This window comes from Cryptomeria japonica, chromosome 3, assembly GCF_030272615.1.
Source record: "Cryptomeria japonica chromosome 3, Sugi_1.0, whole genome shotgun sequence".
Lineage (NCBI taxonomy): Eukaryota > Viridiplantae > Streptophyta > Pinopsida > Cupressales > Cupressaceae > Cryptomeria > Cryptomeria japonica.
The window spans coordinates 222,941,803-223,085,981 of NC_081407.1; the positions used below are offsets into that span (position 1 = coordinate 222,941,803).

General features: G+C 36.5%; 1 protein-coding gene across 1 annotated transcript; it reads left to right on the forward strand.

Annotated features, from left to right (window-relative positions):
* Positions 1 to 8,793: 8,793 nt before the first annotated feature.
* Positions 8,794 to 115,956, forward strand: LOC131075439 (DUF21 domain-containing protein At2g14520). The gene is made up of 11 exons (XM_058012278.2): positions 8,794 to 9,015; positions 34,908 to 34,984; positions 35,135 to 35,218; positions 35,401 to 35,514; positions 35,878 to 35,964; positions 36,611 to 36,750; positions 36,844 to 36,931; positions 64,895 to 64,968; positions 82,597 to 82,772; positions 83,113 to 83,387; positions 115,780 to 115,956. Exons 2-11 carry the CDS (start codon positions 34,979 to 34,981, stop codon positions 115,828 to 115,830), a joined length of 1,095 nt encoding a protein of 364 aa, XP_057868261.1. The 5' UTR covers positions 8,794 to 9,015; positions 34,908 to 34,978; the 3' UTR covers positions 115,831 to 115,956.
* The last annotated feature ends 28,223 nt before the right edge of the window (positions 115,957 to 144,179 follow it).

Consider the following 144,179-nt stretch of genomic DNA (forward strand, 5'->3'; position numbering starts at 1 on the left):
TGTTGCGAAGGGGTTTTCTCAAGTTGAGGGTATTGATTACTCTGAGACATTCGCCCCTGTCACCAAGATGAACTCCATTCGCTTTGTACGATCTCTTGCAGCTTCTTGGAGTTGGCCTGTTTTTCATATGGATGTGAAAAGTGCCTTCTTGCATGGGGATCTACATGAAAAAATCTACATGGAATAGCCTCAGGGATTTGTGCAAGACAGTTCTTTGGTTTGCAGACTTCGACATTCACTATATGGTCTCAAACAAGCCCCTTGGGCTTGGTATGAGAAGATGGACTCTTTCTTGCTCTCCACTAGGTTCTCTCGTAGTCATTCTAATCACATAGTGTACATTCAACTTCTTGAGGATGACATCATGATTCTTGTGCTATATGTTGATGATCTCCTCATCACAGGTAGCTCATCCTCTATGATTTAGCATACCTAGCGTGCCTTGATGGATCAGTTTGAGATGACAGATCTCGGTCTTTTGCACTATTTCCTTGGTCTTCTGGTGATTCAGTCTTTTGATGGGATCTACCTTTACCAGCAGAAGTATGCTCTTGACATGCTTCAACATGCTTGATTGCAAGCCTGCTCCCACTCCATTTCAGTCAGAGGTTGTTTTGATCACCACTTGCCAGACTCCTTCAGTAGATTCTACACTTTACATGCACTTGGTTGGCAGTTTGTTGTACCTAGCTCACACTCGTCCTGATATTTCCTTTGCGGTTGGCCTTGTCTCTCGATTCTCCCATGATCCTCATGAGAGTCATTGGCAAGCTGCCAAACATATTTTGAGGTACATTCAGGGCACTAGTTCTCATGGCATTCACTACACATCAGGGGAACCTCACATTGTTGGCTACAATGACTCAGATTGGGCTGGTGATGTTACTGATTGGAAGTCTACTTCTAGCTTTGTTTTCTGTCTTCGCTTTGGTCCTATCACATGGTCTTGCAAGTGCTCATGCATTATCATCTACAGGGGCTGAGTACCGAGTTGTTGTGCTCGCTAGTTAGGAGATCTTATGGCTTCGACAGTTGATGACTGAGTTTGGTTTTCCTCCTGATAGTCCCACTGTTCTTTGGTGTGACAATCAAAGTGCTATTCATATTTCCTGCAACCCGATAGAGCATCAGCAGATGAAGCATGTTGAGCTTCACATGCATTTCATCCACCAGTTGATTCAGGATGGTGTTCTCATTCCGGAGTACATTCCCACTTCCGAGCAGGTTGTAGACATCTTCACAAAACCTTTTGCATCATCGCGCTATCTTCAGTTGCGCTCTATGCTTGGGGTGAAGGTAGTGGTCCTTGGGGGGTCTTTATGAGGCCTTCCTTCCTTCTTCTTCTTTCAACATGTTCTTTTATCTCTTTTTGGAGAAGAGTTTTTTCCCACTGGGTTTTCTCCTTTGTCTCCGTTTCATAGAGATTTCATTGTATTTGGGTACCTGATCAGGCCTTGCTGCCGGGACCCATCTTTCATGCTTTCAGTAGTTGTTCTAGGTTTAGCTTCTCCCTAAGTCTAGCTTAAGGGGGGGTGTTAGAGTAATTGATCTTTACTTGATTAATTAAACAATATTTGTTTAATTCTTTAGGTTCCCAATTATCTTTTTACACTTAAGCTAACATTAGGTGCATATTAATTAATTATTTTATTAATTATTATGTGCAAGCCTAGGGTTTTCCCTTTTTAGGGTTTATTGACCTATTAGAGGTAATTTTTCTTTTCATTGTATGATTATTCACAATACATTTTTGGTGAATTGGAGCTCTCATCTTTTGAGAATATTTTTCCTGTGTTTTGTGTGTTTTTCAGATTATTGCTTCTTTGCTTCTCCTTGTAACAGGTTTTTCAGCTTGCAAAAGATCTTCAGGCTCTTGTGGTGTTGTATTTCTCAACTCCAATAGTTACTTCCCTCTGGCCGACTTTTGTATATGTATATATCGACTTTGACAGGCATGGCACATGCCACATTTTTGTAACTATTATTGATTTGGTATCTATGCCATTTTTTTATATGTAAATGATTATGGTTCATTTTGATATATATGAAACTTGATATTCAATCCAGTTTGTTCATTGATATATATGAAACTTGATATTCTTGAAACTTAGTTATTTTCTATTGAAATGTGATCAAACTTGTTCATTGTGTATATGTCTTGAAATGCGATCCAATTTGTTCATTACTTTTAACTCATATGGTATATACTTTTAAACTATCTATTGCTCACATTATGTATACCCACATACCCAAGTACTGACACCAGTAATGTTGATATTGTGTATTTTGATTGAGTGAATTTGCTTTGAGTCCTTCGTGCATGAAGAGACTGGAGTGAAGTTGTTATTTCATAAACTCATGCTTATAGAGCGAAGTTCATCATTTCAAGAATTAATTAAGACAATATTTGAGTGTACAAAGCAGATTTGAAATTTATCTAAGGATGAGTCGGCTTAGGTAAGGTTTTCATTTAAATTTTATTCTATAACAAGTCGGCCTTAGTGTAAGAGACACACCAATTCATCCAAATCACCTATAGAAGAAGAGTTGAAGCAATCATTTTAACATCAAATCAAACCAATTATCTCTTCTTTCATCAAAAACCATCAAAAACTGTAAGTGAGAGGTGGCAAAATAGTGCATCTTTCATTTTTCTCATTGTGGGAACAAACCATCAGCGTGAGCATGTCCGGGTGGCCGAGTTTATGCTAGGTGTGCAATTGTCTCACTCCCCAAGACGTCTAATCATTCTGAGCCACCTCGTAGTGACATTTTCCCTTGAGCGCTCAAAGTGGAAAAAATGGTCAAATTTGATGTCGCATAACTCAGAGACCGCGACACTTATGGATGATCCATTTGAACCTATGGGGTCATGTTGTAACTTCCTAAAAAAGCCTCTCTCGGTTTTAGACAACTTGATTCCATTTTCTTGTGGTGAGATTTTTTCTATCGCATCAAAAATCGTCAGTGAGAGGTGGCAAAATAGTGCATCTTTCATTCTGCTCATCGTGGGAACAAACTGTCAGCGCGAGTGTGTCCGGGTTTATGCTAGGTGTTCCCTTGTCTCACTCCCCAAGACTTTGGATCATTACAAGATACCTCGTAGCAACGTTTTCCCTTGAGCGCTCAAAGTGGAAAAAAAATCAAACTTTGACGTCACGTAACTCGGAGACCGTGGCACTTATGGATGATTTGTTTGAACCTATGCATCATTTTGTCTCTGCCTAAAAAATCCTCTCTCGGTTTTGGACAGCTCGATTCGATTTTCTTGTGGTGATATTTTTTTCGTTACATAAAAAACTGTCAAAAACTATCAGTGAGAGGTGGCAAAAGAGTGCATCTTTCGTTCTGATTGTCATGGAAATGAACCATCAGGGCGAGCACGTTCGGGTGGCCGGGTTTACATTAGGTGTGCCCTTGTCTCTCTCCCTTAGACAATATTTTATCATGCATTGGCTTCACAATATTTTCATTAATATCTATTAGGAACTTTGGTTTTCTACGAATTATTCTAAGAGGTGTTAAGATTGGTGCATGCTCTTTATTTTTATTAGGTGCATTATGTGCATTGATCACATCAAATTCAAATGGTATATCTTCTTCCATTTACTTAACATGTTCATTCACCGAATCATTTTCAAATGGTGTATGTTCATTGCATTCATTAGGTGCAATCATCATATGCATTTGAATGGGTGTATGTTGATCTTTTTGATTTGGTGCATTCATCATATCAATTTCAATTGTTGAATGTTCATCACATTCATTAGGTACATTATATGGCGTACCTTCACGTAATCTCCTCATATGCTCCCTTTGTCTTTCCTTTGCTGCCTCTCTTTGTTCATTCGTTCCTCTCTTGTTCTTTCCCATTGTCCTACACATAACATCATGATGACAATCCACAATCAAATAGCAAAAAAACAACAAATGATCATCATTTTGTTATAATCTAAAGTAACAATAATAAAATAACTTCAAAAAAACCAAAATACAAGACAAATCAATCATGATCAAAGCAAAAAAACAACAAATTATCATCATTTTGTTATAATCTAAAGTAACAATGATAAAATAACTTAAAAAACAATCTAATATATGAGAGAAATCAATCATTTCAAAGCAAAAGTGACAAAAAAAAAATGAAAACCTGACTGTTACTATCCCAGAAAATCATGTGCAAAAGCAGAGTGGGGCCTTCAAACAACTTGTAATACTGGTTTTTAGGCCGTTGGGACTAAAATATATTAAGATTTTCCCATAACTCATACGGGTTATGGAAACCTTTAATATGAACGTTCATAATTTCTCATAACCCGTACGGGTTATGTAGAACTAGAAGTTTTGGCCTTAGTTCTACATAACCCGTACGAGTTATGTAGAACTAGGAACCAAATAGGAAGTGGGGAGAGAGATATAGGGAGAGAGAGTGAGAATAGGATTAAGAGAAGGGGAGAGAGAGAGAGAGAGAGAGAGAGAGAGAGAGAGAGAGAGAGAGAGAGAGAGAGAGAGAGAGAGAGAGAGAGAGAGAGAGAGAGAGAGAGAGAGAGAGATTGGGAAAAGGAGAGAGGGAGATTGGGAAAAGGAGAGGGAGAGAGGGAGAGAGAGTAGGGGGGAGGGGGTAAGAGAGAGAATAGAGGATATGGAGAGAGAGAGAGAGAGAGAGAGAGAGAGAGAGAGAGAGAGAGAGAGAGAGAGAGAGGAGAGAGAGAGAGAGAGAGAGAGAGAGAGAGAGAGAGAGAGAGAGATTGGGAAAAGGAGAGGGGGAGAGGGAGAGAGAGGGAGATTGGGAAAAGGAGAGGGATAGAGGGAGAGAGAGTAGGGGGAGGGGGTAAGAGAGAGAATAGGGGATATGGATGGAGAGAGAGAGAGAGAGAGAGAGAGAGAGAGAGAGAGAGAGAGAGAGAGAGAGAGAGAGAGAGAGAGAGGTGGAGAGAGAGAGGAGATTGGGAGAGAGGGGAAGGGAGGGCGGAGATGGGGAGAATATGTGAGAGAGAGAGAGAGAGAGAGAGAGAGAGAGAGAGAGAGAGAGAGAGAGAGAGAGAGAGAGAATGAGAGAGAGAGAGAGAGAGAGAGAGAGAGATAATAGGATAAGGAGAGGGGGAGGGAAGGAGATTGGGAAAAGGAAGAGAGAGAGAGAGAGAGAGAGAGAGAGGAGAGAGAGAGAGAGAGAGAGAGAGAGAGATGAGAGGAGAGAGAGAGAGAGAGAAGGAGAAAAGGGTGTGAGAATCAACAAAGAGAGAAGTGTAAGGGAGAGAGAGATGAGATAGAACTCAAGGAGGATAATTAGGGCTTAGAATAGACATAAATTGTGATGGGGGAAGGAAGACGAGAGAGAGGAAAAGAAGAGATACATGCATGTATACAAACATATATACATATATCTATATAGATATATGTATATATAAATATAGATATACATATATACATACATAAACACATATTATATATGTATGTCTATACATATGTGTAGTAAATGCTAAGTTTACAAGCATACATTATTATGTCTTCATAACCCGTACGGGTTTTGTGAAATACAAAATAATGGTTTTAGTTCTACATAACCCATACAGGTTATGTAGAACTGCGAATAGTACTTTTTGTTTTTTAAAACTCGTGCGGGTTTTGACTTGGTAAGAGGGTTGGAAAACGACCCTAAGGCTTGCAAGCCCATTTCCCCCCCATTTTTGTCCCTTTACACGTTTTTTCATCGTCCAACATGATTTCTCAACTTCGTCATCATCAAGTTTACAAATGATCAAGTGGGCATCTCTAAAATTACCACCATAATCTCACACATCTTCTCAGTTTTCTAACCATATAATTTTTTCTATTTTTGGACAACATTAGCATAGTAACCTTTAATTTTCTTTATTAGTGCCTTGACAATCCTCACAGACATATGTCTACCATTTTTTTAATAACTTTTGATATACTTGACCAAATTCAAAATAAATTACATATTATTGTTCTACACTAGATTATATACACTTTAAAAAAAAAAGTTTGCATTTTTTATTATTTTGATGCAAGTTATGCCTAGCGCACGAACATGTACCAAATTTTTAGGATGTGGTCACTTCAAAAAATCATTAAAAAAATTTACTCAATGGAAAATTACAAAAAAATACACAACTTCTAGATCTCACTCTTACCTATCATCCTACCAAAGGGTTTTGCAAAATACTAAATCTAACTATATATTTTGTGTAGCGCATGAAAACATCTATGTTATGTTTTTTCTGAAAAAATCAGGAACATTTTTTCGTGCGTGAAAGGTTTGACCCTCTTTATCTTATCCAATTTAAATTTTTTTTAGTAGTTTAGAAACTAGATTCAGAGTACTACAATTCTTATTCTTTTCTCAACTCCTAGTTTTGAGTGTATGACCTTCAAATATCTCTTTGAAGTTCAGGTTTACCCCGTTTTCAGAAAAAAAAAAGTGGCCACTTATACCCCTTTTTGTTCACCATCTTGGTGCACTTACCCTTATATCACAAAATTAAATCAACAATGATAATATTAACTTCTCAACATTTATAAAGAGTTAATAACTTTTCGACTTTTGATGAATTTTATTACATGTCAATTTTATGCTTATATTTTTATTTGTTTTCGTATGAATTTAATAAATTCTTAACATTGTAGATGAATTTTGATTAATTATTAAATTCCAATTAAAAATTAAATATAAAAATATATATTCACAAAATTTATCTAAAAAATTAAACATAACATTTCAAATATCCAAACTATAACAACTTACCACTACACCAACAATTACTATATAATATACTAGTCCTTGGACAATCAAGGTAAACCTAAAAAAATTCATGTGTTCATAAATTTTTTAAAATATTTTCTACATTTACTCATATTTTATATAAAAAAATGAATATGAATCTCTAATAAATCAAAATGAAAAACACTTGCATTGTAATGTTTCATTTTCTTTTGAAATTCTTTTAATTATTGAATTTAATGCTCTCTATGCATTTTTTTAACATGGTTGGATTTTATACATGGATAATATGTGTGGATTTATGTATTGGACTTAGATGTGTTTCAACTCCACTATTCTCATGTGATATATGCTTTTCCCATGTTTTTTTTTAACAATAAAGATATAGAAGGTAAAACAACTCATGTAATATGTGCTTTTCTGTATGTTTTTTTTTTTTAACAATAAAGATATAGAAGGTAAAAAAGGGATCAAAGAATGCATTCAAAATCATATTTTACATTTAATGACATTTCTAATTGGAAATGAATTAATTAAAAAAACAAAAAAACAAAACAAAAAAACATTCTTTCACCCATAATTCTTTGTTGCACACACAAGATGTGTGTGGTTACGATTCAATAGATTCATCTTCAAGAGATGATGTGTGAATGTTCACATTGACAATATGATTTTATTTCTTAAACCTTCTACAAAAAATGGCTTCCAAAGGAGTCTATTTATAGATTGGATAGATGATTGATCAAGGGTTAGGGATGTTTGAGAGGATTGAGAGAAAGAAAAGCTTTGGAGTGCCACCATGTGATTTGTGCATTTAAAGAGGGTAAAGATTAAAAGGATTTGAATGGTCATTTTTTTTGAGGTCAATGACCCTTTGGGCTATTAGTAAAGTTGAATGGTTCTTGATAAGCCCAAGCAGGGGTTTGAACCTTGGTGCTCGCTTCACCAACAAAGTGTTTTAACCACGACACTACATGTCCAAAGACAATTTAACTTATATTTATTAGTAGATATCAATTTTAGTTGATTTTATGTGATTTGGCACATTTTAAAGACAAATTTTTAATTATTTATTAGATTCTAACTTGATATTATACATAGATATCTAGAACAATATTAGCCACTCAACATAGAATAGAAAATAATTTTTTAACTTATATTTTATTAGATGTCAATTTTATGTATATACTTTTACTTGATTTCCTATGAATTTGATGAACTCGATTAACAAATATTATGCTGCTTCCAACAAATCTATGTTGCATCCGAGAAAAATCTATTATGTTGCATCGGAGAAACCGTGTATAACATGGAAAAAAGTATTAGCCAATCGTTTACAAGAGAAATATACTTTAAAATAAATTAAAAAATTTAAAACAAAGAAAAATATTTGTTTATGACTGGTCAAAATAATTTTTTTTAATAACTATTTAAGCATAACAAAAAAAAATTTCATCACAAGAGTATTGCCTAACGACAAGTACTAATAAGACAAAACTCTAAAATTTCATAAAAATAGTTTCCACATTTATCATATGTATACAAATCTCCAACAAAATATAAATAAAATAAAATATTATATTAAAATTTAATATTACAATCATCACAAAATGAAATCAAAACCAATATCATCATATCAACATAAGAAAATTATTTTTTGATTTATATATTGAATTACATGCCAATTTAATTCTTATATTTTTACTTAAATTTGATAAATTTTAACATTTATAAATTCAATATAAAAAGTAGTTTTTTAAAAACTTCTTATATATTTATTATTACATGTCTATTTTAGACTTGATTTTACTTAAATTTGATAAATTATTAATACTCATAAATAAAATTTTAATTTATTATTAAATTCTAACTTGAAATTAAATATAAAAATCTATATCCTATATCCTTAAAATTTGTCTTAATCCTAAAAATTTTAAATACGACATTTCAAATATTCTCAGTTCAAAACTTTTAAAATTTAATATATTCACAATTTTTTTTAAAACAGTTTCCACATTTATCGGAAAATATGTATCTGAAATTCCAAGCAACTAAAACGGCACTTACAATTGAAAGCGATCGTTCTCACATTTGATTTCCTTTCGGAATTCTTTCAATTATCGAGTTAAATTTCTGCTGTGTTCTCTGTAACAGGGTTCGCTCGTTTCCCAAATGTGCTTTTCCTGCATTTGAATCTCATTGATTTCTATACAGTTAACAAAATTACAGAGTATGGCTTTGGAAGATCCATTGCTTTCTTTCTCTATCCCAAGGTGTGCATCTTAACTGATTAACTTTTATGTTATTTAAAAAAATTTCTTCTGATTTTCCTAAACCAATTTAAAAACGCGTTGCAAATCATGGAGGAGTTCGCATATGCGAAGTATATGGTTTTCTGATTTATATTTCTTGTGGCAATGCCGGTTGGACTTTATGATAATGTTAAGCGTCAAGCGTTTAATAATTCGCTTCTGAGTTGAGAGCTTAAATACCGACATTGGAATATGAGTGGAATTTGGCTGTCTACGGCAAATTCTGTTTTGTCATTTTTCTCTTCTCCGCCCCTGTGCGGCGTATCCAACATAAGTAAACGTCATACCTTTTCTACTTCCCATTATAAAGGCAGCGGCAGCCGATTTTTAATCCAAGTCTCTGGGAAATGTAGTTCTTTAGACACATTTTAAATTTGTTTGTTAAGAATTGCTGTAAATCTTACACTTTGTTTATAGTGAGGAGTTCAAAGCTAAAATGGTGTCCGAGAAGAAGTGCTGTGAAGTGGAATTCTGGCTTTATTTGGTAGTTATAGTGCTGCTCGTTCTTTTCGCTGGTATGATGTCAGGACTGACGTTGGGCCTCATGTCTCTAGGTTTAGTCGATTTGGAAGTTATTTCCAAATCAGGAAAGCCAAAAGACAGGGAGTATGCAGGTTTCAATCTCCTACCAGAATTTTTAGATTGCTGTTTTTAAAAAAAAATTACCCCTTCCTCTGGTAAATATTGGGCGGGGTTAATATGGGTTACATTTGAAAATGCCTCGTCAATGGATTTATAGATTGATATCAAATTATATAAGTTGAGTTTGCTTTTAACTTCAATTAGGCCGCATTACTGGGTGGGTCCTCTAAAAGTGTATCTGCTAGTTTACATTATTGTTGCAATTTGTGTTTTGATGCCCAATTCTTTCAGCTGTAAAGAAATACAATTTCTTTTTCTTGAAAATCTTGATTAGGGTGAGATGATGTCTTTGATGCAGTAATGTGGGGTGAGCTTGGAACACATTTCAATCAAATGCATCTTATAATAGTTACAACCTCGCCACATGCTCTGCTGGTGTAATGGGCTGCCTCATTGTGATGCAGGGATTTAAACCTAGGTTGTGTTCTTAGGAGTGTTTCGCATTACCGTTAACACCCCTCAGACTTGGATCATTATTGGCTAATGTATCGATATCAAATTATATGAGATAAGATGGCATTTGATGGTTTTTGTTGGGGAAAAATTCAGCATTGGTGTCTGGACTCTAATAGTTTGTCTACTAGATTCAATGATTGTTGCTATTGGTTTGTTAGTGTCGGGCTTTAAAATAAATTCTCTAAGTTTTGTTTGATTGTCTTCAGTTGGGAATTTATGTACAAGGTTTGTAAATATGTGTGTAATTGTGTATTCACTGTATTGTATGATTATAGGTTGTAATATTAAATATTTTGTGGCTGTTCGTTATATTGTGGGCAAATAAAAGGGAAGAGTTTCATCCATTCATTAGCTACATCTGTTACAACTTCTCTATTTCTAAGGCGGGTGCTCTTGGGTGGCTTATCAATTATATGGTTTTGCTCTGCAGTTAGTGTGAATTGGTTGTTAATTTTACAATCACAATTCTCGTAAAGGAGAAGAGTGAATATTGACGGATATAAGTTGATAACTTGATACAAAGCAATTAGGTTGCATGGAAATACCCATAGGCTAAGAGTCAATATCCAGACATTTAAATTGGTACCAAGAAACTATGTCATGTGGAAGTCTTAACATCTTCTGACTGGATGCTGTACATTGGAATGCCATCTGTAGAATTGCTCACGATTGAAGTTCCATTCATTCTTATTATTACAAATAAAAAGATGTTTTATTTTTAGTAATTAAATAAATATTTTCATATTCATAGAGGCTCAGAATTGAGGTTTATTTTACTTTTCCTTAAAATGGATTGATTTGACATGAGTGTATTAATATTACTGATATTAGTTCCTTTTTTCTTACTATGAGGTTGGATAAATCAACATCCCTTCTTTTTGCCAATGCCCAGCCCTTCCATTGTTAATTTTTTTTTTAAAGTACGTTAAGGTTTGAGAAATAAGGAGAAGCTAGAAATTCCGGTTGAGTGGAGATAACTGTCTTTTGCATTATACTAAAATTTCTTGGTAGAAGTGGCTAATACTCATGAAAAGATAAAATAAGGAAACGAAGGTGAATTAAAACTAACAGCAATAGGAGATCTAGAGAAAATTTATCCCATTTCACCAACTTCATTTGGTATATTTCTTGATCGGTTGGAAAAATGGATTAAAAAGGAAGGTGGAGTAGTCCTTAGATATGCATTGCTTGGAGCAGTCAATTGAGATGATTTAGTTTTGTCAGCAGGTTGAGGTGATATAGTTTTGTCTGCAAAGACAATTTCAAGTCCAAAGCAAATTCTGCAGCAACTTAGGAATAGAGATGAATATTAGCGAGATGTAGGTAGTGGTCATTAGCCATTGTGGGATAAGGGTATAAACATCAAGTTCAATGATTAAAAAGAATATAAGAAAAAGTTGATAGAGGACAAAAATGACTCTTATTAGAAGAATAATACATAATTTAATAAAGGTAAAATTGGAACTTAGAAGAATGCAAACAAATTTGGAAGCTCTTGATTTCTAGTTATCAGCTGAAAGGACTATGTTATAATTGGAAGGAGAAATGTTTAAACTTTAATTAGTTTGGTCCACATTGGGTGCAACAGGTTTTGTTAGGTCCTATATTTTTACATTAGATTTTTGTGGTTTTGATCATTTGGCTTATGTGAATGTTTCTCTAACTCATACATCTAGTAGTTTCTACATGTGAGCATACATCAAAGTGGTACGACATTTTTTGACACGTCCATGACATGTCAAAACATTAATTAGCTACTCCATCAATTTTTCATGCCATTTTTTTGGCATATTTGATCATAAAGATAGACGAACATGAATAAATTACCACATCAAATAATGCTTAGTGGATTGAAGACGTTGATCTACCAAAAGAACCAATATCCATATTTTATCACGAGATAAATCTAGTGGTCACATACATAGAGCAATTGTTCCTTTTAAGTGAAAATTTGAAATCTTCTCAATAGAAGCAGCATTTAATATGTTATATTTGTTCAAAATCACATCTATTAATACTTGACACTAGATGGAAGAATATACTAAGAATCATGCTTGTTATGAAATTAGGATGAACTTGAGGATTAGAAACTCATAATGACTGTTTTCTTATGTATGGGTTTGTAATTTTTGTTGGAAATGTTGTCATTGATGTCAAAGGTTGTTGATATCAAAGGTTGTTGATGTATTGATATATTAATGTCAAAGGTTGTTTTGTTCAAGCAAGAGTAGGATTGGTTGTTGATGCCAAAGTATGCTTTGATCAAGCAAAGGGGAGATTGTTGCAAGAGAGAGATTATTGGAAACATTGTCAGAAGTTGTTTAGTAATAGTGAGATTGTTGGAATTTTTGTCTTTGATGCCAAATTTGGTTTTGTCAAAGGTTGAGAGATTGTTTATTTCATCAACTTCATATTCTAAGTCTATTGGGCTTTGGTTTGTTGTATCCATCTATCGGCTTCAAAGTTTCTAAGTTAATTGGGCTTCGGCCCTCAGAATTTATTTACTTCGTATGCATTATTGATAAGCATTTGGTATGAGGGAGGCCTGACCCTCAACCCTCAAAATGCCCTTCATGTTCATCATTGATGATTGGACATTGTGTTTAACGGTTGTTGAATTCCTATTTGGTATGTGGTAGAGTTAATACCCCCTGACCATTGATAAGTCATTGGGCTTTGCAGTTTGCATGTGCCTTAATGTGTTCGAATTGTGTTGGCATGCAGTATGGTGAACTACTGAGTCTCAACCACTGACAAAGTTGTTCTTAATCTGCTTCGGCTCTTCGGTCATAGCAATTGAGCTTTCTACTTAACATGGTCGAGCTCTTTTGGCATGAAGTATAGGTGAACCTCGACCCTCGATAGGCCAAATTGGGAAATCTAAGTGTTTCAAATGCTCTTTGGTCTTCAATGTTGGATAGTTGTGTCTAAGGCATGACATGCATTTTGGTAAGCAATAAGAGCAACCTTCAACCCTCGATTGGTTGACCTTGTATGGTTAAGTTCAATTTTTTTAAGGTGAAAAAAGGATGAAGTGTTTGGCTGACATCACAACAGTCATAAGTTTGAATGAGTTTATTTTATAAATTGTATGATGTGATGATATATATATATACACACACACAAACACACACACACACACACACATACATACATACACATACATACACATACATACATACACATATATACATATATACATACATATGTATATATAATTTCCTGACACCAAAGTCACTTTATTAGCATCCCAACATTTAAAACTTTCCATTCTCAATCCAATGGGCCTACACCCGTTTGTATTCAAATAAAAAGATTTTACATCATGGCTGAAAGCCACCAGAACCCATAAACAGTCTTCAGGAAAAACCCACCTTGGAAAATACCCTACTTGTCTCACAAAGCAAAAAACCTCTCTTGACTCTTCCTATCTACAAATCTATGAAACATAAATCTGTAAAAGAGACCCCATAAACAGGTCTCAGAGCTGCATTACAAACAACAGCTAAGATTTTGCTCCGCATTTAGCATGAGAATGGAGAAGCGTGTTGAATGGGGTCACTTTTTTCTCTTTTTTGTTGCACCACCGTCCAATTTTCCTCAGCACCATCTACATCATTCAATTCTTTTGTAGAATCCTGTAATGTCCCCTTATGGAAATTCTTAGGAAATAGGGAACTATTACTTAAGAATCAATTGCAAGAGAATTCTTTCCAATCAAGACTCTAAACAGATAATTGATACCACTGAGTATAAAATAATATATAAGGATCTGCCTACAATGTTTATCCTTAAGATTTACAATTGATACCGCTTATAATATGATGTTATATGATATATAGAGTATCACTGCTATCTCTGATATATTGATGGGATTTATGCAAGATGATCTCGATTATATATCTGATCTGTACTTATGGTATAACAATAGGAAGTGTGCAATTAATGTTGCTGATAGTGGTCTCTGATACAAAACTAAGGAATAGGCTAAAGTCTGCTTCTATCACTTACAGTGATGACATATGTTGCTGTTCCTTATCTATCTTTATGAATATGCAAATGTCTTCCATTATCACTTATAGCGATGATATAGTTGTGTCTGATCTGAACTTTATAAAAGTGCAATGAATGGGCTTTTCTTGATAGCAATCTTGGATTCTATGCCACTGATTTATGCCAAAAGGCAATTGCTCTAATAGAGAGATCCAAACTGGATATAAGAAACAAATGTGTAAGATTCGATGATGATTCTTTTGGGATGAGATCTATCCTCATTAAATATCTCATGGTATTGAATAGTTGCATCCATTGATGGGGAATAGACACACTCATTCCTTAATCGCAGCCCTTCACAAATCGGCTTATGGCTCTAATCGCACCTCTCCATGATTAATTGTTATGTATACAATTCTTGATTGCTGTTCATTGTTAAGGATCAATTCCACCTCTTAATTAATCACTTGCTGATCGGATTTGCTTAATGATTAATATAACCACTGATCTGCTGATCCTTCTTCCATCGTGAGGACAATTGATATATGTTATTATCATGATCGCTACAATATTTTGTTTCTACATAATTGGGTATGCTGATATCAATAGGGATTAGCTTCATATATGTTCGGTGCATATAAGAATTCTCTATGCTAAGAGGAATCATGAATATCGGCTGTGATATTTATATCTCTGCATGGCATCAATATTATGATCTATGTCACGTCTTCAGTTGCATCATACTTCCTTCTACATCATATTGTCTTGATGATGATCGATCTATCCTTATGATGATATATGGAATGCCATCTTATGAACATGCCGAATTGTGGGTTTATTGTTTATTATGTTGGCCACATGGGTTACATGTAATCAATGATAAAATCATGATCTACATGTTGATAAGGTTGGTGTTCAATATCTGGTTCATATTTTGGTGTCATGTTGGATAAAGATATTGTATGCTTGATATTGATAAAACCAAATACTCTTAAAGTCTTCATTCCTTGATCATGTGATTGAATGGATAGTATAGGAGTTGAGGAAAAATCAACTCTATAGCTCCCAAGGATCACCTGCATGCAAACCTGTCATAGAAGGAGAGAAGCAAAAAAGCTATGGAGGCCAAAATTCAAAGATCCAGAAAAGAGGAGTCATATTGATTGTGCAACAAGAATACAATTCAATAATTACATTTGTTATGAAATTACAAAGAGAGAATCCTTATAAAAGGATACTCGAAACCCTAAAGAATTATAAGATTCCTAAGTTTAGCTTAAGTATAGAGTATAATAGACTAATAATTAAATAAATAATTATTAGCTAATAAAAGATAATTCTAACACCCCCCCCTTAGGATGAACCTAGGGATTAGCTAAAAACAACTAAGGACTAAAAATGCATGTAAACAAAAATGCATGAAAGTAATAATGGGTCCCGACAACTAAGCTTGATGAGGTACCCAAGTACAAAAGAGTCTCTGTAAGGTGGAGAAATAGAGAAAACCACATGGGAAAAAAAATCTACTCCAAAAAGAGATGAAGACTAGTGAAGGTTTGAAGAAGCCTCCAAACAAGAGAATGTCCCAGAAAACAGGAACAAAGGATGATCATGAAGAACACCACTGAAGCATGAAGAAGCTGCAAACACCGTCGAAGAGTAACTGCTGATCTAAAGAATCTCCACTGAAATAGAACATGACCAGGTAGAGAAGACTTTAATCTGCATGAGTGCCCTCAAATGATACTACTAGAATCAGATGGCAAACAAAGGCAAACAACTGAACTCAAAGATACAAATGGCATAAAACACCAAAGCTTGAAGAGTTGATCAATCGAACCAAGGAAGCATTAGAACAACAGGACAAACCCCCCCCATAATGCTGACAAGGGAGAGATGACAGGTACACTGAAACTGAATGCCAACAAGAACTGCATGACGAAGAACCAGGAACATCGAAGGTGCAGAGAAAGTACATAGTGTCGTGGAAGGAACACTCACTTGACACACATCATGAGGCGAATGTCGTGGAAGGAACACTCACGTGACAAAGGTAGATGGCAAACAAAGGCAAACATCAACCCCCTCATGGCACTTTATAATGTAGTGCATGTACAATAAGACACAAGATGTGCAAGATCCCAAGTATACAATGTATAGTGGCACTTTATCTCAGTGCGTTTGCATAAATAAAATGCTTACAAAAAAATGTCTACAATGATCAGAAGAGACAGAATGCTGGAAATATAGAAAGAACAACCAAAGACGAGACATCCTACTAAAAAAAAGAGATCCCAAGACCTGAAACATCCAAGATATTCACCAGAGTGCTGAAAAGCAAAAAACTGAATAAAATGTACCTGGAGCAGAATCTGGAAATAAAACTCATATGACTGGAAAGTGCATAGAACAAGATTTCCAAAAATATAAAGTTTTCAAAAAACGGAGTTCGGATGCTCAACTTATTTGCCTCGGAGTGTAAAAATAAACCTCTGGTTTTGACAGCAAAAAACACCATCAAAAAAGAAAAATAAAAAAATTCAAACCTCCAGATCTAGATAGAGCTCGGAAAGAGCTTTTCGACGATATAAGGTTTGTCAAAAAACGCCTTTGTGTGCCCAAGATATGGCCAAAAAATTGAAGTTGCTTCGGATGGGCCTAGAAGGGGCCTGAAGACTGCCTACCTAGGGCTGACGTCAGTAGACTGTGAGCATAAATTTGACGGTCGTATGGCCGTCACAGGCAAAAAAATAGTATGCCTGTAAAAACTCGCTGGAAAAAGAAATGGTGCCTGGAAAAAAAATCTGATCGCCGAAAAAGATAAGGGAGGAATGGAAACAAGCCGGCGGCTCTTGGGCGACGCGAGAGTGGTGCAGGGGTGGTGGAGGCGGAGGGCGGAGCAGTGACCTGGGGGTGGGAGCCGATGGTTTAAAAACCGTCGGGCGGTGATCGCCTGGGAGACTGACAGTAACCGCCAAAGTGGCCCCGACGGTTAAGTGACCGCCGACGGTCTGCATTAACCCCGTTGGCCTGGGCAAGCCGTTAAACTGCCCAAAAATATTTAAAAATAAAAATAGCGCCCTGCGTCCGTACAAAAGGCCGTATGGCCCAGAAACCAAATTGTTTTTGCCTCTGAGTACACCTTCACCAAAATATATCGAATTTTATATCAGAATTCATGGAATCGGCCTTCTGCCGTGAGGTCCTTTTGGCACCAAAATGTACCAAAAAATCAGCTACCCCCCAAAATGGAAAAAAACAACTGAACAAACCCTCGAATACACAAATTTGAAGAACAAGGCCCAAAATCTCTCATGAAGAGAACAGGGGCATGCAGATCTGGAGCTCTGATACCATATAGGAGTTGAGGAAAAATCAACTCTACAGCTCGCAAGGATCACTTGCATGCAAACCTATCACAGAAGGAGAGAAGCAACAAAGCTATGGAGGCCAGAATTCAAAGATCCAAAAAAGAGGAGTCATATTGATTGTGCAATAAGAATGCAATTCAATAATTACAATTGTTATGAAATTACAAAGAGAGAATCCTTATAAAAGGATACTCGAAACCCTAAAGAATTATAGGATTCCTAAGTTTAGCTCAAGTATAGAGTATAATAGACTAATAATTAAATAAATAATTATTAGCTAATAAAAGATAACTCTAACAGATAGCAATTGAGCGTATCAAATCTTTTTTCCTTACTACTGCATTCTATTCTCTACACTTTACTTTTTTGCTTGATAGGAAAATCGTGAAGTCTTATCAATAAGATGATTTTCCTTGATAAGATTTTGGTGCCACTGGCTTTATTGAGAGGATATGTAAAACTACAACTACAAATTGTCAATCTCTATTTACTAGCTACTTGAAGGTGTTCAAGGTCTGCCACCCTTGATCATATAATATGTTTTATTGATTCCTTGTTATTAGGTAAAGGATGGGGACATCACAAATTCCCACCCCCAAGAGGCATAAGAGAACACATTGAGTACCCTCCCAACTCCATAACTGGGGGAGTAGCATCAATAGCATTGTCGCCATCCTTTCCAACAGACGGTGGCCCAGCATTAGCCCTCGGTGTGGTAACCTTTGGTGGGGTTACTAGACCAACCCTACACTTGGAAGGATCCATCCGAGAATCAACCCCGCTAGCCATACTAGTAGTAACAACATCCATCTCCTGACATGAATTCTCCTCCACGGTATCGTGATGGGGAGAGACATCCCTCCACCAAGTAGCCTAGTTATCCTTCTTTCGTTTGGAACATTGGGCAGCCAAATGACCAACATTTTAACATCTGCAGCAACAAAAAGGAATACCTTCAAAATCTACAATCTGGTTCTAGCATCTACCATTAGTGTTAATGGAGAGATCTGCAAGCAGATATTTGGTGATGTCTATTTCAACCACGATGTGAGTGTAGGTTGTGTGTAGATAATTGGAGGACCCCTCATCAACACCCAAAAATTTCCCCAAAGAATTGCCAATTGCATCAAAATAGGAATCAAACCAAAATTGCAAAGGTAAATTCGGGAGTCTTACCCAGTTTGGAATTGCGGAGAAAGAGTGAGAATTTGGGTTATAGGGGTCCCGAGGTTTTAGCATCAGAAGGTGTTCCTCAAAGTCCCATTAATAGTCATAGAGAATCGTTCACCAATCTTGAGTGTCGTCAAGGACCACCACAAAATCCCTTGTACATAGGGATACATTTGAATTTCTTCCTTTAGAATGGGCCTTTGTGTATTCGAAATCCATTAATGAAGCTCAAATAGAATTGCTCAAAACCCTTTGAACCTACTAATCAGACCATGCTTAGCAAAGAAAGCTTCATTTTCTGAAACTTCCATCAAAATTTCCTCTCCCAATACCACTTTCAGAGGGGACTAGGTAGTATGCAATGGCAAGGACGGCAGAGGAGGCTCTGCAACCTTTTTAGGGAGATCATTGTTCAAATTCACCTTCGCCTTTGAAGACTCTCTAACTGGCACTGACAAAGGCTCCATACGCCCGGAGCCAAGTTCTGTCCTGGAAGGAAAACACTCAGCACTATGATCATATTTCCTCCTTCCTTCAAATCCGTTGTGAACCCTAGCAAACTTGGTTGCAGAGGTGGCACGAAAGGAGCCCATGAAGCATCTGCAAATGACTTGTAGTCTCAAACAAAGGGAGGGCGACCACCAGTAGTAGCTAACAGCCTAACACCATCTCTTTCCCACGCTGCTAGGGACCAATTGTAGGCTTCTCTTCTAGACCATCGTAGAAAGCCCTAGTTTCCACACCCTCTTGCAATGACAACAATGCGCAGTAGTAGCTTATAATTATTATTTTGGTTGAGATTTGAATTGTTAAATCAATCTAATGAGCTATTATATTAAGGTGCCCATTAAATTATTCTAATTAAAATAGCAACCTTAGTAAAATTAATTAAAATATAGCTCAATATTACACCTGAGTTGCATAAATGGTTGAAAGGTATCAGAATCAAAATCTGACTACATTGGAGTGATTCCAATGATGAATAATGCGAATCGGACCTGACCGGGTGACTTAATATAAATAAATTCTCTCTCCGAGTATCTTGGAGAAGACACTAGAAGCTGGAAATAACTTTGGAAAGTGTCATCTGAGTCCTCTAGACCATCTTAGCTCACTTGTAACATAAAAGAGCCTCTTTGATAAGGCTAACACACACCCAAAAGGTCATTGCCAACTACAATGCAAGAGAATCCAAAAATGAGGACATTACACCAACCAAAAGGTGCGAATTAAAACACTAACATTATGAATGGGTACATCTCAGATGTCTTATGATTGCAATAGAAATCTATTTTTAGCTCCCAACATAGAGTTTTTTATATCTATCAAACCAAGGCAACTGATGATTACAAAGAGATATATAGGGATATTAAATTTCAGAATTCCCAAAACAATTAAAACCATGTAACTAAAGGGTATAGTCCTAGAAAAAATTAAAACAATTACAATTGACATAAGAAGAGACATTGATATGAAAAAGGGAATTACAAAATTATTGAAATGCTTAAACTAGAGTCTAAAATCCATGGAACGAGACAAAGAGACCCTTGAGGAGTCATTAATTGAGTTTCAGATCTCTAGTCTTCATCGAATCCATGATGTTTTGTTGTGCATTGCACACACTCCCTGTCACCAACAGGGTCTCCCTCTTTAGTTTTCAGCCTTCGTCTTGCTGAGTTTCGAATTTTGATTTTTGTCTGCCGTCCCTTTTTGTTGGGATCTAGGAAGTGGTGAAGCAATAGGCTTTGCGGTCATTAAAAGAGAAAGTGCGTGTTTGGATTTTAAGTCGCATGGCCTGGGAGTTTTGCACGGAGAGTTTCGCATTTTGAATACCCAAAATCAATCCAAGGGAAGCCTAATTTTAAAGCCTGAGAGTCTGCTAGGTAGGCAAGAGTGTCAATTCTAGAACCTTGCAAAATTCTTCAGGAGCCCGATTTTCGTCAAATGGAAGCAAAGCGTCAAAACTTAAGAGTTTTCAAAAGTGCCCTTTAGGCCGATTTTTGGGTGCCTAAGAAAAGCGTTAAAATTTAAAACCTTGCAAAAGTCGCCTTTAGGCCAAAAGATGGGAAGGATGAAGTAAAATGCCTAAGTTTTATAAGTTTGCGAAATTCCTCAGGAGGCCAAATTTCGCCAAATGGAGTTAAGGCGTCAGACTTTAAAAGAACCTTTTCAAAATTCCCTTTTAGGCCAAATTTCGCCTAACCTAGTAAAAGCGTGAAAAGTAATAAAAGGCTTGCAAAAGGGCCAATTAGGCCGAACTTCGGGGCATAAGGTTAAAACGCTAAAGTAATAAAACTTTTCAAAACTCCCCTTTAGGCCGATTTTCGCTAAAAGAGAGTAAAGTGAAAACTATAAAACCTTTTCAAAATCGCCTTGTGAGCTGAATTTCGGGAGCCAAATAAAAGCGTTGAGTTTCATAAACCTTTCAAAATCGCCTTGTGGGCCGAAAAGGTGAAACGCTTAAGTAAAAAGTTTACAAAATCCCCTATTTGGCCGAATTTCGCCTGAAGGTAAAGCATTAAGTAAAAGGAAAACTTTTCGAAAGTCCCTTATCGGTCGAAAACGCAAATTGCGTGAGAGGCGTTTTCATCAAAGCTGTCTCCTACACCGGAAAACGCAAGTAATGTGATGAGCGTTGAAAATTGTTGAGTTTGCAAAAGGTTGTGTGAACCCGAAATTGGGCAAACAGAGAATCGCCCAACATCCAAAATCACCGAACTAGGTTAAATCGAAAAGCAAAGAAGAGGGCATTTTTTAAGAGTTTGCAAACTTTCTTTTGTTTCGAAAATCGCAAGCAAGGAAAGGCGTTTGGTTTTATTTAATCCACATCTTTTTCTCTTTTATCCCGAAAATCGCCAAAAAGGAGGTGGAAATCGCGAAGTAAAAGGGGGCGTTAAACTTGAAGGTATTTGCATTCTAGCCCTTTCATCTCAAAATTAGGAGAATGACGGGTTTTCCCTAGGGCGTCTTTCTTTATGAGCTTGCAAAGAGTGCTCCCAGGCCGAAAATTGGCAAGTATAGTCCAGTATCACGAAAGCACAAGTTAGGAAGAGCGGAAAGGAAAGGCATTTTTTAAAGTTTTCAAAAGGACCTTGTAGGCCGAATTTGCACAAAGCTTTTCGAAACCCGAAGTTTGGAGAGATTGCAGGAAAACACCTAGTTCGCCAGGTAAGTTCGTTTTTGCCTCCTTTTGAATCATTATTTATGCATAATTGGTCGTCTATTTGAAACATTAAACATGGCGCAGAGGCGAACCTACCAAAATTAACCTTGCAAGGCGAAAATTCAGACTTCGAGCAATTTTGAACATTTTGAAAAAACTGAACTTAAGACTTCGAGTGCGAAAATTGGCAATCGTTGGACACTCGAGCCCTGAACCGCAGCCAAGTAGCAAATTTTAAACAAAGAACTTAATAGCATTTCACTTCCAAATTAATCAGGCTCTTTTGTTGAAGCATCGTACTTTCTTCAAATTTCAGTTTTCCCGTTGATCCTTATGTCTTAGCATCATCCTCTATTTTGACTAACCTGTTTGTTTCCTTCATCTCGTCTCATAATCCGCGTCTGGTTGTGTAGGATAAATACCTAAATCTGCGGTAGAATCCTCAAAGACACCTGGTGCAACCGGAACATCTCGGGTCTCTAAATCTGACATTCCCCGTAAAGGCGAGAAGATGAAGTACCAGTACTAGAGAGGAGGACTGATGGATTCAAAAGTCTAGAGCATATGGGAAAACATAGGTAATACTGATTTGGGCAACATAGACATTCAGGACTTCAGAGACCGGGTATATTCTCCTAACGCCTATGGCAAGCCTAGACGGATGATGGAAAGTGGTATCGCTCAGGCAGCACGATTTCCCCCATCCGTGCAAAATTATGAGCTAGTAGTTGAGGCTGCCCGACATTATCAGCCAGAGACCAGATTAGTGGTTCTAGAAAATACGGTGCTAGCTGATTTCACACCTGAGGCCATTGGCGAAGCATTTGACATCCCATTTCCTGATAATCCCATTGCTACAACTGTAGATGAAGCACAAGTTGCTTACGACATGAATCTTGCTAAATGCAGGACATTGATAAATGAGGAATGGCATAAGGAAAGGAGGCCTCCCGAGTATTAGAATCAGTTAAAAGACCCCCAAAAGCGACTTTCATAACGAGCATGGTGATATGGTCACCTTACTCAGCTGGGTTATGGGACTCCCTCAATCTAACTTTTTTGAAGAGTGGATGTTCTACTTTACGGAACAGGTCTTTGCCGAAAAATCCAAGTTCGACTGGTCCTAGATCATCAGTGATAATATCCATACCCAGTTGGGCGAACTTGAAGAAAAGTACTTCACCATGACCTCCTACCTGGTTTATATGTTCGCCCGACACCAACCGCTGACAGGATTAATCAAGAAGGGTGAAATCGGGAATGGCCCAAATCAAGTCAGGGTGTACGACTGCTATCCTCAACTACATTACTATGACATAGCTCAGAGGGAAAAGAACAACGCTGCTTATGCAATTGGTCAATATGAGCGTGTCAATGACGCCTTTACAATGCGCCTAGTCAGGTTGATGCAAGGGGGATTGCACATAAGGCTCTCAGAGCAGGCTACCATTTTGGTACAAAAATATGGTGCCTGGTTTATTCAATTCCCTAGGTTCACCTATATCAGAATAGCCGGCTTTGAGGGAGCTCCGTTCCGAATTCCACGCTATCCCACAGATAAAATAGTCCTTATGGAAGTTGCAAGGCAAGCACATCCAGCGGGCAGCTTACTCAAAGATAAGAAGCAGTCCGGATTCACCTTCCCTATGGTTTTGGGTGCCCTCGATGTCCATTTTAAGAATTCAGTACAGGCTGATGAGTCACTTGCTGAGTTAGCATCTTATGGCCTACAGGAACATTTCCCAAGGAGATGTTTTGATCATGACAATTTGGCAAAAAGAGCCTATGGCAGGCGCTATAGAGCAAAGGCATCAATTGAGGACTATTGGAAAAATTGTTCCGATGACTATGAGGTCCGAAGGCGTGAGTATTCCCGGCTAAGTGTCCAGCAGATGCGGCTTTATGAATACCGTCGGGTCCCAGATCAAGTGATAGATTTTGGCAATTGCTTGCAGGTCCTAGAGTTTGGGGTAGTAAAATACCTCTTGCCGGGCATTGATTGGTCTCAAGATCCGATTACTGATTTTGAGGCAGTTATGGCAGCTCCAGGAAGGTATACCGATCACTGGTTATCCCAGCAGATTGAGAGACTAACTCATGAAGGAATCCAATTTACATACCATATGATGGGGAGTCTCGATTCCTAGTCTTTGGAAGATGAGGGAACCTCAAGTGCATCGAAGGAAGAGGTTGAGAAACCCGGAAAGAAGAGGAAGAAAGCCAGAGCTAATAGAGGGACTCGGGCATCAAAATGAACTAGAAGGGAAAAGATCCCTATTAGAAGGCCTGAGGTCAGTTCGTCATCCAAGGACCCCAGTTCGGAGGATGACGTAGTTGAGCTTGACTATATACTTGCTCCGCCCTCCCAGAGCGATGTTGATGCATTCGAGGCTAATAATCCTCCGACACAAGATGAGCTAGATGTAGAGGTCAGGATCATTGGTTCTAGTGAACTTGGAAATCAAGTTGGGGAAGGAGAAATTCCGCCTAATCGAGAGGCTGATATGCATGAACTCAACCAGGGGAGTCGACATGAATTACAATTGAATAATGCCGGCAAGGATGACACCACCGTCGAAGGAGAATGCAAGGCGAATGAGACCCACGAGCCCGACAGAACTGAAGAGCAACCATCACATGGGGATACCTGACAGTTGTTCAGTGAGGTAGGAGAGAACTCGGCTATAAGTAAAGAGCTGGATACTGCATCTATTCCTTCTATGATAGATCAATTGTAGATAGGCAGTGGGCCAGCTGAAACCTCTAGGGAGCAAAGTGGGAATTTGGCCATAACATCTGGGCAAACCATTCCTAAAGACTGGTTAGTTGCTCGTGCACAGCGGAAGGCAGCCACCAAGCCACCTATCAACTTGGAGGATATCTTCTCTCGCATAGGGGAAACAAAATCCAAAGGCAAGAAGAAGCCCAAGACCTACTCCCGAATCACCAAGGATGAGCAGTGGAACCGCACCATCCATATCGCTAGCCCACCTGTCAATAAGCCAGCAGGTCAAATTGCATCGGCCGATTATAGCATTGCAACCATCCCGATAGGGCGAGCCACCAAAGAGCAAGAAAGGGAAGAGTTCAAGGACTCCGTGCAAAATATGCTCAGGCAACTTGACAAAATGATTGCTGAGAGAAACATGTACCGAGTTCGTGCTGAGTAGGCTGAGGAATATATTGATCACTTGCTAAAACCATTGCAACATGCCCCTGAATCCCCATTGGCATTGGCACAAAGGACTACTACAGAGTTTGAAGGAGTATGTGATACTGCCAAAGCTGTCAAGCAATGGATTCGAGACATTAAGGAAAAGGGAGAGCGGATCATTGAAGATGTAAAGGAAATGGATCACCACCGAGAGACCATTCTGGTCAAATTGTTTGAGATAAAGAGGGAATGTCTCAGGGTTCATGAGGTGGTTGGTACAATTCTCCCCCTCATGAGGGCTCTTTTCTGGACCCACACGCAGATTCCCACATTGTCCGCCATCCTGGATCCTTATGACATCAACATTTTTAAAGAATGGTACTGGACTGCCAACATGAAGAATGACACAAAAGACACCATTAATAAAGAGCAGGAGACATGCGAGGAAATTTTGAGGGACATGAGGGATCTTGGTGTAAGGATCCTTCGATCAATGATTTTGGGCTGGAAAAATAGTTTGTTCGATGACCAAGTACAACCAGATTGGGAGGATAGATTGAGAACTGATAAGGTCGCACACTCCACGGAGGACCTAGAGTTTGCCCGTGGATTGCATTCAGACATTTTATGTTTTGAAGCTCATCGGTCCAACTGGAAGGATGGGTTAAAGCATGTAGATCGCCACTTGGAGGGTATGCAATATAAAATACGCCATCCTCCTATGCCTCCAAGCATGGTGCTGTTCCAGCTATGCATTAGATTTCAAGACTATGTTCGGGCAGAACGTGCTGTAGGTCGGGACCTCTGGAAGGAGTATTTGCACGGCGAGGATGAATTTCTGGAAAAAGGGTCTACAACAGAAAAGGAGAAAATGCTTTCATAAAGTGCAAAATTCTTTTAAAATCCTAAAAAGCACTTTTTGGCATAAAGTTCATTTCTAACTGCCAAAACAGTTGTAAATCTTGAGCTCCATGCATGTGCACTTTTTGGAGCAGCTTTTTGGTAGTTATTAATTACCTTTTTGGGTAGTTATTGTTTCTCCTTTTGTGGTTGTTGATATTTTGCCTCCCATTTATGGGCATGGGTATTATGTTGTATTGGTGAATCTGGGCCACTTGTTTTGTTTTAATCTTGGCCATTCATCTGAGTTTTGAAACTCTATTTAAAGGGGTTGGTTTTCCCTTATTTTTGTAAGAAGTCTAAGATTGTTGCTGAAACTCTGGCAAAATTCATGCAGAATTAATGGAAATTAAAGCTGTCTTATTTCTTTGTGAGTGCATGGTTTCCTTCTTCACCATTTAATATTCTTGTTATTTATTTTGCTTTCAGATAGTATTTTTGGGGATAATATTTGATAGAAACCTTGGTGTTCATACCATTAAGGATTGGCTGATTGCCATTCCCCCTGCATGGTTAGTCTGAACCCATTTATGTGCTTAGTTTGGTTGTTAAACATCAAATGAATGGATGTCAAATTCTGCATTTATGTTTAGTAGCATGAAAATCCAACTCCCTTTGAAGATTGCACTAGATTTTACAACATTGTGCTTTATTAGCTGATAATGTTAAATCTGTTTTTTTAAACGTTTCCGTCTATCTTCCTGAATATGCTATCTTAGATAGATTAATTAGATATTTTCTATCTCTTTTCCCTTCTTTTTTCCTTTTTTTATCAAAAAGAAACCATACACTCAAGCTGAAATAGTATCAATCAGAAGCAAAATCAGATGATATAGGACTGTTGAACTTTAGGGAATCCGTTTGAAACCGATTCCGTCTAACCTTAAGTCCCCTTTGTGTTTCCAGCAAAACACATCAAACTGCTAAGCTATCTGTTGACGTGTTTTTTATGACAGTGTCCAACATAGAATAAAGTTGCCCAACGGTCACTTCACTCTCTCTTGATCAAAGTACAATTGCATGCTGATATTGTAGGAGAATCAGACAATCGACTCCAAGGTTCCTTTATGCTACGGGTGTGACTCAGTTGGCTGATGTGATTGCTGGTAATCCAAGGGGCCTTACGTATGTCGTAGAAATTTATGCAAGCTCAAGAATTTATTGACACGAATGATTTGCAATGAAGCTCTAAGTTTTAGATTTTTCAGATTTTGAAATATGCAGAAAGTAAATAGGAATAGGGCAGAGGAAAACTAGACTAAAGGGGGATCTAATCCTAGGAACAAGGAGACGGGATAACTTGCACAAAATCCAACCACGCTTCGCTTTGCCAGCAACGCACAACTACACGAAGGCGGTGCAATCTTCAAGGGGTGTGTTTAAGGATTTTCAGATCATCAAGAGAAACCATCAAATCGAACAACTTCTCCTGATAATCGAAGTTAAACTTACGCATAAAACGGAGGCTCAAGCTAACTTTGCACGGTATGCAACAATCAGCTACACACCAAAAGTATGAGCACGAATTTGGCGACAAGCGATCCGATCAAATCCAGTTCGTCTAATAGCATGAAAACAAATCTAATTTATGAAGAGAACGAGACCATGCGAGTTCCAAAACAACACAAGAACACACCAACAATTGAACAATGTATTAAGTGTTTGCTTAAAAAACTCTTAGCAATAATCTCTGACGATCGTCTCTCCTTATTACAAATGAGGGGGTCAGCCCCTTATATAGGCCTCAAGCCATGATTACATGCAAAACCCTAATTAGGGTTTGCCCTAAAGATTCCCCACTCAAGGTGCAACAAGGTGGGAATCTGCATTAAATAACCCATTACGCTCATTTACAATAAATTTAAAAGAGCCTAAAATAGCGCCCATTAACACATTAAGTGCGCCCCATGATGATGACCATGCCCAGAATATAACTGACGTCGTCATAAATGCCTATCACTCTCCAAGCGACGGCGACATGCAAGAAGAATCCGTCATAAAACCATAATGAGAGGACAACATGCAAGAAGATTCTCTATCCTGTGGTGGCATGCGTTGACCGGTCCCACGCCTAGTCAATGTTCCTTCAGCCATAAATACGCCATCACTATTTAGTCAAAAGACTTTCGTCCAAAAATGGACGACCATTATCTCGTTCATTAATGGCGTATGCAATGAACCTACCGATGACGGCCTCTAGTTCTCCGATGGAGACACTTGGCACATTCTCGATGTTGAATTCCATCAAGGCAATCTCCTCTTCGCTTCTGGAAAAGAAACTTTCCCAATCTGCCATGGCTTCCTGTGTTTTCTTCATCATACCAGAGCTTCCTGTGTTTTCTTCATCATACCAGAGAATGAAGAAACATTTGCAAAGTGTTCCTTGGGAAATGAACCGACGAAGAAGAAATCATGCAACTGGGATTTCAAGGAGTTCATTGTTATTCCTCCATCACTGAGTTTCCTTGAAAATAAAGCTTCCATGGCACTGAGGATTTCTTCCTGTATCCCTCTGACAGACTCCTTCAAGGTGACAGAATCAATGCTGAATTTATCAAGGGTGTTATTTCCTGAACAGATGGCTTAGAACCATCGGGGAAAGTCATAGGCTTCATTCTCTTGGATCACTTTCCCGTCCACCAGTGTTTGCCTTGGAGTCTTCGTCAGAGCCCTGAGTCGGGAAATGGTTAAGTCTTGGTAGACATAACATCTTTCCATAGTCCTTTCGTCGTTTCCAATCTACTCAGGAGGGCCACGAACCTCGAATGGAGCTGAGCTAGATCTTCTACAAATTTCCCTGCCTCAGCATAAACATCTTCTACCCATTCTCGAGAATTTTGTGCCATTGCCTTTGTAAGTTCTGCATCATCAATTACTTCCTTGGGAAGGAAGGGAGGGGGAGTGGATGAGGGACCTGCTTCCCTGAGGGGCCTTTTGAAACCCCTGACGTATTCGCATAGAAATCTGTTTTCCTCCTTCAGCCGCTTACATTTTGCCTTTGACTTTAGCAATTTCTCCTTCATGGCAAAGGAAGAATCGTTGAAATCTCCCATTACTTGACTGGTGGAAGCATGGCCAAGTTCCACCTGTCTGATGACGTAATCTTCCTGTCTAATCTCACTCCTATCCTTATCCACTGCAGGTTCAGCAATGTGCAAGGTTCGGGCTCCAGATTCTTCCCTGGCTACCTTGGAGAACTTCCGGGGGGCCTTCCTTTCTAGCGGCTGATCCATCCTCTTCAATAATTCTTCTAATTTCTGAGCAGGATTGGTCCCTCCTTCTGCCTCATTTCCCAATCTGCCTACCAACCAATCTGGCGCGGGGATGGAATGGTTGTAATCCTCTGCATGCTCCCGTTCTTGAGATTCTTCTTCCATTTCGCCAAGGATAGTCTCTACGAAATTATCCTGGCGAGCTTCTTCCAGGTGCGGGGAATTTTCTTGCCTCTGACCTCTTGGTTGATGGCGACCCTATGAAGCATTGATACTAAGTATGTCAGGTGCTGGAAGCCTGGAATGTTCCCTAGAAGTGGGCCTGTGGGATGTGGGAACATCTCTACTTCTTGTACGCTCGAGGAGCTAACTGGTGAATGCTCCCTTCCTGTCCTCGTTCTCTTTTGTGGGGGTTCCTCTTGCTAGGCCTCCTGTTGAACCTCGTGCGGGACTTCCTGTTGGGTATCCTTCATCTTTGTTACCCTTGGCCTCTTTGGGGCACTCTTTCCTTTGTCCATCCGGGCCTCTCTTCTCGCCTGACCCTGCGAAGAGCCTTCAGTTGCTTCGCTGTGAGAATCCAGATTTCCCATCAGCTGGTATGTCAGATGGACATGGTTTTCCACCAACTTTCTTGTCTACCTGTGAATCCAGTGCTTAGTGAATTTTAGCACTGGCCTAGCCAAAATGTTCAAATCATCTACCTCAGGCTCCGACCAATCTGGCAATAGGATAGGTTGATCCTTTATCCTCTCGAATTCGGGTTGCATCAAATCTGAGTCTTCCTTCCCCCGGTCTGGTACCTGATGAATCTCACTTATTCTGATGGTGTCGAGGGGCAGTCTGGAGTGCATTCTTCTCCGGACCTCAAAGTCATCCTCGACACCTGCCCGGTAATCCTCCAAGTGAAATCTATGTATGAATTTGACACTGGCAACCTTCCTAATCTGGTTGTAAGGATCATATTGGGCCCTGGAAGTGTAAAATGGTAGGCAATAGAATGCCAGTTCGCCTGCTGCACTTTCAGCGGCCTCCAATCCTGGGCATATCTCCATGAAATCTCCCAAGACAATTGAAAATTCAATAGATTGCTTCTTCTTCTTCTTCTACAGCTGATCGTAGGTAGTCAACTGCCTCATGAGCTCGAGCAATATAAGCTTATTTGGTGGATATCTGGGCAATTTGTAAGACTGGAAGGAGAAGCCTTGCGTCCTGACGTAGGTGAACTTGGGGAATTGTAGGAACACGACGCCATACTTCTGGACCAAAGCACTTGCCTATGGAGACAACCTCATGTGCAACTTATTTTGCATAAGTCGTGTCAAGTACATGGTAAAGGTGTCATTCGCCAACTTGTAAGAATTCACGTTGTGGAGATGTAGCTGAGGATAACATTCATGCACCTTCAGCTGAGCTGGCCCGCAGCCCATGATTCCTCTTGCTGGCAGCCCATCGAATCCTCCCCTTCGTGCAAGCATATAGAATAGGTAGGAACTCATGGAAAAGGACTGAGATCTTTTCTCCTGCAGGTTCTTCAATTGATCATGCAAGTAGTGGCTGATCAATCTAGCCCAGTTGATCAGTGTATTCGAATTCATGATCTCGCCTATGTAGAAGAACATCCAAGGCTCGAAGTTCACCGAGTGTGAGCATCCCATTACTCTGCTTAGTATCTTTATCATGTCCACATACTCCTGCTTGAACTCGAAGATTGTGAGAGTTTTGGGCATCTTGGAAATGTGTACTCTAGGCTTTAGCAACCACTGCTTGTTGATCAAATCAGCACATCTGGCGGGGCCTGCTTCATAGACTGCTTGAGCTCCGCTGCTGGTCCTGTACGTCATGGAGTAATGTGAAGGGATTCCGAAGGCTTCACCAATTGCCTCTGGAGTCAATGTTGCCAGTCACTTGCCGTCTGGCGTTGAGATTGTCTTCCGCTCCAGATTGTAATGTGCTGCACATTCCAAGACTAGATCTGGGCATTGAATGGCGGGAGGAAAGCCAACTGCTGCAACTATTCCACTTCTCCCAATTTTGACAGCTGTCGAAGATGGATTGTGTCTTGCAGTTCCGAACATTCTTATCTTAAATGCAGCCCAGTTGAACGTGCCGAAGTTGGTATCGTTGATCTCTTCCCATCTTGAATTCAACCGAGAATGGGTAAGAAAACCTTTCATCTCTGCTTTGATCAATGCCTACCTGGAGATAGTAGCCGCCTTGCTAGGTTCCGCCATCTTGGGAATACTTCGAAATGATGAAAATAGAGACTAAGTATGAAAACTCTTTGCTTCTTTACTCTTTCTTTCCTGAATCTTGCACGTGAAAAATGAAATGTTTTTCCTAACTTATATAGAATTCCCAAGAGGCATCAAATTAGTAATTGCATTTATGGCACATCATACTTTCCTTAATCACTATGCCATGCAAGGCAATTTCCCATGCGTGTGAGTTCAAATTTAGAACTTTCTTTAAATGCTCCAAGTCATGCGTCATACTTGGAAGATTCCTCCTGCCAACTCATTGATTTCATTCTTTCCAATTCCGAAGGATCTTTCTTAGGATTTGCTCGATTCCACTCCAACTTGCCATTTCCTGCTTTAGAAGGAATTTTCATGCCTCTTCTTCACATCCCTATTTTTTAGGGATCTTCCTAAATTTTAGGAGTCAGGTTCATTGGATGGGGAATTTTGTCCCGATTCCGAATCTATAATAAATTCCATATTTGGTCGGGATTTGATGTCTAAAAATAGCATAACTGAAAATTCGCCCGAGGGGAATTCTGCTTTTTATTCCTCCTTAACTCCTTGGATTCCGTGCCTTAGGCAAAATTTTAAATTTTTTGCTTGGATGAAGTTTTTACCATGCCAAGGATTCATGAATTTTCTCTCTGTGAATGACTTCTTGGATTCAGCGCCCTAGCTCATACCTGGGCGCATTTTGGCCATGTCCATGGAGAGGTGGATTTTTCCACTTTTGAATTCATTCTTGGTTTTAGCGGCCCAGCCCTGACTTGGGCGCATTTTCAACATGTCCATGGAGAGGTGGATTTTTGCACTTGTGAATGACTTCATGAATTCAGCACCCCAACCTTGACTTGGGCGCATTTTCAACATGTCCATGGAGAGGTGGATATTTGCACTTGTGAATGACTTCATGAATTCAGCGCCCTAGCCCATACCTGGGCGCATTTTGGCCATGTCCATGGAGAGGTGGATTTTTGCACTTGTGAATGACTTCATGAATTCAGCACCCTAGCGCATACCTGGGCGCATTTTGGCCATGTCCATGGACACATGGAATTTCTTGCTTGTGAATGACTCCCAGACTTAGAATATTTTGACCTCCTGCTTCAGGGATGATTCTCACATTTAGCCATTTTAGACCCCTACCTGTCTGCTTTCAACTTTCTAGATTTAGAAGTGATTGTGCATGTTGATTCTCCTCTGTCTGCTAGCCTGATCCTGCCACAAATAGACTTTCCCGAAATAGAAACTTTCCAAAATGCTAGAGTTAGAGCCCAAGATAGGATGCATGATGACTTACTAAAAATAGAATTTTACTAAAAATAGAAATTACTAAAAATAGTAAGTTTTCTTTTTGGCAAAATGGCGACATTCTGGGACTCGGAAAAATCCCTAAAAAATAGGGACTTTCTAAAAATAGAAAGTTGCTCCGTTTGGGCTCAAATTTCACTGGGAGGTCCCTTGAAGGGTCCTGATCCCAGTCGTATGCTTAGTTTTCCCAAAACCCTAACAGGAACCCCTAAAATCTAGGACAAAAGGCAAAACCCTAGAAAAAGGACAAAACAGGCCCTAGACCTCACAAAATTTGCTTGACAGAGAAGCAGATTAACCCTAACTGACTCCGAAACATCCGTAACGCGGAGAGATTGAAGAGATTGTCACTGACACACACAAAAACGAAAGCTAAATGCCCAAAAGGGCCTAAAAGTTAGGGGGTCCCTATCCGGGCTGGGGTGATGTGTGATTAGGTCACAACACTATCCTGCAGTCAAGACCTGACAACCAAAACATTGAGGTCATCCCCATTGATCAAATTCACACAGCATTAGGGATTTCCTTATCTCAAGAGAGGATAGGATTCTTAGTATTTCTATTTGGCATTGGCCGGATGAAGTCGTAAGTTTTGCGACTTTGGACATGTCAACATGTTTCTACAATGTATGCAAATGATTTAGTATGATGCAAAAAATATTGATAAGAGTTATTCCCAAAAGCATATTAAATTGGTCTTGATCTTTTGCATTTATTTCATTCTTTAAAGCTTTCTGTTGTTCCAGTTTGAAGCATGAGGGTAATATCTCAAATGCCTCATATAGACGATGAAACTAAGCCTCATATCTTGTATGTGCAACTACAATTTGAAACCATCCCCTTATTTTTCAATTTCAGCATGGTGCTCTGAAATTGGGATTACCTTTGGGTTTGGGATTTTACCGCGATTCTTGAAAGTTGAGGTGAGATGTCATCTTCCCAAGGCTTGTTCCTTGGCAATTAATTAACCCTTACTACCCATGGGCACATAAATGAAAAAAATGGAAACTTCAAAAACTCCACAAACTTGGAGAACCTATGGAGTCCTGAGATAAAGGAAGCAATATAATCTTTAAAAAATAAAGGTCCCATTTATAGAATGCAAAGCAGAACCAAGGATTTGGAAATTCGACAGCTGGTTGCGAATGAGGAGTTTCTGGATTGTACCAAAGGAGAGACTCCACCATAAATGTTTGAAGAGGGCACTTGTCATAGTTGGTTTGCAGAAATGAATCTTGGGATTCAACAATAGGCCATTTGTAAATGAAGGGCATGATCTTATTCTTGGAAAATGCTGAAAATAAATGACGTCATGTGGAAGATATCAATGAGAGATAAACTCATATACTTACCATGTTTTTTTCTTTTTCTAGACATAATTTTAGTGACTAGCTAGTTAGATATTATAGGGGGATAGATTCCTTTAACTCGACTTCTCTCTTAATGCCAAATAGAGCTTCCTTTGTTGTCTGGAAGATTTCTTCTTCCTTTGCATGCAAATTGGGAACTGCTTATTCAAGCCTTAGATGTAACTGTTTTCCTTTCCATTCTATGAAAGAAGTTTTCTGTCTATCATGACTCTATACTAGTCTGTCTGGAAGTTTAGAGCCATATACTCTACAATGCAACCATCCTATGCAAACCCCTTAGAGTAAAATAAGAAATGTAAAAAATGTAAATAATTGTTGGTAGTTCTTTGATGGTTGTTGAAAACTAGGTGCCATTTTTGTACATTTTTCTACTTATTTTGATCTGCAGATAATAAATTTGGTTGGCCTTCTCTGCCATTGTTCTATCATAAACTACATGTCGTTGATGCATGAAATATTATTTATGAATTTGCAAATCCTCTAGGTACAGTGTTTAAAGAGATTAGTTCTGTGCAAATAAGTATCTTCTGCAATCTGCCTTCTCTTCTTTCAGTGTTTGATTATAAATGTGAAAGAAAAAACTTCATGTGTGATGATAGTACAACACACTGTTTTTTTACTTTTACTTGAGAGATTACTCAATTGTTTTTTCACGTACCTTTCTTGGAGTGGTTGCTTTAAGATTAATTTGCGAATTTTCATTATCTAGCCTTTTAACTTGTTAATATTTGGAACAAGTTGGGTTTTTACTGGGTCACTCACTAGATGTGGCAGGCATACCTCAAGTGGTGATTTTTACTGTTTGAAAGTTACATTCAGAGTATCGTTGAGTATAAAAATGTTTAATTTCATTGTCTTATACTTCTGGCAGCTAAAATATTGCCTGTGGTACAAAGACAACATTTATTGCTGTGTACTCTTCTCATATGCAATGCCCTTGCGATGGAAGTATGTAACTCTTTCTTGCATCTTAATGTTTTAGCATGTCTCTGAGATATATATAATTACAATTAAATGTTACAGATACTGTGAAATTATATTCTAATTAGCCTATAAGGTAAATAATACTTGTAATTTTATCACACTTTACACTTCCAGGCACTTCCTATTTTTTTGAATTCACTCATATCAGCCTGGGGTGCTATTCTTATATCTGTGACTCTTATTCTTCTGTTTGGAGAAGTAAGTTAAGGTTCTAGCCTCTTCTTGTTTTCTTTGTTTTCATAGTAAATTCTATAAGTATCTTTGATATGATGAACTTCATACATGCTTTGTTTCCAGTTCTTCTCTTTTTTATACTGGAATGGAAACACATTGGTTAATATCTACTGAAATAATTATCTACTATCTTTTGGGCAAATTAGATTCTCCCACAATCTATTTGTACTCGGTATGGTTTAGCAGTTGGGGCAACAATGGCTCCAGTAGTTCGTGTGCTTGTTTGGTTCTGCTTTCCAGTTGCTTTCCCTATAAGCAAGGTATGATTTCTTTATTATCTATTTATATTCTATGCAATTCATTGATGCTGTGTTATTTCACTGGTTTTCCATTTTTTTTTCTGAAATAAAGCCACATCAAGGATGAATATAATAGGCCATTGATTTCAATTCTCATTGAGTCACACTATCACATTATACTGCCACAGTTTCTGACATCAGTAATTGTAAACCTTGGCCCTTATTAACTTGGTTCACCCAAGCTTTTTATGGTTCCCACCTCTACAAATGATTCTGTGTATTTACAGTTAGATATAAATGTAAAGATTGATGTTGGAATAAAATAGATAACTAGAAATTTCTAGAACACTTTGTTATCCAAGCTAATGGACCTATAAATTGCAGGTTTTGGATTATTTATTGGGTGAAGGTCATGTTGCTCTTTTTCGCAGAGCTGAGTTGCAGGCTCTTGTAACGATGCATGGGAATGAGGTAAGTAGTGCTTAGAGACACATCAGCATAGTTGCCGTGCCATCTTTTAGGCTTCGTCACATTGATGTTATTGTTGGTTATTTGGAGTTTTTATACAAATGAAGTGAATTAATTTTATCTAACAAGTGTTTTACTCACGCAAGTTGTGGTTGATAGCAGGACTTATGATATCAGTTCTAATTTTTTGTTTTTGTTTTTAATCATGTAAAAAGACCACCACTTTACTTCTTGGAAAGAATCAAGTTTCTTGTGTCTATATTGTGATTTTTTGAACTCAGAACATAAAAGAGCCTAGAAGCAACTATTATAATTTAAGATTCTGAAAATCTAACAAACCTACTAAGCAGTTGCAGCTATAGCAGTATGATCTATGAGCCATGGCCTTCTATGCATGTTCCATTTAACAATATTTTGAAGAATCGAATTTTGGTAGATATAGTTGTACTTTTCAACCTTTTGTTCATAATTATTTCCATACACCACATTTTAACCAAGTTAATGATCCTACAAAACTGTCAAGGAAAAGTTGTGTTACTTGTGTTAATTATCTTTCTGGGTAACTTGATAATTGATTTCCATTATTAAATAATTCAATTTGGGAAGAGTGAAAGACAACAGATTTGATCTTTTTCTCTTCACATTGCAGGCTGGGAAAGGTGGAGAATTATCACATCATGAAACTTCCATTATTTCTGGAGCATTGGAGTTAGCTGGAAAAACAGCATTGCATGCAATGACTCCAATTTCTGAAACATTTTCTCTTGATATTGATGAAGCTCTTGATAGGTATGATTGTTGCATCCAAATGTTTTCTATGGCTTAATTTATAAAATTTTTATTGTGGACATTTCTTCTCATGCTTCTCATTCTCTGATTCAGCGAAAAGATGATTATGTTACTAGAGAAAGGACACAGCAGAGTGCCTGTATTTTTTGGACAATCAACAAATATCATTGGATTAATTTTGGTAAGCATGCCCTGTCCACTGAGTTTTGTCAAAAAGGATTGCTATTGTGAAATATTAGAATCAGCGTACATGGATATTTACCTGCACCTGTTTTCTTATCTTTATATCAATATGGAACAAAAAAGAATTTAAAACAAAGTTATTTATAGCTTTAATATCATAATTTGTAAAAAAAGTTATTATATTTAACACTAACAATGTGTTCATTTGAAGACTCACAAAGTTTAGATCAATGTTTGTTTGATGAAATAAAAGCCTGTCATTTTAAAAAATAGATTATGTTCCATTACATCTTACATGCTGCTGATAGAAATCCACAATTCATGACAACAATTATTTTTCTTTTAAGTGACAATCCTTGTTACAAATCAGGGAAGAATTTTATTCCTAGTAGCCGGAAACTCCTTTGTCCCTCCCTGGGCACACGTATCCCCGTATCTGTTCCTGTTTCCGAAATGGATACATATCCGATACAGACCGGATACACGTCAAATATTGTACCCACGCATGCCCAAAAATCCTTGATTTCCAACCATGCTAGATACTATGTGATTTGATTTTTTTAAAAATTTGACATAAATCTTTCCAAAATTTAGTTTAAAAAAACTTCATTCATGCATTTTAAAAAAAAAAAATTGGCACTAACAAAACCTACACCAAATGAGAAAGACAAATGAAATGTTTTCTATTTCAGTGACCCATTTTATGGGTTATCTTCCAATGTAACTCTACTATTTTTGCATATTGTAAAATGTTATGTCAACATATCATTATTTATGTAGCAATTATGTGTCTATATTGCTTTTGAAGTAATGAAAATCTCCTCAAATAACTTAGAAAATTGTGTTAAATACATGTGTATTGTTTTTTATGAATGACGTATCCCGTGGTATCCATATTGGGGGTCTTAAAAAATGGTTGTATCCGTATCCGATACGGTATCCGTGTCCATGCAACTTTGATTTTATTGTTAGCATGCAAGTGAAACCTGCTCTCAACAATGTTGAACCAATGATCTAGCACAAAGTTGCTTATGGTTGTGCTTGTAGGGAAGATGCTATGACCATGCCAAACCTTGTAAGGTCCTGTTGACGTGTATTTTGTACACAATCATACACAGAATAAAATACCAATAGGCATCTTATCCTCTCTTGAGAAAATAGTCTCTAACTGCTGAAGATTCGCGTAAAGGATCAGTTAGGTAGACTCCAAGGTTCTTTTAGTGGGGTCTCCACGTGTGGACAAGCTTTTTTAGTGGTATGATGTGATTTGCTGTTTCCTCCAAGGGGTCTTACGCATTCTAAAGCTCAAAGATTTTACTAAACTAAAGGAAATTTCAAAAAAAGCAAAAGGATAGGGTTTAAGAGGTCTAATCTAGCCTAACCCTATGAATGACTTAGCATGGACGAGATTTGGCAAGACTCAACCAACTTCAATTTTGCCATAAGATAACAACTCAATTGAAATTAGTGCGATCTTCTAAGGTAATATAATGGTATTCAATGCATCAAAGATCAAGGACACTACTACGAAGGTACATATCCAAGACACAATGATAATTGAAGATTAAGGACTCAAAGTGTTCTCCAGTCGACCACTCAAGGCGTTCCTACAATCAGCAAGAAGCTAGTGGTTTGGATTGCGAATCCTACCAAATATCAAATCTCACACTTAGTCTTTCAAATTAACAAACTACTTCGATTGAGCACGATTCAAGTGTATCAAACAACCATGAAGATAACTCAAGAAATTTGCAACAAAACACCATAACTTCAATATTTTATTGATTTCCAAGTCATCATGTACAACAATTGCTTGAAGTTCTCTCTTCAAGACTCAATCTTGCTACAAAATAAAATTGCTTCTAGCTTTAATCTCTCTTCTCTATTACATCAACTATTACTCTTTTTTAATGAAATGAAAAATGGGGGTATATATAGCATCCCCAATTACAATGAAAGGTCCAGATTGAAAGTAGATCAACGGACAAGATCATGACACCTAAACCCTAATTAGGGTTTGTTACAAATGGCCTCCTTTTTACTGAACAATATTAAATACATAGCCAAATATTAAATTTGGCACAAAAACCTAGGAGGCATAAACCAATGAGAAATAAGATGTCATGTCATCTGTAACAACCTTTCATCTAGAATCTTATTCCCTTTCCAATTCTCTTTCTTAGCATATGCAATGAATTTTGTCACGATTCCTTCGATTTCTGCGATTGGAATCTCGGGAAGATTCTTCATACTCTCTTCTAAGTGGATGACCTGATCGAATGCATCTAGAAGAGCTGCGTCCCAAGTAGATTCAAGTTCCTTCGTCCTCTCAATCAGGAGCATGATGGCGAACATCTGATCATACTGCTCATCTGTAACATTTGCGTCCTTGCAAAAGATGACCTTGATTCTATCCTCTAGTTCCTGCATTTCCATATCTGTCTCGACCTCGATCCTTCTGCCAAGGATGGTAGGAAGTACCTCAAATACTCTGTCCTGGATCGGATTGATCACCTCCTCAACTTGGCTACATCTAGTACTGATGTCCTCAAAGAAAACATTCTTCATATGGAGTAAGGTTGACCAATGAAACAAACTGTGAGGTTCTCCATCCAAGATCCTCTCCTGCGCTAAAATCTTCCTTGATGTGTGTCTAATAACTTTCAAGACAGGAATGATAACGTCCTTGGTATGGGCGAATGCAGCTACTGTTATCATCAAATTGTGGATCATCTCAAGAACCTGGATAGCTTGATGAATAAACTTCATCATCCTTGTTACAAACTCTACAGCCACTGTATGAGATCTATCCATCCAATTACTTGTACGCTGGACCAGGTTCCTGAATCTTTCTGCTTCATTGATCGATTGAAGGGGCAATGCCTGCACTGGTGATCTAACTGGATCCTGACGTCCCAAAGGCTCGTTGATGTGACTGAAATATGTCCTCCATGCACCGACCTCTCTCTCAAGCTTTCTATTCTTTTCCACTTCTTCTCTAAGCTTGTCCTTCAATGCCTCAAATGTGTCGGTGGCATCCTCTAAAGTCTGCTCTGCTGTGGATGGTCCTAACTCAATAGTCTGTATATCATAATCCTCTGCTAGGATCTCACCCTCGTATTTATCTGCTGCCGGTGTAGCTATCTGCAGTTTTCTAGATCCAGTCTCATCTCGAATCATCTTGGACATCTTTGTAGCCTTCTTCTTCTCTGTTATCACATGTGAACGTCCAACAAGGCTCTCTAAATCAATTGCATTGTCCTCGTCCTCTACTACGATCACCTTGGTCAATCTTTCCTTCAACCAATCTGGGATATTCGATCTTGTCTCTTGAACTTGAATTTCTTTATGTACTATTTCTTCTTGTCTGGGAGGAGATGTTATTTCATTATCTTCTTCTAAATCATAGTCTTGGAGAGATCCATCTGACGAAACATGCTGTGCCTGTCCTTCCTCCTGCCTGTCATTCTGTACCATCGACTCCATGGATTCTTCCACTTGAATTGTTCTCTTCTCAGGTCTAGAAGATGTATCGGATGATCGATCTCTGTTAGCCTCTTGTTTCTTCTTGGAAGACTCTCTCTTTCCAGGTCTCTCTTTCCTCTTCGAACCTCTTGGATGGAGATTGCCCTCACTGGCACATCGAAGGTTACCTTCACCTGAATTTCTAGGATTAGGATTGCCTTCACTCACACTAGCTCCACCTTCGGCAGGTTTCTCTTCCAAAGTGAAAGACATAGCTATGCCTTGTTCTCTTAACTTCTGATGCTGAATGTCAACCCATCTGCGAGTACAAGACAAGACTGGTGCCATCAAAGTATCTAAATCCACGACCTCGGGCTCATTCCAATCTAACCTTACTGTTTTGCTTTCTCGATCATAGGAAGACTGGATATGTCTGCCACTGTCCTGAGCTTGGTCGGCCACTCTGTAAATCCTGCATTTCTTGATGAAATCCAAAGGCAATCTAGAATGCATTTTTCGTTTCACTTCAAGATCATCTAAGAGATTCATCATAAAATCTTCAATCTGATACTCATGCCTAAACCTTCTACCGACCGTCTCCTCTAAATGTCCATGTGGATCAAAGCTTTCTCTCAAAGCAAAAGATGAAAAAGAATACAAGGCTAACTCCTTCTCTGCGTCATCCATGGCTAAAGCATTAGGACATACCTCAACTGAATTACCCAAAATAATGGGTACTGGAACTCCATTCTGATGTCTGTGTCTGAATGCCTTCACATATGCTGCCAACTGTCTTGTTACTTCAATTAACACAATTCTGTCTGTCGGATATCTCGGCAACATGTATGGTGGTAAAGGACATCCATGCACTCTAATATAAGTGAACTTGGGAAACTGAATGAACCAAGCACCGTACCTCTTTATGAATTCCTGGGCATCCTGAGATAACCTGTTGTGAATTCCACCTTGCAACGTCCTTGTGATGTTCATCGTGAAAGTATCATTAACCAACTTGTAGTTGCTCCCTGGCGGATGATGCAAGTAGGCATAGGAATCACAAGCTCTGACCTTGCTGGGTCCTCTTCCAATCACTCCTCTGTGAGGTAGTCCTGCGTATTCAACACTCCTGATCAAGGCATAGATGACGTAAGAACTCATGTGGAAGGACTTAGTAGCCTTGAGTCTCCTCAACTGTACGTCCAAGCAATGGCTAATCATCCTAGCCCAATGTATCGTACCTTTTCCCTGAACGATCACCTGGATGAAGTAAAACATCCACTTCTCGAAATAGAAGGCATGAGGGGCTCCTGTAACTCGGTTGAGCATGGTAATTAAATCTCTGTACTCCTCCTGGAAATCAATCCTGTGCGGTGTGTTCGGGACCTTGCTCAGACGGGGACGGCTCTTAAGTAGCCAGTTCTTATTGATAATGCTTAGACAAGCATCTGGATCATCTTCGTACATTGATCTGGCTCCTTCTATGCTCTTGTATATCATGTCCCTGTGCTCTGGAAGATGGAAAGCTTCACTTATAGCTTCCTCTGAAAGGTACGCCAAAGTGTTTCCCTCTTTGGACACGATCGTTCTGGACTGTGGATCATAGTGATGAGCACATTCGATCATCAACTCATGGCATTGAACAGCTGGAGGAAAGCCGGCCGCCTTAATGATGCCACTCTCTATTATTCTCCGGGCGACAGGCGATGGCTTGCCAATGTAAGGGACCTCTCGAAACTTCTTCGTGCTAAAATTCCCCAAGTTTGTATCTCCAATGTTGCTCCACTTCGACACGATCTTGGTCTCCACCTCTTCGGTCTTCTGATCTTCTTTCATGAGAGCTGAGCGACTGGTGGATGCTCCCGCCTTCGGGGTCGCCATACCTACACAACATTTCATTATGAGAAGCTAGATTTTGCAATAAATAACATAGATTAGAGAATAAATTTTAGGAAACTTCATGATAAGTCTTTGAGTTATCATTTCCTAAAATAAAACGATTGAGCTAGGAATTCAAAATTCAAAAAATTAAAATATGACGATCAACAAATAAAACAATAAAAATCAAATCGCCATACCTCAATAGAGAGCTAACTCTAGAATGCAAAAGAAAAGGATCGCCTAGGCAAAATTGAGGTATAAATAATCTTCAACGTTATCTCCTCAAAGAAAAATCAATTTCGCCACCTTTGTCTTTGACGTGATCTTTCAAGTTCGCCTTTAGCGTGACCTTCAAATCTTGGCAAATTCGCTCAATATAGATCTTCAAATATCGCACCACCTTGGAAGTATTGGTGCCACCTTTGGATGATATTCGCACTTCTTCAAACACACTTCGCACTTTCTTCGTCTTCCTCAATATCGCATGTAAGATAAGTAAAATGATTATGTGAAAATGACAATTTCACCCTCCATATATAGCGCTTGCACCTCTCCATTTATCAAGGCCGACTTGGAAAATATAGCAATTTAAAATGATTTTTTAATTAAATAATAAGACCGACCTCCATATCAAAGCGCCCCAATTGATTTTTTTTATGATTAATTAATAATTAATTAAATGCCTTTCGTTCTTTAATTAATAAATTTCGATTTTCAAACCAAGGCAAAATAATTAATAAATGCGAAACGCCATATTAAATGCCAATTAAATAGGATTTTAAAGTTTATCGAACTTTAGCATTAAGATGAATTCAAAGAGGTTAATTTGGCGCCAAAATTTTGAAAATGAAGTGGACGTACCTCATCGCCCTGGTCCCTTGGAGAGGGACAGGAGCGATTCACCATTTTTGTCATGATTCTTGCGTTTTCAACGTTCAACTCCTTCATTTCCACGTTCCAAATCGATCATCTTATTGGGTTCTTCGAATTAGATTGCCCTGCATGTGCGCATGAGTGTCTTTAGATGTATCATCGCCCTTGTCCCTTGGAGAGGGACAGGAGCGATCCTAAGGTTTTCGCTTGAAATTCTCCATTTTGATACGGGTTTTTTCTTGTATCATCTTCCAAATGCCATTTAAAACCTTGTGCGTCTTTATCTTAACGTGATTGTCAAAGGATATCATGTGTTTTGGCTAACATCGCCCTTGTCCCTTGGAGAGGGACAGGAGCGATCTCCATGTTTTCACGTTCATCTTGCATCTTTGATCTTCGAACTTCCATTGCTAGGTGAATAACATCATTGCTAGTCCATTCCACGCATGTCCCACTTGCTTTCATGAGGTGTTTGGATGTTATAAGGATCATCGCCCTTGTCCCTTGGAGAGGGACAGGAGCGATCCATGTTTTTTCTCCGTTTTGAGCTCAAGTTGGTAACATTTAACCTTGGTTCATCGTTTATTGCCTTCGAATAGCGTCCTTTACCTCGTCCATCCTCGCCTTGCCTTGACTTTGAAGGAGTATGAGTGTTTTTAATGAAATCGCTTTGGTCCTTGTCCAAAGGACAGGAGCGATATGAGCTCTTTAGCTTATTTGGCAACATTCGGACGTTCAAAACCTTTGCATATCACCTTCTAATCATACCACGGACCTTGTATGACCTTGAAAAACTTTGACCTTACGTGATTCTTGCATGAGCTGGCCAATATACCTAATATCGCTCTGGTCCCTTCCTGAGGGACAGGAGCGAACTGGGTCTTAGAGTGCAAATTTCTTCAATGTGATGACCTTGGTAACTTGTGCTCGATGAAGATGCCTTGAAACGTCCTTGCCACCCTTCGTCTTGACTTGGATTGGTTTTAAACTTGAGGAAAAGGCAACATAACCACTGTATCGCCCTGGTCCCTTGGAGAGGGACAGGAGCGATCTTGTTCTTGTGGTCTTCATTTCACCTTGTCACCTTCAAAACTTATATTCAACGGGTTCGTAATGCGTCCTTCCATTCATTCATGCCTTGGGATCGATTGAAACTTGGCAAGAAAATCATTTATAACAAAAATCGCTCTGGTCCCTTCCTGAGGGACAGGAGCGAACTGGGTCTTTTGGGACCCTTGTTGGCATTTTAAAATATTCAATTTATATTCAATGAGTTCATTTCACCGTCTTCCTTGCCACCAAACATGAACTTGACTTGATCTTGGCCTGGATTTTACTCTATGAAGAATATCGCTCTGGTCCCTGGGAGAGGGACAGGAGCTATAATGTACTTCGCCCTGGTCCCTTCCTGAGGGACAGGAGCGATTTTATCATTCTGGGTCATTTTCCTTCATATTTGCACTTCAAATTATATTCATCTGATAAAACATCTCCCCTTGGACCTCTTCGAATCGTCAAGTCGTCAAAATCTTGCAAGGACAAGGCAAAATTTGATTTGTAGCTCCGGTCCTTTACTGAGGGACAGGAGCGATTTTGCTCTTGGAGGCATTTCTGTGTTCATGAAAATCTTCAATTTATATTCAATGGAAAGATCTCGCCTTTCTCTATCACTTCCAACTCGAAATTCATCTTGACTCTGCAGGGACAGTAAGATATTCGAAAACGAGCTCCCGTCCTTCACTGAGGGACAGGAGCGATTTTGCTCCTACAGGCCAAAATAACATGATTTTACAAGTTTAATCAATTCACGAGGCGAAAACAAATCATTCTCAATGCCCGGGATCAAAAATCAAAAAAGTCAAAATTTGGTCAAAATATTCAATTGGACAAAAAATTCACATTTCATCATCAACACTTAGAAAAAATTAAGCTCTGCATTCAAAATTCCAATTGAAAAATAGACCAATCTGGCGAAATCATTGCATTCAAAATTGCATCCTAGAAAAGAAGCTCAAAGCTCTCAAAACTGACTGGATTCTGGCTTGAAAAGATGTTAACGAAAACCCTAAGGCTTAACCCTAAATCCAGACAACTGACTGACTAACAAAATCCTAAAAAACGAAGCGAAAGGCGAGCAAAAAGAGGGGGTCCCCATTTTCAATGGGGCGATGTGTGAAATGGTCACAACAGGTCCCCAATTTTTAAAGTGACAATTAATTAAATTGATTTTTATTAAGTTCAAAAAATAAAAGTAATATTCAAATAATGACTTAATATTAATTAATTTGATTAAATAATAAAATATTTTTATAAGGTCACTTTATTAAATAAATTTCTCCAGTCAGCCTAATCTTCAAGATGTTTCTAGGAGGCTTTTAGAAGGAGGTCTTGGGGTTGTGGCAAAGCATGCTTGGGATTTGTTAAACAACTTATGATTTCTGGAGATGGAAACCTTCAAGAGTTGATAGAAGAGCTGGATGAAAACCTAGTTCTTCCTAAGGGGTGGACTCGTCAAGGTGTCTACATCTGGACAGATTTGTGAAGTCTCCTTTGATGACAAATTTGCAGAAATAAGTTATTGACAGACCTGAGGTAATTTGTATCAATCTGAAAATAAAGATATTATATTTTGAGCATTGCAATTGCCATTTGTTAAACAGTGGCAAATTGATATTGTAAGGCTGCGGCTTGATGAGTATTGCGGAGATTAGTGAATAGAGCTGATTTACATAAAGAAGGCTTAATTTTGAGAATTATATCATATCAGTATAATATTTGTGGCTCCTGTTGGGTATAATAAAGTCTTTAGTTGGCGATTACTACTATAGTCATACCTTGGTTGATATTGTGGGCTCGATAATGTTTGAGGAAAGATATGTTTCCTAAAGTTTGAAATCACGGTGAATTCCTATCTGGGGCTGAAGCTATATAAACTATAAAGATTGGCACATTGATAGCATATGCGGTGTCTTTGATTATAAGTCGTGGGAAAAGGCTTATGTGATGGGAGCATTGTTTACATTGGCAAATCAATATCCAGGAGATGGACTGGATTAATATTAAGGAAATCATTGCAAAGCCATGCCTTATTTGTGAGAGTTGTGCTGGAGCTTATTGATTGCAATTCCTGCAGCTTTGTGAGGGCGCCTTCATTACTTCCAGTGAGAGCTTCTAGACATCTTCTGGGCATGAAGACATCTGTCAGGTTATGGCTGTTGGAAAGAGTAAACAAGGGTTTGTTCAGCTATCATTGCTTTTGGCTTGGTGACTATCAACGCCAAGACTCAATCACTGTAAACTTTCAACAGTGAGTTAATGCAACCCAAATTACCGTTGACAACTGTATTAGGTCAGAGGCTGCTAATGTTATTTTGGCTGCAAAGAGGTTAGACTGCAATCTGGTTCTCTGCAGTGTTTGTGTGATCATTGTCATTTCAAATATTAATGATCAACGTACTTGTTTAGAACTCTTATTGTGTAATCTGATAAATATATAAAACAAATTCAACAGTTCACTCTTATTTGCAAACACCATTAATATTGTTATTTGGGAAAAAGGTTGTTTTTTATAGTATCTTTATTTAGGGATATTACAAACCTTCATCGAGATGGAGACCTTTTCTAATTGTTAGCACATCATCCTATTTGTTTGATAATTTTCCTCAAAGTGACTATCCCTTTGTCATGCTGCCATGTGAAACATGTCAATACTTGTTGGTTTCATTCTGACAAAATGATTTATGTCATCTTTGTTGGAGTTCTACACTACCTTTTTGTATTGATAGTCTTTTTAAAATATTTTTCTCATACAACCATCAACATGAGACCAATACAAGCTCTTGCGATGACAATAATGAGACTAATACTAGCTTCTTTTGAGAAACCACATTAAAATAACATATGGAAGACCAAGAGTCACAACTTAGAAATCCACTTATATAGAAAACACTTCCATACTAGAAGCCAACTATGGAAGACCAAGAGTCTCAACTAGGAAATTCATATTAGATGTCCCTTTGGGATTTGAACTTGGGTCTGCACCACAAGAACTCAATGCTTCAACCAATTAAGCTCAACCCCTTTGACTGTTCTACACTACTAATACATGGAAAACATTATTTATCATTTTTCTCATAGCTTTAGTAGGCCTTACATATGCATGCCATCGTATTTATTAATTCATTATCTTCTTGTAGACCCTTAATAATATTTTTTCCTATGGCCTTTAACCATCGTTATAGTTTTTCTATACCACATGCAGGTACTGACATATCCTTGTTATTTGTTATGATGCTAACTACTATAGTCATCTCATCACTACTGACAAAATTTCCACATTTCTTGTTCTTGCTCTGTGCCAACTTCTGCTGGACAGTCAGGAGAACTGTTTCATCTTCGCTGTTTTTTATTCCTTTCTCTGCCATATGGTGGATTAGGCATAAATAGTATTAAAAATAAATATTTTTTCAGAAGAGTATAAATGGGTTGTTGGAAAGGATGTCACCGTTGGATATTAATCATTAAGTCTCAGTTGCAAAAAATAGTTCTTTTCTGAATGAGTCAACACTCCTTCAGAATTTCTAATTGATTACACTGCCATGGCACTTTAAAAATAACTGAGCTGTAAGTGACAATGTTAACATTTTCTAAATCCTAGCTTTACTGCAGCTTTTTCAAATCACATACTTGTAAATTGTAAGTTATACAGAGAACAAATTCTTGAACATCTGTTGTTTTTTATCAAAGTGAATCAAACTAAGTTCCTCTGAGTTTTTGGTATGGGGAAACATGTTTCCAGTGCAGCAAAAGTTATACCTATGTTATGGGACAACACAGGAGATGGAAACAAGCATATCTAAAAATAAAAAAATACAAATTGGATGAATTTTCTTTTGCATGATTGAGCATACTTAAGCATTAAACAGAGCTGCAGTGCAATATAAACACAATAAATTTAAAACACTCTTTCATCAACATTGAATATTGAAAATTAAGTTTGAAAAATATGAATAGGTAATATGTAATGGTTAATGTTCTGAAAATAACTGCAGATCTCAAATAACAAAATGGAAATAAGAAAATATAACAATCTTACCTGATCCATGGCAAAATGGTAAGCTGCAAGAGTGGAACAACTAGCTCAATAATTCAAGTTTTTATCAGAAATATCTAATGAATAATGCATTAATCATTCGAAAGTAGGGCAAAAGTGTGGAGAAGTGTGAGAGATGTTATGTGCTTAACCAGAACTGTAACTAGGCATTAAGAGATGCTATTTTCTCAGTTCATGATCTTCTGGATGTAATCCGAATGTGTTTGTAAGGCAGTGAGCCTTCCCAGGGTTCTAGCCCTTTGTTGTTTTTGAGCAGTGAGCTCTAGGCAGTGTGCATGAATGCATTTGCATTCTCCATTTTAATTTTACATATACTTCTAACAGGGTATCATCGTATTGTGGGTAGGTTCCTATAGTGGGTTTTCCCTTGACCGGGTTTTCCATGTCAAAAATCTTGGTGTTATGTGTGTTCATGTTGCCTTTTCACTATTAATTATCAAATCTGAGATTAAAGTAAGTTTTTGTAAAATTTGGTGACAACTGATTCATCCCCGCCCCCCCCCCCCCCATTCAGTTGTTTGCCGATTATAAATTCCAAGAAAATCAATGCATTCATAAAAAGCCTCTGGAAAGTGCCTACAATCAGAAAAAATCAACTATGGGTCTCAAAATTGTCAAAATCGACAATCTGGGGCAGAACAACGCATAGCAAATGCTGTTTGGCGCATTGGGGGTGCATAATGGCGCATAGGCTTCAAACATTAGTGCATTTGATGCAAACAATAGAACATTCAAGCCAAAAAGCCAAAATGAAGGTTTATGAGGTCTGTAGGTGATGGGTGCTCTCCTAGAATTGAGTATAGACTTGCAAAATCGCTCAAACTCACTCCCAAAAGGTGCGGGAGAATGAAATAACAATAAGGAAACACTCAAATGAAGATTTATGGACATTCTAAAAGAATTCGACAATGATTTCTAGCCAAAATCGCACTTAGAAGTGCATAGAACTTCACCAAAACTTACATAGCAACTAAAGGAGATACATTAATGCAACATTTATAAGGCATTATAATGCCTATTCAAAACACAAAACAACAACATAATAGGTAACAACAAAAACAACTTCACAGAACATCCCAAATTCGACTTCCAACAATGCTATAGGAAAAGAAAATCAAGACTTGCAAGTGCTCATAGAGAATAAGGAAATGTGGAGAAACATTGAAGGATACAAACATCAATCCCAAGATTAGCTAAACTTAAAACAATCACAGGGAATTGGAAACAAAGAATTAAAATAGGAAAAGTGCAGAGAAGACATTCCTGGCAAAACCTTATTTTTAGATTTCTTCATATTCCTTATATATTATCAAACAACCACAATTTCTTCCTCAAACCAAATGAAATCATTAAATATCAAATTCCACTCCCCAAACAATCTTTCCACATACACAGAGAAGACAATCTTTTAGAAATAAAATTGCAGAGAGAAGTTGAAAGCTCCAACCTGAAAATCGCAATCCAAACAAGGGAAGATTCGATGAAGAACAATTCCAATCTAGCAATCTAAGCAACCAATCTTCAATCCAAGCTCCAACAAATTTGAAAACCTAAAATGCATTCTAAAATCTCCCAAAAGCTAACCTGAGAACATACATAGAAAACTCTATAAATAAAAATCAAACTCCAAACTATAGAAATCCATCGGCCAATTAGAAAATTCGAATCAACTATATATCATACCTACCTTGCATAATACTGAGGTAAATATTATTTATAGTATTTTTTACTTACCTTTGTAAAATCAACCAATCAAGAAAGAGGGTAGGTAAACTTTATATTATATCAAGTTATACAAATAATATTACTATAGTAATATAAATATGAATGGGATAATAATAATAAATCGAATCCCAATAATAAATAAATAAACAAAAGGCTTGTATAAATAGAAACTAATAAATAAATATGAAAATCATATCAACAATAAAACATAAACATTAAATAATTAATAAATCAATAAATAATAAAACAATAAATAAATATCAAATAATCAGTTAAACACTAAATAAACCAAATAAATAATTAACCATTCTATATAATGAATTAATAAAAACATTAATAAATCATATTAATCCGATTATTAGTGAAATAATAACCACATACTCACATCACCTCAAGCAACCCGACAAAGAGGTCAAAAACCGACACAAGACTCTAACCACCAACTTGTGCGACAACACAACTAACAAGGTGAACAACTAAGCCTAGAGTGAGTGAAGGAACTCATGCCATCTCCAACAACTTGCCATTGGGATAGGACACACTCAAACCTATGAGACCAGGTGGAGTCGATGTCCGATACTTGCAAACCTGCATACACCACTAAACACAATACGATACATATACAACATATATACATCATGATAAACAAACAAGTGAAAAGAGAATCGCAACACCATATCATGCTCGCAATGAGTGATAAGGCATCGTCCTTTTCATGAAGACTGTAACACAATAACAACATCAATACATCACATGAGACCATAATCATGAAATAGGGAATCAACGACAGACACACTCAGAAAGGCGAACTATCCTAAAGGCGATCCAATTCCTCTTGGTAGAGTGAATAAATTATTAAGAGGACCAATGTTCTTTAGTAGCAGATGAACTAGCAACCAATGAAACGAGGCATAGGGAGAATTCATAGCATTGTCAAAACCCCATGTAGTCGACACTATCTTCTAGGGTCTTCCTATGATAGAGTGAGTCCATCCTCCCCTGTGGCTTTCTTGTAGCCTATGAGGCTAGCAAATACATTCCACCTAGCCTAGACTTAACCTTATCTCTAGAATTTCTTAAGTGACTTAAGTAATCCCTCCATCTTTGTGTTGTCAAGAGGATTTATTCTCAGAGGGATCTCCTCAAGGCTCAAACCATTAAGTATTGCTCACATATGCTACCATGTTTATTGGGGTGTTTATCTTCTCCCACCTTCTTTGACCAATGGATTGTGTTGAATTCACTAGTTAGAGAAGGCCAAAGTGGTCTCTCTCACCAATTTCGGCTTTGATCTAGCCAAGCATATTATCAATGGTCTCATGTACCTATCTAAAGCCTTGGGATCCAGTTTTTGCTTTGGAAATAATAGTAAAAACAAGTGCTACAAAGGATAAAAGACACCTCAAATTTCCAAAACGTATTTGTCACTACCACGACCTTCATGATCTTGTGGCGTCCATGCCTGTAGTCTACTCACGAGTCATGATCATGACTTGCAAGGGCTCTTGCAACTTGAGTACCCTCTCAACAATATGAAACAAGAGGTCATTTTTTTCTCAACAAGTTTGAAGAATTAGTCTTAAGCAATGCCAATAAGTGTTTTTGTTGTATATAAACATCAACACCTCTTTAATTCTTATCACCATTTGTTATCCACAATCAATTTTCATGATGTCCTTTAATGCATTTTAATTGCATATTGTTTAGATTAATTGAGTCCTTGGCCAAGCTCACAAGTTTGAGTCGTAGGCAACCTCACTGAATCAATAGACTAGATTCATAGACTCATTGAGTCCATATCAATTGTGGACTTGAAAACACTTAGTTTATAAAATCATTAAAAAACAACACCATTCCCAACCCTAAAAAGGAACTAACGCTTTTAAACACTCACCCTTATTGAGAGCTTATTTTCACTTGCGCATTTACCTTTAAATTATTTTCAATCTACTTGCTTTTCCATTTATTTTTTCAATGGAGCTGAATTTTCTTGTGCAAGGAGCTGATGGGGTTGGATTAACAAGGGATGTGAGATACTCTTACTGATTTGACCCCAAATCCTTGTAATATTTTCCAAACAATTTTGACAAAAAGTTGCAAAACCTCTAAAACCTCCAGCAAAAAAGCAAATGGACACCTAAAATCAATTAAGCACCAAAATAGCATGTTTTTCTTGCAAAAATGAATATAGAGTATAAGCAGAAGTGGTGTCCAAGATAGTATATGGGCCCAAGTGAAGGATGAACATCAAATAAAGTGATGCCCAAGATGAAGCATATTCAAGGTGATGCCCAAGATGAAGCATATCAATATTTTTGTTTTTCTTTTGAGGAGATGAGGATTGATTAAAACAAATTAAAGACAAAGTTAGAATATCGAAACCCTTGGTTCAAATGGATGCCCAAGATGAGAAGAAGAAATGGAAAGAAAAAAATAAGTTATATTATATCTAGAGGATGAAGATAGAATCGCTTTCAAAGCAATTATTTTGTTGTTTTTAAAACTTCAAGAAGCTGCAGTTGAAAACTATAAATATGGCATTTACACATACAGTGTAATGATAGTTGATGCCAAGTTTATGCTGCAGAAATTAATATTCAAGTTCTAGGCTGATTAAATTGTTAAGTGTAAAATTCCCCAATTATCGTTTGATTGCAAAAGAAGATGTACCACTAATACGAACAGAAATATGTTTGCACAACACAGTCAAATATGATAGAACATCTTTGATTGGTTAAATTTGGATCCTTCTTGTTTATTCATAGCAAGGTGTTTATGCTCTATCTTCTAATAAACATAGCAACTGTACAAATATTATTCCAAACATTAACTCCAGTGTGTAGAATATTCTGAAAGGAAAGATTTGTTAAAATGCACCTGGTTATTGAACTGCGATTGCCATGGTGTACTTCCCACAAAGCATGAATTTGTAGTGTATGCTATACGATAAATTCAATTCTTCATACGCTGGATCCAGAATACATTACTGTCGGTGCGATCTAGAATACATTACTGCCGGTGCCGGAAATTCATTGCGTTGTTCATTCAATGCACACGTTGAAACTGTCAATGCGATCCTCTTCCGTGTCTGGTTTACTACAAACGCCTACTCTTCCGTAACGCTTGCTTTTGCGAAACAACCAGTCCACTCCTGCTTGTATCCGGTGGTTATGTGCCTGAATGCAGTGATCGCGGATTCATACGATTACCTGATATCGGGTAAGGCACAGTTTATATTGCGGTGGTTTATATATCCTTGCGGAAAATATTTATAAAACCACGCCTTCTTACTGCAGTTTGTGCTAGGTCTCTGGCAATATAGTTCGGGGTGTTCATGGTTGCTAGGTCTCTGCGGAATGTAACTCGCCACGCCTCCACAATCCTACGTGTAACAATATTCCTCCCGCGACTTATACCCCGTGATATGCCGGCCGGTTCTCAACACTTGCACGATGATGCTGAATACTTACTTCGCCAATAGAAAATTCGGAACCACAACCAGCAGGCTAGTGGGATACTGACGAAAGGCTGGAAATCCTCTGGGTGGAGCGATAACACGCACACACAGGAAACAATATATTATTTTCTTCTCGATATTTTCTGTATATATAAAATCCATGCTCTTCCTCTCGAATGCCCATCTTTTATTAACATTAATCGGTTTGAGAATTCCCTTAAGAATTCCCGTAATAGTTAGTATAGTTAAGATTAACTATTGTGAGTATTAATTATTTTATATAAGTAAATGGAGACTTAATATAAAGTAATTAATATCTTTATGCATTTGACAATTATTTATTATTTATTAGGGGACATGACATTAAGTGACTGTGTAAAGAATGTGAAGTTGAAGCTTTCTTATGCTACCAAGAAATCCATTCAAGTCCAATCTCAAGTGCTGTAATTGTTCAATGAAGAATCCAATTAATAAGATCTGTGTTAACTCTATGTGACATTGATGTTCAAATCCATGATGTAGCTTTGAATGTTTTGTGATAATTACTAGTCTTCATCCATTCTTCTTCTAGGTGTTTTTATTTCCATGTTTTATGTTTTCTTTAAAGATAAAATTAATTGTTGATACAACTTTGGAGATCTTTATTTTAATTTTTGGATAAGTGTTATTATTTACATTTTAGCTGTCATAAATTGAGAAAATTTATCAGTGAGAATAGGATTTCTTCAATATCTTCTTGTGCTCTATCCTTTGAGAATAAAAAATAAAATGTTTAGTTTTCCTATTTATTCTACCTTATGCAAAACCCTAATGAACAAATTGTATAGTGTTTGTATTGGCAGGCTTATTTATGTTTTAGATTTTAAAGTAGATTAAATTATAGAGCTTCCACTGCAATGACAAAATGATTTCTTCATCCAATGTTTTATTTTGTATTGTCATGAAAGTGACAAATTAAAACACCATCATACACAACAATCTTCAAGTTTGTCATGCCCCTGCCTTGAAGGAGATAACAATAACCAGAAAATCATCTTATCCTTAAGACTTCATGATTATCTGTGAAGGAGGGAATCAAACAACATGCAATTCGTTGAGGAGCAATGACTACAAGCCAGTGAACAATAATTGATGGAGGATTATAACTTGTCATTACAAGATGCGATTAAGGAGGATAATGTTCGATTATGGAAAAAAGGTTAAATGGAAGAGGCACGTCCCTGCTGAGAGGGTAGCCTATCATGCTCTGTAGCGAATTGGTCTCTTTCTCCGTAACAGCCTGAACACGCCATGAGGGAAGATTGCGTGGCATTGGTTTCAGTGAGAAAACAAGTAACACAACCAAGTTGATTAGTCACCATGTGTGTCAAGGGAGAAGTTTAAATAGCATTTCATTAAGATTATGGCTTAACGGTTGTTAAGTCAAACAAGAAGTAAGAAAGCAGCGGTTACGAATTGAGAAGAGACACCACCTTTCAAGGGAAAGGTCCACCGGAAACAATACACGTTTCCAGTGATGATGAATAGTTTAAGTAGGAGAAATGGATGGTAGAGGGGGACATCATCAAAGAATACATAAATAGATCTTCAAATCATCAACAATCATTCAGAATTAAATCCTCAGAAATATCAGATAATCATAAAACATAGTGAATAACATTCTACAAGAAGGCTTAACAACCGTGTCATCAGCAGAGACAAATCGAACAGAAAAGAAAATTACAGAAAATTGAACGCTCTAATAATCAGATCAGCATATGACTTGTGAATATTCCTATCCTTTGTGGTAATATAGAAATTGTTGTTTAGTTTTATATATGAATTTATTGGACATATCTAATATATATTAATAAGCATTAAAATATATAGTTAACACTGCAACAGTCTATCAAAGGGAAGGAAGGAAATCTGCAATTAAGGGAAAACAGCTAGAGGGCACCCTGCTACAGTGGCAAATAGAGAGAGAACAGCTATTAGGGCACCCTATTGCACTGTGAAAGGGAGAGAACAGCCAAGGGCACCCTATTGCAATTTCCCTTCCAACTCCTATGTTGAGGGACTGTTGATGAACCCAAAGATTCTCCAACCATGGAAGAATGGAGGGCGATTGCATGAAGGGAGAGAAAAGCTATCTTAACTCACCCTACCATGCATCCTTATTCCATATCTTTATGACTGAAATTCACATACAAATCAGACTTGTTGCATAATGATGAATATATAATTTCCTTGCTCTAACCATAAATTTATTCACGAATGATGTATGCAATGTTACCTAACCCTGATGTTTTATATTCATATATATGTATACGTGCTTATGTTGTTCATGATGTGATTGCAGAATTAAAAATCCCTGGATTGTATTGTTAAAGAGTTATTTATTTGGTAAGATGTAACCCAAACCCTAATATATTGCAATTGTGATTTTAGGACAAATTAGGAAGGGGACATTACAAAGTTTAAGGGAATAAGTGTCTATTGTGTATGTGACAATGATTTCGAGTGGGTGGTGCTTAATATTTATGCACACGGCAATGATTTTGAGTGGCTGGTGCCTAATATTTGGATGTGTTCCATACACCTTGAAATTCTAATGTTCGATTTATTATTTATTTATTAATTGTTTGTGATCTCTTATAGAAAAGGGTATCCCACCCAAAATTGTCTATTTTTCCATGTCTAATGTAATGTAGGATGTGTGGAAGTTGTAGGATTATCTAATGTCCTAAGATGTGTACGAGCATCTTATGACAATTCAATGCCACATGTAAGAGCATGTAAAATGGGAGTCAGATTGTTGACTTGACTTGTTGACCAACTTATGATTCATTCTATGACACATTATAGAGCATCTTTGAGTGGAGATAATGGATCCAAAATGGTAGGTGTAAGAGAATTTGCTAAAAATAGATGGTGGATTCCTTTGGAATTGGGTGTTGGATTTTGAACCCTTGATTATGGTGACAGTTTTGGGTCATGGTTTTGGCTCATAGTTTGTGGTTTACCACTCAATTTCATTCTACTATTTATTTAGTTTTTGAGACGGAGGTTTCATAGTGTATTTGCAAGTACTATCACACTGCTAGAGACTCTAGAGTCCTCAATTGGTGATGCATGAGGTTGTATGTTTTTGGATTGTATTGTAATCAAGTTATTGATAATACAAAAGCCATTAACACTTTTGCTACTGGGATTTTTTCCCAAAATAATTTTTCTAGGATAAATTTGTGTTGTGGGATTGTGTAATGGAGGAAAATTGGGAATTAGGGTTTCACCAAGTATATCCACTAAATAACCCAATTAACACCACTACATTGAAAGAGGGTTGAACCCAATAGATCTAGGCTTGATCCTAATGGGGAAAGGTTTGAGATTCTGATTGGATTCGATTGGTTTGTATTGATTATCCTCTTTCTTAGTTGAATTTGTAATGTAATTATGAAAAAAGGGTAAAATGAAGGATAATTGAGGTAAACTGGAAGAAACAATAAGCTATAGAAGTCCCATGGAGCCACCAACTGAGATTTGGGCAAAATAAGATGTTTAAAACTTGTTCCCAGAAGTTCAGCCTCATTGTTTGAAACTAGGTAGCAGAGATCTGCCTTGGTCCTCCAAATTATCCCCTGTCAAAAGCTGAACTTGTTTGTCACTATTGACACTGTTGGATTTCCTGAGTATAGCTCTTGCACTTGTTTCCAGCACACACAAAAAAAGGGAGAGATGTTGTGCTGGAATTAACCTTGAATGAAATAATGCAAATACTGAAATAAATGTTAACGAAATATACCTCAAATCTGCAATTGTTGATGATGATGCCATGCTCTTTCAATGTAATGGCATGACAAACACATGAATATGAAAAACCCTAATCACATACACATGCTTGCATGAAGATTGATGTAACTTTGGTCCACAATGCTTGAATGATGAATATGCAACCTTGAATCTCTGAAGATGCTTGGTAATGAATGCTTCACAGATGCATGGATATTAGGGATGGAGTCTTAGATCTCTTCTTAGATGAAAAATGAATTGATATGATTGTTTATATAGGGTTCCATAGGTAAATTATTGATTGAGCTGACCTCCAGCGGTCATGTGTAGCCCTAGGGATCAAATGCTATTGGGGAGATATAGAACCTGCCCCATTTCAAATTGGGGCTTGTTTGAGAGGGACCACGACTTTTTGGGGCTCCTTGGTCCAAACCAAGGCATCCCATGCCTTGGTCCTTCTACAAACAGGACCAAAATAAATAGCAAGGGGGGAGGGGATCCCATGATAAGACCCACAAAAGGGTGTTCATGACATCAAAGTTGGAGAATAGGGTCAAACTGGACCTAGAGAGGGGATGGGGATAGGACATGCTAAAGTGGGAGCACAAACATGAGGTGTAAATTGGACTGGTTACAATTTACGACACTACAAATTGTAATATTTGTCTCTCATTTCTTTTCATTAAATTGTATAGATCATACTTTTTGTACAATATCCTCACATAGATTAGTGTAGAAAGTATTTCACAATCTAACCTCCTTTTGTTCGGTACAAGAGCTTGATCAACTTGGTTCTTGGGTGTTAGGAAAAATGTTTTTCAAACTAATTTTGATTTAATTGGGAGTGTGCATAGAGGAGATCCTTGCTTCAAATACGATCACAAGTGCATCCAAATTGGAGATGGATTTAGTGTCATAAATTTTCCAATTGAAATCTATTTTGATGCTTGCTACACCAATAATTGTGGTTCTTACCTTTCCTAGCTCATTTACAACTAATATTTCTTGCCTATCTTTGTGACCCACTATAATGATTTATCTTATTTTCTTTGGGCTTTATTAGACAATCTTTGACTTCTCCCTTATGGTTAGTTTTCATATTCATTTTTCCCTATGCGTCATCCACCTACGAATTGTTATAATAAAGTATTTAACTTGCTGCATTAAAGGGCTCCGGTATGTTCTAGCCCATGCTTGGATTAATGATAATTCCAAATTTAGTAGGTAGGGAATAGGAAAGACGAATAGATTATTGATTGTGTGTTTCATCTTCAATTTATTATTGAGGAGACCTTTTCAAAAATATTCAAATTTATTTTTTCTTCCTTTGGAGACTTTAGGCAGGCTTTGATTATGTTCCAAGACATGTTTCCTTTTTTAGGTTGCATCGGATTGTGCCTTTGAGACCTTCATTACTAGTATCATAAGGTTATTGTTGGTTATTTTCAGGCTCTCCATGAATGTTTTTAGAGTGCTATTGGAATCAGGTAGGACACTTGCTCTTGTGGATTCTCATTGCCATTTATATGGATTACTTTCTATTACAACATATATATATATATATATTTTGATGATGGTTATGTGTTTTGATTTCCATGCTAATTTTGTCGAATGTGATCCTCATTTCTCATTTCTTGATAATTTGCATTGACTTATCTGCTTTTTTTTGTGGCCAACCTTTGTAAAATTAAGGTTTATGATTTTTAATACCACTAGGGATGTTCTTTCTATCCTTCTATACTCCTATACAAGAGAAATTATGAAGATAACAACATATCTTACTTGGAAGGTGGATTTATTGGCCCATTTATCAATTTGAACCTTATTTATTAATGTTGTCATTGCAAGGGATATGCCTCATTCTTTGTTTCACATATTTCTAATACATTGTAAGATTCTTTCCGAAGATGCACATCTTCCATGCAAGCATAGAGCACAGTTATAAATGGATCAAAAGTTTAGGGTACCGATTTAGTTTTTGTGGATAGGGCACATACAAGGAAGTTCAAACTATAATGCATTTTTTTATCCATTGCAATTAAATAGTTCTACAATGTATTTAAAGTCTTGTTTTCTATATAACCCTTTCCTATTAATAATATCTTTAGGCTATCTCTATCTTCACAATCTTAGGTGTTTGGGTTTAGCAATTTAGAGACACCCATATGTGGTCCTTTGTTCTTTAGAGATGGCTATCATTATAGGTATCATTGAATGTTAGTGTTGTTTATACTTTGTGACTAGTTTGTTTCTTATTTCTATCAATATCTCTATTCATCCTTTTCCTTCATTTATATATACTTTGGATGCCTAGGCTCCTTGACTTCTACCCATGGAATATATAATTAGTAAAGTTGTCAGGGAAGAGATTTATTGAAATACATTAATATAAACTAGATCTCTTTGCAACCTTTCATCTCATGATGGAATTCTACAATGAGCATTTATTATAGATTTTTGGTGGCATGATCATTTGGCTTTACTATTTCCAATGCCATTGGTCATGTGCCTTAAGGGTTTCCCTTGATCATTTAAGATTTTGTGGCCACAATTTATGGATGGAATCTAATCGCTATATTTCTTTTGGTTAAAATATATGTCATCTTTATTCTCTCCAAGAGGTGGAGGTTGAGGGACACAAGGATTTCTCTTGGTTATTTAATATTTTGTCCCCACCATTTATGGATGGGTTCTATTTACTATATTTCTTGTCATTAAAAGATTTGTCATCTTTATTCTCTCCAAGATGTGGAGGTTGAGAAATATATGTCATCTTTATTCTCTCCAAGATGTGGAGATTTGTACATGGATTAGGTTTTTCCATATCTACCTATGGTTATGCATCATCTTTATTCTCTCTAGGAGGTGAAGGTCGATGAACACAAGGATTTCTCTTGGTAATTTATGATTTTTCTCCCACCATTTGTGGATGGGCTCTAATCACTATATTTCTTGTCATGAAAAGATTTGTCACCTTTATTCTCTCCAAGACATGGAGGCCGAGAAACACCTTATTTTCAAATTTTTGTTTTATATGAGATTTAGAACACTATTACTCTTTTGTACATGGATTAGGTTTTCCCCTGTTTACCTTTAGTTATCTTGACTAGAGGTGCTTGGTACTTTTCATTTTAGAGGTTGCTCCTTTCAAATGCAACACTATGTGGGGACTGTTATGACGTTTTCACACATCACCCCATTGCAAATGGGGACCCCCCTACTTTATAGGCCCTCTTGGTCTTTTGGCTTTTGTTTGTTGGGTCTTTTCGTGGCAGTCTCGTTAGTCCTCCCTGTTTGCAAGTGTTTAGGGGTCAATTTGATCAAGTTTGTCACTCATTTGAGCAAATTTGGTCAAGTCTGGAGCCTGTTTTGTCCGTTTTAGGGTTTCATCCTTTTGAATTGGTTTTGAGGCCTTTCCATTAGGGTTTTCGAAAAATTGAACATTGTACTCGAATCAAGACCCTTTAAGGAACCTACATGTGAAATTTGGGTGAATTCTAAGCAACTTTCTATTTTTAGAAAGTTCCTATTTTTTAGGGATTTCACTACCTCCTAGATTGGTCTAATTTTGCCAAAAATCAAACTCACTATTTTAGAAGTTTCTATTTTTAGTAAGTGTTTTCCTAACCTATTTTGCCCTAATCCTAACATTTTGAAACACTTACTATTTTGGGAAACTCTATTTTTGTAGGCTCTTCACAAGCAAACACTGAAGACTGAACATTACTGAAGAATTGTCTAAATTCGGAAAGTTTGAAAAGGCCTACCACTGATCAAAAAAAGGCAAGTATGGACGCCCATCCCAGAAGTGGAAAACTTGAAAAATCCATCATTCCCTGGACATGAGGAAATTGCGCTCAGTCTAGAAGAAGGGTGCTAAAGGGTTGTGATGGAGGAATTTCCTCCTCCACCCAAATTCCTTGCTCATGTGTTTTTGGCGCCCAAATGCAAGTTGGAGCTCTAGGATGTGGATGCCATGGAAAGTTGACAAAAGTGAAAATTCCATCACTAGGGTGTTTTGGCGTCCAAGGAGGGGACAGGGCGCTAGAAAGGGGGTGTGGAGGAAAATTCCTTCACACCATTCTTTCCTCCACTATGCTTATTTAGCACCCAAGTGTGTGGAGTGGCGCCAAATTAAAGATGCCATGAAAAATCCAAAAAAGTTGAATTTCCTCCACCTAGTGCAAATAGCGCCTAGGGTCAGGGAAGGGCACCAATTCCAAGGTGCCATGAAAAGTGTGAAAATGAAAAATTCCTCCATGATGGTCAAATAGTGCCTAAGTTAGGCATGGAGCGTTGGATAAGGGAAGTTAAGGAAAATCAAAGAAAAAGTGAATTTTCCTCCACATGATGAATTCCATGCTCAAGGTCAATTGAAGGTGAAAAAATTCAAGGTCAAGGATGAATTGAGAAAAAATAATCCCCCCTAGAATTTTTTTCAAAAACCTATTTTTAGGCATAAAAATTTATCCAAATTTCAAAAAAATTTCAGATTTGGATTCGTGAGAGAACTTTTTATCTCTTGGACCTTGGAGCTCAAAATTGGAAAAATTCCTAAAAAATAAGAGATGTTGAAAATTGATGAAAAATCTCCTCTAGAATAAGGAAAATTCAAAACTTCAAGAAAATGCTTCCCAGATAAAGTTTTCTCACCGGGGTTTTTCTCTCTCTCCTAGGGTTTCCCGCCAAGTGGCAGCGAGGTCAGCGCATGATGAATTAATGGAGCATTTTTTTCCATGCAGTCGTCACATTTAAGGCATTATGGATGATTCTTTTGCATGCAGTCGTCACATTTAAGGCAATATGGATGATTCTTTTGCATATAGTCATTGCATGGGGGGATGATGGGCATTTATGGTAGCGTGAGTAGTTTTGCATGGAGGAATCTTTATTGCACAATGGGTGATCTTTTGCATGAGGGTGCATTCATTGCATAGTGGGCACTTTTTGAATGTAGTTAATGCTCTTTATGGGTGCCGTTTTTGGTAGGATTGTAATTAATTGTATATGGGCATAATGGGCATTTATTGTTGATTACCACCTTGTTGCATCATGTGTGGGGAATCTTTCAAGGAAAACCTTAATTAGGGTTTTGCATGTAGCCAAGGCATGAAGCCTATATAAAGGGGTGACCTCCCTCATTTGTAAAGGGAGGGAGATTTATATGAAATTGTTGCGATATGTTTAGAGATAATAACAGTGAAACATTGTTGTTTGATGGTGTCCACTTAAGTTATTTTTCAAAACTTGCATGGTTTCACCTTCCTCACTTAGAGTAGAAGTAGTTTAGTGCTTTGATTTCAATGGAGAATGTAATGGTGTTTGATGAATTTCAATGGTTCATACTTTTTGCATCTTGTTGATTATAAGTTGTAGTGTAAAGTTAGCCTAAACCCCCAAATCTATGCTAAGTTCGATTGTGAATAGTCATTTGGATTGCATCGTGTTGGGTATTCAAATGCACTTTCTCAATGTGAAAATCCTTCAACATCCTCGGAAGATTGCACCAGTTATTGCGGAGTTGTAGTTAAACTTGGCGAAGTAGAGCTTGGTTTATTTGGAATTTGTCCACTAATGCATTATCTATTGATATCATTTCCCTTAGGAGTAGATTTAGATCTTCCAACCCTTTCCCCTTTATTTTTAGTTTAGTTCATCTGAAGCAGAAGCATCACAGAATTGCTCTATCCGATGATGAAGTTCCAGCCACAGCAAAGAAGTGAGAGAACAATCCAAACGTAAGTCCCCTTGGATTACTAGCATATCACATCAAACCAATTGAGTCACGTCCATTGCGGATAGGAACCTTGGAGTCGATTGTTTGAACTTATTGCAATCTTAGCATACAATTGTACTTTGATCAAGAGAGAGTAAAGTGACCGTTGGGCAACTTTATTCTATGTTAGACAATGTCATAAAAAACACATTAACAGGGACCTCAAGGGCTGCCATGTTGATAACTTTCTCCTTTTAATCTATACTAGACATTGGGGCTACAAAGCACCCACTAACATGTTTGGTCTATATTTGTATGCTGACAAGTTGGTGAGGTGTCACCTTTTTCCATGTGTCCTTAGTAGGATGCCTGAGTCATTTCATGCACATAACTTCATATTGTGGGTTTCATTCTTCTTTGTGTCTAGGTTCATCTAGTTGTCTTTTCCTATAGCCTAGAACATGAGAGCATACATATATTAACAATTGTTTTAATATACCTCTAGTAGTTTGTCTGCCTACTTTAGTCACTTGCAGTCATTAATATAATCTCTTTCTGTTTTTCTTTTGCGGTTCCGAGTAGTAGCTCACATACAAAGTGTCTCCTTTCTATAGTAGTCACTGTCACCAAATCCAGCCATATCAGATTCAGGCCTGGCTGATCATGGTTTTTTTGGACTGGCCAAATTTGTTTGATAATTTGATTTGATCTGGGCTTTTCAATTCCTAAAGAAATTTTGCTGATTGTTTATGAAAATCAAGATTTCTGAATATTTTTCACCTCCTAGACAAATCGAATTTTTTGAACTTGGTAATTATGATGGTAGTAAATGTTGTACATAGGAAACTGTTTGATGCAATTGTAGTTTTTACGTATAATATCAAGTTATGACCCTGGGTATCATCTTTCTTGTTTGAACACCAATCTGACTAGAGACATAAATGGGATGAACTTTACATTGTTAATGCGAATTTGGGAGTAACCTGGGATAAAATAACTTAATTGAAGCTTGATTGCATGCCATCATTTTTTTTTTCAAGATTGAGACAAATGTTATGATTGCTTACATAGAATCCTTTTAATTCATTCAGATCCATATTCTTTGATCTGTTATTCATGCCTTCTTGATTAGTGAGTTCCATTTCATTAATATACGGCTGAAGCCAAAGTAAAAGTACCCAAAACATATGCAATTTATGTATCAGATCTCCAAAAGGGCATCGAATGGTAATACGAGACACAATATACCTGGATTATACTGGAATTGCTTGTGATTTAGCTTGCCAATCATACACTAGATTTTTGGTTGCACGGCAAAGGAAAAATAGTATAAGATAGAATTTAAACTAGATATTTGCCTAGGTGATATAAGCTATTTTTAACCAAGGATGATACACAGGTGGATCTATTTTGTACAGCTTGGACATGATCCCTTCCAAATTTTATTTTCCAAAAACCAATTTGTTAGACAAGCTATCAGTTATAATGGTGATATTCCCTAATGATATATTTCTTTGCTATTGTAAAATTGATTTTTCTGGTTAATTTTACTTAGCACCAAATGTATATAATTTTTGGCTCCCTTTGACATAAAGTTTATTTTCCTAAATTGAAAATATTGTGTTTATATCACTTTTGTAACATCCATGCATATTAAGTAATTACATTTGTAGAAATAGTTGAAAATATTTTTCAGCTCTTAGTTTTCACGGAATGTAATATTTATTTATAACTCTAGAGAATGAATTTAAGTTATTTTTATGGGCTATCACTCAATGATAGAAATTACTAAGTTCTCAACCAAACAATCCTATCTTCTCCACCAAAAGATTTATGCATTTGCAATAGGATTTTCAAATTTACATCCTTGTAACTCAAACTAGCACCCATATTGTGTACATATTTACTGATTTGTATATATTAATGTATTTAATATCATGTCTCCATTAAAAAATATTAGGTGAAGAACTTGTTGGCATTGGATCTTACAAAGGAAGTACACATCCGGAACATCACCCTTCGAAAAATTCCTAGGTATGCTTATCTTATTACTATAATTGCTAGTGCTTTTATATTAATACATAGTAAGATATTGTGGCTAGCTAGACATAATTCCTTGGTTCACTTGATTATCAATAGTGGCATGTTTTTGTTCATGGCAAAATAGGGTATCCATTAGAATGCAACTGCACCATCTATTATGTCCATATTCTATTGAGAAATCCTAGAAATCTTTTTCTGCTCATTGTAAAGCATAGTTTTGGTCATCATTGTATATACCATTATAAGATAAAATGCTAAATAAAGGGATGGTGTAATTTCTCTATAAGATGATATACCATATTATAAATTTTTGATTTATAAGGGGTGTGAATACCTTGATCATTGTGGTTCATTGGCATACTTCACTTTTTCTTATTCTATATGTGTACAATTTTTCTTGAGTTGTTAAGAATAGTGATAATGGGTCTCTTGTTAACCCTATCTTATCCAAGCTTAAACTTGGAAAAGACTCTTTACCTGACTCTTGTTTGCTTTCGAAAGGGCATGTTCTAAAAGAAATTAAGATACATCTTCAACTTTATATATGCTTGTTTATAGTGATAACAACCCTCTGCAACTTTTTAAATGGATGATGTGATGAATTTTGTAATTCTAAGTGATCATTGCATCTCTTGCAATAGAACTTGAAATTTATATGGAGATTTTGTTTGCATGATGCTTCAATAGATGACCACTTAAATCGATGCACAATAGGTGTCAAATGGATCTCTGCAAAGTCACATTCATGGCATTTGTGGATGTGTTTGACAAAAGTGGCTTATCATTTGTATAGACAAAGTTTATCATGCACACAACTTGGGAATTTTATTTGTGCTGGTGTTTGCAACAGATTGGGCCGATGGAGAAGATTCTACAAAACTAGTTCAGGCATGCTTGAAAAACATAATTGACCAATCAAACTGCAGTCAAAATTGTGATGTCTCTTGTAAGAATGCTCCAAAAATATGTCTTAGATTATGATGTGGAGTTCCATAAACTTTATATACACAAGAAAATTGATCAAGGTGGCGTCTCAATACCAAGGTTTTTAAGGACATCTATGCTAGCATTTTATCAATGGTAGTATTGATGTGTTTTTTATGCACAGTCTAACACATAATAAAATACCTAAAAGTATCTTATCCTCTTTTGAACAAAGTTACTCAAATACTGAAGATTGGCTTAAGGATCACTTTAGACAACCCCAAGGTTCTTAATGTTGGGTCACAACATGTGGATAAGCTCGTTTGTTTGATGTGATTATGCTGGAATCACAAAGGGACTTACGTTGAATTGTTGAATGCTTGAATCGTTGGAACTTAGATTCTAACTATTTGCTGGGAGAATAAAGAAAGAGCAAAAGGCATGGGGTTTAGGGAGTCTATTCTAATCCTAAGAATGCAAGGGAAGAGTGAATGATGTTGGACATTAGAGTTGTTGGAATGTGTTGTTGTCATTGATGTCAACATATTCCTGTGTTTCTTGTGCTTCAGTGTTGTAGAGAGTTGGTTTGGTTGCAAATGTGTTGATGCGGATTAATGGGTTTTGAGATACTTATCTGTAGTTGATTTAGCATGAGTTTCAGTGTTCCAGAAAATGGTTTGACCGAGTTATGTGATTCGGTGTGATGATTGGTTTTTCTATTGGTTCTGTATTGCAGAGTTGTGATTTCTGGTTTGTATTGCTCCAGAATTGATTCTTTATGTTGTGCAGATTTTGGAGACTGTTTGGGACGTTCATGTGTGTCCTCAGTTCAGGTGGTTCATGATTTGGAACTTCAGAAGCGTATCTTTCAATTTGTTGCTGGTGTTCTCGAGCTCCGGTGATGAAATGATGATGATTCTAGTTATTTGAGTTGTTGCGGAGGAATTCACATTGCTTGTTGATGTTCTTCAATCGTTTTCTATGCGTTTTGGTGGTCTGCATTGATTGTGGTGCGTGTTATGAAAGATTTTATTGGTTTGGTGGTATTCTTCGTGTTATACGACTTTCTGGCCGACCCGATCGTTGTTGCATGTTGCGGATGATCTTGGCGAGATATTCGGTAGTGTTGTGTGTTCGAGGTTTTAATTTGGGTCCATACTATGTCCTTGCCGACATTGTATTGGTCCGCATATTGATTTATGTATCATGTGATGTACTTTTGTAATTAGGTCTTATGTGTTGAGCCAACCTTGAGAGTAAGGTTGATGATTTGTATAAATAAGTGTTCTAATCAGGTAAGATGTATGTTTGCGGTTGTGTTTGCATTTTTTGAGAGTGTTGTATGTGCGAACAAGCGAATTGATCTTTCAGAAGATTGAAGGAGTACAAAAGTGTTGCAGAGCAAACAGTGTGCTTAACCGCAACTATGATCAGGCATTTGGAGATGCTATTCTTTCAGTTCATGTAATCCGGATTGTTGTCTGATCGTTGTAAGGCAGTGAGCCTTTCCAGGGTTGTAGCCCTTTGTTGTTTTGAGCAATGAGCTCTAGGAAGTGTGGTTGAATGCATGTGCATTCCCCATTGTAATAACTACACATACTACTACAGAGTATCATCATATTGTGGGTAGGTTCCCACCGTGGTTTTTCCCTTGACCGGGTTTTCCATGTCAAACATTGTGTGTTGTTGATGTGGTGTTTAAATTTGTTATTGCTGTTCTTGATCAGATCTGAAGTTGAGATTAAATTGTTTATGTTTGGTGAAAACTGATTCACGCCCCCCCTCCCCTCCCCACCCCCCCCCACCCCACCCCACCTCTTAGTTTTCCTACATTGTTGTTGCCAACAAATGATTCAATGGAATCCTACTAGGTGAGGTCTCACCATCAAGCCGAACAATTTGACACAAGCTCAATGCAATCTTCTAAGGGATAATTCAAAGATGTTCAAATCATTATCATCAAACATTTATTACCATTCAAGTTAATGCATAAACAAAGGATATATAACAATTTGAAGTTAAGCTCATATCATTCCATTTGACCATGCAAAACACACTCACAATCAGCAAGAGGCTAGTGGTATGGACTAAATAGATTCCACACAAATGCATTCAACAAATTCCTCCATTCAATCTAATCAACATAAAAGCAATTGAGAAGTAGAAACCATGGGATTTGTTGAAATAACACACTTCACCATAACTCCAATGAAAAGAGTATCTCATTTACAAGTCTTAACAACAATTCCTCCTTCTCCTAATCTGATTTCTATTCTATCTTCTAATCTATCTATCCTTGCAGTATACACTATTCTACTATCTCTCTATTCCATTAACCTTTACAAATGAAGAGCTTGATCTTTATACAGAGAGCTCATTTTACAATGAATGGCCTTGATTGATTTGAGATCAATTTCCAAGATTTTACAATGAAAACCCTAATTAGGGTTTGTTACAACAAACTCTATTCAGGCCAATGAAATAATTACAACATTTGGACACATGTCCTCTTTAAAATATTTGACCAATAAATAGTGGGGGTAGGTACATCATAGTTTGTGCCCTCATGGGTGAGCTTAGTTCATTGAATCCAGACATGCTGAGGTGGAACTCCTCTAATTGGTGAGTAGTGACTGGGATGCCACCTCAACTTGCACTTGTAGATTTGGTAGATCATCATGAAGGGATGTTGACCGATATCTCTTGATACTCAACATTATTCCATTTGTTCAATGTGGTGTTGATGATAATATTCTAACTTTGATTAAGTCTTCTGAAATTATCCTCTTGAATGTCTCAGTGCAAGGTGTAGATATTGACTTCCTCTTAGTTTTGGATCTTGATACTGCCTTGGAATGAACCCCTGATGTCATGATTGCTTCTTCACTCTTTTGGAAACTCTTTCTTTGTGATTCTCTTCACGCTATTAGTGTTGTGGATCATGTCCTTGTATAAGTGAATGCTTCTTGTGTAGTCACATTCCTTGATGTCTTTGTATTTGCTGATGAAGTTTTCCTCTTGAAGACATCTTCCTTCTATCTTGACCTTGATGTTGAAATTTCCTCCTTAGGACACTTGTTCCAATCTTCCTCCAACCTGGTCCTTTTGATTTCTTTCTTCACCTCCTGCAAAACAAACAAATGAGCATCAAACACACATGATATATAACCTTTATAATCTCTTAATTTGACACGATCTCCTATTTTATGTGTTGTAGGTCTGATATGTGTTTCTATAGGTGAGGTCACTCCTTTTGATAACTGAATTCGCTGTCTTTGTGATGGAGTTTGCTAATGATGTTGATTGGGATCGCTGGGATGCTCTTGAAATTTTTTGCTAGAGAGGAAATTCGCTTTGGATTGATGGTTGAATGAATACTTGGAGTCTCATTATATAGGTGCCTTAATGAAGAGATGTGTCCTTTTAGGGTTGTAAATGTTGTTCAATTTACAATTCAATATGCAAGATGTATTCTAATTTATATTCTCTATATTTATGTATTATCTATCTCTATTACAAATCTGACTATCTTCTTCGTTTGGCAGGTGAGAGGAGTATTTATCGATTTCAATATCCTCTTCACAAATATCAATTGATATATATATGCAAGAGGGGAGGATCAAGCAGTGCCTTGACCGATCATGTACCGGTCATGTCTTATGGACATGACCGATCAAGACACTACTTGATCGCACCCTTTGATATATACTATCAATCGGTGTTTATTTAATTACCAGCCGGATACTAATCGGGGTCCACGTAACTTAGTGTACATGCCAATCAGTATTCACGATGTATGCCAAACGGTGTTTGCGTGGCATATTAACCGATGTAAATCGGTGTCTAAGTTAACCGACTAACTAATGGTTATATATGTCAAGCGGTGCATACTTTGCCACCCGATAGCAACTCGATAATCATTATTCGTTTATTGCTGGGAACACATCCGGTATAAATCGGGATACATGGTTAACTCGATAACCATCGGTGATCACCGATATGCCATGCTATAATATGATTATATATATTGATCGACTGAGTAGATTTGATATATGAATGAGGAATAATTATCAAATGAAATAGCTTGAAGTTTTCTGAATGGTTTATCGATAGGATAAATGATTGAATGAGAGACTTCATTTATCTCTCATTCAATCATTTATCTTACCGAAGCTACCATGCATTAACACTCCCTCTTAGCTAGGTAAGATAAATGAGAGCAGTGTATCAAGCATCACAATTCAAATGATAGTTAGCATTCTTTACACAATCTAACTTTCTAGGAAATCATATCACCTAATCACATGATATGAAGTATCACCTAAACACGTGATACTAAATGTTCATCACATGAATCTTGTGATGACAAGATATCACCTTAGCATGTGATATCAGTATTGCCTAAGCACACAATACTTAAGGATAATCATATGAGAAAATATTCAATTCTCATCTTTATCCAAGTTGTGGTAGGTGCACTAACATCTCATATAAATGTTTTACCACAACACAATCATGGCTCATCCATGACACACCAGAGATCCAACATGATAACTGGTTTGGACATTATAATATCGTCACCTTATAATGTCTCCATACAAGTGTTCATTATCTTGAGAGATCGTCACCTCTTAGATATGAACCCAAGGGATAAAATCCAAAATGTCCTATCATGACAAAGAAGTTTACACATTAAACATCTTATTGATATGTAAATATAGATTACAAAGCAAATTACCTTTCTATCATACCTAAACCTTTTCTGAAGTGATCAACCTTCACTCTGGAAAGAGGTTTGGTTAGAATATCTGCCGTTTGATCTCCTGTACAAACATATTCTAATTGAATCACATTTCTGTCTACCATATCTCGCACATAGTGGTATGGGATCTCAATATGATTGGATCTGTCATGGAACACTGGATTAACTAAAAGTTTTATGCAGCTCTGATTGTCACAATGTATAATAGTGGGTTTCATAGGTTCTCCAAACAACCCCACAAGCAACTTCCTAAGCCATACTGCCTCTCGAGCAGCCATAGAAGCTGCAATGTATTCTGCCTCGATGGAGCTTTGAGCTACAGAGGACTGCTTCCTGCTGATCCAAGATATCATGGTTGAACCTAGACTGAAGCAACATCCTGAAGTGCTTTTTCTATCAGTTACACTTCCAGCCCAATTTGAATCTGTAAATCCATGTAGGTCTATATCAACTTTCTCATATTTGAGACCAAGGTTTAGGGTACCTTGTAGGTATCTCATGATGTGCTTTATTGCAACCAGGTGTATCTCCTTAGGTTCACACATGAACTGAATTAAAGCATTAACTGCATAATAGATATCTGGCCTTGTATTCACCAGGTACATCAGGGACCCAATCATCTGTATGTATTGAGTAGAGTCAGTGGGTTGTGACTCTGCTGCTGCTTCTTTAAGTTTATGTAAATTGGTTTCCATAGGAGAGGTCATGGGCCTACAGTTTAGCATTCCGAATCTCTTCAAAATATCCAAGGTATACTTTCCTTGGTTTAGTATAATGTTTTTAGAATTCTGCCATACTTCCAATCCTAGGAAGTAACGAAGGAGTCCTAAGTCCTTCATATCAAATTCTTTGGATAGATCTTTCTTGCATTGATCTATAAGATGATCATTTCTTGTGATTAATAAGTCATCAACATATAAAATCAACATTAGCATATCACCTTTATTTCTTTTGTAGTAGAGATTAGGATCTGCATCATTTTTAGAGAAGCCTAGTCCTGAGAGATAGGTGTCAATTCTTTCATACCAGGCCCTGGGAGCCTGTTTAAGCCCATAGAGAGCTTTCTTGAGTCTACACACATGAGACTCTGCATTATAAATTTCAAACCCTTCAGGTTGCTCTAGGTAGACTTCTTCTGAGATCTCACCATTTAGAAATGCTATCTTAACATCCATCTGGTGTACCTTCCACCCCTTAGCTGCTGCAATAGCTAATACAGCTCTTAGTGATGTATATCTGGCAACAGGTGCAAAAGTTTCTTCATAATCTATTCCTTCCCTTTGTGAGAAACCTCTAGCTACAAATCTAGCCTTGTGTTTTTCAATACTACCGTTTGCAACATGTTTGATCTTAAAAAAGCCATTTAGATGAAACAACAGATTTCTTAGTTGGCCTAGGAACAATCTCCCAAACATCATTTTTCATAATAGACTGATACTCTTCAGACATGGCATCCTTCCATACTTGATGTTCAAGAGCCTCTGATACATTGTTTGGTTTGGCTTTAGAGAGATCATTCATAAGGGCAACATAGCTAGTGAATTTGTTAGGCCTTTTGCTTTCCCCGAAGGTCCCTGAAGGAGCAACAAACTTCTGAGCTTCTGCTACAGTCTTGGTGGCCCATAGTGGTCTTTTCTTGAGGTTTTCTCTAGGTGGACTTTGAGTTTCACCTATAGTTTCCTCAGGATTCTCCCTCTGAAGCTCAGGAGTAGGATCTCTATCTATGCTAGGGGTGGGGATATAGACTTCAGGGTCTAGAGAGCTTTGGGCTCTTTTGAATGCTAAGTCTTCTTCAAAGATCACATCCTTGCTTAGTTCAATATTCTTTTGACCAGGTATATAGATCCTGTAAGCTTTGGAGGTTTCACTATATCCTACAAAGATTCCCCTTTTTCCAGAAGGCTCTAATTTTAATCTTTTCTCCTTAGGTACATGAATATAGACAGGGCATCCAAATATCCTAAGGTGGCTAATATCAGGTTTTGATTTAGTAAAGACTTCCTCAGGGGTCTTATCTTCAAGATGAGAGTGGGGACATCTGTTTTGAATAAAATACAGCAGTGCTAGTTGCTTCTGCCCAAAGATTGACATTTAGATTTTGATCAAGAATCATAGCTTTGGCAGCTTCAATGATTGTCCTATTTTTCCTTTCAGCTATCCCATTTTGTTGAGGGTTATAAGGTATTGCTAACTCCCTCTTAATCCTTGAATTTTTACAAAACTCTTTAAATAATTCTGATGTGTATTCCCCCCCATTATCAGTTCTTAGGGTTTTAATTTTATTTCCTGAGTAGTTCTCTGTTAGTGATTTGAATTCTTTAAACCTATTAAGGATCTCTTCTGATTCTTTACATTTCAGAAAGTAGATCCAAGTTTTCGTAGGGTAGTCATCAACAAATATTACATAATACAAAAATCCCCCCAATGAAGGTACGGACATAGGTCCACATACATCAAAATGAACTAACTCTAAAATTTTACTTGTTTTCCTAGTACTATTCTGAAAAGCACCCTTAGTATTTTTACCTAGGGCACATCTTGTGCATGCCCCTGAATGATATTGCTGTAGCTTAGGTAGACTTGTGACAAGGTCTCCCATTGATGATAAAGCTCTAAAATTTAGGTGGCCTAGTCTTCCATGCCAGACTTCATTAGCATCTGTAGTTTCATGGATTAGGGCTAAGTTGGGCTCTGTGCATAGCTCATACAAGTAGCCTTGTCTTTGACCAATTGTCTTAGCTTTCTTGATGGATGAGTTCTTTGGCCAAGCCAATACTTTGTTGTCCATGAAGTTTACTCTATATCCATTGTCCTCCAGTGCTGATATTGAGACTAAATTTCTCTTGATGCCTGGAACATTAGTACTCCTCTAAGTTGTAATGATACACCCGACTTTAGTTTGATGGTGCAGGTTCCAACTCCTTTGACTGGATGTGTAGAGTCATCTCCGATAGTTACTTCCTCATCATTCTCCTCTTTCATGGAGTCTAGTACTTCTCTGAATCCTGTAATGTGTCTGGATGAGCCACTATCGATCACCCAGGAGTTTACTTTGTTTGATGCTTGGTTTGTGAGTGCTGAATAGAGTACATACTTCTCGGAGTCCTCTTCCCTTTTAGATTTTCCTGTTTTGGCAAATGTGGCTTGCTTAGCTCTTTCTGGACATTTGGCAACATAGTGCCCAAATTTGTCACATCTGTAGCACTGAATCTGAGAAAGGTCCTTCTTGAAGGTGTTCTTGCCGTGACGACTTTTCCTCTTCCTGAATTGCTTTTGCTTGCTTTTCTTGTTTGAGTTCGTGTTTAGAACTTGAAGATCTTCATCTATACTCTTCTGTTTGATCCCTTTCTTATTTTGCCTTGATTCCTCTTGGAGGCAGTCAGCCTTTAGCCTATCGAATTTTGGGAATTCATCCCTTGCACTGATGCCTTGGACGAATGTTTCCCATATGCTAGGCAACCCATCTAGAGAAATGAGGGTTAATTCTTTTCTTTGGATCTCATATTCAAGGGTTGCCAGTTCATCCCTTAGGGTAGATATTCACATGAAGTAGGCATTGACTGATTCTCCTTTTATCATGGCTATGTGATTTATTTCTCTTTTTAAAGCCAAGGTTCTACTGGCATTAGATATCTCAAAAGCATCTTCAAGTGCTTTGAACATGTTGAAGGCTGTTTCATGTTTCCTTATGATGGGCATAATATTGTTTCTTACACCATCAACTATGATTTTAATAACCTTTTCATTTCCTTCTCTCCAAGTTGCTTTGTCAGGTTCAGTCTCAGGTTCTCCAGTTTCAGTCTTTACAAATGATTCAACTTTATTTTCTTTTAGAATCATTTGAACTCTGAATTTCCATGCTGAGAAGTCATCACCTCCTCCAAGTCTGTCTTCAAATCTGATAGCGCTAGCCATTGAGAGAATTGTGATGTTGAATATATGCTTGATTTGAATTTTTACGTAAAATTGAACGGTCTCAGGTTCGATTTAACTATAGCTCTGATACCATGTAAATGTTGTTCAATTTACAATTCAATATGCAAGATGTATTCTAATTTATATTCTCTATATTTATGTATTATCTATCTCTATTACAAATCTGACTATCTTCTTTGTTTGGCAGGTGAGAGGAGTATTTATCGATTTTCAATATCCTCTTCACAAATATCAATTGATATATATATGCAAGAGGGGAGGATCAAGCAGTGCCTTGACCGGTCATGTACCGGTCATGTCTTATGGACATGACCGATCAAGACACTACTTGATCGCACCCTTTGATATATACTATCAATCGGTGTTTATTTAATTACCAGCCTGATACTAATCGGGGTCCACGTAACTTAGTGTACATGCCAATCTGTATTCACGATGTATGCCAAACGGTGTTTGCTTGGCATATTAACCGATGTAAATCGGTGTCTAAGTTAACCGACTAACTAATGGTTATATATGTCAAGCAGTGCATACTTTGCCACCCGATAGCAACTCGATAATCGTTATTAGTTTATTGCTGGGAACACATCCGGTATAAATCGGGATACATGGTTAACTCGATAACCATCGGTGATCACCGATATGCCATGCTATAATATGATTATCGATATTGATCGACTGAGTAGATTTGATATATGAATGAGGAATAATTATCAAATGAAATAGCTTGAAGTTTTCTGAATGGTTTATCGATAGGATAAATGATTGAATGAGAGACTTCATTTATCTCTCATTCAATCATTTATCTTACCGAAGCTACCATGCATTAACAAGGGTGAGGCCGACTTTATCTTGAGCAAAAAAAAAATGAATTTTCTCCCTAAAGAAGGCTGACTCACCTCTTAAAAATATTGTTTTTGGTGCCAAATGTGTTTAGATTGTGCTTGCAAAGGCCAAAAGAGGGAATTTGCTCCCAAAAAGGAGCAAAGGAAGGACTTTTCGCTCCCAAGGTGGAGCAATGGAACAAGAATTCACTCGAACTGCAATGCAAAGGAAATTCGCTTTCAAACACAAGCAAAGGATGTAGGTTTCACTTCAATATCTAGATTTTCAATTTCAATCATTAAGTTAGATTTTCACCTTTCATGCCTCAAAATCACCATTTCTTCCATGTGAAATGCTTGAAATTGTCAACAAAATTGCCTTAGGATGATTTTCACTCTCAAAGAAGGGCAATGGAAGTGACCACTTATTCAAAAACTTCATTTATTCTCTCCATTTCATTGACTCAAACTTAAGGTTTCAATCATCAATAAGTGAAAATAGCTCAAAATAACCTCAAGAATTGTCTGGAAATCAACTTCGCTCTTGTTCATGAGCAAAGGAAGTGTTTTTCGCTCTCAAAGGGAGGCAATGGTGTTGAGACATGGACCAGCTAGGACTCAAACCTAGGACCTTCCATACGCTGTTGGAGTGCTCTACCACTGAGCTACTGGCCCCTCTTGAAGCAATCCATCGTCGGTCCGGGTCTGGCTTATTTCGAACACCAACACCCCCCCTTAAGCCACACCTCTTGTGTGCTTGGGGCTCCTAGCTTGGACCTGGCTTTGATACCATGTTGAGACATGGACCAGCTAGGACTCGAACCTAGGACCTTCCATACGCTGCTGGAGTGCTCTACCATGGAGCTATTGGCTCCTCTTGGACCAGTCCATCGTCGGTCTGGGTGTGGCTTATTTCCAACACCAACACGGTTATGGATTAGTGCAGTTGATAGATATGATCAAATGTGTAAGGCCGATAGGCCACTTACACATTTGATGTGTAGAGTCGGTATCTAGAATTCCGACTGAAGCTACATAATCATCAGATGATTGTTGATGTTTAATCTGCCACAGAAAAATTATCAGCAATGATAATACAGTTCAAACTGATAATAATGTTTCCTTGTTGTAGCTTTCTATTTGTCTTCTAATGTTGCTGATGTATACAATCTATGTCTTGCTGTAGAAATCGATTTGTCTTCTAATGTTATTGCTGTCGATCTGATATTTTATTCGTAGTATCTATAATCACAACCTTATCGTATTCAACTGAGATTGTATCTCATAGATATATAATATCAAACGACTTCATAAGATGTCGTGACTCTTATCCCAAGAGTCCGATGGTTTTGCAAACAAACCGATTCACTTATGATCGGTTATGTCTTAACTAAAAGCAAACAAATCATAATTGATTTGTTCTTGCACCGTTTAAACATAATTGTTTGGCAAATAACCCGATACAATAAGACACAGTTTAATAATATAAATTTAATGAAGTAAATTCATTATGGGTTTAATGGATCAGTGCAGTTGATAGATATAATCAAATGTGTAAGGCCGATAGGCCACTTACTCATTTGATCTGTAGAGTCGGTATCTAGAATTCCAACTAAAGCTACATAATCAACAAATGGAACAAGAATTCCCTCCTAGAGAGGACTAAAGGAATTTTTTTGATACTTAGCCAAATTCTTGCTCTCCATCAACTCGTGCATGGATGTTTTGCTATCTATGCAAGTGGAGGCATCAAATCAACTTAAAGGAAAGATCTATAAGCAATTTCACTCCTAGACTCAAGCAAAGGAAGGCAATTTCACTCCCACTGAGGAGCAATGGAAGGGATTTTCGCTCTTGTCAAAGAGCAAAGGAAATGACTCCAAGTTGAAGTTTAACTCCTTTTTACTCATCAACCTTCATTCCATCAACTTAAATACATCGAATCATGCTCAAGTGAGCCTCTAGAAGTGATTTCGCTCTCATGGGAGAGCAAAGGAAGCAAATTTCGCTCCCAAGGAGGAGCAATGGAAGTGAAAATTGCTCCAAAAAAGGAGCAAAGGAAGTAATCTCCAAGTTGACACTTAACTCACTTTAGCTCACTTACATTCATTTTCTCAACTCAAATGCATTGAACCATGCTCAGTGTGAGGTCTAGAATCAAATTCGCTCTCAACCAGGGGCAAAGAAAGAGGATTTCGCTCCAAAGGAGGAGAAATGGAAATGATTTTCGCACTGAATCTTGAGCAATGGAAGTGACTTCAAAATGCATCCTTTAGCTCGGTCTTACTAATTCACACCTTAGGTTTGACTTTCATGCATCAAAAGACCTCAATGCTTGCTTTGAATATGATTTCGCCCTCAACTAAAGGCAATGGAAGGGAAATTTTCTCTCAAAGGAGAGCAATGGAAGCGTTTTTTGCTCTTGTGAAGGAGCAATGGAAGTGACCTAAATTTGTCATCTCGCTTCCATTCCTTAACCAAAAGGATGATGCTCTTGGCTTCTTCTATGAACAAAATGATGCCAGAGGCTTCAAAACTCACTCATCCCCCTCAAATTTTCTCAAAAAGTCTACATCGCTCTCAAATAAGAGCAATGGAAGAGGATTTCGCTCCTGAGATGGAGGAAAGTAAGTTGCTTCCTCAACTATCCTAATTCAAGGTCATTGATCCTACGTTGTATTCCTTGCCCAAATTAAGACATTTCATAATGATTAGAAGGGATTTTAGATGATTTGGGGAGCCTAGAGAGATATTTCGCTCCTAAAGGGGAGCAATGGAAGCAAAATTCGCTCCTAAACTGGAGCAAAGGAAATTTTAGCATACTTAGTCAAATTTTGCTCCCGGATCTCACCTGTCATTGAAGTATAATTGGGTCTAAGGAAACATTGCATTGCTGACTGGGCTCAATCTAAGAGACTCCTCCATTCATTCGCCACTTCATTTCACCCCTCACAAGAAGGACTATCCTCCCGACTCCTGGCCGCTTGACCAACTATACCCCTCCAGTGCAAAGGTTTATAGCAAAATACTCAAACTACCACCCTAGAAAGTGAAAAAAGGTGGGGGTCCCTATTTGCAATGGGGCGATGTGTGAATAAGTCACATCAGGTAAAGTCAATCATATTTTGAAACATGTTTCTAATAATGGATTTGTAAATGATATTCAAATTTATGTTCAAGTCTGAAGTTATGTATATTATTATTCTCCTTATTGATATTTTCTCTGTCTTATGTCACAGGTTGCTGAATATAACATTAATAGTTTCGATGTTTCTCCAGCACTTCATTTGCATGTACTTATAGCCTATGATTCACCGATCAAGGCATGCCTTGATCGGTCATGTCTTTTAGACATGCCCGATCAAGACATGTCTTGATCGGTGCATAGACACCCCTTTGGTTAATATAAACACATTACTTATGTGTTGTGTTGTTAATCATTGGTCACGTCTTTCCTCTTTAACGTGTGTTATACCAATCACTATCGGTCACGCTATTAACATATGCCGATAGTTATTAATAACTGGGGCAATGTATAGTTAACCGATAAGTGATTGGGATAAGTTAAACATAATCAATGAATAAATGATTCGGTATTAATATGTGTTTTAGAATGATAACTATTATAGTTATCATATGATAGCATTTAATCAATGCTATGATATGATAGCTATGGTAGTTATAATTCCGGTCTGATCACAACATGATTAATATTATCGATTATGCATATGAGATGATTATAGCATGTTCATTTATTTAATCAGGAGGTCTATACTTAAATTGTAGTTATATCGATAAGGTAGATGATTGAATGAGAGATAAATGAAGTCTCTCATTCAATCATTTATCTTACCGAAGCTACTAAGTTTCAACAGGATTATTTGTCAACTTTGGGTGTGAGACATGTACTTAATTGCTCTTCGGGTTCTTGAGATGAATCCATCTTCCTCTTACAAGTCGGTCTTCTTTTATCAATTGCTCTTTTCTTGTTCTCCTTGTCATCCATTTCTCATTTCGCGAGAGAATCTTCACTTACTACACAACTTCCAATCAAATTTCACAATTGATTTCTTCCCATCTCTCTTGATGAATACCACATAGATTCAAAAGCTATGGAATATTGAAATCATAATTTTTCTCCATGCCTTACCCCATTATTGGCCCATAAATAGTTTTTCTATTATTGAACAATGTACTAGTCCATTGTAGTCAATATTTAGTAGTGTTCCATGGGGATGTGTCCCCTGGAAGTCCCACTGACATCCTGCATGCCTTGGGGACTTGGAGGGTGTGTCCCCTTTTCTCAAGATTGGATGTCTTTCTCCATCTGATTCACAACATTTTAAAAAATGTAACTTTCAAAGGATACTAATGCTAAAAATGCCTAACAAGCTAAAAGGGGGAAGATTGTCATTGCAAACTCAACACATTGTCTTTAATTTTTGAAGTTTCATTATTTTTTTTCCTACTCCCGAGCTCTCTATCATCCTGATGATGGATCACAGAGTGTGATCTGAAACGTTGATGCAAATAAAAACACAATCAAAATCTAGAAGCAACACATATCTACATACAATGTCATGTAGTCTAATATGCAACTACATGATTATGTGCACGGGTTTCATGCATGTCACCTTTGCAAAGCTAAACACTTCTCCTTGATGATATTCTCTCTCCCAACAAGAGTGTCAAAATTTGTCTTGTCATACTCACAAGACACAATTGTAGTCAGTCCTTTCTAAATTCAAGATATAATCACATTATTGCAATTTTAATATCAACAAAGAAAAATAGCTTTAACTAGCTTATATTAGTATATAACCTCGCATGGATCTCATGTTTAACATAATTAAGCACTTATCCACATAATGATTAAGGTATTCATTTCAAACTTGAACTGCATAAACAATGTTTATATCATAGAAGCAATAGTCGGGAAAAAAACCCGATTACTCCCGATTAATCAGCAACTAGGACTGTTCCTGATCAATTCCCCCAAATAATCTTTCCGATTTTCAACGATTTTTTCCATTTTAATCGCCCAAAAAACGTGATCAATCGCGATTAATTACTACGCGAAATCCCGCCAAAAAAATCGTCGCAAAAACCCTAAAATATCTGCAAAAATCGATAAATAACCAAAGTTGAAGTCGAAAGGAAGCAAATAGAAATCCGAAAGGAAGCAATTAGAAGGTTTTTTTTGGTCGTGCGACAGGGCATTACCGGCGACTTCAAATTTTGAGGTATTTCTATTTAGTATTTACGATTCTTCCTATACTCGTTCCAAAGATTCTAAACTCTAAATTCCTTGACCATGGAGACTTGTGGGAAACAATTGCTACATGTATGAATTTTTTGTATGTTTGCCATTGTTATGTATGTATATGTTTGCGGGAAACTCATATTGAAACTAATATGTGACTGCACAAGAGAGGTTTTTTAAGAATGGAGACTTGCGGGAAACCTAATATTAAAACCTCTCTAATATGTTTGCCATTGTTAATGTATGTATATTAGTTTTAATATTAAATCTCTCTATGTATAAATTAAGAAACTAATATGAGTTTGCCATTGTTATGTAGGTATATGTTTTAAGAAGTTTGCCATTATTGCACATGTATGTTTTATTTTCTGTATGTTTGTTATGTATGTATGAAACTAATATTGTTATGTATGTATATGTTGAATGGTCATTGTTTGGGATTATGAATTAAATGTTACGAATGATTAAGATGACTTTGTAATGCAAGTACATTCCCAAACCATTAAGAATATTTGAATAACAATTACGGTTAGAAAATTCAACAGAAGAAGTTGCATACAAACTGTTTGACAAAATGCCTATGAAGCATAATTTGAGAAAAATTGCCAGTTTGTTCGGGATTTTGACAATAACCTGGAGTTTCAACAATCCCTTCCTCCTTCAATGACCTCACATAAAACCTCTCTTGTGCAGTCATAGTGAATATAAAACCTCTCTTGTGCAGTAATTTTCAGATTTTAAAAAACAATACAATAACAGGTAATGTAGGTAATGTATCACTTGACACAGATTTCTGATTAAACATAATCTCTGAAATCTGACATAATGCTGATTAGAACATAGTTTCTGATTTAGAGAACCTAACAAAGTCACAAACTATATTGTAATTGACATTTTGACATCTATCACCATCTAGATATTATTTATGGTGTAGTATATTTTGTGCAACGTAATCAGTGATATGAATATAAACAACGAAAATCTATTTCCTGCAATTCATGTGTTCAAGTGTCTATTTTATTTGCCTACAATATCTCTATGCCATGGAAATGCCCTAAAATATATAAAAAAAAGTAGTTTTTGATTGTTTTTCTCCAATTTTTTACATTTTTTTGTAAATCCAATTTTTTCCCGATTTTTTGAAAAAATCTTATGCTTTTGTTTTGCCGATTGATTCCCCAAACGATTATTGCTTCCTTGGTTTATATAATAGGAAAGATTAAGGTTGTGACATTTTTGTCCCTGCAACTTCCCCCCATGTCACCACATTCCGCCATTTTAGAAACTTGGAAAAATATCAATGTTAATAAAGAACCATTCATAGATTCTATAACTACAAATCTTTGTATGTATTGCCCCCCCATAGGAACTAATTGGGCAATGAACTTGGATTTGGCAACCATGAATGGGAGCCCATCCTTAAAATTTACAATTGATGAAGAATTACTATCTTGATTACCAATCATGATTACTAATTAATTTGATTCCAATTTTACCTTTGTACGGACATCAAAATTGCTGTCAATTTTTAATATTGTTTGTTCTTTGTCATAAATATGATGTACATTACATGTTGTCCTTGTAATGTTGCAACTTCTTACAACCTTGTTAGACATTTTTGAGTGATATTTTTACATTTTGTGATTGATTTAAGTATCCAAATTTCTGATATCCATTTCAATTTTCATTTTACTTCTTGAGTCTGTTTCTTCCAAAATTCTTGAAATAAGTTCTGTAAGGTTACCATTTGAAAGATTTGTTCTATAGATAGGTATTTGACAATCTATATGTGTTGAAGGTTCCATATTTTTGCTTGAAGACTTATTAATTTGAAATAGTATTATCAAATATCTTGTATTGTTTGGAGAAATAAGATTAACATATTGTGAAATTATGGTATTGAGTTTCAGGGTTTCGTCCAACATGCCTTTGTATGATTTATTGAATGAGTTCCGAAAAGGTCATAGTCACATGGCTGTGGTTGTGAATTTTCCTGAAGAAAAGGAGCAAGATTTGGAAAGAGCAAGCGATGTAGAGGCCAAGATTAACAAAAGTCTAAGCCGAGATCGAAAAGTATTATTGAAAGGTACAATTTATTTCCTCGGCTGGAAACTTGCCTTGTATTTACTGTTTGATTATTTGATTGTTACAACTTAAAAGCATTAAGATCAATGCCTATTCTAGTTATAAGCAGACATATAATGGAATTTGTTTTCTAATATTATTGATGTTCAAGATTTGTGGTTTTTTGGCATATTTCTTTTCTTTTATGAAGGATTTTTCCTTATGCATATGCAATTGTTTGTGAAGTTCTATCAATTTTTTTTTAAATATCGAGAAATATAATTAGTGAATTTAGAGTCTAAAAGAGCAGAATATTGGTTGTAACTATTCATTTAGGATATCTAACTTCCTTTATCATCCAGAAAAAGTAGAACATGAGACACTTGATGTCATCAAGAGTGACTTGCTGCAAGACTTTCGTGACCATTCTACTACAGACAAGTCACCACGATCTGCATGCAAAATATCATCCAATTCCTGTCTCTCTGTTAAAACAATACGAAGATCAAAGAGGTGGTCAGAAATCGTGTCAGAGGATATCCTTCAAATTGACAATAAACCTCTTCCAACATTTGCAGAAGATGAGAAGGTTGTCGGCATAATAACTTTGGAGGATGTCCTTGAGGAGATTTTACAGGTCAATGCTATGTCCTTTCTATGCATGATTTTATTTCTCAAGAATGATTACTTGAACTCTGTTCTTTATAGAATTTTAATCGATATTAAAATCAAATATATGCAATAGGAAGACTGAATCAGAAATTAGGCTTCCATATAATTGTGTGTGATGCTATAATTCATCTTTAACAAGATCAAAGAATCTAATGCCCCACCCTATGAATTTCAGGCCAGAACTTATAATAAAATCTTAAAAACCATTCTTTTTGTCTGGAAAATCAATGCATCGATCATGTCATAATATTTGTAGCATACTTTCGGTTGGGATGTCATAATTTTATTATGTAACATAACAGGATATGTCATGGATACGATTAATTTATGTCTATCTAGCTATCTATTTATCTATTCAGCATTGGATCACTGTTATCATGTGTCATTTAATGAATGCAAATATATGACCAAACATTGATTCAAGCTTCTTACAGCTTGTGCAATTCAAGTATCTATTGGGTAGTCTTTAATAATAGAAATGTCATCTAAGACTCTTTGTACGAAATTTTTGAAGGGAAAATTGGTCATCTATCTATCTATCTATATTTAACTTGCATAAGCTGTTATTCTTAACAGATGCTTGAACCAATGTTTATTCATATATTTTGTATTCATTAAATGCCACATGATAACAGTGATCCAATGCTAAATAGATAGATAGATTGATAGATTTCCAAACGAAAGATTATAGTTGAAATTTGCTAAGAGAAAAGATCCAGTTTTTCTCAAAAATCTAACCAATAATGTGAAAGGATGATAGTGACATTGGATCACTGTTATCATGTGGAATTTACTGAATGCAAATATATGAACAAACATATATTTAAGTGGAATTTAATGAATGCAAACATCTGTTAAGAAGTCAGCAGCTTTTGCAATTCAAGTCTCTATTGGGATAGCGATTAATAATCTAAATTATTAGAAATGGCATCTAAGCTCTTCTTAAGAAACCAGTTTAAGGGAAAATTGGTCATCCATGGAGTACATCGATCCTCTGCTAAGGTAGCATGGCACATTTTTTTGAATGTTTCACAATATTGACCAATTTTTTAATTGCATTGAGCCTTTATAGCTTCATTTCCTAATAATGTATTGTCAACCTTACAATTATTTCTATTGCTATTCTTGACAGTAACTATTGGCTAAAGGTTCCTGTTCTAGGTTTACATGGTTTTTTTACAAAGATTATCAAACGAGTAACATCCTTAGGTAAACATCAAAGTAGTTTTATAGCAAGATGTCCTTTACAGAGATAGCCACCTTTATACATAGTTCTCATAGTAATAGAACATGTGGTTACACTGCAATAATGTTACTCTTTTCTTTTTATATTATTTGCATCAATTCATGCCAGTTTTTTGATAGAGAAAAATAAAATTTATATTAATAAAGGGACTTAGTGCCACATTCACATCATGAATGTACACATGAATCTATATAGGCAAAAGCAAACAAGATCCTTGTCTTTTCTTATACATTTAAGCTTTTCTAGCCTCTTGCATACTTTCATGGCTCATGCAAACCCAATATTTTCTTTTTAATAGGTATTCATGTTTCATTGCATGCAAATTTTAGCTTTTTATAGGCATGAATATTTTTTCTGTGCATGCAGATTTTCCCTAACTATTCTATTTTTCCTTGCTTTTATTATATGTACAATTTTGCTTCGTTCTTTTCCTATGTATGCACATGCCTTTCTTGTGCATATAGATTTTGTCATGCCTTCCTTTATGCATGTAAACCTTGGAGATATTCTTAATTTCAAACATAAAAAAGGAACATAAAACTTAATCATTTACTTTAGTTGTCTGAACTAACAAATCATCTTGTAGTTTCCTTCCTTGTTCCTCTCCAACTTGAACTTATTGAAGCTTTTTGTCTCAGGCCATGAAAATACTCTTGATGGAGATCAACTATATCCTATTTTCCGTTTAAATTTTGTCATGAATATTGTATCTTCCCCACTTGTACTTTTTCAGAGATTTCCTCCCATTTGATTTATTGTTTTCTTCCTTTGCTTCAACATAAAAAATTCCAAATTTCGACTAGTATGTTTGTGATACTAGTAATATTGATATGTAGGATATATGTTCTTTTCATAACCCCCAAATTCATCTTCTAGATTTTTCATTTTCCTACCTAAAAACATATCTTGGTTTCCCAGATCATTAATGGTTCCCCTCGATCTACTTTCACCAACTACATTTTCATATATGAAGTTTTCTAAATATTTTTTAAAGCTACAAGCATCTATCCTATCCAACACTTTGTAATTTTTGTCACCTCTTTCCATCTCCCATATTGTCCCAACAATCCTTTCCATTTGTTCTATATCTCATATTTCCTTTTTTACTCGGTAAATCCCTTGTTACCCATCTACGAATTTGTGATAGTTTTTAGTCAGTTACGAAGTTGTTGGGCCAAAAGGTATTCTCTCACCAAGTGTCCACACCTATGATGAACTTTACATCCAAATGGAATGAACTTATATTTCTTTGCATGTTTAATTCTTCACCATTAAAGATAATACTTTTTTAGACGTTCTTAGAAAGATTTAGCTGCACATAAATTGTAGCATAGTTTGTTTTTGACAAATTAAAAAGGGAAAATAGGATCCTAGTCCCTTGACAACATAGAGAAAAAGATAAAAATGCAACAATAGTAGCAACGCAAGATAGAGATGGCACACACACATCGCTAGAGCAACACACCATCAAAGGGAAGAGGTTAGATCACCAAAACAAAGATAGAGCAACAACCACCAGAAAGGATTAACCACAAAACAATTGTAGACACACTACCTTAGTATTACAACAAGTAGAGCTCCACATCCTACACAATGCGCGACCACATCCTAGAAATCCGCAACAAACAAGCTACGTACACTTGTCCAACCTGTTATAGAATTTCTAGGATATGGTGGACATCTTAGATGTTATTACAGATATCTTGTTGGAGCACAAGAGCATGTTGTATATTTTTGCATGGTTTCATGGATAGCTATGATGATGCATGTTATGATCCATCAGGATTGCATCCATAACATACTCATCATCATTAATAGACTCAAAAAATTGTCTTACTCTGTAAGACGTCACAATTTTCTGATCAGACCAAGATTAACAGCAGCCTTAATCTCACTTTTTATTAAATAGCAATAAAGATCATTATGAAGTGATCCCAGACAAGACAACAATTAACATGTCAAGAGTAGTGATTAACTTAACTTCTATAACAATGATCAACTCCTATGTTAAGAGCAGTGATTAACTTCTATAATACTTTATTAACTCCTATGGTAATAGCAGGGATTAGGAACAATTAATAATTAAAGGAGGCAGCGCTTCTTTAAAGAGGCAATTATATTTATCAAAGGCAGCGCTTTAGTCAAGGACTCTATTGGACATCAATTCACATAGCATAAGGTAGTGGTTAGTGTGTTAAACAATTAATATTAGTAAACAATTAAGGAAATAACAATCCTAGCGGGGAAATTCATTAGAAAAAGCAACCCTGATTATCAACGATTATGAAGGCCCTCAACTACAGCGATTAAATAAGGAAAGGTATATCTTTTCTAAAGGATTGGGTCCCTTAATAGGAAAGGTGACTCTTCGTCTTCTTCTAAGGAAATAAAGAGGGAGAAACAACGACGGCCGAAGGGAGGAGAATGGAATATATACTATCTGCAGCCATTAGAAGGATTAGAAATTATAATATATAATCTATGCTCATAAAAGGGTCAATACTCATCGAAGGATAATCATTTCACTGGCAGATCATATTCTCTGCAGACGATATTCATTCACAGGCAGATTATTGCAATCATTACTGAGACATCAGATTGGTATGCTGTGTCTTACTTGTGAATCAAATATTTATTTACAACTATATTTATTTACTTGTATAGCACAACAATTACATTTGTTCTTATTTTTGTCAATATAATAGAAATAATAAGAACTATATTGGTTAACTAAATTTATAACAATTTGCTTAATTTCCATTGTTGACATATATATTCATAATAGAAAAGATACTAGCATATTCATAGCCCAATTGCTTAATCATTTCTATTCCCCCCCAATAAGAAGAGGCAGAGGCAGAGTAAATCCATCCCAAATTAGGTGAAACCCAAGGGTGCTCTGAACAGATGTTCTTGAAACTTGGGCCCAACTATGGAGGTGGTGCTAGCATGCCCTAGACAAGTAAATCCCCATCCAGGGTTGAGGATTAGAAAGGAGCTAAGAATTAGGGCTTGAATATAGCCACTATCAATTGTACTATGAATAAATATGGTCATCTAGTTTAATAAATTAATTTAAGGCATGATAATATTAAGTAATGGGTGTTGATTATTGGGAAATTGGCAGCCTCCTAGTAGAGGACATTACAATGCATAATGAAAGGGAAAGATGAACCCAAAAAGACATCCGAGATCTAGTATGCACCTTTAGTATCCTACATTTCTTTTAATCAAATGTTCAACAACTTGATACAAAGACACACTACTATGCCTTTAAAGTAGAAATAGACATAAAATCACATTAACCCTTTGAGGAAAGATTATATAGTTTATAGATCTAAATATATTTTGGCAACATAATGACATGTAAATCAACATTTCAAGAACATGAAAGAAGAAGAATAAAAAAGAACACACTCCAAAGCGTCAAACCAATGTATTGATTTGCAATAAACAAGGTACAATACAATTGTAGGATTACATGCTTAACATGGATATTACATGTGGCTCTTTTGGAGGAAATATGTAATGTCCCGTTTTGGGATATTCTTGAGTTTTCCTTAAAATTACAATATTTACTTAAAATTGATAATAATTTTATCAAAGATTAAGAATTTATGATAATATTCAAATAAACAAGTCATAAAACGATACTCAAAATTAATCAATTTGTGAATTCTCCACAAATACTTACAAATATACTCAATTAAAGGTTTTCATCCCTAACTCAATAGTGACAATACAAAGGGTTTTGTCTTTAGCTTGCCAAAGAACATGAAAGGGTTTTCATCCTTCCAATTCTTATTGAATTGAAAGGTATTTCGTCCTCCTTATTTGCAAGATACTACCTTGAATTCAAAACTGATAAATTAATGCATTTGCTACACTATTGCAAATTTAGTTCTTTTAATGAATGATTTTTTTAATTTTTATTTAGTGTGGAATGCTTAATTTCTCTTTGTTGTTTATATCTCTTGATGTATTGATGAGTGAATGTTTGAATGATTTGCTCATTCAATGCACTGATATCTTCTTTCCTTGGTAATGAACTAATTTACCCTTCATGCTCATTTTTTTGAAGTAGTCACCACCCTTGCAAGAAATGAGTCACCACCCTTCACAAGAATTGAGTTACCACCCTTCATTGCTGCCTTTGAGAATAATAATTTATTTTCAAATAGATTCCTTTGTTCCCCAATGATGATTGATTCAATAATGACGATTCATGAATGTCCTAAAATGATATGATCACCCTTTTATATCTCATGTTTGAGGGAGTCACAACTCTTCATTTCATGCCTTTTGACCATTCAATAAACTGAATTACATTTTAATTATATTATACTTTATTTATTAGTAAATCCCATTTCAAAAAGGGGACATTACAAAATCGAATAGGATAACATTGCAAAGAATAATTCTACTCACTCCTCTCTTAAACCCATACCAAAAGGCATATGCTATATAGAGATTTACAAGTTTGAAGTAGCTTCTAGACCAAGCCAAAAGAGTTGGGCATCCAAATCCATGTGGCACCTTTTCCAACACCTCTAGGCATGCAACAAACACTTGCCCAAGATTCTTTAAACACTCTTACATGCCTCCAAACATGGGTGATTCATTTTTTTCTCTAAAAATAGGCATGACAGATGCTCTTATATATCTTACAGTTGTTATAGAATCTATTATGTGGCAGCACTTACAACTGCAAGAGAATCCATCATAATTGACTATAAATAGTTGATTTTCTTACAACCCATCATAACCCAACTTAGGCACCCATATTCTCCATGTAGGATGCCTTCTAACACTTGTCCACTACTTGTCCAACTTGCCATAGGAATTTGTCAAACATGTCATAAGAATTCGTCATATAATAATGACTTGCACATGTTTTTAAGATATTGAACATGGTAGAATATCTCTACTAAAATGGGATGCCTATTTTCTCATGTAGGGATAAACAAAATCCTTGTCATCTTCCATGTCACTTGCCAACATGATGATGACTCACCATGCCATGTAATACTAGATGCAAAAATATGATGAGCAATAAATTACAATTTAGGGATGAATTAAGTAATTAAATAAATGAAATGCTAGGAAATGCTAAGGTTGAGACACCTTAATTTCCAACATTCTCCCACTTGTCGAATACCTTACCATGATCAATCTGAACAAGATTTAACTACAAGGCCAAACAAAGAAATGCATCATCATAACTATCCATGAAACTGAATGATTCTTCAACATGCTCTCATGCTCCAACAAAATGCTTGCAATAACATCTAAGATATCCACCATATTAAGTAATGTGGAGGGAAAAAAGCGAGACCGAGTGACTGGAACCTAATCCCACTTTTGCCAACACATTGGGAAGGGTGAACTCACAAAGCTGGTTCCCACTTTTGCCAACGAAGGAAATCGACGAAAGTGGAAAATTTTGTTTACGGTGGGTTCGAGCGAAGTGGGGGTGTTCGAACGAAATACCCTTTGGGGTTCGAGCGAAGACCCCACTTCGATCGAACCCCATCTTTCGAGCGAAGCACCTTTATTGCCCTTTTATGTCATTTTTTAGCTATAGCGCGGGGGTTCGATCGAACCCCCCTTCATTCAAACCCCCCTAAAAATGGGGGGTTCGCTCGAACCCCCCTTCGTTCGAACCCCTTTTTTAACACTTCTCTGAAGATTTCTACATTTTTTTGCAGAGTTTTGGCCTTGAAACCTCTAGTTGAAGGCTCAAATGGAATGATCTTGACAACCCAAAATATAGTATTATAGTCCTTGAAGCAAGCTTTCCAATGAATATAATTTTATTACATATTGAGTTAATTATGAACTTGTTTTTTTAATTTTACCAAATATAGGTTTTTCACCGAACATGAACTTCTCTGTTCAACGCATTGGAAAAAATAGGAAACTAATTCAAAAAAATTCTGAAAAATATCTAAGCCTTGGGTATTGATGTCTTCTTTCTAAAAAATAAAATAAAATTGAATTTCGATATATATAGAATAAGTTATGTGTTCAAATGTAAACCTATGTCTGAATTATGACTAGTCGGACTTCAAAACTGAATAAAATGAAAAATATTGAACATATCACTATCAAACCAACTACAAGCCTTGGATATAAACCAAAATTCGAAAGAATTGAGTTTTTATCATTTATAGAAAAAAAGTTATGCGTTTCGGGAGGCACATCACTCTTAAAAAATGTAGTTTGTTGTAAAAAACTACTTTTCGAGGGAGATGGAAAAATTAAAAAAAAATCCTTCAAAAAAATTTGAAATTCAAATTCTTAATATTTTAAAAGTTATAGTTGTCGGAAGTTGAAGATTATTTTAAAATTGTTCATCTCAGTGCCAAAAGTGGCAAAAAAGTGGGAACCATTATTGTGAGTTCACCCAGAATATGAAAGAGCCTAGGGAGATAGCTCACTTTGGCTACTTCTTGTGAGAAAGAGAGAGCCAAGGATTATCTCTTAGGGATTCTATTCCTCTTGTTGTATGTGATGAGAAAAAATAGGGTTTGATTGATCAACTAGACTAGGAGATAAACAATGAAGCACATATGAATGAAATTGCACCAACTTGCAAATCTGGAACTGAGATACTGAAAGCAAAGAAGGGGGAGGAATTTGAATGTGCACCAGATGCTGAAAGATGGACCAAACTGACTAGGACTAGGGTGCCACGCCCTAGTCCCTAATGCTCTGATAGAAAGTTGCAACTAAAGGGTTGAAATCCTGAGATCTTGAACTTGCACCCTGCCAAAATTCACTGAATTTGAGGGGGACCAGGGTGCCACGCCCCTGTCCTGGGTAGTACCAGGGTGCCACGTCCTTGTCCTGGGTAGTACCAGGGCGCCACGCCCATGTCCCTAATGGATTAGGGATTATATGAAGCTCCTGGGTTGTCCTTGTGTCTTCTGCAGATCTTTGAGTCCTTCGGGGTACCTGTACTTGCACTGTAGCTGAAAAGAGAGGGTTTGGGTGGCTATATAGGGTTTTACCTCACTCAAACCCCTGTGTTGGTGATTTCCACCTTCACAAATAGTCGATTTGTATAGTAAAATAGTGTGTGCAAGAATCTTGTGTGTGTGCAAGACCCTAGAATGAATGCAAACAATCTAGAGAAACCCTAAAGAGTAAACCCTAAATGCTTGTAATTGACAAAGTAAATGCCTTAAATCAATGATGCAAAGTGATCTAAAATTGATGTAAAGAAGCTCATACAAAGACATGAAAATAACATGAAATCATACCCAACCCCTAAGGGAGGGGTACAAGCCAATCATCAGTCGGTGATCTCCTTTTATTCTTCAATGTCTTCAAGGCTCCTAGTTGATGATGAATGCTTGATGAATTTTGTTGAATGTTATTGAGGACTCCACATAGGCTTCTCTTTCACTAGATAGAAGGCTCCTTTATGCTCGCTCCAACAACTTTTTCCTAGATTTGATTAGATAGATCGATCCCTTCAAATGAAGAAAGAGCTCTTATGTATGAAACCCTAGATCTTAATTCCGTCTTTAGACCGACCTAGGATTTGAATTTCTCGCCAATCTTTTGGGTTTAAGCATTATAATATCATATACTTATGCTCCCGAAATTTTAGGAAAAAAGCCGGGGACCGTGTGCACTTTGCACATGGTTCGATAAACTTTCCACCAAATTTTTAGGGCTGTTAGATATGATGATATTAGAGCGAATCCCAAAGTTACAGCTGATTCCAAGATGTTTTGATATGCGAAATCGTACCTTAAAGGTCGAAATAGGACATAATTAGGGTTTATGATTTAATGATTAATTGGAGAAATAAAATAAAAAAGGGGCACACTTAGCGTAAAGGGCCCAATTTTATGATGTGGGGAGTGATGAAATATGACTTTAGATTTAATTAAATTAATTAATTAAATGCTTGAATGGAATTAGAAATGCAAGATGCAAAATAAACTAAGGCGGGTGCTAAACTAAGTGTGGAATTGTACCACCCTAGCAAGGGTGTACAATTTACGACGCTACATTTAGCCCCCACTTTAGTGGTCATATGACACTACGTGCATATGCAAGCTAAAGTAAAGAAAAGTAAGCATTCATGAAAAATGATATATCCACAAGTTGTTGGATGAAGCCCCCACTGGTATTTGCAATACATAGTTAGGAACCGCACCCTACAAAATCACCTAAATTCTTACTAAAGAAGGTGATGAAAATTCGAGGGTAGCTATATGCCCCCCCCCCCTGTTTCGGCTTGCTAATCTTAGCGAGTTGAAATAGTGTATCATGGTTACCACATTGAATTTTGAAAGAAGATTGATGACAAATGCTTACAAGAAGATTTGATACAAGATAAAAAACTAATGGAGAATCATTTGGTAAGAAAGACCTGACTAAACCTCAATTCCAACAACAAAGAGTGTGAGGATTTGAGAGCTCTCTAAGATGAAAGATTTAAATGGAAACAAATGCAAGAGATATGATCCAAAAATGCAACTCCATAAAGGATCTAAAAAGAATGGAACATTGAAATGACATCAAAGTTTATAGCAAACTTTTTCTAAAGAAGGCAAGAGATCCTCATCAGGGACATGCATGTTCACAAAATAGAAGGGTTTATTATAAAAGATACTACTCAATGAAGAAAATAAATTGATGAATGATCAAAGACTTCCAACACCGAGGAGGAGGTCCCAATTAAGGATATGTACTTAAGATCCCCTTTAGGGATGCTTGTTCCAATATGAGAGAAGAAATTCAAATACAAATACACCTCTACAATCAATACGAAATCCTTATAGAAGGCACTACTTCACAAAGGGGAAATTTTAATCTTAAGAAATAGAGATTTTTGGAATCACTCTTGCCCCCCATATATATAGGGAGAAGAGATGAGATAGAAATAGGCTATTATGTTGCTTCCAAAAGTATGATTGCACGTGAAATTGTACCGTCATGAATGACAATGAGCCCCCAGTAAGTGAGCTACCAATGCCACATTATGATGAGCAACATAATAGCCATTAATGTTATTTAAAGACACGATAGATTGAATGAGGTATTTGAATATGGCATGTTAAATGCTCTACTATAAGTGAGATTAAAAACATGTATAAGATGATGAATGTTAAAAAGTCTTTAGAAAGAGAGAATTTTATAGGTTAGAATAGGCCACTAAGTCATACTTTTCATGCACACAAGAAATCTTAGGAGAGGGATAAGTGTAATTCATTAGAGCCTTATTCCTAAAAGAAGGGATTTTAAAATGAGTAGAAGATAAAGTCTCATAAGTGAGATTAGAAATCTCGAGGAGATTCATAAAGAGATTTGTTCATCACCAAGATTTCCTTATGAGGGGATGAGTGTTGAAAGAAGTAGAAGATGATTTAATTGAGGTGAAGTCATCATCACTACTAAATATAGCATTCACATTGAGAGATGGTCTTTTAGATGCTTTGGTGGGCTTAGAAGGATTATATCCAAGTCCAAATGAAACTTCATGTGTGTTATGTTCTAAAGGAACTTTAATTCCCTGTTCATTTGTACCACAACCATTGCCATTATAGCCACTCTCAGCTAAAATGTGGAAACCAGGACCATAAAGGGATGCCAAATCAGAAAGAGATGGTTGCGCCTAATAGGTCTCAGTGCTATATGAATTAGAGGAAGGATTTGAAGAATTATCTAAATTAGAAGCAACCACAAAATGGTTACTTAGTTGTTTAGACAAAGTGGGTTGCTCTTTCGGTTTCTCCTTAAATTTCTCCTTCTCAGTCTTAGATCCTTTCCGAGATACTTTATACTCTCCTATTAAAGTAGGGGTTAAGTCTAGAGATCCCCAATAATCATCTAAGAGCACTCCTTCGGGAGAAAATATATCTTTGGGAGGAGATTTCAATTGAGTAGAAGAATCAAGAGTACTAGAAGGAACAAGATCATCAAAGGAAATAGATGTATTTGAAGAAGTAGAAGGATTGGGAGAAGAATGGGAAGTAGTTGAACAAGAAGATCCAGATTTTAATGGTTCTTGAAGATTGGTATCAACTAACAAGGTGTATGTCTTATTGTCATAAATGAACCTAACTTGCCTATGCAAAGTTGAGGGGACAACTTGCATGCTATGAATCCACAGTCTCCCTAATAAAAGGTTTTATGTCAAATTACTAGGCATGACATGAATAGGTGTAGGTAAAGTAACATGACCTATCTTAACAAGCAAGGTTATGACACCTAAGCATTGTTTAGCAACATTATCAAAGCCTCGAATAGAAATAGAAGCAGGTTCGATGAGAGAACAATCCACATTAATCTTATCCAATAAGTCCACACCACAAACATTAAGGCCAGACCCATTGTCCACAAGGGTTCGTCTTATAACATTATCATTGATAAAAACCACAATCGTAAGAGGATCATATTGATGTTGGATTTCATGAGAAGGCAACTCATCTTGTGTGAAAACAATTTGAGCTTTGGGTTTGTGTGTAGGATCAATCAAAGAAGCCATGTTATTAGGTGTCACTGCAGGAGGGACATCTAATTTTTTCAAAGCATCTTGTAATATCCCATGATAAGCAGGTGAAGTTTGAACCGAATCCCAAATAGAAATCTTGGCAGGAGTAACTTTAAGTTGTTCAATGAGATCATATTCCTTACTAAGAGTCTGTGATATACGAGGTGCTTGCAGAAGAGTAGGTTGAGAGGGAGGGAGTGAAGTTGGGGTAACGGGAAGAGGATTAGGTTGCCTATTGATTCTTGTGTTGTAGGTATGAGCAATCGTTTGATAACTCTCTTCGGTGATTTTCTTAGCATACTCATAAGGGCACTTAGTAGGATAACCTCCTTGCACAGTAATAAAAGGTTTCTTAGGAGTGCAAAAAGAATCATTAGCATAACCACCTTGAACCACTAAGACAGGCTTATGTTGAGAACTTTGAGAAGGACAAGCACCTTGAATTGGGAAGAGGGGTTTATTAGGTGTTTCATTCACATGTACCAAATTGATTGAAGATGGTTTAGGAATGTTTTTAGAAGAAGAATGGACAAGATTGTTGGAAGAATTGTTGATAGTCTCTTCTTGCACTAAAATGTTATCATGGATAAGATCAATTTTAAGAGATAGACTAGGAGTAGGCATTGATGTTTTAGAAGGAAGAGTGTTAGTAGGAAAGGTCATATCATCCTTTATCATCAAAGGATCTACATGGGGAATAGACTCTCTAGGAGAAGAATCAACATTACTCTCTAAAGTTTCACCTTTAAGAGGGAGATCTTTGAAAGAGATGTTAACTTCTTGAACTAAGGTACCCTTATGAGTAGAACCTAGTTTGGGAGAAGGAGATGCCTTACCTTTAGAGGAAAAATGATTGAGATTCATGGAAGATGAGATTCTATCAAGGGGGTTACTCTCATAGGGTAGAGAATAATCAACACCTTCTTCTAATGGTTCATCCCAAATTGTGAGGTCATTGAAAAAAATATTAGAAATATCTTGCACAAAGATGTCCTTATTGTAATTGCTAATTTTGGGAGAAGGGATACCATTGTTCATTAATGCATAGTCTCTAGTGGGAATTTTGTCGAAGTCAAAAGAGGAAATGCCATCATTAGGAAAAGTAGGGACACTACCATCTTCTTGCACAAAATCATCATCATGAGGAGATTATTCTTTAGGAGGGAGATGAACATCTTTCTCCAAAGATTCATGCTTAGGAAGGATATCTTTGAAAGAAGTGCTCATAACCTCTTGTTGCACTAACATGCCCCCATTGGTACGAAAAAATTTAGGAGGAGATAAGTTAATGTCCATCAATACCTTTTCACTTAGAGAGGCATCATGTAGGGAAGCTGAGGTAACATTAAGAAAGGTGTTTATGATATCATCCTCTTCCTCTAAGATAGCTAGATGGGAAAGGAACATTTTAGGAGAATTGTCAAGATCACTCTTCAAACCTTCATCCTTACAGCATGAGAGAGTTTTTAAGGGGCTGGTAACAACTCTTTTAGGCACTAAAATGTTGTCATAGATAGGAGGAGGTTCTTTAAGAGATGGAAAAATTGAAGCAAGGGAAGCTAACCCATTATCACATTTATGAAATGAATGCATCATGACAACAATTTTCCTCTTTCAAATTATAACATATGCAAAATAGAAGGAAATGTTCAATTTTAACCAATGGAAGCACTATAAATGTTGATTTAGAAAATGAAATTTATGAGTGAAATGTGTTCCTAAATCAGATCTGAAAATAATGATCCAAATTAAGCTATCCACAAGTTCAATTTTGAATTGAAAAATTAGGGTTTTAACAAAATTGACCTCTAAATTTTTGAAATTTGCAAGGAATTGAAACTTGTAAATGTAAATTTGAATTTGAAATAGCAAAAAACACCCACATTTGAGAACAGAAATCAGAATTAAAGAAGACTGGTTTCACGCCATGTTCACCAAAATGTGGAGGGGAAAATGCGAGACCGGGTGACTAGGACCTAATCCCACTTTTGGCAACACATTGGGAATATGAAAGAGCCTTAGGGAGATAGCTCACTTTGGCTACTTATTGTGAGAAAGAGAGAGCCAAAGATTATCTCTTAGGGTTTCTATTCCTTGTGTTATACGTGATGAGAAAAATTAGGGTTTGATTGATCGACTAGACTAGGAGATAAATACTGAAGCACATATGAATTGAAATTGCACAAACTTGCAGATCTCGAACTGAGATGCTGAAGTAGAGAAGGGGGAGGAATCTGAATGTTCACTTGATTCTCAAAGATGGACCAAATTGACCAGGACCAGGGTGCCACGTCCCTGTCCCTGATGATCTGATAGAAAGCTGCAACTAAAGGGCTGAAATCCAGAGATCCTGAACTTGTCCCCTGCCAAAATTCACTAAATTTGAGGAGGACCAGGGCGCCACACCCCTGTCCTGGGCAGGACCAGGGCACCACACCCCTGTCCATAATGGATTAGGGCATATTTGAAGCTTTTGGGTTGTCCTTGTGTCGTCTGCAAATCTGTAAGTCCTCCGGGGTACCTATACCTGCATTGTAGTTGAAAAGAGAGGGTTTGGGTGGCTATATTGGGTTTTTCCTCAGTCAAACCCCGGTGTTGGTAATTTCCACCTTCACAAATAGCCGATTTGTATAGTAAAATAGTGTGTACGGGCTTCTTGTTTGTGTGCAAGACCCTAGAATGAATGCAAACAATCTAGAGAAACCCTAAAGAGTAAACCCTAAATGCTTGTAATTGACAAAGTAAATGCTTTAAATCAATGATGCAAAGTGATCTAAAGAATAAATGTAAATATGCAAATTGATGTAAAGAAGCTCATACAAAGACATGAAAACAACATGAAATCAGACCCAACCCCTAAGGGAGGTGTACAAGCCAATCATCAGCTGGTGATCTCCTATTATTCTTCAATGTCTTCAAGACTCCTAATTGATGATGAATGCTTGATGAATACTTGATGAATGCTTGATGAATGTTGTTGAAGACTCCACATAGGCTTCTCTTTCACTACATAGAAGGCTACTTTATGCTCTCTCCAATAGTGTTTTCCTAGATTCGATTAGATAGATTGATCCCTTCAAATGAAGAAAGAGAGCTCTTATATATGAAACCTTAGATCTTAATTTCGTCTTTAGGCCAACCTAGGATTTGAATTTCTCGCCAATCTTTTGGGGTTAAGCATTATAATATCATAGAATTATGCTGCCGAAATTTCGAGAAAAAGGCTGGGGACCGTGTGCACTTTGCAAATGCTCCGACTAACTTTTCACCAAATTTTCAAGGCCGTTAGATATGATGATATTAGAGCGAATCCCAAAGTTACAACTGATTCCAAGATGTTTTGATATGCGAAATCGGGCCTTAAAGGTCGAAACAGGACATAATTAGGGTTTATGATTTAATGATTAATTGGAGGAATAAAATAAAAAGGGGCACACTTAGGGTAAACGGCCCAATTTTATGATGTGGGGAGTGATGAAATATGACTTTAGATTTAATTTAATTAATTAATTAAAATACTTAAAGGGAATTAGAAATGCAAGATGCAAAACACACTAAGGCAGGTGCTAAACTAAACGTGGAATTGTACCACCCTAGCAAGGGTGTACAATTTACGACGCTACAAGTAATACATCCTCTCATCCTCCAACATGCCACCTATTAAAGAAAAGGAACAAGCGAAGGTGCAAATGCACCAATCTAAAGAATAGAAGCATCAAATCCAAGTGATAGCAAAAGCTACAGGTTGCTGTCACAACTCCATTGTGCTCACAAGTTTTACAAAGGATCAATATATCCAACTTCAAACCCATTATCTGAACACAACTTTGAAGTTCAAAATTCCTCCAAGAACAACATCAAACACAAATGTTCTATAACATTTAGAACAACGACCACAAATGATTGTTGACATCCAACTAGAAAACCACATGATTGGAAAAATAAACCACAACAAATGCTAATCCATCCAATCATCCGTACCTCACAAGTCAAAAACATTATTAGATCTCATGCCAACAACATATACAACCCACAAACTGCAATAGTAAGCTCGTTGTGTAAAACCTGTCAATGAAGAACATACACATCTAGGAACTCCCATTACATGAGCAATGCCAAATCTGAAAAATACATCATGGCATACCAAGTCTACCGATCGACACTCATAACAAGGTGTGGCTAATAATCAAACCATGTAAAAATAAAGAACAATCCCAATGATCCATGCTTGCAATGCAAATTTTTGCATAAGCTTTGATAACATGTCACCATAACTCTCCAAAGTCCATCACACTAAACCATGTAAACACGAGCTTTTAGGAAGTAGCCACATAGAACTAAGAGAAAATCTGTAAATCATATCCCAATCATGTGCTTTTGCTAACACCTTAAAGTGCTAAGTTGTGTCAAGTAAGATCATTGTTGATAGAAAAGCCTTGACCAGAAGTTTTAATATTTTGTTATATTTAGTAATCCTTGGTGTGATGTAATAAAAAGGGAGAACTTATATATGCAATAAGTATATAAACCAAATTATAATTAATTACATATATTAATATATATACACTCATAACATCATATATTCATATACTTTTATAGCTTACACATGTATAATTTTCTCATCATGCTTCATCCATATAAATATATATCACATATATCTCTCACACTTCCTTATTCTCACATATTATTTGTTCATATTATTCCACACACGTTTCCACTCTATCCCACACCGATATTCCTCATTTTTCTCTCTTTACATAGCCTCTTAATGTCTTTCCACCACATTCTTTCATAATAACACTTAATTATCTTATTCCCACGAATTTGCCTTTTATTCTATAATATATTACACTTTTATAGCTTATTTTGGTATATGGGTAAGTGCACCAAGTTGTGGTACCAAAAAGGTGCCACTTCTTACTTTTTCATAAAAATGCGTCAGTGGCATGAAAAGGTCGTCCAAACCTACGGGTTGGATGCCCAAGGCAAATCCAACCCAAAGGGTTGGTATTCTCCCAAGCAAACCCTTTGGCGAGCGCCAAATATGGCGCTCGCCAAATGCAAAATTTGAATTTTCACATTTGGCACACGCCAAATTTGGCGCTCGCCAAATGTGAAAAGTCAATTTTTTGCATTTGGCGAGCGCCAAATTTGGCGTGCGCCAAATGTTCTGCATTGTCCAATGTGAAGGTTTTGTGAGTGTTTAGATTTTTCAATCTTGACACATGTTAAATCCACCCTCGAAGGAGAATATATACATGAAATATAAAATTTAAGTATATCTCTATAGGACTTATAATGTAGATTCTAGATTTTAGAGGATCATATAAAATTTCAGACTTAGTCAAGTTTCAATAATCGACATGTCAAATTTCAGTAATCAACATGATCCCATTAGCATTCTTTAGCTATATATCTCACTCTCTTTATCTTCCCCAAACTCTAGACCTATCTTTCTCCCTCTCTTGTCTCTCTCGCTTCTTTATCCTTGACTCTCTCCCTCTCTCTTCTCTCTCACTCCCTTATTGTTTGTCTCCCCTCCCACTCCTTTCTCTTGGTCACTACTTATCCCTTTTATCCTCTCTCTCCCCATATCTAGGGTTTTCCTTCCCTCACTATTCACCTCACAGTCTCTCCCTCCCTATATTATTACCCACCTTTCTCTCCCCCTCTAGGTTTCTCACTTATCTAATTGTCCACCCTCTAGTTCTCTCCCCTCCCTCTCCACCTTTCTCTCCCTTCTCCTTACCTATATCTATTTATGAACTCTCTCCCTCTCTTATCTCTCTCTCTCTCCAAACCTTTCTATCTCCTCATTCTCTAGGTCTCACAGTCCCTCCATGTCTACCTCTCTATCCATCTCCTCTTACTCATCTCTTTGTTCTTCCATCTCTTGTATTCTCCCTCCCTCCCCTCTCCAGGTCTCTACCTTCCTTTCTTCCTCTCTCCCTCTCTATCTCCCTCTCCCACTCTCTCATCTTCTCTCTTCCTCTCTTATTGTCTATCTTCATTTTCTAGGTCATTACCTCTCCATCCCACCCTATCTCCCTTCTGTATGTTTCTCCATCCCTTCCTCTCCACCTATCTACCTCTGCATATAGGTCGCGTTACGCACCTCTCTTTATCCCCCTCTATCTATCTCACTCCTCTTTGGCCATCTAGATTTCTCACCTATATATATGCCCCCATCTATAGTTCCCTATGTCCCTCTCTACCTCTCTCTCCCTCCTCCTTAACCCTATCCCTTTATGAACTCCCTCCTTTTCTCTTCCTCCCCTAACCTCTTTATCTCCTCTTTCCATAGGTATCTCACTCTCTCCATGTCTACCTCTCCATCCATCCCCTCTTACTCCTCTCTTTGTTCTTCTATCTCTTCTGTTATCCCTCCCTCCCTTCTCTAGGTCTCTCCCTTCATTTCTTCCCCTCTCCCTCTCTACCTCCCCATCCATACATACCCCCATATATATCTCACTCCCCCACTTTTTAATTCTCTCTTCCTCTTTTATTCTCTCTCTCTCTACATTCTAGGTCATCAACTCTCTCTCACCTCTCTAGGTTTACCACTTCCTTCTTCTCCACCTATCTACCTCTGCATCATGTCTCATTACTCACCTCTCTCTCCCCCCCTCTATCTATCTCATTCCTCTCTCTTGTCATCTAGGTCTCTCATCTCTCTTTCTCAATATAGTTCTCTCCCTCTCTCTTCCCCTATATCTCCCTCCCCATTTACCCCTATTTATTTTTGAACTCTCTCATCCTCTTCTCGCTTTCCCCCCACCTTTGCATCAACTCCTTCCCTAGGTCTTGTAGTCCCTCCATGTCTACCTCTCCCTCAATCCCCTCATACTCCTCTCTCTCTCTTTATTCTTTCATCTCTCCTCTTATCCCTCCCTCCCATTTATAGGCATCTCTATTATTTTCTTCCCCTCTCCCTCTCTATCTCCCTCTTCCTCCTTATCCCATCTCTCTCTCCCTTACCTACTAATTCTTATTCTCTCTTTATCGTCTACATCAACAGCTTTCCATCACACCCTCTCTAGGTTTCTCCCTCATTCCCTCTCCACCTCTCTACATCTCCATCCATATCTCATTACCAACCTCTCTCTACCCCCCCTCCATCTATCTCAACCCTCTCTCTCTCTCTCTCTCTCTCTCTCTCTCCCTCTCTCTCCCTATCTAGGTCTCTCATGCCTCTCTCCCCCTCTAGGTATCTTATATCTCTATATAACCCATTTGGGTATGTGCAGGAGCATGGTGGGCCATACAACCCTTTAGGAAACCATTACTATCTATCTTAGGAAACCATATGACCTCTTAGGACAACATATGGTGTCGTTACAAGTCATATGGTGTCCTAAGGGGTCATATGGTGTCACTACGGGTCATATGGTGTCCTAAGGGGTCATATGGTGTTCTATGACCCCTTAGGATACCATATGATCTCTTAGAACACCATATGAGCCCTAACAACACCATATGGTGTCCTAAGGGGTCATTTGGTGTTGTATGACCCCTATGGACATCATATGACCTGTTAGGATACCATATGACCCCTAATGACACCATATGACCCCTAACAACACCATATAGTGTCATAAGGGGTCATATGGTATTCTATGACCCCTTATGACACCATATGCCCCATAGCGACACCATATAGTGTCATTAGGGGTCATATGGTGCCTAAGGGGTCACATGGTGTCGTTAGGGGTCATATGATGTCCTAAGAGGTCATATGGTGCCCAAATGGGTCATAGAATACCATATGACCTCTTAAGATACCATATGATCCCTAACGACACCATATGACCCCTTAGGACACCATATGAGCCCTAACGACACCATATTGTGTCTTGAGGGGTCATATGGTGTCACAAGTGGTCATGTCATGTACTAGGATGTTAAAAGGGGTCATATGGTGTCCTAGGGGGTCACATAACACCATATGACCCCTCAGGACACCATATGACCTCTTAAGACACCATATGGTGTCGTTAGGGGTCATATGGTGTCGTTAGGGGTCATATGGTGTCCTAAGCGGTCATATGGTATTCTATGACCCACTAGGATGCCATATGAGCCATTAGGACACCATATGACACTATATGGTGTCGTTAGGGGTCATATGGTGTCGTTAGGGGTCATATGGTGTCATAAGGGATTATATGGTGTTCTATGACCCCTTAGGACACCATATGACCCCTAAGACCACCATATGGTGTCCTGAGGGGTATATGGTGTCGTTAGGAGTCATATGGTGTCATTAGGGGCCATATTATGTACTAAGGGGTCATATGATGTTCTATGACCCCTTAGGACACCATATGACCCCTAAAAACACCATATGGTGTCCTAAGGGGTCATATTATGTCCTTAGGGGTCATATGGTGTTCTATGACCCTTCACGACACCATATGAACCCTTAGGATATGCCATATGGTGTCCTAAGGGGTCATATAGTGTCCTAAGGGGTCATATGGTATTCTATGACCCCTTAGGACACCATATAACCCCTAATATCACCATATGGTGTCCTAAGGGGTCATATGGTGTCAGAAGGGTTCATATGGTATTCCATGACCCCTTAGGACACCATATGACCCCATACACCATATAATTCCTAACGCCACCATATAGTGTCCTAAGAGGTTATATGGTGTTCTATGACCCCTTGGGACACCATATGACCCCTAATGACAACATATGGTGTCCTAAGGGGTCATATGGTGTTCTATGACCCTTGGGATGCCATATGAGCGCTCAGGACACCATATGACCCCATACGACACCATATGACCCCTCACGACACCATATTGTGTTCTAAGGGGACATATGGTGTCCTAAGGGGTCATAGAACACCATATTACTCCTTAGGACACTATATGACCCCTAATAATGTCAAATGACCCCTTAAGACACCATATGGTGTCGTTAGGGGTCATATGGTGTCCTAAGGGGTCATAGAACACCATATGACCCCTTAGGACACCATATAGTGTCCTTAGAGGTCATATGGTGTCCTAAGGGGTCAGATAATGTCCTAAGGGGTCAAAAAACATCATATAACCCCTTAGGACACCTTATGATCCCTAAGAACACCATATGACCCTTAACGACACCATATGGTGTTGTTAGGGGTCATATGGTGTCCTAATGGGTCATAGAATACCATATGACCCCTTAGGACACCATATGCCCCTAATGACACCATATGATGATGTTAGGGGTCATATGGTGTCCTATGATCCCTTAGGACACCATGTGATCCCTTAGGACACCATATGATGATGTTAGGGGTCATATGGTGTCTTAAGGGGTTATAGAACACCATATGACCCTATAGGACACCATCTGACTTCTTAGGACACCATTTGGTGTTGTTAGGGGTCATATGGTGCCCTAAGGGGTTATATAACACCATATGACCCCATGGGACACCATATAACCTTTAACCACACCATATGACCCCTTAGGACACCATATGGTGTCATTAGGGGTCATATGGTGTCATGTGGGGTCATGTGGTGTCCTAAGGGGTCATAAAACACCATATGACCCCTTAGGACATCATATGACCCCTTAGGAAACCATATGACCCCTTTGGACACCATATGGTGTAGTTAGGGGTCATATGGTGTTCTAAGGGGTCATAAAACACCATATGACTCTCTCATATATATTCCTTACTCTCTTATTGTCTCTCTCAATTCTCAAGGTCACCATGAACCCCTAGGACACCATATGACCCCATAGGTATTGTTAGGGATCATATTGTGTCCTAAGGGGTGATAGGGTGTCCTATGACCCCTTAGGACACCATATGATCCCATAGGACACCATATGGTGTCTTTATGGGTCATATGGTGTTCTGAGGAGTCATATGGTGTCAGATGAAGGATACCATATGGTGTCAGATGAAGGATACCATATGGTGTCCTTTATGGGTCGTATGGTGTGCTAAGGGGTCATATGGTGTTGTATGATCCCATAGGACACCATATTGTCTTGTTATGGGCTATATAGTGTTTTAAGGGGTCATATGGTGTCCTATGACCCCCTAAGGGGTCGTTAAAGGTCATATTGTGTCCTATGACCCTTTAGGACACCATATGACCCCTTAGGATACAATATGGTGCCGTTATGAGTCGTATGGTGTCTTGAGGGGTCATATGGTGTCTGATGACCCCTTAGGACACCATATGACCCCTTAGGATACAATATGGTGTCGTTATGGGTCATATGATGTCCTAAGGGGTCATATGGTGTAGGACACCATATGAGCCCTCATATGGTGTTGTTATGGGTCGTATGGTGTCCTAAAGGGTCATATAGTGTCCTATTACCCCTTAGGACACCATATGGTGTCATTATGGGTCTTATGGTGTGCTAAGGGGTCATATGGTGTTATATGACCCATTAGGACACTATATGACCCCTTAGGACACCATATGGTGTCATTATAGGTCGTATAGTGTGCTAAGGGGTCATATGGTGTCATATAACCCCCTAAGGGGTTGTTAGGGGTCATATTGTGTCCTAAGGAGTCATATTGTATTCTATGACCCCTTACGACACAATATGGTGTTGTTATGCATCGTATTGTGTCCTAAGGGGTCATATGGTGCCCTATGACCCCATAGGACACCATATGACCCCTTAGGTGTCATTAGGGATCATATTGTATAATAATTGGTCATATGGTATCCTATGACCCCTTAAGACACCATATGGTGTCGTTATGGGTTGTATGGTGTCCTAAGGGGTCATATGGTGTCCTATGATCCCTTAGGACACCATGTGACCCCTTATGATACCATATAATGTCGTTATGGGTTATATGGTGTCCTAAGGGGTCATATAGTGTTCTATGACCCCTTAGGACACCATATAACCCCTTACATGTTGTTAGGGTTCATATTGTGTCCTAAGGGGTCATATGGTGTCCTATGACCCCTTAGGACACCATATGATCCCTTAGGTGTCGTTAGGGGCCATATTGTGTTCTAAAGGGTCATATGGTGTCCTATGACCCCTTAGGACACCATATGACCCCTTAACATACCATATAGTGTCAATATGGGTCATATGGTGTCCACAGGGATGATCTGGTGTCCTGTGACCCCTTAGGACACCATATGGTGTTGTTATGGGTCATATGGTGTCCTAAGGGGTCATGTGGTGTCCTATGACACCTTAGGACATCATATGGTATCGTTATGGGTTGTATGGTGTCCTAAGAGGTCATATGGTGTCCTATGACCCCTTAGGACACCATATGACCCCTTAGATGTCGTTAAGGGTCATATTATGTCCTAAGGGGTCATATGCTGTCATATGACCCCTTAGGACAACATATGACCCCTTAGGTGTCATTAGGAGTCATATTGTATCCTAAGGGGTCATATGGTGTCCTATGACCATTTAGGACACCATATGACACTTGAGGACATCATATGGTGTCGTTATGGGTTGTATTGTGTCCTAAGGTGTCATATGGTGTGCCCTTAGGGCACCATGTGACTCCTTAGGTGTTGTCAGGGGTCATATGGTGTCTTATGACCCCTTAGGACACCACTTGGTGTTGTTGTGGGTCGTATGTTAAGGAGGAGGGGAAGAGAGATAGAGAGGGAGAGAGAGAACTATCGAGGGCACATATAGATAGGCAAGAGACCTAGATTTGAAGAGAGGAGTGCGATAGATAGAGGGGGATAAAGAGAGGTGGGTAACAAGACCTATATGCAAAGGTAGATAGGTGGAGAGGAAGGGAGGGAGAAACCTAGAGAGGGGAGAGAGGGTGGGTTGGAGAGTTAATGAGCTAGACAATGAAGAGAGAGAATAAGAGAGATAGAGAGATAATGAGAGAGTGGGGGAAGGATATATAAATGGAAAGGGGAAGAAAGGAAGGGAGAGATCTAGAGAGGGAAGGGAGAGAGAAGAGAAGAGATAGAAGAAAAAAGAGATGAGTAAGAGGGGATGGATGGAGAGGTAGAAATGGAGGGAGCAAGATACCTAGAGAATGAGGAGATGGATCTAGGTTTGTAGAGAGAGAAGAGAGGGAGAGTGTTCATAAATAGATAGGGGCAAGGGAAAGGGGGAGAAAGGTGGAGAGGGAGGGAGATAACTAGAGGGTGGACAATTAGATAAGTGAGAAACCTAGAGGGGGAGAGAGAGGTGGGTAATAATATAGGGAGGGAGAGGTAGTGAGGTGAATAGGGAGGGAAGGAGAGCCCTAGATATGGGGAGAGAGACGATAGAAGGGATCGGTAGTGAATAAGAGAAACGAGTTGGGGGGGAGAGAAATAATAAGAGAGTGAGAGAGAAGAGAGAGGAAGGGAGTCAAGGATATTAGGGTACAAGGAAGGGATGGAAGGTAGAGAGGGTAGGATATACCTAGAGAGGAGAGAAAGAAGTGAGAGAGACATGAAAGGGAGAGAGATAGGTGTAGAGTTTAGGGAAGATAAAGATAGTGAGATGCGGATCTAAAGAGTGCTAATAGGAGAATGTTGATTATTGAAATTTGACTAAGTATGAAAGTCAATATGATCCTCTAAAAACAAGAATCTACATTACAACTCCTGTAGAGTTGAAACCACTCTCAAACATCCTACCAATATATACATGAAATATAACTTAAAGTGACTTATACTTAAATATTATATTTCATGTATATATTTGCATCACAAAACCTTCAAATTGGACAATGCAAGACATTTGGCGTGCGCCAAATTTGGCGCTCGCCAAATGGTCTGCATTGGGAACTACCAACCCTTTGGGTTGGATTGTACTTGGGCATCCAACCCAAAGGGTTGGACGACCATTTCAGGCCCGAGATGTGTTTTTAATAGAGGATTAGAAAATTTTCACATATTTTTGGCCGTGCTCTCCATCAGGTTTGCACGTGTTTCAATAAAACTGAAAAAAAATACCATAGAGACCTCAATCTCCCTCTTAGCTATCCAAGCATGTAATTCTTTTCACATTTTGATTTCGTTAAGGCTTTCATCTATAATTTCTTTTGTTAGGGTGTTCGTTTTTGGTCAAAAACCAACATGCACTATTTTGGGTATAGTTTTTTACACGTTCATCAGATTTTGAAGAAACTTACATTTTTAGAAACTAGACTCCATTCTACATAATTTAATTTTTTTTCTTTTCATTTTTGATTAGTTATCAATGATTTTAGGGGGGAGCACACTCAAATTTCTGTTTTTCAGGATGTGTCCACTTCAAAAATTAGTAAAAAATCATATACTCATTAAAAAATTAGTTGAAAAATTTGGAATAAACTACAAGGTGTTAGCTAATTTCTCACTGAAGCGATTTTAAAAATTAAAAAAACAAGTTAATATTTTAGGGCGGCCACAACAAACGCTATGTTATGTTTTTTGCATAAAAACAGGACCACTTTTTGTGGCCCCCCTTTTTGAAGCCCTTAATCTCCACCATTTAAAAAAAAAATTAGTAGTTTAGAAAGTAGACTCGAAGCACTTTGACTCTTGTTCTTGTTGCATCTTCAAATTTGGAGTCTAACTATCTTCAATTTGTCATTGAAGTTCAAACTTTGTTGATTTCAGAAAAAAAGTGGCATCTTAAGACCCTCTTTTGGTACCACAACTTGGTGCACATACCCATATCAAAGGTGTTTTAAGGCTATTTGAGTGCTATATAATGGATATATGGGTTTAGAAATGATCCAAATGGTATATGTGATTTCTTTTTCTATATCCTTCTAATTATCATACCCTTCTCAATCCTAAAGAATAGATTTAAAAACATCGAAAATGTTTAATCTCATTAGATTAAACAAGATATATATTTCATATATTAGCATCATGGATGTAAGCCTCTCCAAAACAAGAATGATCAAACTCAAAACCATTCCCATTTTAGGAAATCATCCCAATAATATCTCCAAAACTTTTGATAAAGACATAGCCTAACACTCCTCAAATGAATCTTCCAAAACTAGAATCTATACTTCAAGATTCATCTCGAAAAGAAAGCATGAAACATAATGCATCTAAAAGGAATGAGCTAAACCTTTCAAATGATTATTCATCAAGTAGATCAAGAGAGGGGAATGAGAATGCTCCTCTAAGATATACCAAGCCTCATAGACTTTCTCTAAGAACAACCTCCTCTTGGGTCCATCAAGAATTCATGTCCATATTTAGCTGAAAGGCTTCTCGGTCTTCTTGCTCAAATGTTCAAAGAATAATTATCTCAAAAACTGCCTCACCCAATGTCTCCAAATATCCATGGGCATCTACAATCAATCAATCCATGCTAAGCTCCAAAAACAACACAACAAAATCATAAAGAACCTAAGAAAATGACCAATATATTCAATATAGAGAGAGATAACAAGACCACTCTCAAAAGTTCCTTGACTACAAAATCAAGAACCAATTATGAGGACATGATCTCACATCCCCTCATAAGAACATCATATGCTCCAAAGAACATATGATGCTTCCAAGATCATCTATATCATGTTAAAATTCCAACTAGTATCAAGAGTAAACTAGGACACAATGGCAAATCTTCCTCTCAATAAGGATCACTTGTCAAAGTCAACAACTCATAAATTGAAACCTCAACCAAATACTCCCAAGAGTTCTCCATGGCTAACTAGGATTTCAATAGATCCAATCACATGAAGATAACCATCTCCTGGAAATGAAGCTGTAAATGTCAAAGAACTCAAATTGCGGAAGATAATGAATCCATAATCACTTCCGAAGATCCCATTGAATGTAATGTCCCCCTTCTAATTGTCCTAGAGTTTACCCTAGAATCACCATTGCAACAAATTAGGGTAAGGGTTACATCTTTACCAAGTAAAATATCTCTCTTAAAATAATGTGATTGTGGAATCAAATCCTACAATCATAACATAAGAAACATAAACATATATGCATACACATGATACTCATATAATATCTATAACATCATTTCAAATACAGAAAATTGTGAAGTCTTTGAAAAGACTCTTTTTTGAAAATATAGATTTATTCCTTATTTATCTTTGATGGCAGTTATGGTAGAGGCATGACAGTCCACCCTTCCCAAGATTGCTTGTCCTTAAGCAATGTAGGTTCCTATGAACTGAATCATGAAGGTCCCAAACTAACCTTGGATATTTGTGTTCCTTATTTAATTCGGTTGACCCAATGCTTACACAATATCATGGATATCTCTTTGCTTTAAAGTAAAGTGATCTTAACTTATATTAAGATGAGGATTAGAAGTATGACACTCAAGGAACATCGAATAACTATTAGGAATGTGTTTATTGAATCCTAACTGTTTGTATGATAGTTGTACCCTAATATTTTTAAAGGAGCTTGACACTATGATGGATTGTTATGTTTAATCATGCTCTAAATTTTTTATTTATTTTTAATGGGTTTTAGTGATAATCCATAATGTGTGTTAAGCAACTTATGAAATGATAAGTGCGGTGTAGTGTCAAAGAGTTATTAAGTATAACTCATGATTGTGGTAGTGATTTCGAGGAAACCTGTTCATGATGGGTGTACAAATATGTCTACATTTCTTGCTTTATACATTGTTGAATGATTATGTCTAAGTTAATGATAATTGGTGATACAAACTTCTCAAAAATGTGCCAGGGTCTGCAACATTTATGAAAGAAGTTTGAGCCGAATAGGTCTAGAAGATGCTGTGTAACTTGATGTCAATTACTCTCTATATAACAAAAGTTTGATACTTATTAAATTTTACATTGATATATAATTGAATTACCATCTATCTTGGAAACTAAGGTATTTAGTTATGAAGAGGAGGTCCAAATTGCATTAGGATCCTCGCACTATAGGAGTTTGGAAATGCATGATTTTCTATGTGACAACAAACTCTTTAAGCTTACCAACTATGCATTTGAACTTTGGGCAATAGGGTTTGAATCAAGTGGATTTCAAAAGAGAACTATGAGGTTTTGTGTTCTAAACTTATCACAACATGCTCTAGAGGATGGTACTGTTATTAGGTGTTGTTCCCCACATGATTTTATGGTTATTGACTTATGGATTTAGTACCTTGATATTGTTTTTCATGAATTTATTGTGAATGTCCCTTTCACTTTTTATAGGCATCCTCATTATACTCATCAAGTTCTTTCTTTGGCACATTCTTCCTTCCTAACTTATAGATTATCATGGTACAATCCCAATGTTGTTTTTACTATTGTTTTATTTGTGGACAAAAATGTCTTCATAATATAAAACTTGCACCCCGTCTAATTTAAATGGAGTGTAGCTTTTGAAACATTTTTAAGTATTCATAAAACACTCATGGAATAAACTTGTTTGGAGACACATCAAACATGAAGCATATACATTAGGAAGGCACATACACCCATTAAGTACCCATGCCGAAAACATAATTGGAAGTATTCACTTGAATATGCGTAAGACATGAGTCATACATGAATGCATGCATAGCATGAAGTATGCACCCCATAGGGCATCAATCACATGAAGGCATGGATCATACGTAAGTCTTGAATCATACACATGGATACGTGTAAGACATGAATCATACACTTGAGTACATGTAACACACAAGGCATGAATCAGACACATGAATTCACTTGTCATAAAGTATACATGCAAATACATGTATCACATAAAGCATGAAGCATACACATGAATTCACTTAAGGCAAGAAGCATATATGTGAATACACAATGCATAAAGCATGAAGTATACACATGGATGCACTTAAGTCAGGAAGCATATATGTGAATACACATAGCGCATACTTAAATTCACTTAAGTCATGGAGCATATACTTGAATACACGTAGTGCATGAATCACACACCCAAAATCACTCAAGTTATGAAACATGCATGTAGTGCATGAAGTATACGCATGATACACTTAAGGCATGATGCATACATGTATAAAGCAAGAAGTATACACATAAATACACTTAAGACATGAAGAAAACACATGAATAGATGTAGCACACAAATCATGAAGAATGAAGCAACATGAAGCATTATACATAGATACATGCAAGACATGAAGCATAAATGTATCTAAGGCATGAGCAATATGTAAGGCATAAAGTATCCACATAAGGTATGAAGTATAAAACCACATCAAGCATGAAGCCATATAAATACACTCTAGGCATGCAACATACATTTGAAAGGCACATATATATAGGAGTGCAATGCTGGCCTGTTTGATTTTACTTCACTTAAGAAGAGTTAACCTTAATAATATGGCGGTTAAGTATGTTTGTCTCACAGGTTGGTAGGAATGGTGCTTTGATACCATTTGTAATGTTCTCTTGCTAATTGTCCTAGATTTTTCCTTAGAATCACCATTGCAATGAAATAGGGTTAGTTAGAGTTACATCTTTACCAAGTAAAATTTCTCTTAAAATAATGTGATCCTAGAATCGAATCCTGCAATCATTACATAAGAAGCAAATACACATACACATGATATTCATATAATATCTATAACATCATTTCAAACACATTAGGGTGTGGGGGAAGAATCATGATAGGTCCACCCGAAGCCATTCTACACTAAGCCCAAGAGCAGAACTTTGGCCCTCTTGGCCTCAATGGTAGGCAACATGGACATCCACTCGATGTATCCTACCTAGTGGGGTGCTTGTACTTGCTTTCACTATCCTTGCTTCATCTCCTATGATGAATAGCCATCATTATAGAGTTGGGGAGGGGATCATAATGGAAGTTCCTCAATTGTCCTATCTAAGCCCAAGAGTGGAGCTTTGGCCCTCCTGGCCCCGGTGGCAAGCAACATGGACAATTACTTGGGGTATCCTACCTAGATGGTAATTCTCATACACCTTCCTCCTATACATGATGGGAGGTTTACAAGCAGATTTTTGACATATGCATTTTATATCTAACCATATTTATATATGACTGATAAATAACGTATAGTCAATATTAATACCACAAGAGAAATTGTTAGATTACTAGATGCTAGTAGTATCCGTTCTGAAATAACCAGGGGTCTATTGCTTTCCTATGCCCGATTTGCATATTGTCTTATTGTTTAACTCTTGTAAGTGCTTCTGATCTGATGATTCTAATTGGTGAAAATATTCTCAATTCCTGAGTTTGCTTCTTGTCACTGACTACTGCGCTTGATCCTCAGTCGATGATCCTTAAGATGTATTATTGAATGATGACTGATTTACTAAAGAGGGTTTAATGATTTGTGATGATTGTTGATTGTAACCTTATTCGATCTGATGCTATTGTCTGACTCGATGTAGTTGTTTATGTGGAATTATTCTTCGATGATTAATGCTGTATCTATCGCCTGCATTCCCAATGCTCTTGAATTTTACTTGAATTATTCAAATGTTCTATTTCTTGTTTTGTATCCCATGGTCCATCTTCTTAGAGGTCGATCTTCCTTTCTAGTCTTTCATCGCTTGAGGATTCATGCCTCTTTTTATTTGTGAGGGTATCTCTTTTGTCATCGTATCCCTTGTGGTTACTTTGCCTTAATAATCTCCTACAACCCTTGATATGCTTGTTAATTCCTAGGTGTGATCGTACTCCATTTTACTGTTGTCTCCCTAAACTAAATCCACAATTGAGCATCATAGTCAAGGAACTAAATAACCGTTCCTACAAATCCATGATAAGTTATTTAATCCATTTTAAATAAAAGAACATGTTTTTTTTTTTGGATAAAGGTCTCTTCTTCTTCAACAAAGGATTTTCCCTTCTAAATAAGTTTTCTTCCTTTGTTTCATGTCTTTCATGTTCGCAAACCTTCTCATCAATCATATTTGAAATAATTTATATACAATTTTTTTGATGGAGGTTTGTCCACAATTTTGTTTTTGCTATCATGAGAACCAAGGACTGAGAGTTATCCATTCCACACTTAAATACAATTTAAATTAATTTAATGTAATAAGAAAATATGATTACGTATTTATCATCTTTCTATCACTTAAGATAATTCTCTTCACACTATGCGATATTTTAAAAGAAACCTATTAATATCAAAGACCTTAGCTATGAGTGACATCCTCTTTATATGAAGAAATTCATCCTATTTTATGAGTTCAAAATTATTAAGAATATGAATTGAGAGTTCAATAAAAGGATATTGAACCAACTTAATAATCATTTTATCATCACTTAATTTTTTGAGGTAATTAATTATATTAACAATAAAAAATATTCAATTAAATTAGTTTAAAATTGTAAAGTGGTAGATTATAAAATTAGGAAGGTAAAATCTTAAATAAGGATGTATGTTAAATAGTAAAATTTTAATTTTATCAAAGTATTAAATAGTAAAATTTTAATTTAATCAAAGTATTAAATAGTAAAATTTTAATTTTACCTTAGTATGTAGATATGCCAATTCAAATTTAAAAAATTATATTTTGAATTTAAATAATTGATAGATTTTTAAATATCATTTTTTAATCTATTTGTTCTACTTTGTTTTATTATAGGTGGGGTAAGAACAATGATAAAATTGTTGGTTCTAATGATACAATGAATTATATGTGTTGTACCTTTTATTCTGAAACATGAGTGTGTGAGAGATTCTCTATATGTATGGTTAGATTATCATGTTATAAATGTTCATTGGATTTCTTTAATGTGATTTTTTAATACTTTGAGTGTTTTTATTAATTAAGAACCAACCATGTAAATTTTTACATTGGTGAAGTGCCCTTAAAGTTGGTGAAATGCCCTTAAAGGTATTGTTTTCCTTGGGCAAGTTCTCTTCACTTTATTTTATTACACCTTTAAAATATTGAAAAAAATTACAAAAATGGTACACAATATTTGGCCAACTTTCGATTCTCTCTTATTTGTTTGAAATAAACCGTGTAAATAAATAATTACATTTTTTATATAAGGATCATGTAGTGGTTAGTACTTACCTCAAGTTTATTACTGTAATTTATTTTGTATAAATAAAATCTAAATAATGTTGTTGCATTTTTATAAAATTATATTTAATAATGTTGTGTATATAATTGAACTTATTATTTTTTAATAAAATAATAATATTATTTATATAATTATTTTAAAATTTTACAACTATTAAATCAAAATATGTTTAATAAAGATAGTAAGATATTTAATTAATTTAAATAAAATAAATATTACTATCATAGTTGTGGTTTTATGTTATAGAGTTTTGCAACAACATGATAAGAGATCCAAACAATTAAATGATTATGTGTTAGTTTTTTTTTTTTTTTAATTAATGTTTTTAACAAATAATTCTAAATTATTTTATAACAAATTTAAATATTGATTTAAGGAAAATATATCTAAGATATATAAATATTTAAATCATACTTATCAAGACAATTTTATTCTTAATTGAATTTATACAAATTATTTTAAAATATTATACTTTATTTTATTTTATATTATTCTTTAATTTAAAATTAGAGTAAATTAAGTATTGTTGCAACTTGCTTTCATTAGTAATGGTCATATAAATAATAAAATAAATATTTATATTTTTCAATAATATAAAATATTTAAATAATCTTTTTTTTTTCCAAAATATTGATTGATTTTTTTTGTGAAACAGGGGGAGATTTTGGATGAGACAGATTACAATCATGATAGGCATTGTCAATAACTATGTTTCTTTAAATTGAGGTTGTACATGAACTTTGTTATGCATTCCTCTAATTTTAGGGGCATGGTGCTCTAAAAAAATGTAATAAATTTGTAATATATTAAACGTATTAGTGCCTTTCTTTTATGTCACAATATTCATATTTGGTTTTTAATAGCTTTATGAAATTATTAAAAATCACATGTGAAAGTAGAATGATAAGGATACATCTACAAATATACACGGGTATGTGCAGGATCATGGTAGGCCAAACTAGGTCTTTAAGTGGCGATGAAAATTTAGAATAATAGAGTTAGGCAACTTTACATGAAAATTTGAATAGGTGATAAACATAATTTCAAAAATATCTAAGAACATAATTTGTAGCATATTGAATGTAGTTTTTAAGCTAGTAGTTTTTTTTGAATAGAATTAAATCTATTTGGTGAAAATTTGAAATTTCTATGTAGTAGCACCAAAATTTTAAGCAAAAAATAAAAAGCAAGTGTACATTAGACCAACCTAAGTACAAGCAAAACATGATATTTTTTTATGAAACTTTAAATCTAAGTAGATGACACATGCTTAGACCTACCACATTTTTTTGTAATTTTTTCGAGTAAATAATTAGTTATGAATTTTGTATGAGAACTTTTTAAAATATAAAAACTTGTATATTTGACATCAGTACTCGGTCAAAACTTCATGAAATTCATTTTGTTATTTTCTAATCCTATAATATGCAAAACGTAGAATGTGGTGCATCTTTTGGATTCAAAAAATGCAAAACCATTTGAAAGTTAGGGACTTTTTCAATCAGCCTATCAATCAAGACTTTAGTTATAATGCATGTAGAAAATCAATAATAATTATTTATTAAATTCAAAACAAGGTAAATTTTATATTGGTGTACAATTAACAATTTCCCTAACAAATCCTTTTCGTTTCGTCAAATTCAAACTAAAAAAAAGGTCCTCATCCACATGGGCGAGGTCTAGAAAACTAGGGAAATTTCTAGGGAAAACAATTGTCAGAAAAAAAGGATATCCGTTGGAAACAAATATCTGTTTTTTAAATCTAAAAAATGGATATCCATTTTGAAAAGCCTAGAAAAACACACTTTTGTAAATTGGACATAACTTTTACGTTTTTCATCAAAATTTTGATTTATTTACAGGCATTGGAAAGATGATTCAGAGCTCTACATAATGGACTAGATATGTTTCAATATTATGCACAAACAAATAGTTATAGTTAATTTAAATTCATCCATCATTTTAAAAAAATCACATGGTCACAACTTTTGCATATGAATTCCCTCTTTCATGATTTTTTTTGTAAAAATAATTTGAAATATTAGATGAGTGATTCTTTTTGAGTAAAACACATTAAGCGTGAATTATATTAGATAAGGGAAACATACAATAATAGAGATATATAGACTAATAGAGACTGATAGTAAACTAATATGGAAGAGCTGCACAAAGTATGGGAGTTGAGCTAGACCATTGAGGTAGCAAATGAACTAGATAGGAAAAGAGAATGAGGAGCATTAAACTAATCAAGAGGGGAGAGATCATTGCTTAGTGAACTTCAATGACAACCTTGGATTGAACTTGTTCAACACTGTTGCTAGGCCAAAGAAGAAGTTTCGAATCATACTCTTGCGAGCCTCTAAAAAGAGGTTCTCATTGTTTGCAAAGAACATATTCATTGGTGCAAAGTCATCATTTATGACACATGACTTGAAGAGGGTCCACACTTCTTGCATTTTCTCAGCCTTACCCTTTGGAGCGATGCCAAAAACTTCTTCTAAAGGGCATGAGATCACACCAATATCAATTCCTCCAAAGGCTTGAGCAATTGTTCGCCAATATTGCTTGGATACTAGATTGTTTCCCACCATGCATACCCAATCAAGGAATGCAACTGTCTGCAACAAGGGAGTGAATAAAAAACCATAAATTTGACAATCATGAAGGTGGGTGTCTCGACTACCAAAATTGTATTAAAATATTCGAGTAACAGCCATAGGGGCTTCACTGGCTAGGAAATATTATATCATGTGCATTCATATTGGGGGGTTTAATATCCCCAAAAATGAGCTCAATATATTGCCTATCTGGTTAAAATAGGGGTTTTTTTAATTCGAGCTATGAAAAATGCAATATCTGGTGAAAATAGAGGGGTTTTCTATTTGGTTTGTGTATTGGGAGGGGGTGACAAAAATAGAGTTTAAGGCAATATTTTTTGAAAATAGGGGGATTCTTTAGTATGCCATGAACGCACGTGATATAACCCAAGTTCATTAAGTGAAACCCTAGTAGTAATAGCTTCCCATAAATCTTCATCCTCTGATTGAAAGAGATATTGACATTGTTGCAAAAGAGTCTCGTTCAAATACATGTAGTTCACACCGAAATAGAGAGCCATATCAAGCCAGTAGTAGAGAGTCTTTGTTGAATGGGCATTTGAATTAGTGATTAACAATAATTTTTTTATATATTTTACTAAGAAGGGTAATAAATTTTGATAAACCATCATATCTCTCTATTCCTTTCTCTACCCCCCCTCTCTCTCTCCTAAGATCTAAACCTATCGCTCCACCTCTCCTTTTCTCCCTCTCTTTTTTTCCCTCTTTATACTTCTCTAGACCTATCTCTCTAATTCTAGTTGAATCCCTTATTCCTTCTCTCTCTCAAGCTCTACACTTATATTTCTACCTCTTTGTAGCTCCACCTCTCCTTTTACCTCTTTATGTATCTCTCTCTAGACCTATATCTCTTTTTCTAGTTGTATCCCTCATTCCTTCTCTCTCAAGCTCTACACTTATATTTCTACCTCTTTGTTGCATGCATTCTTGAACATTAAGTTTATTAATTTTTGGCCCTATCTTACCCGACTCCACTGCTAGCCCATAAAGCTATACTTGGTTTTGCCATTAAAGTAATTGAGAAGAGCTTATCACAAAGAGAATGGTTGGGTATATAAGGACAAATAGAGAACATTGTTGGTTCTAAATTATCTAAAGAATTTCGGCTTGACCATACACGACAAACAAATATTCAAGAGATATTATTAAAGTAATAAATACATGGCAGGACATTGATTGATGAATATTATTAAAACAGAAAATAATGTTAAATGAAAGTATTGATAAGTCATTTAGTCGTGAATTCATAGGGAAAAAACTATCATATTTGTCTCATTTGATTTGTACTTGCAGCTGTTATCCTAAACTTTTATTAAGATTAATATAACTAGCGCTTGTACCTGATGGAGGTTCAAGGGTTACACCGATAGTAAAATGCACTTTGAATATTATATTTAGGGGATACCATCTACTTTGAGTAATTACTATAAGTTATACATAATTTTTTATAATATACCATGTTTGTAAAATCTATGCAAACGTTTATCTTTCAAAACCGATAATATTGAATGCATTTGTTGCTTGTTGAGTTATTTTCTTAAGAGTTGACACAATTAAAAATATATATATTTTATAGTACCAACCTCAATAATCTGTAAACTTAATCATGCCTTCTCTTGTCCTCTTCATCTCTTTGGATTTTTCATTTCAACATGCTGAACAAACGCTTCTATAATCCAAATTAAGTCTATTGGTAGGCAACCCTTTTGTGAAAGAAACATGATTGTTGCATGTTAAACTCAACCAAACTAATGATGTGCACAAAAGGATTCATCCAACTGAAAATTAATAATTTCACACTTCAACAAACTAATTTGAAATAATTTAATAAATAATTTTAATACAATATAATATTAATATAATTGTATTTAAAAAATTAATAAATAATTTTAATATAATATTATATCAGTATATAACTTTATAGCTAATCTGAAAAAAAACTTATATAATATTCATACCTAATTTTTCATATGTTTACTTCCATTTTCCTTGTTCAATCTTGTAGTATCCATTGTGAAATATTAGTTAATTTAGATAGTAAGATCTTAAATATCAGATTTTAATTATTGTTTATATACCTCAACCAAATTAATTCTCTCAACAATTACCATGGCATAGGCGTCTATGCAATTGAAACATGGCATATTGCAAGATAGCTCACGTGTCTTGTCTAGGCGTCTATATTTGGATGCATTCGGCTAAAAGACCTCACATGCCTTTGCTTATACTTCAAAACGTTTCCAACAAATGCATCAAGTTTTCAGGTGGCAAAATTTAAGTGTGAGATGTGCAAGATGCTCTGATGACACCTAATGGGATCAGAAACAAGAGTGGATTTTTGTTGGGCAGCTAGTGTGACTGGCATTGTTTTTGATATTGTGTACAACCATAGGAATTCTTAGCCACCTATGGCATGATAATATGGTCATGCCTGGATATAATGAAACAGGCAGCCATGATAAATTGCCATACTCCATATTTTTGCATAGACAAGATAATCTATAGTAAATTGAAATGGCAGTAGTAGACAAGACAGTTTGTGGTAAATTGAGTGACTCAAAAAATTTGTAAATTAATGAATTTTCTTTGTTCTATACATAACAATCATAGTCTGAGTGATTCAAAATAATATTGAGTGATTCAATGCTTTGTCAATTGTAGTCTGATACATTGTGTTAAAGCTTTAGCAATTTTTCCAGTTTGTGTTGAAGGTTGTTTTTGTATGCCATTACAAAGGATGCCATGAGAGTACCAGACAAAGATATTTTTGACAGTCCATGGGAATCAAGAACATCACAATCTAGCAATAAACATGTAGTTATGTGTTAATTCCTGTTAACTTGGCTTAGTTTCTTATGAATGATGGTGCCATTACACTAGAATCTCCTGGACACAATTTTTTATTTGATTAATTCACTAGAAAGACAAACAAGGGCTACAATGCAATTATGGTCCCTACCAAATACAAAAAGAGCCAAGCTTTCAAGACCAAGAAATGAAAAAGATCAAATGGTGCACAGAGAGTTGACACTGAACTATTCCAAAGTGTAATTGTATATATTTGCCGCCTCCTTAAAAGAAAAGTACAATACAAATCCAATGTTTCTGTTAGATTACAGAGTGAATAATTTTTGTGAAGTTGTCTCCCTGACCGCTATTGATATGATGTATAGGATTATAACATTTGGAAATTTCAAACAAAATATTCTATCGAGTATAAAGTATTAAGATTTCAAACAAAGTAATGATGATAAATGGAAATCTTACTACAGGTTTGCACAGGTGTAGGTGTTTTCTGCCATGACCCACTCTGCAATATGGTATAACCATTGATTTCTATATCGCTTGAAACACTCGAATAAAAAGGAATATCTGGGACACCAAATGATGGAGAACTTGTTACTGCGGAATTGAGATCATGAAGAGAAATAATAGAGTATAATATTGTATTTGTACAAATCACTTGTGCCAAATTTAAACACACACAGGTAGTGTCTAGCACTGGTGTGAACCATGCCTCCGATTGAACACGTTGCAGGGAGATGACAACTGTAGCATCCATCCATAACAAGGGAGATGAAATGGTAATTGTTAAAGTAATTTAAAAATAAAATTAAAGTGTTTTTAGGATGCATAAAGTTTGATATAATATTGAGATTTTATGTTTTTGATTTTGAAAAGTGTGATTTCTAATTATCTGAAGATTGGAATAGTTGTCTTGTCTGAAGATTGATTGAAATAGTTGATTTGTTTGAAAAGAGTTGAGTTTTTAGGTATGAGACATTTTGGTAAATATAGATTTTTGACTGTAAAAATGATATATAATTAAATAGTTTGGAATTTTGTCATGCATTTGCATCTTTATTATTCTTTCTAATAATATTCATATATATCTTTAGAATTTTTTTTTTGTTATAATTCAATTGTTTTTTTATTAAGGTAAAAAGGGTTTTGAAAGGATCTAGAACCTTTCACATAAGATATAGCATTAAGCACAACACTATAACAACTATAACAAGGAATTATAAAAAAAAGACAGCAGCAAAACAACAACTAATCACAACTGAAACTCTAACGAGCCTAAAAGCTACCAACAAATAGTTAACCCAAATCAGAGTTATAATCTAAGTGTTTTCATTATAGAATTTGATTAGTTATTCAAATTATATATAATATTGAAAACCTTGAGATGACATTCATCCCGAAAGCCAGTGTAATTATATGCTTCTTGATAGTGATGCTCTAAATTTAATTTAAAACAGAAAGTGGGTATTTATAAACATAATGATCTTATCAATATCTTTCTTTGTTATGTGGATTTCATGACTACTTAGATTCTACATCAGGGGAAAGGATCCAGTAGTTGAGCACCCTAATTTTGCGCTTCTCAATTTCAAATCACTCCCAATTATTTTACTGTAGCTTATTTGGCTAGTGCCCTGCTTATAACTAAGGTTTGAGGGCCACATCATCAAATATGATGTAGCATCAGCATGCTCTTTGCCAAGATGTCCAAAAGTGACACCGATATTTGTACAACAGTGGATTGATACTTGTGCCCTGATATGGCATCACATGATTCATTGCTTTTTAGTGCTTAGGGATACATTTTATTCAATTATGGGTAGTCATCATCGTAATCACAACTTTAAAGTCACAACTATTAGTATAATATTATCAAAAATATTGCACATTATAAAATCAGCAAATGCTATCACAACTATTAGAACGTGCTCAAATACTGAATCCATTCCTCTATCCAAATCAATTATTTTCACCCACTTAATTGTCTAACCAAACTATTGAATTCAGTTAATAGACAGGAATGCAACTTGGCCAGGACACAGTGAACTGGAATGGGACTTTGGTAATTCTGGTAAGGATGAGAGTACAGCAGACACGAGCTTAATTAATAGAATGAAATATGAATCAAACAAATTGTCTATTATTGTCTTTGGTTAATAGATTGAAATCTGATTCAAACAAATTGTTTTCGGTTGATAGACTGAATCTGATTTAAACAAATTGTCTTTAGTTGATAGACTGTATCAACCTGATTCAAATTGACCGTCTTTCTTTAGTTAAGAGACTGAAATCTGATTCAAATAAACTGTCAATCTTTAGTTAACAGACTGAAATTTGATTGAAACAAATTATCTTTAATTAATAGATTGGAATCTGATTCAAACAAATTGTCTTTGATGAATAGACTGAAATCTGATTCAAACAAATTGTCTTTGCTAAAATAGACTGAAATATGGGCGTGATGATGGTTGTAAAGATAAGAAAACGGCAGATATGAGCTGCATGGCGTTCTTTGATATCTGTTAATCATCATTGGTTGTCTTTTCAATTCCTTTATTGCTTGAAAAATACTCAGCTCTAAATTTTAGAGTACAAACTACTGCAATTTCTTTCTCCACCACCCTCAAGAAAGCAAAGCGAGGAAGACTGATGAGTAAACTTTTGTTACTGGCACACAGTGACACGTTAGACTATCTGATGGACCACTTTTAAGGAAAGCAACTTATACAATAATTGTAAAAGACTTTCAATAGAAATGGGATTATTTTAGTCGATAGAGTACTTTATTCTGACAAACCTTCCACCAGTTTCTACATTTCTCACCTCGGATTCTTTCTGATGTTGTCAGAAATTATTAGCTGATACAATTGAAATAAAAAACGCCACCAGAAAACCTGTCATTTTCACTTTAGCCGTAACATGATTTGAATAGACAAGAAGAAACGGAAAATCGCAAAGTGGACCAAATTAACCTGATCTTGAAAAAAATGTCCGACCATTTCAAAAAAAATCTGGTCGGAAGAAATTTATACGAGATACGGGTTTGCCTTCTCCTAGTAGTTACACATGTGTATTACCACGTCTCGGGTTTGACATACATCTAAGTAGAGAGCTTGGTCAAATGCGAAGAACATTTGTCATGGCTGTCGATATGTGTAACTGTAAAATTATATGTTAGTGAAATTAAAATCTCTGTAATGATCTTGGTACATTCTGCTGAATTCATCTACAATTATATTTTTTCTTTAGGCATTATGTCATACAGTTCACATGCCCTTCCAATACATATGTTTCAGTAGCTATTGTTTTTGTACGCAGTCGAGCCATTCTGGATGGTTTAGTTTTCATCCTAAAAGAATTTGATCGTCCTTGTTAACGGAAGGCACTGGTTTTGTGGGTCGATCGATTATTGTTTCCATATATGAGTATGGAATATATACCAGCTACTGCAATTAATTAGTCTAGATCTTAATTTTTTAAAAATTCACTATCAAATCGTTAAAACATGTTTAGTATTTAGTTCAATTATGAATTAGTTTATTGAATTCAATTATGAAATGAAATATATTTATTATTTAATTTTTTTATATTCATTTAAACATTAGCATGTTGTTTTCAAATCAACTTCAAATGTTAAGCTTATTACTTCTTCAAAAAACTTCAAATGTTAAGCTTATTACTTCTTCAAAAACTTTTATAGTGTTCAATGGTTTTCAATTTAAATATGCTTTTTAAAATAAAGTAGTAATAATTTTTTAATTTTTTTAGTAATTGAGATACTTTTCATATTTGAAAATATTTCAACATTACAAAATAAATTCATTGCAATTTCTATATTACTAAATATTTTTACAGTCAAATGACTTCTCATATACCTATTTGTTGTGCGTTGTGCTTTGTGCTTTGCTTATAAATAAACTAGCCAAATAAGTTGACGAATGCATGAAGAGCATATCCATCTCTATGCCCTTTTGAGTTTGTTACTTTAGTACTTTTTCAATAATAATATTAGTGACTAGATTTTGATTTTTTAGTGAATTATATCTCAAGGCTTACAAATAAACGTAAAATTTTACAATAGAAAGTGACTATTTAGATAATGAAAGATGTGTGGTCTTTTGAACATTTAAGAAATATTCTATATGAGTTTAGCAAGTCTTTTGATTTAGCAAAAATAGTTGTTCCTTATTATTTCTTTTACATAAGCAAAACACAAAGCACAACAAATAGGTATATGGGAAGTCATTTGACTGTATAAATATTGAGAAATATGGAGATGCCAATGAATTTATTTTGTGATGGTTGAAATATTTTCAAATATGAAAAATATCTCAAATAGAATAGAATATATATCTTAAATATTCAAAGTATCAAACATCTTTCATTATCAAAATAGTCACTTTCTATTGTTAAACATTATGTTTATTTGTAAGCCTTGAGAGATAATTCACTAAAAAATCTAAATCTAGTCACTAATATTATAATTGAAAAAGTACTAAAGTAACAAACTCAAAAAGACATAGAGATCGATATGCTCTTCATGCATTAGTCAACTTATTTTCCAAACCAAAATTTGACAAACGGGGTAAATAAATTATTTAAAAAGAAACTTTACTCAGTACTATTTTAGAGTTTGGACATTTTTCCCATTACAAAAATGATGGAAAATAGGTTAGATTATAATTGAAAAAGTACTAAAGTAACAAACTCAAAAAGGCATAGAGATCGATATGCTCTTCATGCATTAGTCAACTTATTTGCCAAACCAAAATTTGACAAACGGGGTAAATAAATTATTTAAAAAGAAACTTTACCCAATACTATTTTAGAGTTTGGACATTTTTCCCATTACAAAAATGATGGAAAATAGGTTAGGAAATAATTTTATTTTCACTAGAAGCAATCAAATGGAAGACTAAAATATACAACAAAAAATAATAAAATATTATTCTTATAGATAAAAATATAATAACATATGGGGATCACCTTGTGGTGTAGTGGTGTAGTGGTTGCACTATTAATGGTGCAACCAAGGTTCAAATCTCCGCTTGGCCCAAATGGTATTTTTATTTAAATAATTTATTTGTAAAAAAAATAATATCTACTTCAAAATTAAAATATTTTAAAAAAAAATTAAAATGAAAATTATTTATAAAAGTTAATTAAATTGTAAATAATTTTAACATTAACCTTTTAAATAAATTAGTAAGTCCAAAAATAATTAATAATTCTTTAAACACTCGTGAGAAAACAAAGTATGTGATAATAATTTAATTTAATTTTTCAAATCATTAGTACTTATTCACTATTTATTTTAAATTTTTAATTGAAAAAATAATAATATCTACTTCAAAACTAAATCAATTTTAAAAATATTTATTAACCACTAATTATTAAAATTAATTAAATTTTATAATATATATATTTTTTTCAATTTATTTATTTATTTATTTTTCAATTTTCATTGCTCTGCAATCTGGCGAAATGCGAAAACATTATCTAGCGAGCTTGTCAAGGTTTTCGGCGGGGGGATGCAGACAAGTCTTTGCCACATGCCCGAGGAGCATCTCTGTCTTCAGCCCGCCATGTAAGAAAAACCCTGCAACAAACGAAAGACGGTATTCGGTTTGCAAAGCGGGCGAGTTTGGGGAAAATGAAGTAATTAGGGCAAAAAAGGCCGATGCCTTGTCACTACCCTCCGACAGAAATTGGCAAGTCTTTCGCTCGAAAAAGGCCAAGAAGAAGATGGGCGAAAGTAGAAACATGTCTTTAAACTTCGATTGGCACAAATCTACAGCCACAAATCATTATCCGGCTACTGGGGCAAACCTGGTGCCGCTCGGGAAAGTTAGAAATTTTGAGCCAAAACCTAGAACAAGGCAGAGGCAAATATGTAAAATCCCGGCAAATTTGATGGAACCCCAATACAATTTATTTAGCGAATGTGGGGTTTTTGCAAAATGGGCAGGAATTGGAGAAGATACAGGAAAAATTATTGATTGGTGGATGGCCCTATACCCGGGACAGGTAAGTATAACTATCCCGGAGAATAATTTTCTTGCAATTTTGTGTGATAATCAAAATACTAAAAATGACATTCTCCATGGTAAGGTAAAATTGTATAAAGGCCATGGTTTTTTTCGATGTGAATGGAAACCGAATTTTGACCCTCACTCACAGAATTTAAATAATTACCCTAGATGGATTAATCTGGGTACATTACCAGTCGAATATCTGAATTATAAAATCTTAGAATTTATTGGGGAACAGTTTGGTTCCTTTTTGGGCTATGAAGGTCTAGGAAAAGGGGTTTTAAACAAGAATATCAAAATCTTAGTTGAATCTGACATTAATTCCCTGGATTTAGATCCCACCAGGCTAGTATCGAATTGGGGGGAGTGGAGCATTCATCCCACCTTCTATGATGGGGTTATAAATGAATATGATATTAGGTTGAAATCGTGCCCAGCTCAGGTTAATAGTATCGAACTAATGGAAAACCCTCTTTCAGATCAGTATAAAAAAAGCACATCAAATGCATCCCCTGTTCATGATAATAACCCTCCAGTGGCTAACACAGATGAAAATAGAAACAACAATTCCAATAACATTAGTGATCTTGATAAAATAATAGATGAGGCAAACTCTATAAAAGAAGAAGCCTTGGTGGAGATGACAAAAAGAATCTCCGATTCGGTGGATTCATTGAAATCGCCATCTGAAACAAAGTCAGTCAAAAATTTGGGACAAGATAATGAGGCAGATCAAGAAGAAATGTCTTCTAGAATGGCTGCAGTTCTTGAGGTATTCGATAACAAGGTAGTTGAAAATCTTTCTCCGGAAGAGGAAGCTGAGAAGAGGTTCCTAATTCAGGAACTCTTGGCCTCTATGGATGAGGAAGAAAATAATGAGAATAGGGTAGGAGATATAATTCCTATTCCTGTCAATGACTACACAATAGCTCAGTCCCAACTGGGAGAGGATGATGGAGAGGGAGTGATAGACTCCCAACAAACTTTAGGGATAAAAAACATATATGACGGGAAAAAATTTCCTGACTGCGCTAGAGAAGCTAAAAGTAGAGGCAGAAAATCTTTGAGCGAATTAAGATTGCAGGATGGAAATGCAAAAGACCAAGGCAAATTAACATCCTTCTTTGATGTTGGGAAGGGGAAGGGCCTTCCCACGGCCCCATGAAAATCTCTTCATGGAATGTTAGGGGCATGAATGCCCCTAACAAACAGCGTCTAATTAGACGCAACATTATAAAATGGAAACATGACATCGTCCTCATACAAGAAACTAAATTAGCTCAGGTAGAAGTTGAGGCTTTTAAAAGGAAATTAGGTCTTCTTTGCTGTGAATTTGTGGAAGCCAGAGGTGCTTCTGGTGGTATTGGAATAATTTGGAATCTGCGTAGTATAATATTTCATCCTATAGCAGGTAATAGAAATTGGCTATTGGGAAAGGTAATAAGAAAACACAGCAACCTCACATTCACCCTTATAAACATTTATGGCCCGATCCCGGATGCAGGAAAGCGCAGGGTTTGGTCGGAAATCTCGTTTATGATGGGGCTAGATACCTCTTCCCCTGTTATTCTAGGAGGGGACTTCAATGCTATCCTGAATTTATCAGAAAAAAAGGGTGGTATACGTAGGGAACCGCAATCCTTAAAAGACTTTAGAGAGTGGGTTGCTTACAACAATCTGATAGATATAGAAACTAGTAATGGTGTGTATACCTGGTACAATAGAAGATCAGGCTTTACACAAATCGCTGAGAGATTAGATAGATTCCTTTTTAGAGGGAACTTGAGCGAACTAGCGGTTAACCTCTCTGCTTCACTACTCCCATCTTCAGGATCTGACCATTACCCTGTCATCCTCAATATTGAGGGAGAGGCTACACCGCAGTGTTGCCCCTTTAAGTTTGAAAAAATGTGGATGCAAAATCCAGATTTCTATGATCTCGTCTCCAGGTGGTGGTCTGAGGTTAGTTTTCAGGGATCAAAGATGTTTTGCCTTGTAAATAAATTAAAACATCTCAAGAGCAAGTTACTGAAATGGAATAGTGAAGTTTTCGGTAACATTTTTGAAACCAAAATGTCATTAGAAAAAGAAATCGCAAACCTAAATGAAAAAGTGTTTAGACTAGGAATGGATCAGGATAGCTTCCTCAAAGAAAAGGAGCTTCTCGGGAAATATGAGGATATGTTAACAAAAGAAGAAATATTTTGGAAACAGAAGTCTAGAGAGAATTGGCTTCAAAATGGGGATAGGAATACTAAGTTCTTCCACAATAGTACAAAAATTAGGAGGAACACTAACAGTATTCACAAGATCATGAGTAATAATGGTATACTACTGGAAGATCAAAATGACATAACTACAGAAGCGGTTAATCATTTTAAAACCCTGTTCAGTTCGGAATCTTCCCTTAAAGATGCCAATTTAACTTTGCTTAGGAATATTCCTAAGATCATAACTGAAAATCAAAACAAAGCGCTTAACAACAAATTTACAGAAACTGAAGTAAAATTAGCATTGGGGCAGCTTAACCCTGATAAAGCACCCGGCCCGGATGGTTTTCCTGCTTGCTTTTTTCAAAAATGCTGGCACATTATTGGTAAAGAGGTTGTGGAAGCTTTGGAAGCGGTTAGAAACTCTGGGAGTATTTTAAGGGAGATCAACAACACCTTCATTACCTTGATTCCAAAAAAGGAGGAATCAAGAAATTTTGGAGACTTTCGACCTATCTCCTTATGTAACACAATTTACAAACTTTTTACTAAAATTTTAGCAAATAGATTGAAAGGCATCCTTCCGTGTATAATTTCTGAGGAACAGACCGGTTTTGTACCAGGTAGATCTATCTTTGATGGCATTATTATTGCTCAAGAAGTCATGCACTCGTTACAACAGAATCGATCAGCTGCTATGATGATCAAGCTAGACATTAAGAAGGCATATGATAAAGTCGATTGGAGATTTCTGTGTAAATGTTTAGAATCCTTTGGTTTTTCTAAACAATGGATCAATTTAATCTTCGAATGCATTTCATCTCCCAGGGTATCATTACTTATAAATGGCTCCCCAGCAGGCTTCTTCCAGATATCTAGAGGGATTAGACAAGGGGATCCTCTATCCCCTTTCTTATTTATCATAATGGCTGAGGGCCTTGGGAGAATCATCTCATGTGCTCGAATGAATCAGATTATCAAAGGTATTAAAATTACTAATGGAATGGAGGCCATAACCCACCAGCAGTTTGCTGATGACACAATGCTGATGGGATGTGCGAATAGGTCGGAAGCCATGGCCTTCAAAAGGATTCTAGACATTTATGCATTAGCTTCTGGTCAGGAGGTGAACAAGAATAAATCGGAAATATTCTTCTTTAACACTTCGCAAAACATAGAGACAGATATTTGTAATATCTTAGGGTTTGATAAAGGGAAACTTCCTTGTAAATATCTAGGGATTCTGATGGATAAGGGAAACAATATAAATTCATTATGGAAAGGAATCCTTGAAAAGATGGATCTCAGGTTGGATTCTTGGAAGAACAAATGCCTATCTTCGGCTGGGAGAATTACATTACTGAAAGCTGTTATGGCGGCTATTCCGATATACCAAATGTCCTGCCAGCAATTACCTAAAGGTGCTCGACTAGAAATGATAAAAAAAATGAGGAAGTTCTTTTGGAATATGAACTCAGACAAAAAGAAATTTGCTTTAATTTCTTGGGATAAAATTAGCCAGCCTATCAGTATAGGGGGAGTTGGCATCAAAGATCTGGGGATTCAAAACTTGGCTCTGGGGGCGAAGTTAGTCTGGAAAATGTATTTGGAACCGGATCTTAAATGGGTAAGGATCCTCAAAGCTAAATACCTCACTAATTCCAACCCTGATAGTATTCTAAGGACGGAAATACTACCAAAGGGTTCCAAAGTCTGGAATTTTATGTTAGAATGTAGAGAGGTGATCAGAGATTATCTGACTTGAGATATTGCGGAAGGATCTGAGGCATTGTTCTGGGAAGACTCGTGGGGGGGTTATTCAGCCCTAGACAAAACAGGAATAAGCGAAGAAGGTATAGAACATTGCAAATCAATCAGGGGCAGGTTTGTTAAGGATTATATCAAGCTTATTTCCAATGACCCCGCTTTGGGTTGGGAGTGGAAACCCCTTGACGAGATGAACTTGACAAATGCAGACAAGGAAATCCTCTAGAATAATTTGAGTCATAGGCATTTTTCATTACATAGTGGGAAAGACAGGATAATTTGGGCGGGTAGTTCTTCGGGCATTTATAAAGCCAAAGAAGGATACTCACTTTTAAAACTCAGAAGAGCTGTAACCAATCCTAATATTCTGATTAGCCTATGCTGGAATAACGTGGGTTTACCCAAAGCTGGTATCTTCTTATGGGCAGCTTCCCAAAAAAGGATTCTTACATCAGATTGGTTCTCAAAATTAGGATTCATGGGACCATCGAGATGCCCTCTATGCGAATCTGAGGAAGAAAATGTGGATCACCTGCTTCTTAATTGTAGTTTCAGTCAGAGATGTTGGGATTGGCTTTGCTCAAGCCTTGGTTGGCCGACTCCGAGACCTAGGGACATTTCAGAATGGCTGATTAGTTGGCAACCTCCCCTCACAAAGGATATATACCACTTAGTATGGCAAATAGCGCCGACAATCCTCATATGGGAAATATGGAAGGAGAGAAACAGGCAGATCTTTAAAGAATCAAAACTAAGGGTAGAATCCCTTCTAAATAAGATCGAGGCAACAATTGTGGAAAAAGTCAATAATAGACTAAGACATACACAGGAAAAGTCTATTAATTTAACCAGATGGGATGAAGTTCTTCGATCTAAGTGGATGGGTTTGATAATTCCCCCGTTTATGGGGAGTGGTGGTAAATAGGCTGACATTGATAGGAAGCTAACAAAGTGGGCTCCCCCTCGAAAGGGCTGGGCTAAGCTAAATTTCGATGGTGCCTCTCGTGGGAATCCTGGTATAGCAGGTATAGGGTGTGCTATTCACCAAGATAACGGAGTACTAATAGCTAGCATTAATAAGCCTATTGGTTTGGCCTCGAATAACAAGGCTGAGTTTTCAACGTTACGGGAGGGATTGATTTTAGCTAAATCACTCAAGATCAAATATCTAGAAATAGAGGGGGATTCGTCGTTAACTATAAATGCAGTTAGGACTAGGGAAGTGTCAAATTGGAAATTGAAAGCAGAATTAAAAAGTATTCTGGACTTGATCAAATACTTTGAGGAAACTTCGGTTAAACATATTTATAGGGAAGGCAATTCTATTGCAGACAAGTTAGCCAATTTAGGGGTAGATGGTAATTCGTATGTCTTCAGGAAGGATAGCCCCATGGATAATTTTAGGTGATGTCCGTGTCACCCCTCCATATCACTCCTCTCCAAGTCCTCTCCTAGTTCCTCAGTTATAAACTCTAGGAAGGGTGGCCACAGTCTCCTTATTTCAGCATTTTGGTATACTAAGATTCAGATATATATATATACATATATATACATATATATATATACATACATACATACATATATATATATATATATATATATATATATATATATATATACTCACATATATATATATATATGTATATATTTATAGACAATCCCATACCCATCGGATTGATTCATGATATATGATGTATTCATATATTTATAAATATATGCATATATATATATATTCATATATATAGATATGTGTATATATATACAATCATATATATATACATATATACATATCCTCATATATATATATACATATATATATACAGAATCTATATATATATATGAGTATGTATATATATAAATATATATTTATTTATATATATCCATGTCAGAACCTTCATATATGCTTGCATTCTTTCTCCTAACCGATCCCTTGACTACCATTCTGTGAGTGGGTGCCAGGGGTGTCTCAGTCGTGTTGAGAGGAGATTGGTAGAAGATAGATTCCTCTGTTCTGGCTTTTGCAGGCTATCCCTCCAATGCATGTAATCTGAGTTAAGACTGTCCTGGGCAGCGAAGGTATAGACTTCTATACGGATTAAATTTTATCTTCTAATGGCAACTTGGGTCTACTAGGCTTTGTGTATTCGAGCTATGTTCACTGGTTCTTTTGACATCTGGTACTCAAGAATCTTCATATCGGATAGAGTTGGTAATAAATCTAACATAGGATTTAAGCCCTGTTTTAAAAAATGGGACAGATATTTCTGTTTTCTGTATTGATGTTTGCATGACAGTAGAGGTTTTTTACAGAATAGCTTAGCTTTCGACTTAACTTGTTTTTGAGATACCCTGTATCTTTCATGTGGGGTTCATTCGGGTTCTTTCAAACGATTGAGGAATGGGTGGCAGGTTTTTTTTGTTGAGGTTTTGTGGAGGGTAGTAGAGGTAAACCCAGATTTAGTAATGGATTCAGATTATTAGTTGGTTCTATTTTGATAAGTCTCTGGATAGTCCCTCTGCTCTTTTGTTGTTTCACTCCTTTCTCCAGGCATATTTATTTCTGTGTGCATCTGTATATACTCATTATCATGGCAGACTCAATGATAGATTACTTCGCATATTGGCATATAAATACACATACATATGCATATGAAAATATTTATGTTTTGGAGAACCTGATTTCTGCAGAATTAAAGTATTTAAGAATCTGATAGAAATTGATTCTTTCCATTAGTAGGCAGAATTGTAGCCTGGATAATCTCTTAAATTGAAACCCAAAAGGTTATGATGGTTTCAAGCTAAGGGATATCCAGGCTATAATCCTCTTACATAAATAGAAAGATGTAATTATTCATTGAATGATTGCTGCAAATTATTAAGTTTACTATGCTTCTAACAGTCTAGCAAAGTATGTTGCAATAAGGTTTTGCAGATTTGGGAAACAGGACATAAGTTAAAGCTCAATGCATTAGTGGATTAGCCAAATCTGGGAAGATGGATCCATCCGGAAAGTGCTGAAAGATTTTATGTACGGAAAGAATCTAAATGTCTTATTATGTCAGCCTACATCCTCAGATGAGGATTTGTAAAAATGTACAGTTGTTTATAATATCTGATCCCAGAAGGGATCTGGGCTAGACCGGAGGTTTTCTTATCTCCATTCTTTCCTATCGGTGCCCACACTGAATGGAGATGTAATATTTTTTATAAAAAATAATAAAATTTTTGGCTTCGGCCTTTTATCGATCAAAAAAAAAATTAAATTTTATATTAAAAAATAGTCTTTTTCAAAGGATGTTGATATTGTGGAGGCTTTATCTTATAACTAGGGTTTCGGTGAGGGTGAAGGGTGGATTTCATGTTGCAAACTAGTGGCAAGGGTTGGGGGTCCATGGCTGGTGCAATCGCAATGTGTCATAGCAAATGGAGTCTATGTTCAGAGGTGATAGAGAGGAGGGACATGGGCCTGTGAAGAGAGGGAGAAGCTCTTCTAAATACCTTGGCCAAGGTCATCAGAACCCCTACTTTCCTAGATCGGTAGGTTGGAAATGTCAGTCTTTTCTTGAAGATGATGAGTTCTCTTCTTGGGTGGAGAGGGTAAGATTTGAAAATTGTAAGTCACACATGCCAATAGGGAAGCCCAGGAAACCATTGGGGTCGAGGTTTTTTAATGGTAGGAAATGTAGTTCTAGAGATGATGTTGGGGACTTGGGAAAGCCTATGAATGTCGTTACGGTATCTTTAGATGGGGATATGGAGAATGAAATGGAGGCTAATGAGAGATTTTTTGTAAAACAAGGTTTGATTGTGAAATTTAAAGGGTTTTGGCCAAGTCTTAGTGAATTGCATAAGTGGGTGATATAAATTTGGGGTCCTATCCTTGAAGGTGATGTTCAAATATATTTCGAAGTGTGCTCAAAGTTTTTTTGTGGTAGTCTTTGATAATGTGCAAGAGAGGAAGACAACTTGTTTGACTACCAGTGGAGCTGGAAGGATTTACACTTGCTTATGTTAAAACCATGGTATTCAAATTTCAACCTGACAACGAAATCATTTGACAATGTACCAATTTGGGTAAGACTATCGAACTTGCCTTTTTAGTTTTGGTTTGAATCTTGCTTCGAGGCTATTGGTAATTAATAGGGTAGGTTTTTTATGGTGCGTGAAGGTTCTCTAAACTTTATACATACAACTTATGCTCATGTGCTGGTGGAAATGGACATGACATGAGATTTTGCCGAGGAGGTCACATTGAAATTTGCCAAGGGTTGTTGGTAGAAACTTATTGATTATGAAGGGATACCCTTTAGGTGTCATAGATTATTCCAAACTGGGCATATGGCAACCTAATGTGCTAAATGCAAATAAAAAAAGACTGCATCCTGGTGGAATGAGTTTTCTCCCCAACATAACTTGGTGGAAAAAATAGTTGAGGATTGAGATGGTACCCCAAAGGCAACAAATGATAAGGGACTACCGCATCTCATACTCCTAAGAGTTCAAGTAGTGAGGCACAATAATATGCTACTTCTAAAGGGTCAAGTTCTGGAGAAGTTGAGTAGGTCAGTGTCTTTAGAGAGGGTGGATGTGGGGGAATCAAAGCTAGATTATTTAGGGGGTTTATTGAACAAGGTGTTGTTGTCTTCTCAAGAAAGATTCGAAGACACTTAAAGTATAGTAATGTAGGAGCAACAAGTTGTGGTGCAAAATGTAGAGATTGAATGTCAGATTCTGCGAGAAGCGAGAACCAAGCCGAGGTCTGATGTCGGTCGTAGATCACATGCAACTCCAAGCAACGAATGATCAAAGATCAAAATAGATGAATGAAGATAAATCTGATATGAGAGAAAAATAGAGATAGAGAAGAGAATTTTGAGAAGATTCTCACTAAGCTATCACTGAACTAGTGAGTGTGAGAGTATAGAGCTTATTATATAGAAAAATAATAGCATATAAATCCAAGAGATGCATTAACTCCCACCTCCATCAAAAGTGAGAGGTTTTACCTACTACCCCATAAAAGGTGGGAGGTTTTTACCTACTTGGTAAATGCCAGAACATGTGGCATAACCTTCTTACATGAAAACAAAAAAGGAGTTATAAGAGGTGGCACATAAAACTGAAAGAGGGTGAGAAACCCAAATACCCCATAACCCACTTAGGAAATGGAAAAATAGTGGTTATGAGATGTGGCACAACGAGCCAAAAGAGGGTGTGTAACTCAACTACCCATGTGAGGTGGAGAGTTATACATGTAGCTGAACTATTTCGCCATGTTTCCTCATATTAACCACTCCCAATAACCTAAGCAAGCTTAAATAATATGTGTAGGAAAAATAAATATCCCCTAACATAAGGAAAATAAAAAATCTAAACTAACACCCCCCTTAAGCTTAGCCTTAACACCCCCCTTAAGCTTAGCCTTAAGCGTAGCTTAGGTGGGTGAAAAGATGGGTCCCGACAAATGAGGCCATGTTAGGTACCCATGTACATAGATACACCCCCAAAAGAAGAATCCCCCCATAAGAGGAATACCCCCCCTAAATAGAGATTGAAAGAAGGACTAAGAAGCCCCTATTGAAGTAGACACTTGCTGAGTCCCAAGCAAATCTCGCAAACAAAGGAACTTTCTTTCGGTGAAGGGTTTGGTGAAGATGTCCACAATGTGCTTCAATGTAGCACAATACTTAAGATCAATGATGCCTTCCTGAATCAACTCCCAAATGTAGTGCATATGTATCTCAATGCGTTTCGTCCTTTGGTGATGAGCTGAATTTCTCGAGTTTTGTATAGCACTCTGATTATCACAAAAGATGATGGTAGGATTTCTGACTGGAATACCAAACTCAGTGAGAATATTCTGAAGCCAAATAGCCTCAGTGGTGGCACTAACTACTCCTCGATACTCAGCCTCTGTCGATGAAAGATAAATTACAGATTGCTTCTTGCTTGACCAACAACTCGGACTAGAACCAAGTGAGAAGCAATACCCTGAAGTAGACTTGTGATCCTGAGAATCACCTACCCAATCTGAATCTGTATATCCCACCTAGTCAATATACATGCCTGCTCCATACTGAATTCCATAATTGTGAGTACCTTGAATGTAGTGGAGGATCCACTTAGCTACTTTCCAATGCAACTCATGTGGCTCCTGCATGAATCTAGAGACCATGGCCACATCATATGAAATGTAGGGTCTCGTATGAGTCAATTAAATGAGACTCCCAACAAGATGTTAGTATAATCTGCCATCAACCAAGGGTGAAGAGCACTTACCCTCTAGTTTGATCCCTGACAAAAATGGAGTAGGTACAGGCTTACAGTCAGCCATGCAAAGTATGGAGCGCATATCAAGTGCATACTTGGGTTGTCTAAGCAAGATACCTAAAGAAGAATGAGTGATCTCAATCCTCTAGAAGTAATGCTAAAGACCCAAGTCTGACATAAAAAATCTATCATGTAGAGCAGTTTTCACTACCTTGATGGTGGATGAGTGACTCCCTGTGATCAACAAGTCATCAATATAGAGAATTAGAAATGTGAGAGTTTCATCTTGTTGCAAAATGTATATGTTCGAATCAAAATTTTTGGCAAAATGGTTAGCGCTCCCCTCGAGATTTGTGACAAGGGACTAACTGCCTCCCATGCGATCCATATCTCTATAGTTTGTATCGGGTGTTGATAGATCGACCTTTTGATGCAATGGAAAACTAGGCCAATAAATGATATCAGAGCGTTGAGTCACGGGTTCGAATCCCCTCGGGTAACGCTGAGGGGGAGATTGTAGGCAAAATGGTCAGTGCACCCCTTGAGATTTGTGACAAGGGACTAACCCCCTCCCGTGCAATCCATATCTCTATAGTTTGTATCGGGCATTGATAGATCGGTCTTTTGACATAACGACAAACTGGGCCAATAAGAATGACACCGAGTATAACCAACTGTCAGAAGGAATGAGTCCATCTTGGCATACCAAGCTTGAGGAGTTTGTTTGAGGCCATAGAGAGACTTTCAAAGTCGACACACAAGTGAGGGATCTTGAACAAACCCCTATGGTTGCTCCATGTAGATTTCCTCTTGAAGGTCACCATGAAGAAATGAACTCTTCACATCCATCTAATGAACTTACCAATGATGGGATGCAGCTATAGAAAGGACAAGTCGGATGAAATTCATCTTAGCAACTGGAGCAAAAGTCTCAGAGCAATCAACCCCTGGAACTTGGGAAAAACCTTTTGCTACCAAGCGAGCTTTATACTTATCAATCGGCCCATCTGCTACAAATTTTGTTTGATAGATCCACTTGCATCGAACAAGTTTCCTTCCCTTAGAAAGAGGAACTAAATCCCATGTGTGATTCCTTTCCAAGGAATTAAACTCTATTTGCATTGCAACATCCCTCTCAGGAACACCTAAAGCTTCTTGAAAAGACTGTTGATCAGAAGCTGAAGCAATGAAGAGATGTGGAGCCTGCTGAAATTGTGACCTTGTTCTTCTAGTATCTGATGGATCACCAATCCAATCTCTTGTTGACTCAAATGTTTGTCGATCCCAAAGGGGCACTGAGGCTGGAGAGTCTAGGGGAGAATCATCAACCTCTGAATGATGACTATGAGAAGAATGTTAATCCTCATCATCATTATCGCCATCTGAAGTGGAGGAAGAAGACTCCTCATCAAGATTAGGAGGATTAAGATCCTCTGAAGAACTGTCATCATGATGCAATGTCTCCAATGTGATAGTGGATGGAGAACTGGTATGAGAAGAACTAGAACTCTCCTAAAAATGAACACTCCTCTCAATGAAAAACTCATGAGTAGTGGGATGGAGAAGTCTATACCCTTTGACATCATTTGGATACCCAAAAAATATGCAAGGCTTTCTCTACGGATCTATAGCCTTGCATTTATCTACTGGAATATGGGCCCATGCAAGAGAACGTAACACTTTGAAGTTCTTAACTGTAGGCTTCCGACCAGTCCAAGTTTGAAAAGGAGTTTACCCCTTCGTAGCTTTATGAGGAACTCGATTTTGTATGTAACACGCACAATTGATAGCCTCTACCCAGTACCGAGGTGCCAAAGATTTAGAGTGAATCATACAATTGGCCCATCTCCTTTAAGGACCTATTCTTGCATTCAGCGACACCATTATGTTGAGGACTGTATGGAACCGTGTGCTGCATGTTGATACCTTTTGAAGCACAAAATTGTTCAAACTGATTATTAACATATTCACCCCCTTATATGTACACAAAATCTTGATGAACCTCCTAGATTGTTTCTCTGTAAAAGCTTTACAATCTAGAAAATTCTCAAAGACTTCAAATTTTTGTTTCAGAAAGTAAACCCATGTATATCTGAAGAAGTCATTAATAAATGTCAAGACATATCTAGCCCTATTGAAAGATGGTTGTGGAAATTGTTGTATACCAACTCCAGTAGCTGCATCTCTCCATGTTTTACCTTTATCATACTTCTCCCTAGGATGCTTACCAAGAATGCATTCCTGGAAAACTCCATCAAAAAATCGAATAAAAGGCAACCCTAAAACCATGTCTTGTTGACTGAGTTATTGCAAGTAACCATATTTCAAGTGGCCAAACTGTTGATGCCACAAATAACTCACCTCATTTGCATTAGTGAGTAACATCGTCAAAGGAGAGTCATAAACAAAGTGAGAAAATTGATATAATCTAGAATGATGATCTAATTTTCCCACAACAACAATAGACCCATTATGCATTTCACTGATTACCACTGTATCTGGTATGAACTCAACTTGCTTGCTAGAACCAGTGTGAGTGATTTGATAAATAGATAGGAGATTAGTTCATAAAGATGGAACACAAAGGACATCTTGAAATGTTCCTTCACCCATATCAATAGACCCTCTCCCATGCACTTCAACATGAGTGTCATCACCCATTAGTATGGTAGGCATAAAACATGCCTCTAAAGAGGTGAAATCATCTTCTAAAGAAGCCATGTGGTGCGAAGCACCCAAGTCAATTATCCAAGAATTGGTTTGTGAAGCAATAGCATCTAGGGCCTTACCCTTTGCTTTCTCCTTACTCTTATCTGTGTCCTTTGAAGATCCTTTTGATGAACTTTGTTTGACTGAATTAGACACCTTGATATTATTCTTTTCAAGAAGTTGTGAAAGGTGATCAATTTGTTTCTTTAAACACTTATGTTCAAAATGACTAGGCCTCTTACAATAAGAACACTTGACCTTCTCCTTCTTAGGTTGTTCACCTTTTGATGAAGAGGTCTGATTATTTGCTTTTGAAGTAGCAGATTTCTAATCTTTCTTCTTCTCTCCTTAGTTCTTTCATTTCTTATCTTGCTTACTAGACCCTTTCCATTCTTTTGTTCTTTGATTTACAACTAAGGCACATGACTTAGAGGGTTTTATTGTACCCATTTGAACCAATTTGTCTTTCTCCCTAGTGAGTTTTGCAACAAATTCATCTAGAGAAGGCATTTTGAATGTGGTACCTAGGACACATTTTGTAACATAGAATGTAAAAACAAACACTGAATTGTTAGGACCAAGCTTAGAAATACTACTCAAGATTAGTTGCTTATCATCTTTCTATGTTCCACACTGTTCCAACTGCAATCTTATAGACAAGTTTTGTGAAGAAGTCTCATATAGTGTCAAAATTGGTTGGATTTAACCCTATAAGTTCATTCTCCAACTAATGACCTCTTAGTTCATCCAGCTTACCAAAGAGGTTTTCCAAAGTGGTCCACACCACATTTGGTGTAGTGGTAGATTCAATATGAAAAAAAAGTTCAAGAGAGATTGACATACACAGAGTACCAAAAGCTTCATCACATTTTTTAAACCATTTAATCTTTTCTGCAACATCTTGAGGTTTAGTTTCAAGTCCCATAGTAACACGATGATATCCATGTCTTTTCAAATATATTATTATCTTAGATTTCCATTAAAAATAATTATACGGTGTTAAAAGAGGAATTGTAGATACATCCATGATAGTAGAAAAGAAGATTGCAAAGATTCAAGAAGAGTGCAAGAAAGAAGACACACGAGACATCCCTCCTTTTCACTATTCTCGGAAATCCCCGCCCCCCCTAAATATTACAAGGTTGGAACTTTATAATTAGTGCGTTTACAAGGCCTTTTATTAGATTACAATTCTTTAAAGGCTCCAATGTCCAAAAACTAGAAATTTTTAATACAAATAATTTTGATACAAAATCTGAAAAAAAAATTAGCCTTATAGCTGCTTAATATTCTTCAATAACTTTCAAACAACTATTCATTTTTGAAAAATAGAGTTGTGAGGTGAAAGATATGACCTGTTCAAGAAAACAAATGTAGCTGATTCAACCTGCAATATCTAATGAAAAATATAAATATTTTAATTAGACGCGCGTGAATGGAAAGTTTTCATTTCCAACTTTTCGTCAAGTATTCGTTTGTAAAAATCCGACACCCGAGGTAATAGTTATGCAAATTTTAAGAGAGGTTGTTGAATTTGTATGCTACAAAAACGACTGATGCCCTATTCAAACTTGATTTCTACAAAAGTATTAATTTTCTAGGAACAACATCAAAAACCCAAAAAATATTCGATGTTGGGAAGAAAAGTCAGAAATTGTTTTTCCTAAAAATGAGAAAAAACTAGAATTCTGAAGCCAAAATGAAAACAACTCTAGTAAAAAATAATTCACTCTAGTTTTTTTACTGTATCGTCCAAAATCTGATTTTGGTGAAACAAAAGTCACTTTTGACTTTCTCAAGTCTTCTGGAAACTCTGGAAATGCTTAAAAAGCTTCCAATATTACCAAAAAATTGCAATCACCCAGATCTCAAAGGAACACACACACACACACACACACACACACACACAAACACAACAAGATTTAACTAGAAGCTTATTTTCTTTAAAACTATTTCGATTCTCTAGGTCACACGAGAATGTAGGAGAAGAACATACTTGGTTTTTAAGGAAAATATTAGCTATCTAATAATCTCAAATCTCTCAAATAAAAAAAGAAAATGAATTATACTAGACAACACGACTCTGATAACATGTTAGATTCTGCAAGAAGCGAAAACCAAGCTAGGATTTGATGTTGGTCGTAAATCACATGCATCTCCAAGTAACAAATGATCAAAGATCAAAATAGCTGAATGAAGATAAATCTGATATGAAAGAAAAATAGAGACAGAGAAGAGAATTTTGAGAAGACTCTCACCAAGCTATCACTGAACTAGTGAAGGTGAGAGTATAGTGCTTATTATATAGAAAAATAATAGCATATACATCCAAGTGGTGCATTAACTCCCACCTCCATAAAAAGTGGGAGGTTTTACCTACTACCCCATAAAAGGTGGGAGGTTTTTACTTACTTGGTAAATGCCAAAACATGTGGCATAACCTCCTTACAGGAAAACACAAAAAGGAGTTATAAGAGGTGGCACATAAAGCCAAAAGAGGGTGAGAAACCCAGCTACCCCATAACCCACTTAGGAAATGACAAAATAGTGGCTATGAGAGGTGACACAACAAGCCAAAAGAGGGTGTGTAACTCAACTACCCATGTGAGGTGGAGAGTTACACATGTAGCTAAAGTATTTCACCAAGTGTCCTTATATTAACCACTCCTAATAACCTAAGCAAGCTTAAACAATATGTGTAGGAAAAATAAATATTGCCTAATATAAGGAAAATAAAAAACCTACGCTAACACTGAATAGGAGGAGGGTTGGATTGTAATGAAATGGGAGAGAGAGAGAGAGAGAGAGAGAGAGAGAGAGAGAGAGAGAGAGAGAGAGAGAGAGAGAGAGAGAGAGAGAGAGAGAGAGAGGAGGATCCTTCAATATGATTCCTCGATCTCACTCAAAAGAAAAGACAAATCTAAAGATGTAATAATACGCACATATTCATGGGTGTGGTCCTCTTTGGTGAGTTTTTTGGTTTCTTGGCTTAGTGTACCAAGTGGGGATATTTTATGTAGTTTCTATTAATGGGCATTAATGGCTTAGGACTTACCGGCATGATCAAATGTAAAAACTCTTTAACAAGATAAATGGGTACAACTCCTTTGCTTCTATTTACCTACCCAAAAAATTAAATTGTAAATTATTTTAACATTAAATTTCTAAATAAATTATTATGTTCAAAATTAATTAATAATTTTTATTCTTTAATGATAAAAACATATTTGATTTTAAAATTAGCAAAATGCATAGAATAAAGGAAAGATTGGGTTATTAAAGTTTATTTTTGGTTTATTCATTTTCATTATAATTTTTAATATTACAATGTTTAATGATATTAAAACTCAATATAATAAGTGATTGTTGAATTTTTTAAAAAATTAATATTTAATTTTAATTTACTCATTCTCTATTATGATATACAATATAGTATTCCTCTTCACATTAAGCTACAAAAATGATAGATACAATAATGAAGAATTGAAGGTAACAATAAAGCTGAGGAAATAGATTTCAATGAGAATAATTTTTTGCTTGAAAAAGACCAAAGAAATGTGTAATAACAAGAACGACCAAACCTAGCATGAGTGCTCCATCTTGAAGACCACAATACAAAAGATGTTTTCTATAAGGAAAAATATGTACACGTTTGTTTGAAAATACACATATGTGTAAATACCTATGTTTAAATCTCTAGACATGCATCACATATATGTATTTCAATAGAAATACATAAGATATAGCATTAAGCACAACAATACAATGAGAAACTACCAAAAAAAGACAACAACAAAAGAACAACTAACATAACTAACCACGGTTGAAATTGTAATGAGACTAAAAGCTACCAACAAATAATTGACCCAGATTCGAGTTATAATCCAAACGTTTTCATAATTTTTTTATTATCAATTATTCAAATTATATATAATATTGAAAAGCTTGATATGACATTCATCCCAAATGCCAATGTAGTTATATGCTTCTCGTTAGTGATGCTCTAAATTTAATCTATAACAGTATAAACATAATGATCTTATAAATTGTCTTTCCTTACTGTATGCACCTAAAAATGGTCTGAAGACAATTAATTAAATACACAGTTATTTAATTAATTCCCCTTCCCAATTAATTGAATTCACAAGCAATTTTATTAATTTACCTATTCATCTACTAGTAAATAAATCTACATGATTTATTTATATAGTTCATTTCATATCCCTTTTGATTAATTAATTCTAAATTAATTATTTTCTCCCAATTAGTTACATTCTTCTAATCCCATAATTAGATAAAATAAATCAAATCATGATTTGTTGAAATTAATTACCATTTTTTCTAATATTTGAATTTCTAAATTCAAATATGAGCACATGGCTCCTAACTTCTAACCACCTAACCTAACCCATTCTATCTAATCCTAGGTTTAACCAACCCTATCCTATCTTGCACATCCTAACCTCTTTTATCCTAACCTCCTATGGGCTGGATATTCTCCCCTTGAGACACATGACACTTTTGCCACATGTCTCCTCCCTTGGACACTTGCCCTCTCATGAGCAAGGTTCCTTGACACTTGTCACCATAGAGATGACAAGTGTCCCTTCCTCCGATCCCTTCTCCAACTTCCCCAATCTTAGC

What these genes read in the sequence shown, in the direction of transcription:
- LOC131075439 (XM_058012278.2), top strand. An exon ending in TTATTCTTCTGTTTGGAGAA is followed by an intron (nt 35,219 to 35,400) that starts GTAAGTTAAGGT and finishes TGGGCAAATTAG; the next exon opens with ATTCTCCCACAATCTATTTG. An exon ending in TAACGATGCATGGGAATGAG is followed by an intron (nt 35,965 to 36,610) that starts GTAAGTAGTGCT and finishes TTCACATTGCAG; the next exon opens with GCTGGGAAAGGTGGAGAATT.